Below are 144,179 nucleotides of genomic sequence, written 5' to 3'. Positions count from 1 at the left end.
TAACTGAGTTGCCACGAATATGGCCACGAAATTGCCAATATGGCCAATATGACAGCCACAAAATATTTTCCTTAATCAATTGGCTCATAGCATAACCAATCTGCAAGTATTTCATCCAAAGATGTATCTCTGAGGACTTTTAATTAAATAAGTCATTTATAAATCAACGAGTTAATTTATTAAATGATTAATCAATAAATCAAAATTTTCCTTGACAGCCACATCACTTGGTCAGTGTCATGTCCAAATATCAGCTTCCTTACTCAAAAGGTGCCTGAGTTAATGTAATGTAATTACTGTAATAAGATTACTGCAATTACTGTAATGATTACTGTAATTACTGTAATTACCGGAACTGTAATTACTGTAATTACCTCAGGTAATTACTGTAATGTAATTACTGTAATTTAATAAGAAATGTAATTAATTAAATAAGTACTTCATTAATCGTTAATAATGAAATAATTCCTGAATTTTCATTCGATTTACTTGACATTCGAATGGGATTTATATATCCGTCAACTAGTTCAATCAACACCTATTTTATTCAACATAGGCCAAAAGTCAACAACAATTTGAAAAATCCTTAATTTTCATTCGATTCACTTGACATTCGAATGGGATTTATATATCCGTCAACTAGTTCAATCAACAACTATTTTATTCAACATAGGCCAAAAGTCAACAACAATTTGAAAAAGCCTTAATTTTCATTCGATTCACTTGACATTCGAATGGGATTTATATATCCGTCAACTAGTTCAATCAACAACTATTTTATTCAACATAGGCCAAAAGTCAACAACAATTTGAAAAATCCTTAATTTTCATTCGATTCACTTGACATTCGAATGGGATTTATATATCCGTCAACTAGTTCAATCAACAACTATTTTATTCAACATAGGCCAAAAGTCAACAACAATTTGAAAAATCCTTAATTTTCATTCGATTCACTTGACATTCGAATGGGATTTATATATCCCTCAACTAGTTCAATCAACAACTATTTTATTCAACATAGGCCAAAAGTCAACAACAATTTGAAAAATCCTTAATTTTCATTCGATTCACTTGTCATTCGAATGGGATTTATATATCCGTCAACTAGTTCAATCAACAACTATTTTATTCAACATAGGCCAAAAGTCAACAACAATTTGAAAAATCCTTAATTTTCATTCGATTCACTTGACATTCGAATGGGATTTATATATCCCTCAACTAGTTCAATCAACAACTATTTTATTCAACATAGGCCAAAAGTCAACAACAATTTAAAAAAGCCTTAATTTTCATTCGATTCACTTGACATTCGAATGGGATTTATATATCCGTCAACTAGTTCAATCAACACCTATTTTATTCAACATAGGCCAAAAGTCAACAACAATTTGAAAAAGCCTTAATTTTCATTCGATTCACTTGACATTCGAATGGGATTTATATATCCGTCAACTAGTTCAATCAACAACTATTTTATTCAACATAGGCCAAAAGTCCACAACAATTTGAAAAATCCTTAATTTTCATTCGATTCACTTGACATTCGAATGGGATTTATATATCCGTCAACTAGTTCAATCAACAACTATTTTATTCAACATAGGCCAAAAGTCAACAACAATTTGAAAAATCCTTAATTTTCATTCGATTCACTTGACATTCGAATGGGATTTATATATCCGTCAACTAGTTCAATCAACAACTATTTTATTCAACATAGGCCAAAAGTCCACAACAATTTGAAAAATCCTTAATTTTCATTCGATTCACTTGACATTCGAATGGGATTTATATATCCATCAACTAGTTCAATCAACAACTATTTTATTCAACATAGGCCAAAAGTCCACAACAATTTGAAAAATCCTTAATTTTCATTCGATTCACTTGACATTCGAATGGGATTTATATATCCCTCAACTAGTTCAATCAACAACTATTTTATTCAACATAGGCCAAAAGTCCACAACAATTTGAAAAATCCTTAATTTTCATTCGATTCACTTGACATTCGAATGGGATTTATATATCCGTCAACTAGTTCAATCAACAACTATTTTATTTAACATAGGCCAAAAGTCAACAACAAGTTGAAAAAGCCTTAATTTTCATTCGATTCACTTGACATTCGAATGGGATTTATATATCCGTCAACTAGTTCAATCAACAACTATTTTATTCAACATAGGCCAAAAGTCCACAACAATTTGAAAAATCCTTAATTTTCATTCGATTCACTTGACATTCGAATGGGATTTATATATCCGTCAACTAGTTCAATCAACAACTATTTTATTCAACATAGGCCAAAAGTCAACAACAATTTGAAAAAGCCTTAATTTTCATTCGATTCACTTGACATTCGAATGGGATTTATATATCCGTCAACTAGTTCAATCAACACCTATTTTATTCAACATAGGCCAAAAGTCAACAACAATTTGAAAAAGCCTTAATTTTCATTCAATTCACTTGACATTCGAATGGGATTTATATATCCGTCAACTAGTTCAATCAACAACTATTTTATTCAACATAGGCCAAAAGTCCACAACAATTTGAAAAATCCTTAATTTTCATTCGATTCACTTGACATTCGAATGGGATTTATATATCCCTCAACTAGTTCAATCAACAACTATTTTATTCAACATAGGCCAAAAGTCAACAACAATTTGAAAAAGCCTTAATTTTCATTCGATTCACTTGACATTCGAATGGGATTTATATATCCGTCAACTAGTTCAATCAACACCTATTTTATTCAACATAGGCCAAAAGTCAACAACAATTTGAAAAAGCCTTAATTTTCATTCGATTCACTTGACATTCGAATGGGATTTATATATCCGTCAACTAGTTCAATCAACAACTATTTTATTCAACATAGGCCAAAAGTCCACAACAATTTGAAAAATCCTTAATTTTCATTCGATTCACTTGACATTCGAATGGGATTTATATATCCATCAACTAGTTCAATCAACAACTATTTTATTCAACATAGGCCAAAAGTCAACAACAATTTGAAAAATCCTTAATTTTCATTCGATTCACTTGACATTCGAATGGGATTTATATATCCGTCAACTAGTTCAATCAACAACTATTTTATTCAACATAGGCCAAAAGTCCACAACAATTTGAAAAATCCTTAATTTTCATTCGATTCACTTGACATTTGAGTGTCCCCAAAACGTTGGAGCAAAACGTTGCAACAACGAAAGTGAAACGTTGTAGCGACGTTGTGGAAACGTTAGCAAAACTCAACATTTGAATGTTCCCAAAACGTTGGAGCAAAACGTTGCAACAACGAAAGTGAAACGTTGTAGCGACGTTGTGGAAACGTTAGCACAACCCAACATTGGAATGTTCCCAAAACGTTGGAGCAAAACGTTGCAACAACGAAAGTGAAACGTTGTAGCGACGTTGTGGAAACGTCAGCAAAACCCAACATTTAAATGTTCACAAAACGTTGGAGCAAAACGTTGCAACAACGAAAGTGAAACGTTGTGGCGACGTTGTGGAAACGTCAGCAAAACCCAACATTTAAATGTTCACAAAACGTTGGAGCAAAACGTTGCAACAACGAAAGTGAAACGTTGTGGCGAAGTTGTGGAAACGTCAGCAAAACCCAACATTTAAATGTTCACAAAACGTTGGAGCAAAACGTTGCAACAACGAAAGTGAAACGTTGTGGCGACGTTGTGGAAACATCAGCAAAACCCAACATTTAAATGTTCACAAAACGTTGGAGCAAAACGTTGCAACAACGAAAGTGAAACGTTGTGGAAACGTCAGCAAAACCCAACATTTAAATGTTCACAAAATGTTGGAGCAAAACGTTGCAACAACGAAAGTGAAACGTTGTGGCGACGTTGTGGAAACGTCAGCAAAACCCAACATTTAAATGTTCACAAAACGTTGGAGCAAAACGTTGCAACAACGAAAGTGAAACGTTGTGGCGACGTTGTGGAAACGTCAGCAAAACCCAACATTTAAATGTTCACAAAACGTTGCAACAACAAATGATCACAAGTAATTATCACATTGCAATGACCTCTAAACATTCCTAAACCAATATCCCATTAAAATCCCATTAAAATCCCATTAAAATCCCATATCTTGTCACCCTTTGCATTGTTGAAAGCAATTAATTCCATAACTCAATATTACCTCAATTTATATATACTAGGGCGTGCCCGCACGTACGTGCTTGCCCGTACGTGCTTGCAAAAAACATGCGTGCGAACAACAACAACAAAAAACTTTGAAACCACGTGGCAGTAACGACCACAGAACCCCCCCCCCCCTCTATTTACATGAAATGGTTTGGTCCATTCGCAAAGCCAAAGCGAACGACCACAGAACCCCCCCCCCCCCCCCCTTCTATTTACATGAAATGGTTTGGTCCATTCGCAAAGCCAAAGCGAACGGCTTGCGAGTACGGTGACCATACCTTGGGACCCACTTGTCCGATTAATTTCAAACCTTGAAAAGGCACATCCTCGGGTCCCCAGCAATATACCTGGCAAGTTTCAAGTATATCGGACCGGTAGTTTGTCGAGAAACAGCGGTCGCAAACAGACAGACCGACACACACACCGAGATTACTGGAATTATAGATAGATAAAAATCCGATCCCATTAAAACCTTCAGACAAACCACTAGCAATATTATTCCTAGGACTAAAATTACCAGGACCATTATCAAACATTTATCAAAATATTAGGACCATCATCACACCAATGAATGACTCAATCCTTTAATGACTACATCCAAACCCAGACATTTTGAGTTCCGTAACTTTAATACTTCAAATTTTCCATTCCTTCCCTTCCTGATCCTTCGATGTAGGGATGGGTTCTTTTTAGGATCATGTTGCATCGAGCATTATTTTCCAAAACAGTGTGAACATTAAACCACACCAAAACCTCTGACATCCCACCATTAACACCTATTGTAAGCGTGCCGAATCAGTAAGCATCACCCCTCCTATGAGCCTCGACCAGAGGGTGGTTGTTACTCACAAACACTCGTCGCTAGCTGTTCCATTGTCTGCCGATTCCCACTCTGCTGCCGATTTCCACTAGCTGTTTTATTTCTCTGAGCTCATGAAAGTGGTGACAATGGGTGGTCTGCCATTGCTCTTCCACAAAAGAGTCGTTCCAAAGATATAAGCCGTTTTGTCGCAATACCATAAATTGGAATGAGGTAAAAATATATATATATAAATATAATTCCATTTCCCGGTTCCCTGTCGCACGCCGAGCAAGTCGCGTGCTTTGAACAAGTGCAAAAAAAAAAAAAAAAAAAAATTCTTTACCGGCCTTACACGTCTTGGAAGCAAATGGTCGCATGGTGCATGCATGCTCCGTTTGCTCCCAGGTCACAGTAAGGCCTTTAATGACCAGCGCCGACCTTGTGCATTTTATTTAGACAGCGCAAAAAATACGTATTTACAGAAATCATTTAGGAAAACACGAATAATAGCTACAGTCGTTTATCGAAGTACCATTCGTGATGGGTCACGCCACCTATCGCGGCATCGGTGCGCACGGAACCCCCAGAACCACCTTCTCCCCCATGTATGTACAAAACTATTTCCAAGTTCGTAAATCATATTGGACAAAAACAAGCCACACTCACCTTTTAAAGACTTGTTTGTACAATTGATGTCAGCGGTGCCTCCAAATTGTAGGGGAAGTATTCGGGAGACTCAAGACTCCAATGACCGGACACAGGTTTTACAAAAGGTCTGGTTTATTAACTGGTTATTCACTTCATTCCAATTACCAAATATCAGCTTAATTCAATGGACCAGGTTAACTCTTTTCGCATGGTCCTTCTCGTTCGGCCGATGTTCCTCCGCCACTCCCGTCGGGCAGAGGGTCTGATGATGAGGAGTGCTCGTCCGTTCCGTCGGTCAGAGCTCCTGGTGACAAGTCCTCTCGACTCAACGTTTGCTCTCGTTTATATGGACAAACTGGACTTAATCCCCTGTCCGCTGAACGTTAATCCTTTCTCCGCTAATGCCCCGAGGTCATGCATGCACCAAGTCCTGGCATCAGCTCGCTCCCCTCCTGCTGTGAGTTCCATTTACCAAACGATAGGGGGGTGCTCCAGCCAGGGGCTGTGACCAGGTGGACAAGAGATTATCATGTTCGGGCACATTCCTGACACTCATTTACGAACTCGTCTTTCACAGAGTTTGCAGGTAAAATGTATCTGCTTCGTTACCAGTGTTAATTAATAAGTTACCAGTGCCAAGAGATAAGTTACACTGAGTTACACTTCCACAGTGCTATATTCGTTACTGGCGCGTCTGGCTGCGCCGGGGACATGTATGGCCAACGCCTCTTCCTCTCTCCCCTGGCGTGCACGTTCCTGACCAATCAGTATACATATTTACAAATAGTTGTTAAAAATAGCGAATAATCGTTAAAAAAAATTAAAAAGAAAAAAAATCGCTTTTTTACTGCTCCTGCCACAGCATATCTGCTCGTCCATCGTAACCAAATCAAAATAAAGGGAGCTCACCATAGGAATACTATAGGAATACCATAGAAGTCTCAACCATAGGAACTCAACAATTTTGAATCAGCAAACAAAAAGGAACGAGCAGATATTGGACGCAGACCATTAAACTGCAATCACTTATGAAATATATACAAAATTCACACGAAATGAACAGAAATACACACAAAAGCACACGAAATACACAAAATCCATATTTCAGTTTTACATGACTGAACGAATGCAGCACCCTTTCTCTTAACGCCCCAGGGGGTCCGTTAGTGGCTCTTTGAACTCGTAGAATGTACCGGAAAAAAAAACTAGAGAAAAAAGAAAAAAAGAAATTTTTTGGGGGAAATTTGGAAAAAGAAAAGAAAAAAAATCGTCATGATTTCTGAAATGTTCCAGGGTTTCTACACACCTTAAAGACCCCGAGGGGGACCAGCGGTCCTCCCACGAAGAGGTATGCCTCGTGGTGTTCCCACCTACCACATAACACATACACAGAAAAAACGAAACAACTGCACAAAAACTGAACAATTTCGCAGGTTCTCATCGTACTGCACAGATGACAAAAGGCTTACCTTGTTCACCTGGTCTTGTACCACCTGGGCAGTCGATCCTCAATGGGCCACCAATTTGTAATATAATTCTTTGATCTACTACTAAACTCCAACTGAAACTCCAAGAAACTTGTTTCAACAAAATCAATGTTTTATTGACTTTAGAGAGTTTGTTGTATAAATAAAACGTACTAATTCTAGATCTTAACGACGTCATTCTGCAGGTCTTTGTTGGAGCTCGCACTTCTTGTCAGCTGAACAGTTCTTCAGTTGCTCAAACAGTTGCACACACACTCTCCAGTTGCTCTCCCAGTTCCACTGAACTTCCAGTTGCTCTCTCGGTTATAAAGCAAAAACTCCTTTGATCTTATGAGCCTTGGTATTCAGGGGTCAACCAGGAAAATAGTCCCCCAGATATAGATGCCCCGAGGCATCTGTTTCCCATCCATAGAGCCATGTTTGGCTCCATGAGACCGGTGCCTATCGAGGGAGGTCACTTGCCCATGACCTGGAGGGAAGGAATTGCCCAGCGCCTGGGTTTGAAGAGATGACAAAAGCTATTCCATAGATAGCGCATTTCTGTCCTAGCTCCATAAATGGAACAAAGGCTATTTTGACAGAAACAGATGCTGTCTTTAATTATCCTGGCTCCAGTCCCAAGGCTTTTGCTCAGCTGCACAGTAAAACATATTCCATTTTACACAAGATCACATTGAGATGTAATTTTAGCAATATTGTCAATATGAATATTTATTCCACACAGTGCATACGGACTCCTCCTTCCCGGACGTAGAATGGTACTGTACGTAATGCATAATACCAAAATGGTTACATAATACATCATAGCTAATACGCAGGAGCTTTGCAGTATCCAACACCGGTGATATATTTGAAAAGTGCACCAGACTCGGTAGCATAATGGTTCCGCCATCCATTCTGAATATGGGAAGCCATGGGCAGTTAAAATAGGGTTGCCATACCTCCAGTTTTCCCCGGACACTGTCCTCCTTTTCGGTCCTTGAATGTCCGTCCGGCCAGCAAATAAAGGTGCTATTAATTTACAAGCTCGTGTGAGCTTGGACAAGCACAATAAAGTGGTTCGAGTAGATAGCTCATCACGCTCATACACAAAATTGAAGGACTCTGAAAGGAAAGGACTCACTATATGTAAAGAGACACATTGATATTTCAATCATTATAACTGATTTTTGAGGACATATCACTTATCGATACTCAATGTAGATGACATGTGGTATACATATATATATATATATATATATATATATATATATATATATATATATATATATATATATATATATACTCCCAACCGCATCCAGGCGACTCCATATAATGATATAATGAGTGGATACCAGAGGTAATGTGCCGTGTGGCAGGCGGTGCTTATCGCTCCCATTAAGGTAGAGCGATAGCTGGATGAGATACCTTAATGGCGGTTCACCACTGATGGTATGGAGTCGCATAATGACTCATATATAAGTATGCGGTATCCCATCCAGCATTATATATATATATATATATATATATATATATATATATATATATATATATATATATATATATATATATATATATATATATATATATATATATATATATATATATAACATTAATACAACATGAGTTGGAAGCTACTCTTGCAGATACATCCCCTCCATATATGTATAAAATCACCCCCTCCACATGTATATTCGCAGGGGATACATTCCTGGAAAATCCGCGAATTGCGAAACCCACGAATAGCGGGGCATTGTTTCAATGGAAAAAGGGGGGATAGGTTACCGAGTCACATGAAAACGCATGTTTGCGTCCATGAAAACGCAAACAAAGCACATAGCAGTGAATGTATGGTACTGTACTCTACTCTACTGTACTGTATAAGTAGGTCAGGCTCACGGCTTGTATAAGATTTTTTTTGTGTACATCCACCTGCTTTTTGCATGATTGGTAAAAGATGGGTTTTATGTATTTGTCAAGCTGGTGGCTTGTGAAATTTTTTTTTGCGCCCTTGAAAAACCCGAATTCGCCTAACATGGCCACGAATAGGGGGAAAAAACCACGATTTCGCGGAACACAGCCATGAAAAGAAAAAAAACCACGATTTCGCGGAACACAGCCATGAAAAGAAAAAAACCACGATTTCACGGTACACAGCCATGAAAAAAAAAAAAACCGTGAATTTGCGGGACACGGCCATGAAAAGAAAAGAAAAACCGCGATTTTGCGGAACACAGCCATGAAAAAAATAAAACCATGATTTTGCGGAACACAGCCATGAAAAGAAAAAAAAAACGATTTCACGGAACACAGCCATGAAAAGAAAAAAAAACCACGATTTTGCGGAAGACTGTCATGAAAAGAAAAAAAACCATGATTTTGCGGAACACAGCCATGAAAAGAAAAAAAAACACAATTTCGCAGAACACAGCCATGAAAAGAAAAAAAAACACGATTTCACGGAACACGGCCATGAAAAGAAAAAAAAACCGTGAATTTGCAGGACACAGCCATGAAAAGAAAAAAAAAAACGCGATTTCGCGGAACACAGCCATGAAAAGAAAAAAAAACCACGATTTCGCAGAACACAGCCATGAAAAGAAAAAAACAATGATTTTGCGGAACACAGCCATGAAAAGAAAAAAAACCGTGAATTTGCGGGACACAGCCATGAAAAGAAAAAAAACCGTGAATTTGCGGAACACAGCCATGAAGAGAAAAAAAACCCCACAATTTTGCGGAACACAGCCATGAAAAGAAAGAAAACCACGATTTTGCGGAACACAGCCACAAAAAGAAAAAAACCCGCGAATTTGCGGGACACAGCCATCAAAAGAAAAAAAAACCACGATTTCGCAGAACACAGCCATGAAAAGAAAAGAAAAACACGATTTCAAGGGACATTTTTCCGCAAATAGATAAACATGTCGCATTTTATCAACCGTGAATACATGGATTCCGCTAATAGTGGAACTGTGAATAGCGGGTCCAACCGTATATGTTTATATTTATTACTTGCAAAATCGAAGATTTTTCAAGTATATTGGTCGGTTCCGTTTGTGGTTCTGTCTGTTTGTCTGTTTGTTTGTCACCGGCCTACAGGTCACAATTTTCAACCGATATTCACGAAACTTCACCAAATGGTAGAGTTGGTCAAAAGAGGATTGCGGATTGCGGATTAGTGGTGTTGCGGATTCGGGGGTCGGCGCTCCCCTTACCAAAGGGGGGTTAATCCCCTCGTCTTTTAAGCTGGCCGTCGCCCAATCCTCGAAATTATAACGCTCCTTTCTGGTCGAGATTGGCCAGGGTGATTGGTCAATGGAGGTCCCAAATACCTGAGTGCCAATCTCTCCACAAAGCAGGGAGATAATTCCCGCTCGGACCACGGACAAGATGGAATTTGCCGAGCGGTTAGCAATCCGAAGCCCGTGCCATTAACAAAAGGACTAACCCGATCCTGAGCGGTTGGCCAAATCGTGCCGCGGGTACCCAATGGACAGAAAAGACTAAGACGATCGAATGAAAGAAGAAACCAAAGTGTAAAGGAAGAACACAGGAATTTATTAACAACAATAATTGAAGAGGAAACGAAAGGAAGACTGTACTTGGGAAGAAGAAGAAGCAGAACACAGTGCAGTCTTAAACAGTCTTAATTATCACACCCCAGGACGACACAAACCGACTTACACGTAGGGGTAATGATGGCAGGGAAGGAAGGTCCAAGCAGATGGACAGCGTGGGCCCCGGCTCCGATCCATGCTCCACCACGGTCCACGCTCCGGTTCCGATCCACGCTCCGGTTCCGCGGTGAAACCCGTCAGACAGCGCTGTTCGTGTCTTGTTGGAACACGAGCGGACCTTATTTGTCGGGGTTCATATATCAGGGAAGGTATTCGGCTTTCTCCCTCTCTCTCCCAACATGCATGAATTGCCGAAGTTCAACAGAAGTCCCCGGGGAAGTTTTACGCGCAGCTCCAGCCAGAAGTCCGTGGCGAGAAACAGTCCAACAAGTAGTCCGTCAAAGGGCTCTGCGCTCGCGGTTATATAACGCTGGTCCAGATTAAGCCGCGCTTCATAGGGCTACGCCCACTAGCGAGCTCACCTCAGCCCTGGTTGGTTGGCGAGGGCTCGCTGGCTCCACCTTTGATGACGAGTTGACAGGGGGGCCACGCCTCCTCCCGGGCCTCCGCCCTTCTTCTCCAGCTTGACCGCGTGCGTAATGGCGTTTTGAGCCAGGCAGCGAACGCTGCTGGGCGAGCAGAGGCGCATACCACAATTTGGAGAGAGTCAAGCCGCAAAATGAATGGAATTGAAGGACCTATCTTATTTAATTAATGCAACGCAGATTCAAACTTTTGGAAACAGAGCCTTACCTAAAACACATACTCATGAAATAACTAGAGTTCCTATGGTGCCCTACATGTTGTATATGGACTAATTAGGGTGCGACCTTTAACCTTTAGAAGATGGGAATATTTTCAGGGAATTATTTACAATGGATTATTATTTACAAGTGCCGGTTCTAAAAACCTTAACACTTTCCCTTTCTCCAGGCCTGGCCTGGGCCGATTCACAAGGGATATCTTTTACAATTATGTGTGACACTTAGGTGTAGTTACCCTCTCGTGTTAACCTCACCCTGAGTGCGACATTTTTAAAACTAGATATGTCCCGCCTGCTGCGTTGCATTCTACCTGGCAGACTCACGCCCACAGTCTAACCGAATTGCGGAATTAATTTTCAAACTAAACATTTAGCCGGTGGGGAGCATTATTTACAAAGACACGACTACTATTTGGATTATTTACAACGAAAACCCAGGACCTGTCTTTTGGGAAGACAAAAGCAGAGCTTTTGAAAAGAGGAAAGGTCATGCACTGCACTGTATGCAGTCAAGACTACTATTTAGTGCAAAAACCATACCCACATGCACAGAAACGCACAATCAGATAATAAAGTGCACTAAAAAGGACATAAAGCACCACCATGCACGAAAAGCACCTATAAGCACCACCATAAGCACAGTCATACATTTTAAATAAATGAACTGGCGTCTTCTCTGCTGGGCCGATGGCTGCTGGGCCGATGTTTCTTGGTGTTTCCTTGCTTGCTACCTATTTGATAAATAAATAAAAAAATCAACCCGCGTCCACTTCTTTTTAATTAGGGCCAGCAGGGCCAACTGAGGTGGTCCACCTGTATGGCTAGGTGCCACCTTGACCGTGGTCCGCAAGCAAGATGCTGGCAGCAATGGTCGACCCCAGCAGAGGTGCCAGGCCACAGAACGTGTGGTCCATATATTGTGCTAGGCCACAAAACGTGTGGTCTATGAGTGGGCTTGGCCACAGAACGTGTGGTCCATAGGTGGTGTACCGGTCCAGGCAGGCAAGCAGCGAGGGTGCGGGCACACAACTGCGACACCTGCACACTTTCCCTTCGGCAAACAAAGACCACGGTCCATGAGCGGGGAAGGAAGACAAAGCAGGGTTAGCAGGGTGCAAGGGCGCAAGGGTACACATCAACACAAGGCAATGCGACATGAAGGGCGCGGGAGAGCGAGCTGAGAAAACTTGTCCCTAGCATTCATCCCCCCATGTCAGCCTATCCTACCCCTTGCCCCTCCCCGTATCTACACAATTTACAAATCAGTCGCTAACGTCCTGTCTCCCATATCTCCCCTAATCCAAATTGGTCATCAATCCCTCCTAAGGAGGAAGAGAGCAATTAAACACAATGTCTCACCCACGTCACGATGCGTCTCACAACCAACCAAACATTTGCAAAAACTGGTGTGGAGTCTTCTCACCTCGGTGAGTGGATGCAGATGGTGTGAAGAGATTTTCTCCTATCCACCTTCTAAATGACATCACCACACTTTACACTACCCGGGGTCTTTCCCTGCCAAACCATTGGCCATCTTTACTCTATGTGGTTCTAAGAACAGAACTCCCATTGAACATACTGTGGTGCTCTCCAATTTGGGGTCTCACTCCCCCGATTCTACTCCCTGTGCCCTCACACAATTTCAGGGCTGGGTCGTGTGGCTCACCAGCAGGTCCGCTCACCTGCACACCTCCGCCACTGAACGTCGCTACCCGAGCTTACCTGCTCCTCACCCTAACCTACCTGGGGGAAGGCCCTCTGGCTCTCTCACCCCCTACCGCCCTCTCTGGCGTCGGGCTACCCGGGTCCTCTCCTGGGATCCCGGGCCCCATTAGACTCTAAACTGGCTCCCAGAGCCTACCTGCGGCCTCACCTTGCCGACAGACTAACAGTGGTGGAGTGCCCAACCCATCATTCTCACTAACAGGCCACAGGCCTAGCCAATTTCATCTCACTAATGCACCCAACACAACACTTCTGTGCAACTACCCGCACCACAGATGCCAATATCCAACCACAATTTACCTACTTCCTCTACCTACTTTTAAACTACCCTCCCTGGGTACTCATGGGGGGGTCCATCCTTCCCCCACTCACTCCTTCGCACCATACACTCCACACTACTCATTCCACACTCCACTCACTCCACACCATTGATTCCACACACCCCTTCTCCACTTGCACACCGTGCAAGTCAATGCACTCCATACATAATGACACACATCCTCAATACTCTTCCAATACGTTTTCACACACACAGCATCATCTAGCTATCTATTGCCCTTCTAAGATTAGTGCTTCCCGTCATCCCTTAAAACTATGCACTCCCCCGTCGTTATCATCCAACTAATCTGTTCTATGTCCCCACTACTTGTACAACGTCCCTACTTAAATCGCAAGTCCCCTATTGTCATCTCTAGGTCCCTAATCATTAACCTAACCCTCCCGGGCTAGGTTTTCACCGCCATACCCCATAAACTAAAGCTCATGTGCCCCCACGTACTGATGGGAGGGATGGTAGATTTACCATCCCTCCACACCATATACCATTTGCCATGCTATCGCCATTAGTCCACTGTGCTACGAGCCTCGGTGCGGGAAATACATTCTCATAGCTCGACTTCGAAAAGCCGGCTATCTGTGTGGATGGTCAGTCTCCTGTAGGTTGGGTCCGTCCTGCATCGATTCTGGGGAGGAGGCATACTCCGTCCGAGATTCCAAGGTCCATCTGGGCGCGGAGCCTTGCGGTCTCCGGCCCGATGACCCAACCTCACCTGGTTGGAACACCGCCCCCGCTAGGGGGCACAGGTCCGACCTGGCCTTTCTCCCCCGGAATCGCGCCGATCGCCTGAACGACGCGGCCCCGACCATACAGGGCGGGACCCGGCCCGAATCGTGCACGGCGCTCTGTGCAGGAGCAACGCGACTACGATCCCGGCCGGCCATCACAGCACACAAAGAGCATCATGCCCCGAGCGCTCGCATCGGCTATACGTCGGCCTAAACGCTGCCCCGGTCAACGTCGATGCTTCCCTCGCATGCTCACACCACTCGTTCCTTCTCTCTCTCATACATTCCCTGCACTCTATCACCACACTCTCTGTTACACACCACTCCTCGGTTGCACACCTCTCCCCCGTTACATACTCCGTAACACTCACGGGTGTGCACTCTCTTGCACACCCGCTCAGCGCACACCTGCCCACGGGTGTGCAATCCCCTGTCGCACACCCAATCACACGCTACACAACCAACTCAGGTGTGCATTCTCGCACACTCGCCACAACCAACTCACACTCCGTGTCACTCTCACCCTCACACATACACTCCGTCGTGCATTCTCCCTCACTCTCGACAACACACTCGTGCTCCAGCGCCATTCGCACATGCGCCATTTCCACTCACACAGCGCACCACGGACCTCCCACATATGCCCGCGGTACGCTGGGATCCCAAGCGCGCGAAAATACTTTTCACGCCAAACATTCTCCTGCAAAATCTTTTTGCACCATACACCACCCTACTAACCTTTGGGATCCTCCTCTCCACACGCACCTGCAAATCTTTATAAGGATTAGCAAGTACGGCATCAGGATGCGAATACAGACTTTGAGTATGTTCCATTTCTCCCTCCAATTCATGCTCCACCTCTGCCGTCTCTCCAATTCCAATTTCGACTATAATTCCTTTGATTTATTTTTCCTCGACGACCGCTGGGGCTAATAAAATAAAATGTTCTAATTCTGCGGTCGCCGGCTTTCCCATACCCCGGGTCGCGATTTCTATACCCGTCCACGTGACTTCGCTCTGCTCAACGTCGCTCAATCCGCGCTCCTCTAGTCGCGCTACCTCGTCGCATACAAATGCGACCTCCTCACCTGCCCTGCTGTTAACCTCCCTCTCAATCTGTTTTATTTCATACGTGGCTTTGTCCCTCGCTAGCTCCTCGTTAATTTCTCGGGCTTGGCCAACCAAGTCCTTCAATTTGCCCCCCAATCTGCTTCCGAATCCCCCCAATTTGCTTCCTAGCCCCCCAATTTGACTTCCCAATTGCTCACTATTGGCCCTCATTTCTCCCATCTCCTTACTCAATCCCCCAATTTGGTTTTCTAATTGCTCACTGGTACCCCTTGCTTCGTCCCTCATTTCCTGACTGATTCGCTCACTCCGGGCATTTATCCTTTGCTCTGACTCCATCATACAAGCCCTGAATTGTGCCATAAGGACTTGCAGATACACAACCCCTACCTGCGCAGCGGGCACGGCCCCCGCCGCCACGTGCGAGGTGCCGCCATTTTGTGCTCCTGCAACCCCCTCTACCGCACCTTCATTATCTTCCTCCTCCATTACTCCCACCTCTTCCCTGGGGTCCTGGGTTGCCTCTAACTCCTCATTTCCCCCCACCGGCATCCGATCGCCTTGGGTATCCATGGCACGACTATAATTTGGATGTTAAATAAAAATTTCAGCCACTCGAAATTTTGACCAAATTTTTCAGATGTATTAAAATTTGGTTCAGGTCCAATCCCACTCCCCGACACCAATTGTTGCGAATTCGGGGTTCAGAACTCCCGCTACCAAGGGGGGGGGGGGGGAGTGTATCCCCTTGTCTTTTAAGCTGGCCGTCCCCCAATCCTGGAAATTATAACGCTCCTTTCCGGTCGAGATTGGCCAGGGTGATTGGTCAATGAAGGTCCCACATACCTGAGTGCCAATCTCTCTGCAAACCAGGGAGATAATTCCCGCTCAGACCACGGACAAGATGGAATTTGCTGAGCGGTTAGCAATCCGAAGCCTGAGCCATTAACAAAAGGACTAACCCGATCCTGAGCGGTTGGCAAAATCGTGCCGCGGTACCCAATGGACAGAAAAGACTAAGACGATCGAATGAAAGAAGAAACCAAAGTGTAAAGGAAGAACACAGGAATTTATTAACAACAATAATAATTAAAGAGGAAATGAAAGGAAGAATGTACAAGGGAAGAAGAAGAAGCAGAACACAGTGCAGTCTTAAACAGTCTTAATTATCACGCCCCAGGACGACACAAACAGACTTACACATAGGGGTAATGATGGCAGGGAAAGAAGGTCCAAGCAGATGGACAGCGTGGGCCCCGGCTCCGATCCACGCTCCACCCCGGTCCACGCTCCGGTTCCGATCCACGCTCCAGTTCCGTGTCAAAACCCGGCAGGCAGCGCTGTTTGTGTCTTGTTGGAACGCGAGCGGACCTTATTTGTCGGGGTTCATATATCGGGGAAGGTATTTGACTTTCTCCCTCTCTCTCTCAAAATGCATGAAGTGCCGAAATTCAACAGAAGTCCCCGGGGAAGTTTTACGCGCAGCTCCAGCCAGAAGTCCGTGGCGAGAAGCAGTCCAACAAGTAGTCCCTCAAAGGGCTATGCGCTCACGGTTATATAACGCTGGTCCAGATTAAGCCACGCTTCATAGGGCTATGCCCACAAGCGAGCTCACCTCAGCCCTGGTTGGTTGGCGTGGGCTCGCTGGCTCCACCTTTGATGACGAGTTGACAGGGGGGCCACGCCTCCTCCCGGCGCTCCGCCCTTCTCCAGCTTGACCGCATGTGTAATGGCGTTTTGAGCCAGGCAGCGAACGCTGCTGGGCGAGCAGAGGCGCGTACCACAATTTGGAGAGAGTCAAGCCGCAAAATGAATGGGATTGAAGGACCTATCTTATTTAATTAATGCAACGCAGATTCAAACTATTGGAAACAGAGCCTTACCTAAAACACATACTAATGAAATAACTAGAGTTCCTATGGTGCTCTCCGTGTTGTATATGGACTAATTAGGGTGCGACTTTTAACCTTGAGAAGATGGGAATATTTACAAGGAATTATTTACAATGGATTATTATTTACAAGTGCCGGTTCTAAAAACCGTAACAATATTTATTACTTGCAAAATCGAAGATTTTTCAAGTATATTGGTCGGTTCCGTTTGTGGTTCTGTCTGTTTGTCTGTTTATTTGTCACCGGCCTACAGGTCACAATTTTCAACCGATCTTCACGAAACTTCACCAAATGGTAGAGTTCGTCAAAAGCAAGAAGCCTATTGTTTTTGGGGTCAATAAGTCAAAAGGTCAACATAGGCCAAAGGTCACCAACTTTGCTAAATTTCTAAAATCCTCAATTTTCATCCGATTGACTTGAAATTTGAAACGAACTTGCATATCTGGTCACTGAATTCAACCACGCAGTATTTTTGAAGTCAACATCTAGGCCAAATTTCTAAAATCCTCAATTTTCATCCGAATGACTTGAAATTTGAAGAGGACTTGCATATCTGGTCACTGAATTCAACCACCAAGTATTTATGAGGTCAACATAGGCCAAAAGGTCAACATAGGCCAAATTTCTAAAATCCTCAATTTTCATCCGATTGACTTGAAATTTGAAGAGGACTTGCATATCTGGTCACTAAATTCAACCACCAAGTATTTATGAGGTCAACATAGGCCAAAAGGTCAACATAGGCCAAATTTCTAAAATCCTCAATTTTCATCCGATTGACTTGAAATTTGAAGAGGACTTGCATATCTGGTCACTAAATTCAACCACCAAGTATTTTTGAGGTCAACATAGGCCAAAAGGTCAACATAGGCCGAATTTTGAACATCACCAATTTTCATTTGATTGACTTGAACTTCTAAGAGGATTTACACATATGGTCACTGAATTCAACCACCATCTATTTTTGAGGTCAACATAGGCCAAATTTTTTAAGTTCTGAATTTTCATCCGATTGACTTTAAAATTTGAACAGCATTTGCACATTGAGTCACTAAATAGGGAAACCAACTATTTTGAGGTCAAAAGGTCAAAGGTAAACTCAAGGTCAACCTTCCAAAATCATTTTTCATCTGAAAAATCATCACTTTTCTTCCTATTGACCTGAGTGATCACGATTGTCAATTTTAATCTTGATGAAATGGACAATTTGCTGTATCAATGTAATTTTTCTTTTTCTTGGGGGGGGGGGGGGGGGGGTTGGTGGCGGATTTTGCAAGTATCGTGCTCCGCATGACGTCTTCTTGTTTATTTGTTTGCTTGTCCTCTGTATCCTCTTTTTGAAAATCAAATTTCGTAACCCTAGTTAAAACCCCCGCAAAGTCATGCCAAAACCTAAAATATGGTACGTGCTGCTTACTTGCCTGATACTCAACGTTAGAAGACAGAGCACGGAAAAACACTATAGTTTGGCATCCGTGGGGAGGAGGAAATTCCTCGTTGATTGCCTGAGTGCGGAGAGAAAAGCGGTCCTAAAGATGACGTCACTGGTGCCAAAGGTGCTGAAGAAAGTGATGTCACTTCCCCCAACCTCAGCGGCTGTTTGTTTAGATGTCAAGTCTGGTGTTGTGTCCTGTATTTGCCTGTATGTATGCCTGAATTGTGTCCTAACTCCTCCACAAGCCATGAAGCCTGTAAAAAAATATATTTAGGGAAATTAAATATATATATATATATATATAGTATAACCATAATTATTTTCCTCCAGATATTCGTGAACGCTTGGCACAGAAAAACGACTCTAGCTCCGTAAATGATGTGCAGTAAAAGCATGTCGTATAATTCAGCAGAACCATTACAGGCAGCTAAACACAACAAACTACCCCAGCGACTTCTTTCACACTGTTTAAGGTCTAAAAGCTCAAAACGGCCAGTAAATCTCTGCCATGTATTGCTATTATAACCAACTCAGGCAGAGAATCGACTCTCAGAGCAGATCGATTTCCGAGAACAGGCCAAGTCACGAAGCAGAGAAGTGAAAAGAGTCAATGAGAGCACAGGGAATCGACAAATGTACCTTACCTACACGTGATAACAGCATTACCTTCACATAATTCGCTCCATTCGTTCTGGTAATACTTTTAGAAACTGTTCCTATTTCACAAGTTTTTTTTATTGTATCGTTACAGTTGTCGTTTTACTTTGGGTACTGCTTCATTGTGGCATTGTGGGTGTGTGCAGCAGGAGACGGGATATTGTAATCACGTGTGTGTGTGTGTGTGTGTGTGTGTGTGTGTGTGTGTGTGTGTGTGTGTGTGTGTGTGTGTGTGTGTGTGTGTGTGTGTGTTTAATAATCGATTTACTTAGAACAAAAAAGAGTCTCCGTTTAATCACAAATAAGTTTGTTTTAAAAGCCTTTCAGGATTTGAAGCTTAATGTAGCAGTTCAAACAGTACCATTTTTATTATTTTATAACACCAGGAACCTTTTAGAATAAAGCGTGACGGACACAGAAGGAGCACACAAAATTATATATAGTAATACTTAACTAAGCAATATAAATACACATACTAGTAAATGGAAGGAGCACACAAACAACAACCACAACAACATAACTGCCTGATAGCAGCTCTGATAGGCAGCACAACAACAACTGCGTGTTGTAAAAGATTAATTATTTTTTCATGTGTTTCATTTCATTTTACATCCTCACTAAGACTCACAGATAGGCATGCAATATGTGTGTGAAGTGCAACATGCTGTCTTTTGATTAAACCCATCAGCGAAGTGACAGGTAGGCACAGCTAGTTATAGACTATTTTAGAAGCATTGGTGCTTATAAAAGGCAAGGGAGTTTGTTTTGGATGGAATTACTTGGAACATGAGTGAACGGTCACCTAATCGAAAGGCAGAGGAAATGGGAAACAAAAGGCATAGTTCCAAAAAAAACCCACATCATTCTTGAAAAGATGACGCCAACATGTAAAATGCAGGTGTGCTGGTTGTATATAGAATTTGGAGTGCTTGTTGGAAATTTATGATTATTTCTTAACTAACGTGATGGAGGTACTGATTATCTGAAGAATAATTCATTAATGCAAAATATGTAAGGAAAGACAATTCAGAATCTCTCTGGATGCCAAATTTTACCCATGAGAGAGATTAGAAATTAACGAGGATAAAAATGATTTTGCAAAAGCTTATAAGTCTCAACAGGAGGATTGTGAAAGCAACAGTAATAAACAGTCTATTTTTGAAATGGCTGACTTTCAAAAGCACGTGTGCAGTCAATGCAGTCCGCTGAATAGTGAATAGTCAAAAATATATGATTGGTATATGATAAGTTGAATATGGTCAAATATGCCTTTGCACATTGAAAGTGGAGAAGCTGAAGAATATTATCCTCATTGTCAATTTTTTTTAGAAAATAAATTCTAACTTTTTATAGAAGACCAAGGCTCATATAAAAGCAAGGTGACAAGATAAAAAATAAGCAGCATACGGTCTGTAGGCCAAGGGAATTAATAACCAGGAAAAGTGGAGAAGAGGAAATGCAATAGCCGGCATGTAAGAGGTTTGGGTTAATTCGGGTTAATGGGATATAAATGATCACAGGTAGGGATGGAAAATGACATTAGATGGTAGTGTTTTGCCTGTTAAATCTCAAGAGGGAACTAAGTGAGGATGGCTCGAACGACTAAGGCCCAATGAGGGGGAGCGCCGTCCTGTTGAAAAATGATATCGGGTTGCAGGTCTTCAATCTGTGGCAAAGTGAATCCTTCCAATGTGTTCATGTAAATTGTTGAGGTCACTGTATCCTCCGCAAAGAAAAATGGACCCACCGAGCGGTCATGGAGAAGGCCACACCACACATTTACGTTTGGACTTCCGCGTATGTGTTCAATGACCAGGTGGGGGTTTTCAGAGGCCCAGATCTTCACATTGTGCTGGTTGACCTTTCCCGATACATGAAAGCATGCTCGTCTGTGAACATGACCTTTTCAGGTAAATCTTCAACATCCTCTATGCGACTGTGCATTTCTGAGGCAAACACCTTGCGTTTAGGTCCGTCATTTGGTTTGGTTCTGCAGAAGCTGCACCTTATCGGAATAAAGTTAGTCTTTTATGCAAAATCCTGTGTGCAGTGGTGGTTAGTAGTCCCAGTTCTCTGGATGCACGTCTGATTAATTTTCTGGGACTTTCTTGAAATGATTCACGCACTCGTTCAACGTCTGGAGCACTTGTGCTTGGACGACCGGTACTTTTCTTTATCTGACAACTTCCAGTCTCCTTAAACCAACCTCTTGTACCACTCTGATACTAGTCATCCATGGTAGATTCCTTTCATACTTTGGACAGAAATTATGCTGAACTTGCATGTCAGATCTCGTCTCGATGAACTATTCAACGCACTGAGCTTTCTCCTGTGGAGTCGCCATTTTCTTTTACAGTAAACCACCAAGCCTGAAATAGAGAAAACTTTGTGTTTCTATATCATATAAAACAAAGGGTGCCATTGCATCATTTGTGGTACTAAATATATTAATAACCAAAGTTGTCCAGGTCTTTTTGGAACACCCTGTATGTTTTGAGTAGTTTTTTTGAAAGGAGTGACTTGGAACGCAGGAGTAGCCTCAGTTTGTGGTTGGATTTGGAAATCAACTTTGCTATGTAGTCAGCACAGGAGAGGTCATTGCCGAAGCTAGGACAGAGAAGTTCAAGAGACGGAATCTCTTCCACTGACTGACCGTGGAACTAGAGAGATGAGTTGGTTTCATAATTCTTCCTGAGTAATGGGGAGAGGGTCATTTCATTTACCAGGATTGAAAGACATGTTCCATTTGTCAGACCAGCATCAAATCAATTTCAGATTGGCAAAGAGTGATGTAGCTGCTCATGCGTAATGCAGTAGTAGGTAGGTGAAATGAAGTAGTAGGCAAAGAGTGATGCAGCTGCTCATGCATAATGCAGTAGTAGGCAGGACAAATGTAGTAGTAGGTAGTAGGCAAAGAGTGATGCAGCTGCTCATGCATAATGCAGTAGTTGGTAGGGGAAATGTAGTAGTAGGTAGTAGGCAAAGAGTGATGCAGCTGCTCATGCATAATGCAGTAGTTGGTAGGGGAAATGTAGTAGTAGGTTGTAGGCAAAGAGTGATGCAGCTGCTCATGCATAATGCAGTAGTTGGTAGGGGAAATGTAGTAGTAGGTAGTAGGCAAAGAGTGATGCAGCTGCTCATGCATAATGCAGTAGTTGGTAGGGGAAATGTAGTAGTAGGTAGTAGGCAAAGAGTGATGCAGCTGCTCATGCATAATGCAGTAGTTGGTAGGTGAAATGCAGTAGTAGGTTGTAGGCAAAGAGTGATGCAGCTGCTCATGCATAATGCAGTAGTAGGTAGGGGAAAGGTAGTAGTAGGTAGTAGGCAAAGAGTGATGCAGCTGCTCATGCATAATGCAGTAGTTGGTAGGTGAAATGCAGTAGTAGGTAGTAGGCAAAGAGTGATTTTCTGTTCATGCTTAATGCAGTAGTAGGTAGGAGAGATGCAGTCGTAGGTAGTAGGCAAAGAGTGATGCAGCTGCTCATGCATAATGCAGTAGTAGGTAGGGGAAAGGTAGTAGTAGGTAGTAGGCAAAGAGTGATGCAGCTGCTCATGCATAATGCAGTAGTTGGTAGGTGAAATGCAGTAGTAGGTTGTAGGCAAAGAGTGATGCAGCTGCTCATGCATAATACAGTAGTAGGTAGGAGAAATGCAGTAGTAGGTAGTAGGCAAAGAGTGATGCAGCTGCTCATGCATAATGCAGTAGTAGGTATGTGAAATGTGAAATTTCTCGACATGCCTACAGTATCATTAAGATGCTTTTTCACAAACTCCATACGAGCTTTTAGATGCATCTTTTTCAGTAATGGCTTCTTTCTTGCCACCTGTCTATAGAGGCCAGATTTGAGAGGGGAGCAGGACATTGTTGATTGATGAACACTGACACCATTTTTGACATAGAGTCTTGTAGATCTTTCAGTCATTGTTGGGTTTACAGTGACATCCCAAAACAGTTTCCTGAGTTTGGATGGGTGACCTGATCTGGGTAGCGTCTGGGTGGTATGATGCATCTTATACTTCATAATGATGGATTCACCGTACTCAAAGAGATAATGAGTGACTGAAATGTTCTTATAACCCTCTCCTGAATAATGCTTCTCCACCAATATGTCTGACTTCTTTGGAAAGCTCCTTGGTCTTCATGTTTGCCTAGTTGGTTGACCAAGTGAGTTGCACCTTAAAACTCCTTCGATAAATGGGGTAGCTTAATTTTTAAGTGAAACCACTGATTACATGCAGGTGAAACCTATTACAATTATTTTGTAACCTTTCAAATAAATAATTCGCTCCTGAATTGATTTAAGGTTAATTAGGCAAAGGGTTTCAATACTTAGGCAACTGAGAATTATACAATTTTCTTTGTTAATCTGACTTATTCACATTTTAACTGCATTTTTTTACTTTATCACTTTGGAGTAGTTTATGAAGACTATATATGGAGTTTATTTTGAAAGCATCATGAAATAAGCTCAGGTGGCATCAAACTGCGAAAACTTTGGGGGGGGGGGGGTGAATACTTTTGCAGGCCACTGTATGTGTAAGAAAACGGTTCTGACCTTTTGCTTGAGGCTTAGAGATTACAACCATTGCTGAGAAAGAAGCAGCAGCACATCCAGAGTCAAATGAGTGGGCTGGCATCCATTCTGCCAATCAGTAAGATTAGGTTGTTGGAAATTTATTGATTGAAACTACAAACTGGCATGTTGATGCTTCACAAGCTATCACTGATTTTGCTGTCCTTTAAAGGGGCAATAAGCTGCATACCAGTCTTCCTGGATTAGTTAGTGGACGTTAAAGATACCGTACCATGATCTCTTTGACGAAACGTCGGTGATTTATCACTTGCACTTTGCAAAATTCCAAATTCCTGCTCCAAGCTACATCATTAACAGAGCCTTATTCCCATCATTAATTCAAACCAGCATCTAGTGCTGCATACAAATGAGTGACCATAAATTTCAATGACATAAATGCCGGAAATGAAAGGGAAAGAGGAAATATCTGGGTGCGTGTAAATCATCGTGAAATTTGAAAAATGAGTTCATGGTTTGTAACCAAACAGTGTGCACAATTCACGTAGCCGTAATTAAAATAAAAGGCAGAACCATTGTTGATGTTTTGTTGATCAAAGAACAGTTTGAAGTCCGAAATTAAAATGTTGCATTAAAAGTAAAAAATAACAAAACCTAAGTGGTGGAATTCTTCCTTTTCTAATTTATATAATTTCCGGAGGAGTAAAATACGCCAAAGACCACAAGGCCTGCACGCCCACAATGAGGTGCACACACCATAAAGACCGAGGAAGGCAGCTCAGAGAACAGGGAGTTATTGAAATTTTTTACCTTCGACCTTGAATGTCTCCCAGATATTGCACAAATTGCCCATTGAATACATTTACTTCCACAACCGAAGCAGGTGTTAAAAAGTAACAAAATCCGGTATTATTTATCTTTCTCCAAGGGGCAGTCATGGGCTACCACGTAGAAGACATGTGATGTATTTTACATGTGAACTTAGAAACATTCCGATCAGTCTTCGGCAGTACAGCTTCTATTCATCTCCGATTCATAAAAGCAAAACTGGATTACAATTGTTATCATTCTTCTTCTTCTTTTGGGGGGAATGTCTATGACGTGAAGTTAGCTGTTTTCAGCCAGTCTCGGATCTTTGTGGTCAGGTGCTGTAATTCTTGCCTTCCTCCCTCGAGGAGATTAGGTGATGTATGGGGTAGTCTTGCACAAGACGATTTGTAGTCTATGGAGGCCAAACTTGCAGTTAGGTGAGTCAACAAGGTCCCGGGAGAACAAGCTGTGATGGAATTGCCCATTGAATACATTTACTTCCACAACCTAAGCAGGTGTTAAAAAGTCACGAAGTCACAAAATTCAACAAGTTGTGATGGAATCTGCCGACACCCTCCCTTCCTGGGCAGATCACAACCAGGGGGTTTGGTGTAACAGGAAAGGTGTTGTAGACCGCCAAAATTAGACAAGCACAGGTAGATGTGCGTATGCCATTGCCTCATCTGCCACTTGTGTTTTCTCAGGCCATCGTCTGCTGTGATACAGTCGTGGCCAAAAATATTGGCACCCTTGCACTTTTTTCAAATAACTCACAATTTTCTCAAAAAATAAGATGAAATTTACAAAAGTATGTGCTCTCCACAATTCTTTTTTTCACTGTTAATATTACAGAACCTTTGTTTTTGATTCAGAACTTAATATATCCTTTTAAACCAGAAAATAAAAATAAATGACTGACAAAATTATTGACACCCTAGACTTAATATTTGGTAGCACGGCCTTTGGATAAAATAACTGCTGGCAAGCGCTTCCTATAGCCATGAATGAGCTTCCTACACATCTGTACTGGTAGTTTGACCCACTCTTCTTGTGCAAACAGCTCCAGTTCTCCCAGATTTGAAGGGAGCCTTCTCCCAACTGCTGTTTTCAGATCTCCCCACAGGTGTTCAATGCGATATTTTTTTTTTCTTTTTTGTATACAGGATCGAGGTTCGTGAAAGAACTAACATTTATCACACAAAAAATCAAACAGTCACACAAAACATATAATAAGGGTCGCGGTAGACAAGACGAGGAGAGAAGGGGAAGCACAAACACAACATTTGAGAGCAGGGACATCGGGAGATCTGTGGAATGGAGAGGGCTTGGGAGGAGGAGGCGTGGGAAGGAGTGAGGGGGGGGGGGGGGGTGGGAGAAGTATAAAACACAAGGACACTGCAAGCTTTTCCAGGAAAGAAGTTTGTATTTCAAAAAAGTGGCTCGAGGGTTAAATTAGCAGGGGTAGAAAAGATCAAGGTTTTGGATGGGGGAAGATAAGAGATGGTGGTGAACAGCTGTTTTAAAGACATGGAGGGAGGAGTGGGATTGAAGAGAGTGAGGGAGTTTGTTCCAGAGGTGGAAGAAAAGAGGAATGAAGGAGTGAAGGTGAGAGAGTCTTGATTTTGGCAGTTTAACCATATAGTAGGGGAGCTCCCAATAGAGTTCGTGACCATTTTCCCGTGATCAAGGTTTGAAGGTTGATTTTGAAAGATAAAAATATATATAAAAAAATAAGCTTGGGTATCTTTTTTTAAAATGCGGGCTAACTCGGCCAGAGGACAAAATCCAAGATGTCCGCCAAAACCGCGAAATCGGGCATATTTCCGCCTACGTGAATGCTACATATACATATTGGGTGTCCATATGTGGGTTTTTCTGGGCCCAGATCTTGCATCTTACATCAGTCAAGTGATATTGTGACTTAAAATGATATTAAATGATTAATGTTGACCAAAATCCAAGATGGCCGCTGCAAAAAACCATGTATTGTATATGTTCATAATTGTGCATACCATAGATTCATCGCTGGCGTCTAAATACAGTTTTACATGACTAGTGTTTTCATTTATAACCTTATTGTTACTATGAATGACTTTTTGAGCAGGCAACGAACCAAGATGGCTGCCTCTCGCCCGTTAGATAAGCAGTTATGGCTACTGTACATTGTATCTATTGCAACGTCTTTTATTTGACACAATGTTCAAGGTTTTCATTTGCAATCAGTAAGAAAGAATTTATCTTTCTCTATTTTGTTTTATTATATTTACAGTGACATGACATTACATTTACAAGCAGTGATACACATTGCACAAGTAGCATATACGGTAGGGTTGAAAATGACAATAGTTGTTATAACAGTTTGTTTGTGTTGGATAGATTGAAATTGTTATTCACTGTCCGAATCGTCCGTCTCGGACCCAGACTCGACTGGATCATCCATAGTTGGGCTGCTTTCCAAAGCCTGAGTTAGTTTTTCTGGGAGTGCTGGGTGAATGTACCTCAATGGAAGACACATGCCTTCCTCGAGATGCCAGCCATGAGATAAAGGAGACGGTGGCGCATCAGGTTTTTCGTAGTTGAGCAACACGTAGGTTTGATAGTTCACTCTCTTGACTTTCAAATCGTGGGATTCTTTGTCTGGTGGAAGCCGCAGTATTGATTTCCTTTTCATTTGTCGCCACTTCCTGGCCCGAGCATCACACAGAGTGGTACTTTGTTTGTCCTTGTATATGTACCGTATGGTGTACAGCGTCATATGATCAAGCACCTGCTGAGGGACCGGTAGGTGTTTCCCTACTTCACTGAGGAACGCTCTAGCTTCAGGTGAAGTGGATGATATGTCGAAGATGGTTTTCTTCCCATGTCCAAAGAATGCTGCTGTTGTGTCTGAGCCGCTGTGGACGTGAAGAGGAACTATGATATCTGCTATTTCCTTCGGGCAGAAAGCTGTACAATCTATGAACTGCTTTTTGTACTTCATTGCGAGCACCCCTTCAGTTCTATGAGCAACATACGATGCCAATACAAGCACGTCCGTATCTTCTGCGTCGATGATAACAGGTGTTTCTATTCCAGCTTTACGTATTTGTGAGTAGATGAAGAACATGCATGTGTCTGCTTCTAACTGTTCACACTGGAAGTCTGTAACAGGCAAACCTGTCGATAGATTGACACATGTGGGCCCAACGCAGTAGACAAATTCAGTGTTAGAATAGTTTCGGTACAACACGCTGAACTCGTTTCTGAGAAAGATCTGTAGGTGCTGCTTGTTTGTTGCATTGTGGAAGAAGTCTTGAAATCCTTTGGCAGATGGGAATTTGTCCGACTGCTTGAAAAATACATTCTTGGAGCCATCTGAAAATCCAGAAGTGCTTTTTCGAAGCTTGCGTTCGCTATCCTTGACGGTCAGGGAAACATCATATCTGTCATTGACAAACACAACTTGTGATGCATATTTATGTCTGCTCATAATGACGGCGAACACCTTCGATGCGTAGTCTCCCCAGGTGTAGGAAATTCCATCAGCCTTTTCCCTGTCTTCTACCGATGGCGTAGACAAACGCCATATAAATCCCATGTCCAGGATCGCCGTGTACTTGTCTGGTGTTGGTTCCAACGCATGTAGCTTGAATTTTTCTACCAACTTAGATTTTTGCACTTTTTTCATGGTGCCGTTGATATTGAATATTGGCAGACATTCATCTGTGACTCGGTACGACATTATCTTTGACAAGGTGAAATTTTCGGTGTCATTTTCAGCAAGTGAGACAACTGCTGCCATCGCTCTGTTCTCCATTGCGTCTGACTTCATGATGCGCTCGCCAGTCTTGACTGAAGGTGGGTTGCTGAAGTTCCGTCTCAAATTCCTGTGAATGGTTGCATGGAAAGGTTTGTTGCTGCTGAACATTCTGTCTTCACAGAATGCCTTCAAGCATTTCTCGCCATCGGTGTGGACCGATTCAAAATCTTGAATGAGGTCATCAGAAGCTACCATTCCAGACTGTAGTGACTTCAAGACCTTGTTTTCTTCATTGAAAGGGTCACAGCCGAATTCAGTGATGCAGTTGTTAATATCTTGTACAGCTTGTTCGTCTTCCTTCATGCGAGTGGGAGCATTTTCACTGTGATGTTTTGATTCTGATGTGCTGGCAAGATCATGCAGTGAGGATCGGACTCTATTAACATTGTTAGCATTTCGGGAATGTGACAGCAGCATCTTTTCGTTCTTCAAAATTTTGAGCCAGCCAGCTTTCATCTTTGAACCCTTGTTCATTGTCATCTCGATCCAGAGATCCAATGGCAAACATGAGTAAGGCTTTCCCGACATGGATTGAGCAAATAAGCCATCTCGCATGTATTGTGCTACATCCTCTGGGAGGGATTCCATTTCCAGCCAATACTCAACCAACCACCGTCCATATTTATCGGTCATAAATCTGGATCCATGGTAGCATTAAACGTAATGTCGACTTGAATTGTTCCCAGTTCTGGATTCTCAACGCATGCAGATTCATCATCAATATTTCAGTCATCTCCATAAATGTGATCCAGTACTTTGCCATTGAACCACCGGACTCCTCAATTCTATTGAACTCATCTGCCACCAATGAAATAACCTCTTGGTTGGCTTCCAGAAGTGCATAACATTCCTGCCGTTCTTCTGCTGTTGAGGAAGGATTCCGCAGGACAGTCAAGTGAGCTTCAAGTTCATCTGAGATGCTTCCCCCATTCTGTAGTGACTGTTGTATGATTCTTCTCAGCAGAGTTTCATACATCAATCGGAGACATCGTATGCTCCTCTTGTAGTGTTTGCCCCGTAATGCCTGGTCCACAGACCCTTCTGCAATAACATCTGCCGCAACGAGGATGTCAGACAAGCCAGACCCGTGAAAACGCTTATTCATGGCAGAAATGTAAGACATGTGAATATGAAATGGGCCCATAGAAGGCAACACGACACTGAATTTATCAGGGTGTTCGTATCTCATTTGCACTATCAAGGCATACACTGGTTGATCTCCTACCAACTGGATGAAGGGCATGTTCTTTTTGCCTGCTGCATCAACCATCCGGCACATTATTTCGTGCACTACAGATTTTCCAGGAGGATTTGGAAAAGTCAAGAAGTAATACGGCTTGCTTTTGACAACATGCGGCTGAACTGTTGACTGGAAACCTGCAAATCCCCCAACTGTTTGACTGCATGGTGCAGGTGGTGTATGAGTCTCATCTAGACGTGCCATGGCATGAATGAGTCCTCACTGCCTCTGGACTTTAGTATCTGAAGGAGTAATGTCAACACCTGTTCGCATACTTGGAGCTCCACGCTGGACAGTCTTGTAAGGATGGACTTTATGCTGATCGATGCAAAGATGCTTCATTTCTTTAGACTTGGGAATTGTTAATTCTGGGGCCGATTCCTCTGGAGCATGAACCAAATCAAGTGGCTGGACAAACATAACATTTGTACGGTGTGAAGTGTTCGCGCCAGTTAGCGTGTCCTCAGAAAAGTCATCATTGTCCATTACTGCTGTCCCTGGCATACCCAGTGCAAGCTCCTCTGGACATGCTTTGTTCTGCTCAATATCGTACTTGGCCCAAGCATCATAGAGATGTAGCACGTCTTTGTAGCTGATCCCAATTGAGAATTTTTTCAATAACTCGACAAGTTCCCGGCTTCTGGTTAGTCCGTGTATCATAACAGACAACCTTGTTCCAAATGAAGTTCGTTTGCCTGTCATATATGAAGAGAGCAAGGCAGTCAAAGCGATAACTGCAGAGTCGTCATCCTCCATATCAAGGTCACGCTGAGGTTTTGAAGACTTTAGACGGGAAATGAGCTGTTTCAGTAGGCTGCTTGTTTCGTCCTCATTGAGTAAATCGTCAATGTGAGGTGGCCAGATCATTGGCGATACTTTTGCTGCTTCAGCTCTAATTCGTTGCGCTACAATTGAGACGAGTTGGTCATCAGTTGCACCTAGGCAATTTACAGCAGCTTCTATGTATGTTCCACCAGCTGACGTGTCAAAAACCATTGAGCTCTTGTTTTTTGTAACTCTTTCGTGGAAACCAATTTGGTCGCTGAATTCCGTTTGGAGCATAGATTTTATTGTGCTAGACTTCACAGTGTTCACAGTCATGCCAAAGTTCACCAGCATTTGCGTGTAGTCTTGTAGAAGGCTCTGTAGTGTTCGGAGTTCATGTCTTTCAAAAATTACAGTGCGCACATGTTTGAAAAACATTTGACGTACTTCTGCCAGTCGTACATTGTGCATGTGCAAATGTTGATCATTATAATCATGGACTTTGATGTATTTCGTCCAACATGACCGATGGTAGCGGATCTCTGTGGCAAATGGATCTGACGTGGAATCAATCAGTGTCAAAATGCGATCCCGCATATTCTCGTCGTCCAGATGGACTGTGTGACCTTTGAAGACATGCCATGCATCCATTTGTTGCATGATGTGCCACTTGTCCCGTCCAGGGTGTTTCAGGTCTTCTCCCTTCATACACCAAATACACAAATGTTTGTCTTGTATAATACCGGTTTGTGATCGTGATTGTCTCTGAGCGCAAGATGGTCCAGGTGCTTCGTCAGCTACATCATCGCTGCGAGAGATTTCTGTTTCAAAACATTTCTTTTGTCGCTTTAGTGCCTGCTCCAATTTATAGTTACTGGCCAGTTGAACTTTACACAGTTTGTGGAAATATATTCCAGCTGGTCCATTGTGCCATGGCACTGCATCAAAGACTTGACCGTATTTGTCCAATCCTCTCCATCGTTCTGCTTGTTGTTGGAGATGCTGCCAGGCTTCTGGGCTTAAGCTACTCTTTTCCTCATCACAATGCTTATGACAGAGGATACACTCACTGGAGCTTGATAGTCCTGGAGGCTGGTCCTCATCTTCACTCTTTCTCTTCTTTCCTTGAATGGGTGGTGTCGCCATGGTATACTCTGCAATGAAAAATAAAACCTATTACTTACTGTACATACCGTACATCAGACAGCATGATATGAATGATGTTAATACTTAACTGAACTTAAATATTGAACAGGACAGATCTTTATCTCTTAAAGAAAGGGACTTAACTAATATTTTAACTATTATTAGTTGAATATACTTAACTGTAATGCCTTGATCCATTGTCCACCCTGGTACTCCCTGGAAATTAATACTAACAACTACCTGTGAACAAATACCTGTGAAACTTAATCAAACCATCTTGTAGATAAGGCAGCAATCTTGGTTCGTTACCTGCTCAAAAAGTCATTCATAGTAACAATAAGGTTATAAATGAAAACACTAGTCATGTAAAACTGTATTTAGACGCCAGCGATGAATCTATGGTATGCACAATTATGAACATATACAATACATGGTTTTTTGCAGCGGCCATCTTGGATTTTGGTCAACATTAATCATTTAATATCATTTTAAGTCACAATATCACTTGACTGATGTAAGATGCAAGATCTGGGCCCAGAAAAACCCACATATGGACACCCAATATGTATATGTAGCATTCACGTAGGCGGAAATATGCCCGATTTCGCGGTTTTGGCGGACATCTTGGATTTTGTCCTCTGGCCGAGTTAGCCCGCATTTTAAAAAAAGATACCCAAGCTTAATTTTTTTATATATATTTTTATCTTTCAAAATCAACCTTCAAACCTTGATCACGGGAAAATGGTCACGAACTCTATTGGGAGCTCCCCTACTAATAAGAGGGTTGCTGGAAGATCTTGTGTGACCTGTAGGAATATTTGGGGGACAGAGCCCAGAGAGAGCTGGGAGAAGCAAGGCCAGAGAGGAGTCGTTAGAAGACAAAAAGACCACCGACCTGCCTGCGGTGAGTAAGTGAAAGGCCCTCGGAGTTAGCTTCATCGCGGGAGATTCCAATGATTCTGAATGCTTTGGTTTCAGCAGCGTGAAGCCGAGCTAGGTGTGAGGCAGGAGCACCGGCCCAGAGGGGAGAACAGTATTCCATTGAGCTGCGGATGAAAGCCTCGTATGTGATGAGGAGCTCAGGTGTGCTAAGTCAGGACTTTGCATGACGGAGGATGCCCAGTCAGCGACTGGCTTTGGAGACCAGATTGGAAATGTGGTTTTCCCAGGAAAGATCATGGCAGATAGTGAGACCAAAAAGTTTGAGTGACAGAACTTCTTGGAGAGGATTGTTCAGAAAGTAGATGGGAGGGTTGTCCAGTCTGTCTTTTCGGAGAGACATCGTAAGAGTGTGAGCTTTGTCAGGATTGAAAGACATGTTCCACTTGTTTGACCAGTCTGTGATTTTGTCCAGGTCTGCAGAGAGTGAGGAGGCTGCAGACTGCCGATCTGAGGGATGAGGAATGGAGCGACAGAGAGTAGAATCGTCAGCAAAGAGGTAGAGAGGATTTTCAAGAGAGTTGGAGAGATCATTGATGAAGACCAGAAAAAGCACAGGGCCCAGAACACTGCCTTGGGGAACTCCAGACTGAACATGAAGGGGAGATGAGAGAAACCCATTCAGGGCCACACGTTGACTACGACCAGAGAGGAAGTTCGCCAGCCATGCGTGGAGATTTCCATGGATACCATAGGAGGAGAGTTTGGTGAGCAGAGCGGGGTGCCAGACCATATCGAAGGCACGTGATATGTCAAGGGAGACAGCTCTGATTTCCTGTTTGGCATTGAGGACCTCCATCCATTGTTGAGACAGCAGAAGCAGCATGTCAAAAGTAGAGTGCCCGGGTCTGAAACTAAATTGATGGTCAGCGATCAAGCCATTGGAGAAGAGGAAAGATTGTATATTGCAGGCACCTGCAACTCACCAGAGGTGAGTTAAATTCCAAAGTAAAGGAGAATCACCTGCTTGAAATCTAATTATTTCTAACAACTTCTAAAAGGTGCCAATAATATTGTCTGGGCCATTTTAGGAATTCTGTGTGGAATAAGCTAAGATTTAGTCGTTTTTTCAGCTTTTTGTGTTTTGTTCCACTGCAAACCAAAGAAATACATTTGTGGATACCAAAAGATTTTTTAATTTCAACAATTTTCTGGAAAAAATGGTGCATTATTTGAAAAAAGTGTAAGGGTGCCAACATTTTTAGCCACCACTGTATATAGCAGTCACTAAGACCATACATTTTATTTATTGAGAACCATGGGCAACCTGTGTGTGTGTGTGTGTGTGTGTGTGTGTGTGTGTGTGTGTGTGTGTGTGTGTGTATATATACAGGGTGATTGAAAAGTAACTCCCTATTTTAAAATACTTATAATTTGTTTCTTAACTATAATTTTCACAAGAAATGGATATAAGAAGAAAGCGTATAGCATGATGTTTTATTTAAAATTCGATATGGGCACCAGAATTCGCCACCAGATTCTCAAGCCGCCCGGGAACCGCGTCAACTGATTTCACCAGGAACTCTTGTGGGATGGAAGACATAACTTCTCGTATTCGCCCTTCAAGTTCTTCCAAAGTCGTTGGTTTGGTACAGTAGACTTGCTCTTTTACCCAACCCCAAATAAAAAAGTCACATGGTGTTAAGTCAGGGCTCCTGGCTGGCCACTCATACGGACCACGACGACCCATCCATCTCCCAGGGAAGTGGGCATTCAGCCATTCAGGAACAACAACAGCAAAATGTGGAGGAGCGCCATCTTGCATGAAAATCAAATCTTCAACATTCTCCGAAGCACTGATAATTGGCCAGATTTCGTCTTGCAGCATGGTGAGGTACCTTTTGGCATTCATGGTATCGCGAAGAATGAAGGGACCTACAATCCTTTCCAAAGTCATTCCACACCACACCGTTACCTTGAGCCGATATTGCGTTTTTTCAGAAATAACACGAGGATCTTCTCCTGCCCAGTAATAGCAGTTGTGACGGTTCACAAACCCACCGATGTGAAATACCGCTTCATCAGACCAGAGGATATTTTCAAAGAGATCAGACCAATCTTCATACCAAGCCAGCATCCAAACTTCGTAACGTGCCGCTAGCTGGGCACGCTCCTGCAGGGTAAGACGTCCAGCCATGTTTGTAGGGCTTCCGAATTTCAAACAAAACATAATCTGAAAAAACACCAACATAGATTAAATTCTCATACATTAAGGAACAAACACTAAAAATTTGAGAAACATATTACAATAAATAAATAATGTCTAAATATTTTAAAATAGGGAGTTACTTTTCAATCACCCTGCATATATATATATATATATATATATATATATATATATATATATATATATATATATATATATATATATATATATACATACATACATATATATATATATATATTTGAGAGCCTCTTCGTCCTCCTCTGATCCTTCTTGCTTGCCTTGTTTGCAATGCATTATTTGAATAACTTCGTGAAATACTGTTGCACATGTCTAGCCACATACTGTTGTACCTGAGGTAGTCACACTGCAGATGTTATGTTTAATTGACAAAAATATGTACGTATCTACAATACAATAGTTTTCATAGTTATTGCTTTGAAATTGCTCCTGTATGCATTATGCTTTGGCAGCAGTGAGAATGGATGGAATACTTTGTAGATCACCCATTAGATAGTGTCCAATAGGTGTTTTACAGCTTCTGATAATAGTTGACAAGAAATATCAACATTAATAATAATTACCTTCATAGGAATGACAGGTAATTGATCCTGTTGTATCAGACAGGTACGTTTCTAAATAACACTGCCACACCCAAATATTAACCCTTTCTTTTACAATAGATTACGCATTAATTCCTTTTGATTGGGAATGGAAGGTTGTGTTTATAAACGTAGTTGGAGACTCTGAGTTTCACAGAAAGGAGATTGCTGCCATATTTAACATGCTGGTACATAATCTTCTTTTCGACATGTTTTATAAACGCTCTTGCCACTTAGCAAAAAAAGCACCATGCAGCTCGTGTGATGTAAGCGTAACATGCACACCAAGCCAATTACCAAGTTAAACGAATCTAATACAAATATCTACAGTAAGTACTGATCCATGTTATCACATGGGCTCTGGAAGAACCATACATCGTCCCCTGAACGGAACACAAGGGGGTTCCAAGGAGCTGCAGCTCTGAGAAAGGGAATGGCCCTTCTGGGACAAACGGGGAGCATGCTTTGCGAGATGTTGCACGGAAAGCTATCTCGTAAAAATGAGTGTGTCGGCACTTTGTCGCTGTTTTGGTCAGAAAAAAGAAACCGTGGAGAGGAAACAAAAACGGCTGTGGGTTTGGAGTTAACAAGAAGCCGAGTGATATGCGGCATTCCAGAAAAGCTATGGAAACAGGAGAAAGTGCTGGAAACTTCACAAAATATAAGTTACTTGTAACATTTTATGAAGCGCATGTTCAGGTTGGTCATTGAACTTCACTCATGACTCCAGCAAAGTAATGGACATTTGGGTTAAAAAATAAATATTAACAAAAAAAAACTAGATGGTATTCAAAGAATACTTAACCCACGCACTCAACTTGGTGCGAGCCAACTTCTGTTATTAAGGGTTTTTTTTCTCTGATCTAATATGGCTGCCAGACCACGTGACAGATTACTTAATACATTTACATTGTCCGATATAATTGTTGCGTAGATCACGCTCAATAATTTTCAAACTGATCGGACTAAGCATTGTACGTACTTGTGAATTATGACCTCATAATTAAGGCATCATTGACGTCATCGTTAACAAAATTTATTCCCCATGCGGAGTTTTTTTTAACAATGAGCCACGTTTCAATTTTTTCCCATTCAGCGGTTTTGGAAATGTAGAGGTGCAACGTTTTTCCAAGATGGCATCTATGACGTCATAATTCTCACGAAAAGATCTATAGGACGAGACGCTCCAATGGTGCAAGATTTCATTTTATAAATGCAGACATGTAAGGCGTACGTACGTACATTACCGGTCAAAAGTTTTAGAACACCTCAATTTTTCCTTTTTTTATTGAAATTTACGCAGTTTAATGTCTCAATGTACTCTGAAATTAAGTATAGAACAAATAAACAATTGGAGATAAATAAATAAAATCATAGAATCATTTTGTTTAACAAAATTTAATTTAAATTTTTGACTCAGCAAAGTAGCCAGCTTTTGCAGATATAACCGCCGAACACACTCGTGGAATTCTTTCTACAATGGAAATCAAATATTGTTTGGGAAGTTCTTCCTAACACTGTTGCAGCAGTTCCCACAAATGTGTTGCACTTGCAGGTTGCTTTGCTTTCATCCTTCTGTCCAGTTCATTCCAAACCAGCTCGATGGGGTTTAAGTCTGGAGACTGTGCAGGCCATTCCATGATTTGAAGCCTACCGTCTTGTTCTTTTCCTCGAATGTAGTTTTTACATAGCCTGGAGGTGTGTTTAGGGTCATTATCTTGCTGTAGGATGAACCCTTGACCAACTAGGCATATACCAGAGGGTATTGCATGGTGCTGCAAAATGATGTGGTAGCCCTTTTGGTTCAGGGTGCCAGTCACTCTGTGCAAGTCGCCGACTCTGGATCCAGCAAAAGAGCCCCAGACCATCACGCTTCCTCCTCCATGTTTGACAGTTGGTGTCGCACACTGAAAAACCATCCTTTCGCCTCTCGACGGCGTACAAAAACCCTGCGTGATGAACCAAAGATTTCAAATTTTGATTCATCGGTCCATAAGACCTTCTTCCAGTCTTCAGTAGTCCACTGGCGGTGCTTCATTACCCAGAAAAGCCTATTTTTCTTATTTTCCCATCTTAGCAATGGCTTTCTTACTGCCACTCGACATGTCAAACCTGCAGCTCGAAGTCTTCTCTTCACAGTTGAAACTGAGACTTGCTTACTTCGACCAGTGTTAAGCTGTGCTTGAAGCTGTTGTCCTGTGAGCCACCTATCACGCAAGCTGTTGACTCTCAGAAACTTGTCTTCTGATTCTGTTGTGGCTTTGGGTCTGCCAGACCTCTTTCTGTCAGAGTTTCCTCCAGTTTCCAATATACTACTTTCTGCAGTGCAATATTGTCCAAATAATTATTCAGAGGGTGTAATAACAGTCTGTTCCAATACTGCTTTTATACAGACAGGGGGTTTGTAATCAAGTAATCAGCAGAGGTTGGGACACCTGTAGGAATTGTTTGCATCAACTTTCAAGGCTTAATTTACTTACATTGCTGCAGAACAGCTATAAGTTGTTAACCCATTACTTGTTCCCTGAAGAAGGCCTTTTTTTACAATATAACTGTGCAATTTACATTATTTTCCCGTTTTTGCAACCTAAACTTTTTCTTTAACCTCGAGCAGTTTACTGCTTACCTTTGTACCATTTCAGGTTATTCACTGGACATTAAACTGCGTAAATTTCAATAAAAACTGGAAAAATTGAGGTGTTCTAAAACTTTTGACTGGTAGTGCAGGGTAACAAATAAAATTCAGCCATTTGTAAGTGCTCTGGAAAGTGAATCGCAGATAGCTTCTGGGGGGATAATAGGTAAGGATGAGGGAAGGAAGAGGACTGTGCCCATACATACTTTTCCATAGTTATTCCTGACCCCAAGCTTTACCACAAACTGGGAAAAGTCATCATTGTATTAAATATTTTAGGCGCCCACATCAGCGTAGAAGAATGTAATTGATGATGCACATGATGGAAGACTCTGTCCAAAGGAAAAGCCCCAGATGTAAAGAAAATAAATTGAGGGAGACCATTGTGATTGTTTAGCCAGTTCAGCTTCAAAATACTGCAATGTTTGTCCAATGTCGCAGATCCTCAAGGCGATAAATAATTCTTCACTTGGAGTAAGGGACGACGAGAATGAAACTGAAATGAGAAAATGGTCCACATGTTGCTCTGGTTGTATTTACTAGGGCGTGCCCATACGTGGGTGCAAAAAAACATGCGTGCAAACAACAACAACAAAAAAAAACTTTGAAACCACGTGGCAGTAACGACCACAGAACCCCCCCCTCTATTTACATGAAATGGTTTGGTCCATTCGCAAAGCCAAAGCGAACGGCTTGCGAGTACGGTAGAACCCCCCCCCCCCTCTATTTACATGAAATGGTTTGGTCCATTCGCAAAGCCAAAGCGAACGGCTTGCGAGTACGGTGACCATACCTTGGGAACCACTTGTCCGATTAATTTCAAACCTTGAAAAGGCACATCCTCGGGTCCCCAGCAATATACCTGGCAAGTTTCAAGTATATCGGACCCATGGTTGTCGAGAAACAGCGGTCACAGACAAACACACACACACACACACACACACACACACACACACACAGAGATTACTGGAATTATAGATAGATAAGGAGAGAATTGGCACATGTGAGGCTGAATGGTGGCCATTTGAGTCACAACTTGGGAGGTATTTCTTTCAGTGCAACACACAAGGAATTTTGGAGCAGGAGGAGGACATTCGGCCCATCATGCCCGCACTGCACCACCCCCATATCCATCACCCATTCACACACAGCTGGGCGGTTAACACCCATTATTTGGGTGAATCGTTCACATTGGGATTCAAGCATATGTGAGCAGCGATGCTCTTTTATAGATACTCTTTAAACCCAGTCGATTCGCCAACTCAAAAATTCAACGGCGGCCATTTTTTAAAACATGGCCGCCAAGATTGCTAAAAAGTGCCATAAACTTTTTACTATTTAATTTAGGATTTTTATGCCTCCACCCCCGAAGGTGGCCAGAGGCATTATGTTTTCGGGTTGTCCGTCCGTCCTTCTATCCGTCTGTATAGGCTAAACCTCGTTTTTCTCATCAACCAGATGTCTGATTAAGACGAAACTTTCAGTGTAGCAGTGACACCCATGCATAATGTTTTTGTCACAATTGTGACGTCATAGGTCACGTGATATGGCAGCCATCTTGGAATAAACGCAAGTAATTATAAAATTATTTCTCAGAAACCGCTGAACGGAAAAATTTGAAACTTGGCACATTGTCAAGTGCTCCCAATAGGGAACAAAAGCATGATAATGATGACATCATAGGTGAAGTGGTATACCAGCCAAAAATGTTATCGAATTCCTTATCCTAAAAATCTGAAATTGAATGCACATGATCTATGACTCTTTTGTATTGAAATATTAAATTAATGACATCATAGGTCACATGGTTTGGCAGCCATATTGGATTAAACCTAAAACCTTATAAAAAAACATCTTCTCCCAAACCACCAAGTCGATTGACTCGAAACTTTACATGTGTCATTGACTCGGCATGGCGATGAAGAGATGATCACAAAAACATCATTGGTCACATGGTGTGGCAGCCATATTGGATTGAAGGAAAACATTAAATAATTATATCTCTGAAACCACTTAAACTATCGATGCGAAATTTTACAAATGTCATCTAGTCCGACAGTCGCATATAGTTTGAAAATAATGACATCATAGGTCATGTGGTTTGGCAGCCATCTTGGATAGAAAAACGAACCTAATCTGATCAACAAAAAACTTCACAAACATGATCCTCTAGCCATACATATGCAGTTTGTACATTTTTCATGTCATATGTCATGTGATATGGCAGACATATTAGCTTGAAAGCCGATATTTCAAAAAATCCCTTCTCTGAAACTGCTTCACCGATCGATGTGAAACCTATCAAGGCTGGTGAAAATGTGATACTTCAAAACAGCTGAAGGGATTTAAATCAAACTTGTTTATTTTTAGGACAGTGAATGAAGGCATCTACCCGTTGTGGGACTATGCGGAGGCATATTGGCGACACAGTCACATTGCTCTAGTTGTATACCAAGTCTTGGCTCGTATAAGAGCTATCACATGGAAGATACAATAAAGGGAGCGGGATACAAGAGGGGGAGAGAGAGGGAAGCATAACAACAGTAGGGAACAGGAACATCTGTGGAAAAGAGAGGGCTGGGGTGGGGTATACGGGATAAACAATATGGAAACTTACAGGGAGTTTTAGGAAAGAACTAGTTAACTCGTTGAAATTTTCAATTTACTTCATTAAAATAAATTGAAAATTTTAACGACTTCTTATAGATAACATGTTGTTCTGTGATTTTGTATTGATACTCCTACATCCTAAATTTAATTTTAAAAAGTTTGTGGCACTTTTTAGCAATTTCGACGGTCATTAAAAAAACAAACTGGATGCCATGTTGAATTTTCCAGTTGGCTCATTGACTACATTTAAGAGTATAAATACAAGAACATCTCTGCCAAGTTACATGCTTGTATCGTAATGTGAACGTTTTTTTGTGTCAGCCGCCTACCGAACAAGCTACCGACAAGTCCTACCAACATCCCCATACTCCTCTACCACCAATGCATCCAAGTACCTATCTAATTCCGATTTAAACCTTTCTACCTTCTCCACTGCCACTACCTTTGCAGGAAGACCATTCCATGCATTATTATTCGGGAGTCCATTCCATTCTGGGAGACAACATTCCACGGGATTCCGGTTTGAGACAGTGTAAAAATATCAACTGCAGTTTTAACTCTTCTGAAAACGACACAAGTCCTACTTGGGGTTATCGGATTTACCATGCGGTTCTCAATACCATGGCAATGAAAATGTTTTACTTTCAGGTGGAAATTAACTCCCCCATTTTATCTATCATAAAAAAAGAAAATTATAAATAATCTCAAACACCAGGAGAGTACAAAATGGATGAAATCAACAGGATGTTGATTGAGGTATGAATTTTGGCATTAATCCTTCATCAGAGCAATCCGACGAAGGGTTAATGTCTGAAACATCAGCTTCCCCCTGTTCTGCATGGTGGTTAGCATACCTCAATCAATGTCCTGGTGATTTCATACATTATTTACCTGTCCACCAACGCAGATTGACACTAGCTTTCACCAGCCACACCGGTTCTTCATTCTACTGGAAAGTCCAATATGTGTAATATTGATTGGGATCTAACCTTCTGCTCCCAAGTTGCACATGCGCTCCCTCGCACGCACGCAAATGGGGTTTGATGGGGGAAAGACGCCCCTGCCTGCCCATTCCCATGTATACACTATACATACACCATCCTTGATCCTTTTTTCATATACTGAACAATTTTCAGTTGAAATTGCCCACTGTGATATTGACCAGACGACCCCCCTGGTGTGGACATTCAGGATTGTGAAAATTTTGCTCCACTTTGCACAAATGCGTGCGTAAATGCACTCATGGATGTACGCTCACACACACAACAATGTCTGCTGATGTGCAGACAGATTTTATAATATCGAATACAAACTCGAGTTGTTGCCACCCTTATCTGCCTGCAACCAGATGCCGCCTGCACAAGTTGTCGCACATCGGGGGTAACCCCACGCAGCTGCCTGTGCATGAAAATGGCCTGTTTGAATGATTGCTCCTGAATAATTCACAGCCTGCTTGAACAAGACTGCATCACTGGAAATTAACGAAGATTTCCTGATGAAATTTTAATCGGTCTCAACGCATCACCCGTTGGTGTGGCAGCCACACTTATTTCCCGAGCTCACGCATTGTGTCAAAACATGAACAATGGTGAACGCCACCAGACTCCACGAAGCCTCTGGCAAGAGGTGGAGGTGTTGCAGGGGTTGTAGAAAGAGATAGAAGCGCTAATGCCAATAACCACTTCAACCCGATGACACAATTGGACTGCATTTTGCTGGAGACTCGTGGGAGTTGACTAGACATAGGCAGGACAATCTAAAGTCCAGTGGGGGCATGCAATTTGATCGATTTTGGAACCTGATGAGAATGTTCAATGTTCAACGTAAGCTGACCGGATGCAATCATTATAAATGGGACTTTATGTTTTTTAGCCATGGAGATGTCTTCCCTCATTTCCTCCATGCATCCACTTTACAGGATCTCCTGCTATTCTAGCAGGACTAAGAGGCAAACGGCGCAGGAAAACAATACTCCTGGTGCTTCCTGCGCTTAGGAATTAGGAGTGATCATTGGCCAAGATTTTCAAGAGCACCTGCTGTCTTTTCAATGGAGCTACCACTGATATCAGAAAGAGCCAAGATTCGTTTGGGGTCCAAAGAGACATTTTTGGAGTTAGTGTTAGGTCCTTGTTGGCCACCACTTTGCTTTTGCTGTGAAATCATTGTGCATTGCAGCTCAGGTGAAAGAACAGGTGTGAAACTTTTTTTTTAGTTTAAATTTGTCTGCAAGTTTGATGTTGTTGGTGTAGTTACAGATGGATTTTAAACTCTCTGTTTCACATATTCATGCAATATTGACTAAGAATATTCCAAAAGGTGTTTACCAAATGCAGTAGTTTATTGACCAGAGTACAAATAAGGAAAGGTGACCAATGGTAAACTCAAACAACATACAGAATCTTACACTTGTACATCTATTGGCCTAAATAACTGTTGCTGCGAAATAGACTCCAATATGTTATCTGTAATGTGAATGAGACAATCTGCCTGATGTCATTTTGAAAGATGGGCATACTTCAGGATACAGCGCCCCCTGCTGGAACTTCAAGATAAGACAGTTTTAGGTTGACTCGCCTTATGTTGGGAATCGAACCAACAGCCAACTAGACCGCACACTTGCTGAGCTATCCTGTGGATCATGTGAACTTTTACATATATCACATGCAGGACAAAGACATAAGGAGACGTGGTTGTACTTCCATGGGAATTGTAAGAACATTGGTAGGGATAAACCCATACCAGATATGGGATTTGTACCTTTGTTCTTCGGAAACATGAGACAAGGGTTCAGCTGGGAACACTAACAGGACAACCCAATGATTGCAATTTAATGTAATTGTGACATGATTTTTACCTTTCTTTATTTAAAAAAAAAACATGTTTAATACTTTCTTTTTTTCTAACAATGTTGCTGTATCACACCTGTCTTTATTAAAATGTTGCTGTATCACACCTGTCTTTATAAAAATGTTGCTGTATCACACCTGTCTTTATAAAAATGTTGCTGTATCACACCTGTCTTTATAAAAATGTTGCTGTATCACACCTGTCTTTATAAAAATGTTGCTGTATCACACCTGTCTTTATAAAAATGTTGCTGTATCACACCTGTCTTTATAAAAATGTTGCTGTATCACACCTGTCTTTATAAAAATGTTGCTGTATCACACCTGTCTTTATTAAAATGTTGCTGTATCACACCTGTCTTTATAAAAATGTTGCTGTATCACACCTGTCTTTATTAAAATGTTGCTGTATCACACCTGTCTTTATTAAAATGTTGCTGTATCATACCTGTCTTTATAAAAATGTTGCTGTATCATACCTGTCTTTATTAAAATGTTGCTGTATCACACCTGTCTTTATAAAAATGTTGCTGTATCACACCTGTCTTTATTAAAATGTTGCTGTATCACACCTGTCTTTATAAAAATGTTGCTGTATCACACCTGTCTTTATAAAAATGTTGCTGTATCACACCTGTCTTTATTAAAATGTTGCTGTATCACACCTGTCTTTATTAAAATGTTGCTGTATCACACCTGTCTTTATAAAAATGTTGCTGTATCACACCTGTCTTTATAAAAATGTTGCTGTATCACACCTGTCTTTATAAAAATGTTGCTGTATCACACCTGTCTTTATAAAAATGTTGCTGTATCATACGTGTCTTTATAAAAATGTTGCTGTATCATACCTGTCTTTATAAAAATGTTGCTGTATCACACCTGTCTTTATAAAAATGTTGCTGCATCACACCTGTCTTTATAAAAATGTTGCTGTATCACACCTGTCTTTATAAAAATGTTGCTGTATCATACGTGTCTTTATAAAAATGTTGCTGTATCATACCTGTCTTTATAAAAATGTTGCTGTATCACACCTGTCTTTATAAAAATGTTGCTGTATCACACCTGTCTTTATTAAAATGTTGCTGTATCACACCTGTCTTTATAAAAATGTTGCTGTATCACACCTGTCTTTATAAAAATGTTGCTGTATCACACCTGTCTTTATAAAAATGTTGCTGTATCACACCTGTCTTTATAAAAATGTTGCTGTATCACACCTGTCTTTATTAAAATGTTGCTGTATCATAACTGTCTTTATAAAAATGTTGCTGTATCACACCTGTCTTTATAAAAATGTTGCTGCATCACACCTGTCTTTATAAAAATGTTGCTGTATCATACCTATCTTTATAAAAATGTTGCTGTATCACACCTGTCTTTATAAAAATGTTGCTCCATCACACCTGTCTTTATAAAAATGTTGCTGTATCACACCTGTCTTTATAAAAATGTTGCTGCATCACACCTGTCTTTATAAAAATGTTGCTGTATCATACCTGTCTTTATAAAAATGTTGCTGTATCACACCTGTCTTTATAAAAATGTTGCTGCATCACACCTGTCTTTATAAAAATGTTGCTGTATCACACCTGTCTTTATAAAAAACGTTGCTGTATCATACCTGTCTTTATTTAAAATGTTGCTGTATCACACCTGTCTTTATAAAAAATGTTGCTGTATCATACCTGTCTTTATAAAAAATGTTGCTGTATCATACCTGTCTTTATAAAAAATGTTGCTGTATCACACCTGTCTTTATTTAAAATGTTGCTGTATCATACATGTCTTTATAAAAATGTTGCTGTATCATACCTGTCTTTATAAAAATGTTGCTGTATCATACCTGTGTATCTCCAATACAAGTAAATTGTCATGTTACTGCCCATAAAGTGAAAATTTATTGTAGTTTTAGGTTGTTGGGAGTAGGTGGAGGAGGTGAAGGATGTGGAGGAGGTGAAGGATGTGGCGGAGGTGGAGCAGGTGGAGAAGATGGGAGGGGTGAAGAAGATGGGAGAGGTGGAGGAGATGAGGGAGGTGGAAGAGGAGGAATAGTGCCGTAAATATCAACATCTGTCATTCATTGAAAGGAGTATTATTTATTAGCTATCACAATATGGATTTTGACAGTAGCCATTTAAATTATACATTATTTCCTTTAAATTCGATTATTTCCGACTACCATAATTTTATTTTTCTTGGCTTAAAGGCCACAATTATTCCCATGTTCTTGTGGTGTTAGCCGGGTGGAGTTTTCGCCCAAGTCTTTCACGAACCTCCTGGCCAGGCCTGACGTTCGACTATCTAGTTAGGGCGGGAATTTGGATTTTGCCCAGGATGCCGGCGATAGCTCGCCTACTTTCGCGATGGACACCGAGGGATCTTTAACGTCCACCAACTAGTTCCGGCATACGGGACACCCAGTTTTCACGTCCATCCGACGGACGGTCCGTACACAAATTGATGAATCGCCTACCTGCCTGTGAAACACCATGATGGCAGTTTATCTTCTACTATCTAAGATGTCTGTGTCTGTGTGTCACCATTTTTCTCAGAGATGGCTAAACGGATCTTCGTCAAACTTTCAGAGGTTCATCATCGAGTGCCCTGGGAGTGTTTTCGGCCAAAACAAAAAAAATAAAAATAAAAGTAATAAAAAATTGAAAACAAAAAGTTCGTTTTGGGGGATTTCGCTCGATATCGCTTGATAGTGCTGCCTCCTACTCCTCCCCCTCCCTCCTCCCCCCTGCCTGCCTCCTCCTCTCCTCCCCCCTGCCTCCTCCTCCTCCCCTCTCCCCTCCCTCCTCTCCTCCCCTTATCCCCCCCTATCCCTCCCTTCCCCCCCCCCCCTCCTCCTCCCCCGCCCGGCAACGCCGGGTGATTCTGCTAGTAGTTTAAAACTGAGATTTAAACCCAAGCAAGTTTATCTTCGAGGAGAGTGTGCACACGTCCCACTCGGCCATTCTGCCAGCCTGTGAAACTACCATAAGCCCAGATAATATAAGGTCACATTGCCCCGATGGTATGGTAGCGCCTTCTTTTTTCTCACAACTAACTTATATTTATTGCCTCCTCCAGCGATGGAGGTTATGTTTTCACCCCTGTCTGTCTGGCTGTCTGTCTGGCTGTCTGTCTGTGTGTTTGTCTGTTTGGCAGCACTGAGCAGGATATCTCAAAAAGGTGTGGACGGATTCGGACGAAACTTGGTGGACCGGTTGGGTGTGTGACAAGGACCAATCGATCCGATTTTGGTGAAGAAACTTCCTATGAAACTTCACTTCCTATCAAGAGACTTGTGAGTAATCTCCACGTAAGATGTCTCAGCCACAGGAATGTTCTGCAATCATTTGGTGGAAACGTAATTCGATATCCGTAAGACTGATGGACACCTTTTCCACCATCATCATAAATCATGTACCGTGACAGTATAATTCTCAATCAGACACGGGTTAATAAAATAATTGTACATAATTCCATGAAAACAAAACATTTATCTCTGATCCACCATCTTTAAAACCAAAATGACCTTTGTGATGTAAAACATAATATTTCACAATTAATGATTTAGCACGTAGATGCAGATGTTTAGCCCTTAGATTCCACAGTTGAAAATGATGATGATGTGTTGATGTGTGCTTGCGTGTGTTAGAATTATGTGCAAATGAAAAAAAACGAGATGTGTGTGTGTTATGTTATTGTTTGTTATGTTCCTCCACCAACGTATTTCACCACCTAGGGTTGCATAATAGCAAAGTATCCATTGTGCGGGCTGGCAGAATAGCCTAAAGGTATACACACTCACCTCTAAGTTGTCTCGCCTTGCTTTGAATCTCGGCCAAACTTTAAACTGTCATCTGGGTGATTCACAGGCAGAGTGATTCATCAATGTATGTGTCGTCCCTCGGATGGACCCGAGGCGGGTGTCCCATGTGTTTCTCGGTAGACAGACATTAAAGGCCCATGGTGTCCTTCGTGAAACGTAGTTGAGCTATCGCTGGCATCATGGCCAAAAAAATCCAAATTGATGCCGTAATCTCACGTTCTCCCTGTCCCAAGAGGACAAGTGCACAAGGGTCGACCCTCACTTCCCCCTCTGCATTCCTGGTATTCCAAAATTTACTTTGGAAAGAAACTTCTACTCCACTGTACACTTGTTCAACAAATATCAATAATTGTCCTCACTTGTTACATAGTTCGTGCTTTAGGTCTTTCAGAAGTTTTTAAATGAGAAATAAATGTTGAACTATCTGTGACATCATTCATCAAAATGACGTTGGCCAGACATGCAGGTTTGCAGGCCTCAATGTTGTTTCTGAATTTAGTCCTCACATCAGTCTGTGAAGTCTCAGAGATTTTGTATAACAAACCAACTGTAATAGATGATGAAACATAATTAGCTTTAGAATCTCCAGTCTTAAGTCATTAGAAATGACTATTGACCCAACAGGCATCTGGAGGTTAACATAAAGCAATCAATGAAGTCCTGAAGCTGAAAGTATTAACGATATGTGATAAACTTCCTGAGCCAAGCACCCATGATCCTTATGTGGGAAAGAGAGGAGGTGATCATGAAAAAACAAAGACCATGCATGCACCCACATAGATTAACAATGAAAACCTAATTATTCCGATGTTAGAAAATCACGATAAACACCGGTTTTACACACAGAGCATGCAACGTCCCAGCACAAACCTTAATCGGATACTCGATATGTGGTCGATATAGAAGGTGCAGAAGCTTTAGAAAAATCCTGAATCTCCTGGCAACAAGATGGCGAAAATATAGGTGAGAATGGGGCAGCATGAACCCCTTCATTGCTACCTATTCAGAGCCTGAGTAGCCATGGGCTAGGTGACTTATGCTTTTCAATGTTTGCATTTATTAATCGTGAAAATAGCGATGATTCCCTGGAGTCTAGACCCAAAACAAACTAGGAGTTCACAGAACACCTTACCCAGCACAGTCTTGAGAAAAAAGGGACACGGGAAGAGTCTTCTAAACTCTTGCTTTGTGTTTCCGAGCACGTCTGTACTGTATTTTCCTACAAGTCGCATTTTGTCTGAATCTCGATATTTCCCAATGCTGAGAGCGAAACAGTACTTTGTGCCGCCATATTTGTCTGAATGAAGAATCTCACAAAGTTACTCTGCCCTCAGGGCACGAGATGGCAGGATTGCTGATTCTCAGTTACTCTGTCCTCAAGGCATGAGACAGCATGAATGTTGATTATCAGAGTTACTGTGCCCTCAGGGCATGAGACAGCATGAATGTTGATTTATCAGTTACTGTGCCCTCAGGGCATGATAAGGCATGAATGCTAATTCTCATAGTTACTCTGCCCTCAGGGCATGAGATGGCAGGAATGCTGATTCTCAGTTACTCTGCCCTCAGGGCATGAGACGGCATGCATGCTGATTCTCATAGTTACTCTGCCCTCAGGGCATGAGACAGCAGGTACTACTTTTTTCCAAGTACGAATGCTACGTGAACATTTTTCCAAGTACTACTGCTAAACAGAAGGTTTTTGAAAGTGCAAAAAAACCGATTTGTGTTCTTGTGTTCAAGTATATAATTCAATTGAAATATAATAAAAGTTTTAAAGGCTGTAGAAATAAAAACAAAATAAACTTTTTCAGAAGTTTACCGCTGTTTATGCACAGTCTATTACACCACCTTATTTAACATGTTAAATTAGTTATTTGTGCCTGTTGCTTGCAGCCTTTATGATGTCCCTAAAACAATAACCTTCCTGTTTCGAAAGATTTTCCATTTTGTTTGACTGCCAGAGAAGCAGACAGTGTTTTTAAAAAATTGCCTCAATCCTATCTGCGCGTGCGCGATCATGGCAAAATTCCGTACATTTTGCCAAATTCAGAGGCTTTTGCCAACTACATTTTTCATTTTGCCAAATATAACGAGATTGAACTACAGGTTTGTGTTCCAATTCATGTACCGATTCATTTTACTATAATTCACCAAATGTCCGTCCATCTGTCTGTCTGTCTGTCTGTTCAAAGGTACCGTAAAAACTGCTGAACCGATCGCAACGATATTTTGGGTGGGTAATCCTGACATCTCCAGGAGTAAAATAGGCTATTTAGTTTTCCCAATTTCAGCTTTGGTCTCCAGCATTCTCAGGTTTGGACTCCCGCATAACATTCACGTTCGCATAATGTTCATTGTGACGATGTTTTCATTGTAACGATGTTGTTTTACCGGGTGCCGCACAAACAGCTGCACCGATTGCTGCACGGCTGCACTGATCGGACTCGGTGACCTCGGGCAAAGACCTTTTATAAGGACACGGGTTGAATCCCTGCTTGAGAGAATTCCAACCCCCTCCCCGCCATCACAGCCATCTCTCTAACTTACAATCCCACGAGATATGCGGAAAGGACGACCCAAAACCAATTATCTTCTTTTTGATTTGTGTATAAACATCATTATAAGTAAATAATGACCTCAGCCAAAGTTCAAATGAAGTGGGTTTAATCTCTACATGAGATAATTCCACATAGCTATGTGGGCGGTGTATACGCTAACAGATCGCTGTCTCCATCGATCTTGCCAAGGCCGTAACGCCGATCGGCTAAAAATCCTTTTAACTGTTGATTTGGAAGTTTTTACAATGAAGGAAACACGTATCGGGAGTACATACGTCATCGGGAGTACTAACTGCAGGCGTCTTCAGTATCAAGCTTAAATGTCTCATGGCGGATCTGAAGAGCGGAATGCTTGGAAAAGTGGTGGGCTACTTCGGCATGAAGGAGGATCAGAAACGTGGACTACCACACTGCCACATCCTGCTGATACTTGCTCCCGCATGACGTTATTTTCCCGAGTGCCGCACAAACGGCTGCACCGATCGAGATTTAATGGATGTTTATATAAATCGTTTAAAGGTCCACAGACACGGAATCTCATTCAAAATGCATTTGATGTCATCCAAATGAGTCTTTTTATGGTGAATTCAAATATGGCATTGATTTTTTGTTATATTCACTCTGAAACATTAAAAATGAAAGAAAACCGAACCACTTGGGAACGCCCCTAAAAATTCTGCCCCATACCTCAAAGCCGATGACGTAATCCATGTGACGTCACCTCCAGAACACAGCTCGCTCGCAAGCATGCTCCACGTGTATTTGCTTGATACAAATCAAACACTTATTTTAACTCCAATTTACATTCTGTTTCCACTTTTAGTGAGAAGTAGGGGTCTGTGAAACCATTCATAAACTTTATTTGGTGCAAATCGGATAATTTTTAGCCGAGTTACCTCAGACCGTGAGTTGTTAATTATTTAATTCACCAATAGTTGAAAATGTGCAGGCTACTCCACGGAGCGACCTTGCGGGCTTGTTTTAACTCCAATTTACATTCTGTTTCCACTTTTAGTGAGAGGTAGGGGTCTGTGCAACCATTCATAAACTTTATTTGGTGCAAATCGGATAATTTTTAGCCGAGTTACCTCAGACCGTGAGTTGTTATTGATATAATTCACACATAGTTGAATATGTGCAGGCTACTCCACGGAGCGACCTTGCGGGCTTATCAACGAGGCGAGGCGTGACACACATGTGTCTCAGCATACCTCAGATCAAGATCAAGCGAATCAAAAGTAGAGTACGTACAAATTACACGGAACGGATCGCGGGCCAAAGCATAGCGAATCGAGATGGCATGGACTTCGTTCTGGAGATGACGTCACCGGTCACGTGACCTGCGGTTCGCTGAACTCCACTGTTTTGAGGGGCGGGGCATAGCAAGTTGTGAAAAACACTACAAATGTTCAAAATATTGGTCTAATTATCCCATTGTTGATTTTAAAAAAGAAACATGGGAGATTTCTTCACTAGGAAGGTCAAGTTAATATATAAATAACCAGAAACTTTTGAATTACATGGCACCTTTAAAAGAAAAAAAGCCTTCGATTTCTGATATTTAGCCTTTTAATTTGGGCCTCCCAATTGAAGCCCCGCCCATAGGGCGGGTACCGTTGCTAGTGTTCAAAATGTAGAAATCAATTGAAGTTAGGTCGTTCCTCAATCATGGACTGGCATCTGCAGACAAACAGACAGACACAGACAAAGAGAACCAATCCCATAACCCCGCTTTTCACTATACTGTATATATATATATAGTATATATACTGTACCTAAAAATGTACTTATTACATGATGAGCAGTATTTTACACTGACCAACAAATTATTTGTGTCCACAACCCCTGAAGGTCCATACTACCTTGTTGTTCCTAAAAAGTAGCACTTTTGGCTTGAATTTTGGAGAGCAAAGTTGGCCTATTAAGATTAACTTTCAAATCCATATGGCCATCCACTTCATTCCTGAAAGGAAAATTAGTAGACCATGACACAACTCTGTCTCTCCATAAAGAACGCAGCTTTATAGAGGAAGAATGCAGCTTCGGAAGCATTTAAAACTGTGCTTGCAATTTCCAACTGCAGAAGTTCCCAAGATCCAATAACACAGCTGGACACACCAAACGACCAAAAGATGCTACATTGTGGAAACGAAGCCATGAGGCAATTTCTTAATGTATGCATTGTCAACCAATGGACCTCCCTACTGTGAAGACTCACCCACCAGATGGCTGCTCTGTGCTGTTGCCAGGCATTGATGCAACGAAGCAAGGCCACGATTCCAATGAAAATCTTGGAATTCACACATTTCAAGGTCTCAATGCCAAATTATTGGCTGTGGGGAGTTCAATGCAAAGACTGAATCATGATGAGCATCTGAAAAAATATTAAATACATTTCATCAGCTGTTTTACAGCCCCAAGAGTTGCAAAGTTTGGCACACATTTGTGGACATCTGTTGGTAAAAACAATTTATTCTTAAACATTTCAACGAATCCATTTAGAGTTCAGCATTAAGCTAGCCCATCGAGAATAGACTCTATGTTCCATGCATCGATAAGCCCCCGGTCCGCCCACTGCATTGGCACAGCCGAGCTATCTCTTGGGCCGGATGTTACCCAGAAGACCGGCCCTCACTCTTCACATCTCCGCGCAGCATGATGAGACAGCGCGGCCCCATGATGAGACAGCGCGGCCCCATGCGCGTCGAACGGCACGTTAGCATTCAATCCACGGCAGGAATAATGCGATTTGCAGCGGAGAGAGCTCGTTATTCAGAACGATTGCTCAGGCTCCAAAGTGAAGCAGGCTGGCTGCAGTGCTGATCACGGCAGAGAAAAATTTGATTTCGGGGAAGAATGCGGCTTATTTGAATGTCATTGAAGAAAATATGAAAGGAGCTTAAGTAACTCCGTAGCATTGGTTGAGCTGAATATTTCATCTGCTGGCGAGCAATATTGCATACCGGGTGGCTTCTTCTGCAATGATGTAAAAGAAGAAAAAACAAGTAAACAAAATTCACTCCATGGAGATCTTGAAATACAGGGCATATTGAAACAGTTCAACTGTGTTTCAAACTATGCCAAGAACAATCCATCTAACCACCTTGAGGACCAGTACCAGATATTCAGACGCAATCCTTTGCTGTCTTTGGAGCATGTTTTGCTACACTCGTTGCAGCAACTGCTATTCTCATGCGCCCTCTTATAGCTCTTTGGAAGCACGAAAATGCAGCAACAGAATGCCATCTCACTGTGCGAGAGTGACTGATGAGGGCATCTGAAAATGGTGGAGGGTTCCAGCAGCAGAAACAACCACTCCGGCTCAGTTCCCATCCTTATTCTAACATCTCCTTATCGCCCTCTCATAAGTCCCTGCGATGTGAGGCAGTGACCATTGCCAGCCTGGCTCCATTTATGCCTGCATTTGCCAGAGACTGTCGTGCCTTGTTCATTTGTGCCTATCTGCAGAACGTGCAAATGTTTGCTCCGCGAAAATTTTTGTAGCGATGCATCTCCAAAAAGGGCTTCGTTCGCAGAGAGTTTCAATTAACTCTGCCATTGAATTTACACCCGAGTACAATGAATGATAACTCATGAGTTAGATAACTCGGTCTGAACGTGATTCTTCTTTAATTACGTGCAGGGTAAAATCCACTGCTTCAATGCAACACGAAGCTCGTTGTCAACAGAATAACTAATTCTTCACTCTGGCAACCTTCAAACTAAATTTCCAGCTTCAGCGAATGGTAAACGTTCGAGTGAATTGGAGACTATTAATATCCCTCCTTTGCTTGGAGAAAAAGATTCCAGTCTTGAAAATTTTCAGTGTTAATTGAGAGAAACACAGGACAAATACACTAATTAGAAGGGGTGTCCACATACTTTTGGCCATGTAGTGTGTGTGTATATATATATATATATATATATATATATATATATATATATATATACACATACTACATGGCCAAAAGTATGCGGACAACCCTTCTAATTAGTGTATTCGGCTGTTTCAGCCACACCCATTGCCAACAGGTATATATAATCAAGCACACAGCCATGCAATCTCCATGGACAAAAATTGGCAGCAGAATGGGCCGTACTGAAGAGATCAGTGACTTTCAATGTGGCACCGTCATGGGATGACCACCTTTCCAACAAGTCAGTTCGTCAAATTTCTGCCCTGCTAGAGCTGGCCTGGTCAACATTAAGTGCTGTTGGTATGCATTAAGTGCTATTGGCGTGAGATCTATTGGCCAATATATGTCTCTTGGTCTGAGGAAGACTGCTGTGAAGCGGGTGAAACGTTGACTGAGACCGGATCAGATCTGTGAAACTGATCTGCACTTGATTATTTGATCAAATTTGCAGAATAGATCTAGTTTTTTACTTTCTGGTTGGAAGCACCTTATTTCTTTAAAAATATGCATATATATATATATATATATATATACAGACTTGGCATTTAATATGGAATGTTTTTTTTGTGGGGGTGAACTTACTTTTTTTTTTTCTTTCTTTTTCTTTTTTGTATACTGAATCGAGGCTCGTGAAAGAGCTGACATTTACTTCACAAACAAATCAACCAGACAAACAAAATATATAAAAAGAGGGAGCGGAAGACAAGAGAAGGGGAAGCACACAAACACTTGAGAGCACACAACATTAAGAGCAGGGAGATGTGTGGGAGGGAGAGGGCATGGGGGGGAGGCGTGGGAGGGGGGGGGGGGGTGGGAGAATTATAAAACACAAGGACACCAAGGACTTCCAGGACAGAAGTTGGTATTTCAAAAAAGTGGAATTGGGATGAAATTAGCAGGGGTAAAAAAGATCAAGGTTTTGGATGGGGGAAGATAAGAGATGGTGGTGAACAGCTGTTTTAAAGACCTGGAGGGTGGAGTGGGATTGAAGAGAGTGAGGGAGTTTGTTCCAGAGGCAGGAGAAAAGAGGAATGAAGGAGTGAAGGTGAGCAGAGAGTCTTGATTTTGGCAGTTTAACCATAAGAGGGTTGCAGGCAGATCTTGTGCGACCTGTAGGAATATTTGCGGGACAGAGCCCAGAGAGAGCTGGGGGGGGGGGGGGGCAAGGCCAGAGGGGAGTCGGTAGAAGACGGAAAGACCACCAACCTGCCTGTGGTGAGTGAGTGAGAGGCCCTTGGAGTTAGCTTCATCGCGGGAGATTCCAATGATTCTGAATGCTTTGGTTTCAACAGTGTGAAGACGAGCTAGGTGTGAGGCAGGAGCACCAGCCCAGAGGGGAGAGCAGTATTCCATTGAGCTGCGGATGAAAGCCTTGTATGTGGTGAGGAGCTCAGGTGTGCCAAGAAAGGACTTCGCACAACGGAGGATGCCCAGTCGGCGACTGGCTTTGGAGGCCAGATTTGAAATGTGGTTTTCCCAGGAAAGATCATGGCAGATAGTGAGACCCAAAAGCTTGAGTGACAGAACTTCTTGGAGAGGATTATTCAGAAAGTGGATGGGAGGGTTGTCCAGTCGGTCTTTTCGGAGAGACATCGTAAGAGTGTGAGATTTGTCAGGATTGAAAGACATGTTCCACTTGTTTGCCCAGTCTGTGATTTTGTCCAGGTCTGCAGACAGTGAGGAGGCTGCAGACTGCCGATCTGAGGGATGAAGAAAGAAGCGACAGAGAGTAGAGTCATCAGCAAAGAGATAGAGAGGATTTTCAAGAGAGTCAGAGAGATCATTGATGAAGACCAGAAAAAGCACAGGGCCCAGAACACTGCCTTGGGGAACTCCAGCCTGAACAGGAAGAGGAGATGAGAGAAACCTATTCAGGGCCACACGTTGACTACGACTAGAGAGGAAGTCCGCCAGCCATGCGTGGAGATTTCCATGGATACCAAAAGAGGAGAGTTTGGTGAGCAAAGCGGGGTGCCAGACCGTATCGAAGGCACGTGATATGTCAAGGGAGACAGCTCTAATTTCCTGTTTGGTATTGAGGACCTCCATCCATTGTTGAGAAAGCAGAAGCAGCATGTCCAGAGTAGAGTGACCAGGTCTGAAACCAAATTGATGATCAGAGATCAAGCCATTGGAGAAGAGGAAATATTTCATATCTGAAGCAATGATGGATTCCATGACTTTGCTGATAATTGGGAGAAGGCTGATTGGTCTGTAGTTGCTGGGATCTGTTTTTGCACCTTTTTTGTGCAAAGCGTTGATGTTGGCAGGTTTCCAAGCAGATGGCAGATGACCTTGAGCAAAAGAGAGGGTGAAGAGAACAGAGAGAGGGAGTGAAAGAGCGGAAGAACAGGATTTTAGGACCCGTGGGCTGATGCCGTCAGGTCCAGTTGCAGAATCAGAGTCGAGGGTTGACAGAAACTTTTCGACCTTGTCAGGAGAAAAGGACACAGAGTGCAGGAGCAGCTGGGTACGACTGGGTACAGTGGGTACAGAGAGGAATGGGTTTGGGACACAAGATTTGGAGGCAAACACAGAGTTGAGGCATTCAGCTTTTTCATGTGCGGAGTCAGCCGTGGCCGTTTGAGGTGAGGTGGGGGATGGAAGGGGAACAAACACCAGAAACAGATTTGACCAGATGCCACCAGGATTTGGAAGAGGGAGACAGATAAGAGAGTTCTGTCCTGAGAACGGAGAGATATTGTTTCCTGGCTCTCCTGAGGGTGGACACACACTTGTTTCGGGCTTTGTGAAAGGAAATGAGATTTCCTTCCATTGGATTTGCTTTCCAGGAGACGAAAGCAAGTTGTTTCTGGGCAATAGCCTCACCACAAGATTCCATGTACCATGGACGGGAGGAAGGGTATGACAACTGAAGACGAGATGGGATAAATCTGTGCATGAGAGAGAGCAATTTACTTTGGAAGAATTCCCAGGATGAGTTGATGTCAGAGGTGGTAGAGATGGGAGACCAGTCCAGATGATTGATCGCTGCTTGAAGACCGTGCCAGTTGGCCTGAGTGAAATGCCAGACTCGGCGACGCTGAGGAGGCTCTCTGAGAATGGTCAGAGAGATGTCCACTTTAACAAGCACATGATCAGATGAGCCGATTGGAGCAGAAGAAGAGCAGCAGACATTTTCAGGGAAGGTAGTCATAACCAAGTCCAGAAGAGAAGATGCTCCATTGACTGAGATCCAGGTCGGGAAATTGACAGATTGTGTCAGTCCCAGTGAGTCACAGAAGTCCTTTGCTGAAGAGCCATGGCTGGTGAGAGAGGTACGCACACCCAGCCAACTGGCATGGTGACAATTGACATCACCACATATGAGGAAGAGAGAGTTGGGATGGGTAGATAGAAGTTGGTCCATATTTATCAGACAGCGAGATGTAGATGGAGTCATCACTGTTTGGTGGACGGTACAACACACATATGAACAAAAGGTGGGAGCGAAGGGGAAGCCGTAGCCAAAGGTATTCCTGGGGGTGAGGTGGAGAGAGGGCAGTGGAGGGTGAGTGAGGAAGAAAGTTTTTTATAAAGATAGCAACCCCCCCTCCAGGACGAGGCTCAGGTCTATCATACCGGAGGAGGGAGTAACCTGGGAGAGATACCAAGGAATCAGAGACATCATGAAGGAGGAAAGTTTCTGTTAAGCAGATCACGTCTGGTTTGTCAGAAGCAACCTGCATGGAGAGATCAATCAAATTTGAGCGAAGGCCCCGGATGTTTGAGGTCCATACTGTTAAAGAAGAGGAAGGGGGAGCATCGGATACAGAGAGGGGGGGGGGGGGAGTGGTAGGGTAAGATGTGGAAGAGGAGGAAGAGGTAGGGAGAGCTGTTGAAGGTGTGTCAGAGATTTCAGAATAGCTTGGAGAAAAGGAAGAATGGGGCGGACAAAAGGTTTGATGGTGATTGGGTGAGGCGCAGTGAGGTGTTATTTGAGGAGGGGGAAGAGTGAGGCAGAAGGTTGAGGAAGATGAAGGTGAAAGTTGGAAGGGGGAAGAAGCAGGGAGGACGCTTTGAGGAGGAGGGGTGAGAGGGGAGTCTAGGAGGGGAGGAGTGAGGGAGAGTCTCGGAGGGGAGGGGTGTGGGGGGAGTTTAGGAGGGAAGGGGCAAGGGGGGAGATCTGAAAGGGATGGGTGATGGGGAAGATTTGGAGGGGAGGGGCAAGGGGGAAGATTTGAAAGAGATAGGTGATGGGGATGATTTGGAGGGGAGGGGCAAGGGGGTAGATTTAGAGGGGAGGGGTGATGGGGAAGTTTTGGAGGAGAGGGGTGATGGGGAAGTTTTGGACGGAAGGGGTGATGGGGAAGATTTGGAGGGGAGGGGCAAGGGGGAAGATTTGAAAGGGATGGGTGATGGGGAAGATTTGGAGGGGAGGGGCAAGGGGGAATATTTGAAAGAGATGGGTGATGGGGAATATTTGGAGGGGAGGGGCAAGGGGGTGGATTTGGAGGGGAGTGGTGATGGGCAAGTTTTGAAGGGGAGGGGTGATGGGGAAGTTTTTGAGGGAAGGGGTGATGGGGAAGTTTTGGAGGGAAGGGGTGATGGGGAAGATTTGGAGGGGAGGGGTGAGATTGGATTTTGAAAAATGTACGATTAATGGGAAACGAACATTTCTTGCAAAATGAGTTTCTTGAGACCTTCGAGTCAAAAATACGTTTTAGGAAGCTGAAGGATGGGTGGAGTTCTGGAGAGTTTAGGGAATGTATGAAAGAGGCACTGTAAGAGAAGGATTATTTTTTTGGAATGAATAAATTTGGTGAGCAAGTCAAAAGCATCCTTTTATAGAAGAAGATGAAAAAGGTGTCAGAGTATATGACAGAATACAGTTCTTCAGGGGACAGTTTAAACATTTTTTAACGACGTGAACACGTGATCACGAACAACGTGGTCGAAGAACGAATGAACAAATAAGAACGAACAACGTATAAGAACAGAGAAGGGAACTTTTTTTTTCTTTTTTTTTTTTTGAGTTGAGATGAAAACAGAGACAGAGACCGAATGTGAAACGTGAAAAATAGAGACCGAAAGTAATTGCGAGCGCAATCGAAGAACCGCTGAGACAGACACAAAGCCTCAAGCCAAGGTCAGACACGGTAGCCTACGAATACTACACTCCGCCTCAGAATACGTGACACGAACTAACCGACGATTCTGTACACAGGTATGAAAAACCAACACCAAGAATACTATTAAAGACACACCAATAGTTACACACACCGAAAGAAAGATACAGTTTCGACAAAAGCACAATTGTGAAAAGTTAGTTAACTTCGAAAGCGTGCGCGCATGGACAGCTTTGAAGAGACGTGACGTGACGTGACAAGAAGAGACGTGAAGAGACGTGAAGAGACGTGAAGAGACTTTGAAGAGATTTAAAACGTTAGACAAGTGGTCGATGTTCAGGGAAGTTAGGGGGAGAAGAGAAAATCTAAGAAATAAGCAATACAGCGAAGGAAAGAACTTAAATTCATAGAACACCTATGGGTGTAGGGAAGCCGAGAGAAACCAGGCCGCGCACGCGGTTGGACAGAAAACGATTAAATTATACAAAAGTTTGCAAGAATTGCAAATCAACACCAACTGGAAAACACACTGCAACACATGCACAATAAAAAATGAGTAGAAATTGACGAAGACACGAATGGAAAAAATACTATAACTTTTGCTGCCGTGCAGAGGTCGAAGACGCTTCCTTGCTCCAGGGACCGGAAACAGAAGTGGACCGTAAAATTTTACTTAAATAAGTAAAAGTTTATTTTAACTGAGTAAAACTAACTAACTTAAGTAAAAGTTTATTTTACGGACAGTAAAATTACAGTTCAGTACGTCGTGTAACCCCCACGAGCATTCAGGAGAGCACGTACACGTTGAGGCATGCTGTTCATGAGATTTTCAAGTTGACTTAGAACCAAAAGTTCATTGGAATTAGGTTGAAATTATTCTAGATTTTGTAAATGTGACCTTTAAAAGAAACAAAAACCACATTTGACATTTCGAAGCAAATAAATTGATCCTTGAAAGTGATGTAAACTGATATCGAACTCGATTCATGGACAGAACTGTGTTAAACTTCTGTACGTTTTCCAGAAGTATTTCTTTATTTTGCACATTAGCCAAAAATTTTTAACAAAAACAAAAGTTAAATTACAACTGGGATTACGGACAGTAACATTACAGTTCAGTACGTCGTGCAACCCCCACGAGCATTCAGGAGAGCACGTACACGTTGAGGCATTCTGTTCACGAGATTTGCCAAATTTGGACAGGAATCGCTTGCCATGCAGTGACAATAGCCTGCTGCAATTCACGCACAGAGGTGGGCTGCTGGTCCAAGTTGTCTATTTGATGCGTTAATTCTGCCCACAAGTTCTCTATCGGATTCATATCCGGGGACATGGCAGGCCACTCCATATGCTCTACACCACGGTCAGCAAGAAAGTGTTGGATCATGCGAGCACGATGAGGCCAAGCATTGTCATCTTGGAAGACAAAGTTTCCTCGAAAGGCTAAAAGATCAAATGGAAGCAATGTTTCTTCCAGAATGGCCCTGTACTTGAACTGGTTCAGGTTTCCATTCAGAACAACCAGGTCAGTTTTGCCCCCTGCATAAAAAGCAGCCAAAACGGTCACCCCACCACCTCCAGCTTGGACTCTTGGCACTATACAATCTTCGTTGTAGGCTTCATGCACTTGTCTGTGCACTCGGACATGGCCATCTTGAAGATGGACCAGAAATCAAGACTCGTCACTGAAGATCACGTGATTCCAGTGTCCTGGCTGCCATTGACGGTGCTCTCTGACCCACTGCAATCGGCGCTGGCGGTGTTGTCTTGTCAGGCGTGGCTTTCTCAGAGGACGCCTGGCACGATAGTCTGCTTGAACCAATCATTGGTTGAATAGCCTTCTGGTACAGGCACATTTGTCAGTTGCTGCCACTCAGCCCTAAGCCGATTAGCTGACTTGGTACGGCCATTGCGGACTAACCGGTGCAGCTGGCAATCATCCCTCCTTGTGGTTCTGCGGGGACGTCCTGGCCTCGATATTGGAGGAGGGACACCCCTCTGAGCATTTCGTTTCGGGATCTTTGACACCTGACCTTGAGTGATACCATACTGCCGAGCAATAGCACTGTTTCATGCCGGAATTTTGTAAAGCCACCACTCCATGACAAACAGCATTGTCGAGTTGACAGACCATCTCCAGAGGAAGCGGCAATAACTTTTGAAGATGTGCAGCAGTTGTTTTCCATTAATATAGAACGCAACAACCCTTATATACCCGATTGTGAAGCCAATCGTCAAATGTACCTGTCCGTACATTTTGTCACGCCACCTGTGATATAATGCTGTTATTGACTTCTTGCTGCGACAGACAATCAGTGACATGGTTTTTTAACAAAGAAATCACCAAATTGTAAAAGAAACTCACCAGATTGATATTCTGAGTTCAAAAAGGAAACCCAAGTGAAGAAAAAATATATATTCCATATTAAATGCCAAGTCTGTATATACAGTCATGTGAAAAAGTAAGTACACCCCATGTAAAGTTTTGACTTTTTCAACATATTTCAACATACAGCTATTTGATCTTCATTTCAACAATATTGATAGATAAAGGTGATATAATATAACAAATATCATGAAACATTTACATTTTGTAGTCCATTGTATGATTTAAATGAACATAAATGCAAATTTTGCACGTGGAAAAAGTAAGTACACCCCTACATTATCACTACTTCAAATACCTAAAATTAGAATCTCAGACATTTAGTTTGGTTTGCTCTTTGTTGAAGTGTGTGGCATCACCATGCCTAGATCAAAAGAGCTCTCTGAGGCCTTCAGAAAGAAGGTTATTGATGCCTACGAGTATGGGAAGGGATTTAAAAAGATCTCCAAACAATTTGAAATCAATCATTTGACTGTGCGGAAGATCATCTACAATTGGAGAACATTCCAAACAACTGCCAACTTGTTCAGGCCAGGCCACCCCAGCAAGTTCAGCCCGAGAGCAGACCGCAAGATGCTGAAAGAAGTCTCGAAGAACCCCAGAATGTCATCACGGGACCTCCAGGTAGCTCTTGCTACTGTTGATGTCAAAGTCACGAGACTACCACAAGAAAGAGGCTGAACAAATTTGATATACATGGGAGGTGTGCCTGGAGGAAACCTTTGCTGTCCAGAAAAAACATCAGGGCAAGACTAAAGTTTGCCAATGAACGCCTCGGCAAAGACCAGCACTTCTGGAACAATGTGCCCTGGACAGATGAGTCAAAGGTAGAGCTATTTGTCCACAGTACCAGAAGACATGCTTGGCGAAAACCAAAGACAGCATTTGACCACAAGAACCTGATACCAACTGTAAAGCATGGTGGTGGAAATATTATGGTTTGGGGCAGCTTTGCTGCATCAGGGCCTGGGCAGCTCACCATCATATAATCCACTATGAATTCTTCATTGTACCAGAGGGTGCTTGAGGATAATGTGAGGCCATCTGTCAGAAAGTTGAAGCTCAACCGAAGGTCGACCATGCAACATGACAATGACCCTAAACATACCAGTAATTCCACCAAGGAATGGCTGAAAAGAAAGAAATGGAGGGTTCTGGAATGGCATTGCACATTGCACATGGCATTGCACATTGCACATTGCACAGCTGAAAGAATTCTGCATGGAGGAGTGGGCAAAAATTTCTCCCAGTCGATGTCAGAGACTGGTAGATGGTAGACAGTTATAAGAAACACCTACTTGAGGTTGTTTCTGCCAAAAGGGGCAATACCACCTATTAGAGCCAAGGGTTTACTTACTTTTTCCACATGCAAAATTTGCTTTTATGTTTATTTAAATTATACTATGGTCTACAAAATGTAAATGTTTCTTGATATTTGTTATATGATATCACCTTTATCTATCAATATTGTTGGAATGAAGATCAAATAGCTGTATGTTGAAATATGTTGAAAAAGTCAAAACCTTGCATGGGGTGTACTTACTTTTTCACGTGACTGTATATACATACAGTATATCAAGCTGGCTATAAGTCCATCTCTAGAGACCTTGATGTTTGTGTGTCTGCTGTACACAATGTTATCAGAAGTTTAGGCCCATGGCACTATCGCCAACCTCCCTGGAGGTGGCCGCAAGAGAAAAATTGATCGAAGATTGCAGCGAAGGGTTGTTCGAATTGTGGAGAAAGTGCCTCGATCAACTGCCAAACAGATTCAAGCTGACCTTCAGACACGAGGTACGAGCCAACTCCATGAAAGGAACAGCTGAGAGAGAGACGTAAGGAAGACTGGCTGGAGTTTTCTGAAACACACCGGAACAAGCCAAAATCCTTCTGGGAGAATGTCCTGTGGACAGATGAGACCAAATTAGAGCTTTTTGGTAAAGCACATCATCTCTATGTTTTCAGAAAACAAAACGAAGCATTAAAGGAAAATAACACCTCCCCTACATTCAAACATGGAGGAGGTTCAGTGATGTTTTGGGATTTCTGTGCTGCCTCTGGCACTGGGTGTCTTGAATGTGTGCATGGCATCATGAAATCAGGAGATTGCCTCGGCATTATGGAGCGCAATGTTTAACCCAGTGTCAGAAAGCTGGGTCTCCGTCCAAGGTCATGGGTCTTGCAGCAGGATAATGACCCCAAACACACTTCAAAAAGCACCCATGAGTGGTTCAAGATAAAACACTGGACTGCTCTGAAGGGGACAGCAATGTGTCCAGATGTAAATCCCATTGAACACCTGTAGGGAGATCTGAAAACAGCAGTTGGGAGAAGGCACTCTTCAGACCTGGGAGAACTGGAGCAGTTTTCACAAGATGAGTAGCCCAAACTGCCAGCAGAGATGTGTAGGAAGCTCAATCATGGCTCTCGGAACCGCTTGACTGCAGTTATTTTGTCCAAAGGCTGTGCTACCAAATATTAAGTCTTAGGTGTCAATAATTTTGTCAATGCCATTTCTTTTTATTTTCTGATTTAAAAGGATATATTAAGTTCTGAATCAAAAACAAAGGTTCTGTAATATTAACAGTGAAATAAAAGAATTGTGGAGACCAAATACTTTTGTGAATTTCAACTTATTTTTAGAGAAAATTGTGAGTTATTTGAAAAAAGTGCAAGGGTGCCAAAATATTTTTGGCCACAACTGTATATATATATATATATATATATATATATATATATATATATATATATATATATATATATATATATATATATATATATATATATATATATATATATATATATATTGTTATGAATTTTGGGGTAGAGGGATATATAGATTCAGGTAGATCTGTGTAGGTATCATGCCCCGGTTGTCGTGATAGGGAATCCCACATGTAATAAGTTCTGTCTAGTCCGGATGTCGGATTAAGTGTATATTTTTGGTTAAACAAGGATGGCTTTGTGATAAGTAGAATAGGGATTATGCTAAGTCCCCTGTGTGTCAAACCTGTGATCATTCCATTGTCCCATATGGCAGCGCACCATAGACATTAGATAGGCCCATTAGTTACACTACACAAACACTACTTAAATCCCCCTCTGCCACAATAACAACTAGAACGCCACTCAGTAGAGCGCATACTCCCGCCGTGGGTTTATTTGGAATAATACGTTTTGTTTAACATCCCATCTCCCCAAAACAATAAATGAAAAAGAAAGTAGGCCCTAACTGTCAGAGAATTTATTTTGATATATCTCGGAATTAGAGGAGAAAAAAATCATTTCAGAATAAGAATGAAAGCTTTAATGCAGTAAAACTGAAAAAATCTTTCCCAAAAAAATTCCCCAAAAAATTCCTGGATCCGGAATAATATCCTGAGCTTCACCAAAAACTAATCAATTCTTCCTTATCCCAAGGGCAATCATCCCACCAACTTTCATCCAAATCCGTTCAGAACTTTTCCAGATATCTTGTTCACAAACACACGAACACACACGCACGTGCACGCACACACACACACACACACACACACACACACACACACACACACACACACACACACACACACACACACACACACACACACACACACACACACACGGACACGATCGAATGCATTACTCCATGGCGGGAGTAATAAAACTTACTGGAAGAACAGTCAGGAAGCGGCCGCACATTACGCCGGCATGGCGATGAAACATCGAGTAAGCCGAGGTCACACCACCAATGGGGAGACGGGGCAGGATGATGCTTGTGATTGGTGAAAGGAGGGGAGCAAGAAGCGAGAGACTGATTGGACACTGACCGATGGCATGAGAAAAAGAGCATGAAGCACTCGGCCAATGGGGAGGGACGGGCGCGATAAGACCATTCGAGAGGTCGAGAAGCGAGGCACTGATGTGGGAGAGATGGAGAGCTGACATCACGAGACGGCCAATAAAACAACTGGCTGGCCGACATTTCCTTCTTTTCGTTTCTGGATTCCTTTGTGCCCGGACGTCCTTCCCCTCGCCGTAGATGCTTTTCCTTGGTTCTCCTACTGCCCTCACGCCATCCTTCACCCTCGACTCTCTTTCTCTCTTCGGATCCGAACATTGGGTCCAACGCACTGTGACTGTGCCGAATCCGGGAGGACATTGCACAGCTGTGGAGGTGGGTTGCATGCCCGTTCACTGAAGAGAGGCTTCCGTCTGGCCACTCTGCCATAAAGCCCAGATCGGTGGAGTGTTGCACTGATGGTTGTCCTTCTGGAAGTTTCTCCCATCTCCACACAGGATCTCTGGAGCTCAGCCAGAGTGACCATCGGGTTCCTGGTCACCTCTATTACCAAGGCCCTTCTCCCCTGATTGCTCAGTTTGGCCGGGCAGCCAGCTGTAGGAAGAGTCCTGTTTGTTCTAAACTTCTTCCGTTTAAGAATTATGGAGGCCACTGTGCTTTTGGGAACGTTCAATGCAGCAGAATGTTTTTTGTAGGCTTCCCCAGATCTGTGCCTCGACACAATTTTGTCTCTGAGCTCTGCAGGCAGTTCCTTCGACCTCATGGCTTGGTTTTTGCTCCGATATGCATTGTCAGCTGTGAGACCTTATATAGACAGGTGTGTGCCTTTCCAAATCATGTCCATTCAATTGAATTTACCACAGGTGGACTCCAATCATGGTGTAGAAACATCTCAAAGATGATCAAGAGAAATGGGAGGCACCTGAGCTAAATTTGAGGTGTCATAGCAAAGGGTCTGAGTACTTATGTCATTGTGATATTTCAGTTTTTTATTTTTAATAAATTTGCAAAACTTTCTAAAATCCTGTTTTCTCTTTGTCATTATGGGGTATTGAGTGTAGATTGATGAGGGAAAAAATGAATTTAAACGATTTCAGCATAAGGCTGCAACATAACAAAATGTGAAAAAAGTAAAGGGGTCTGAATACTGTCTGAATGCACTATAAATTCGAGAATGTAATGTGTGTCGTTGTAGACGACATATGTAATATCTATGGGTAAGAGTCATGTTTTGCCTGTTTAGATGTGGCAACATTGAGCATATGACGTCAGTAAAGCAGTTCCAAGATGGCGGCTCCCTTAGAAGCATGTACCAGGGATGAACAACGTTCTGTCGTCCGTTTCTTGGGAAGTGAGGGTATGAATCCCAGTGAAATCCATTGCAGAATGAAGATGCAATATGTTGACGCATGTTTATCGCTGCAGCAGGTGTACGACTGTGACAGGAAGTTTAAAAGTGGAGTGTCCAGTGTGGCAGACGATGCTCGCTCGGGCCAGCCTCACATAGCCGACACACCAGAAATGGTTGCAGGGGTTGAGCGCGTGCTAAGGGAAAACCGTCACATTACGCTGAATGAAGTGGTCTCCGAATTAAACATTAGCCATGGTTCAGCACACCATGTCATTCACAACGTGCTGGCGTTCCGCAAAGTGTCTGCAAGGTGGTTGCCTAGACAACTTACACCCAAACTGAAAGAACAGCGAGTGGACATATGTGAAAAACTTCTGCGATGTTACGAAACAAGGCGATGCATTCTTACAGTGCGTGGTAACTGGGGATGAAAGTTGGGTGCACTACTTTCAGCCAGAAACGAAGAGGGCAAGCAAAGAGTGGCGCCATTCAACTTCACCGAAGCCCAAAAAATTCCGCACACAGCTGTCTGCTGGAAAAGTGATGCTGACGCTCTTCTGGGATAGCCGAGGCCCACTTCTAGAGCATTACATGCCCATAGGGACCACAGTCACAAGTGCATCATACTGCGACCTCCTTAAAATCATCTGAAACCAGCAATCAGATCAAAACGTCGTGGACTACTCACTCCCGGTGTTTTGCTGCAGCATGACAATGCTCGGCCCCATACTGCCCGCTCTACAGCTGCAACAATCGAGGACCTGCATTTTGAATGTCTTCCTCATCCACCCTACTCGCCAGACCTCACCCCTTAGGATTTCCACATCTTTGGGCCTTGGTGGAACCTCTTTTGGCCATCAGATCTTTGGGCCATCATCTTTGGGCCATCAGAGGTGCTTGGTAGAACCACTTTCCGATCCGACGAAGAGGTCCAAGAGGCGGTGCACGAATGGCTACACAAGCAGCCAAAATATATTTTTTTCTAGAGGAATACAGGCCTTAGTAAAGCGCTGGAAAAAATGCATTGAACGCAATGGAGATTATGTTGAAAAATAACACAGTTATACACGTACATGCAATAAACAAGTTGTGAAAAATATTTTAAGGTTACTTGTTGACTGTCCATCTTAAATATATATATTGTCTATCGCTGTCATGTCAATTTTCGTCAGCATCAGTCAATACGTCTCACACGATAGCAGCACAAGCACTACCAACCATTCCTGAGTGATGCTGATGGCAAGGCATATAGAAAGAGGCAAGGCAGATTATTATCTTAAAGGTGCTTCTGTGACATCGCTGCACTGACACCCACTCTGCATTGAAAGACGAAGAGCATTTCTGCCAATTTCATTTATGGGAAACTTTGGCACTGGGTGAAGAAGTTTCTGGCCCTTATAATTTTCTTTTTTGCCGATATAGTGACAAGTTGCTTTGCAGCGATATTAAAAATTCTCTCTTACGGACCTCGTGGAGTATTCCCGCCGTTTTCTTTGACAGTTTTTTTCACAATTCACACATCATCGGGAACATCCTGGTGTTTTGCAGGCCGGATACTCGGATAGCTGAGATGTATGCTCACTCAACTTTGAGCTGTGTCCAGATGAGATTATAATCTCGCAACATTCACTCGTATAAACAGTCATCCTGTTGTTTCGCCACCAGGGGAAAGCATCAAAGTGTGTGCTGTCCTTCAGAGATTAACAGTAAACGGTGTGTCCTGACTGTTTGTATTATTTGGTGGACGTTAAAGATCCCTCGGTCTTTCAGGAAGAGTCGGCGAGGTCTTTCCTTGCTCCCGAGCCAAATTCCAAATTCCTGCAATAACCTACATGGGGCATTGCATCAGCGACAAGGCCATGCCTCAGCAACAAAACAACGAGCCAGCGGGCTGAATTTCAAATTTCATCCCAGTTCAACGTGCACTCCCGAAGAACAACCAACATCATGCACAACTGCCCTTCCGCAGAACGATTGTTACCTCCGGCACCGAAGGTGGATGGAGGTTATGGTTTCACCCATGTCTGTTTGTTTGTTACTTGCGAAAATCGAAGATTTTTCAATTATATTGGTAGGTCTTGTGCCTTATTCTGTCTGTCTGTTTGTTTGTCTGTTTGTATGTCAATCGCCTACAGAGGTCACAATTTTAAACCGATCTTTACGAATCATCATCAAATGGTGGAGTTGGTCATAACGAAGAAGCCTATTGATTTTAAGGTCAAAAGGTCAACAGTGGACAAAGGTTAACAACTTTGTCGAATTTCTAAAATCCTGACGAAATTTGAAGAGAATTTACATATCAGATCACGGAATTTAACCATCAATTATTTTTGAGGTCAAAATACGCTAAAAGGTCAACATAGGCCAAAGGTCAACAACTTATTTTAGGGATTTCGCAAGTATCATGCTATGCACGACATATTTCTTGTTATGATGAAAATTGAAATTTTTTGTCACATGTAGGTCTGTCTCATTTGTTTGTTTGTCTGTGAGTGTGATAACTCGAACACTTTCGGCTGTCTTCGTCAAACTTTACGAGATGATTATAAAGGACAAAACTAAGGCTACAATGTTTTTTGACTATATAGGTCAAGGGTCAAGGTTCTGACATTTTTCCGGCCAATATATCAGTCATCCTTTGGGCTAGGAAGCTGAAATTTGGGCACAATATCGAACAAGTGCTTTGGTCAAAATGCTATTTTTTATTTTTTATTAATCAATCATTTGATTATTTATTTAATTATCATCGATTTATTACATATTATATATTTTTTTCTTGTCTGGACAATATCTCAAAATATACCTTTGAGCTAGGAAGCTGATATTTGGACACGACATTGACCAAGCGATTTGGCTATAAAGGGTATTTTTTCTTTATTGATTAATCAATTATATCGATTGATTATCCCCAGCCCTCTCCCTTCCGCAGATCTACTGATGTCCCTGTTCTCGACTGTTATGCTTTTGTGCTTCCATCGCTCTCCCCCTCTTGTCTCCCGTTCCCTTTATTATATGTTTTATGTGTTTCTGTTGATGTTTTTGTGTTTTGTGTGTTAGCTCTTACACGAGCCTCAACTTTTTATACAATTTTTTTTTTTGATCAAGTACTTTATTTTCAAAAGGTTACAGATTCGGATGAAGCATTGCTGGTTTATGTATGCTATTAACCAATTGATTAAGAAAGTAATTATTTTATGATTATTATTTATTTATTTTCATTGCACAATTAATCAATCTATTATTGATTTTCTCGATTTTCGTCATCCCTGTCAGGCCTGACCACCTGACTCCTTGTTTGTTTGTGTGTCTGTTTGTTTGTGAACAGTATATCTCAACAAGTTGTGGATGGATTAGGCCGAAATTTGGTGGAGAGGTTGGGTATGTGACAAGGATGAAATGATTAGATTTTAGTGCAGATCTGGTCCGTATCTGGATCAGAGATTTTGAAAGACTTTAAGTGTTCTACACCATTGAGCGATAGTGGCAAAAAAGATACATAGCATGATATTTCAAAAAGTTGTGGACGACCTATGACAAACTTGATGGATGAGTTGGGTAAGTGATAAGAACAAGCCGATTAGCTTTTGGTTCAGGTTTGAAACCAGATCTGACCTATCAGTGGGATATCAAACGTAAAATGTTCAGCATTTCGGAGGTATGCACTCTACCGAGTGCCGTTCCAGGTTGAAAAGATATTGGGGAACTCGTACCTTTCCTTCACCTGTTAAGAAGCATGCATGGGTGCTTACATTGTGTTTTTGGACAGAAAATACATTCCCATCACAATAAAAGTGCTCGCTTTCGCTGGGTGTGTGCTTTCTTGGCCACACCATTTAAAACTCACACCAGCTTTACGTTTCACTGTGGCATTTTGTGACGTTAGAAAACAAACCACAGCGGTGAAAAAAAATAATTCTGACACATCGAATTTTCGTTCATTACCCACGAGAATTCGCATGTGCCTTTGCAAATTTTAAAATTCTGTTTCTTTTACTGTCATATGCAAGTGCCCTGATGTGTCTCAAAAGCCAAGTGCGGCCCTAACAATTGGTCACAGAGGGACTCTGACTCCATAACTTATCTTAGCTTTCATTGCGGCTTACTTCAAGTTTTAAGGGTATTCCTATTCATTCTGTCAGGCAAAAGTATTCCTATTGACTCTGTCAGGCAAAAGTAATAACTTATGCGCAAGGATACCTGTCTTGGCTTCCTTTAAGTACACTGTGGATATGCAGCATTTGATACAATACAGTATGACACTGCGATTTTGTTAGGTGGGAAAGGTAAGATTGCTCTGGTGCCCCAATAAGCTTCATTTCTCTTTCTCATTTCCTCATTTCGACGAACATCCTGACAATGCCATGGTGAATGCCAGGCCATCCTTCTGGATTGCCGGGCCGTGACACACCTGTGTGGATGAAGTCTCCGATTCCCCTGCGACTCGCAAAGCGAACACCGAGCCTCATTCATCACCGACTTCATTCCTATAACATCTTCCGGAATGCTTCGCACAGCCAAAGGACGACCCTTTGCTCATTTCCCTCGGTGCAATCACTGATAAAATCTACTCCAAGTTTCAGGCCAGTTGCAACTGCCCATGTGTTTACAGGTCGTTTGTCGAGTTACCTGAGCCGGTGCTACTTTACAGCTCCCCTAATGAGAAAACAGAAGCAGAATAAACAGCTTCTGCTGTGTCTGTCACCTCTGATTGCTAGCCTGGAGTGTCCTATGCATGTAGACAAGGCAAGGATTTGCTTGTAGACTCATTTTACTTTTACAGGGATAACAATGGACAGGAGAGGGAGAAGTTCTAAAAGGTACACCTCATTTGCACTCCCCAAAGGCCCCCTTCAATGCACAAGTGGTTTATAAACTACAGGTCCATTAAAATACCATAAAAAATTAACCATTAAATTACAGGTTAGTGATCTTCCGGTTCCAGTTCTTTGGCCTCGATCGTCCTGACTTTTTGGCTCCTCCGGTATCCTCAAAGATAAGTTTCTCCTGATCATTTTTGTCCATTTTCTACTGTTTATTTTGCTGTGTATGTGTTTACTGTGTGCTTCTAGTTCGGTTTTCTTTTAAAATTCTCTGTACTCCTCCCTCGAGGTCTTCAAAACAGCTGTTCACCACCATCTCATATCTTCCCCCATCCAAAAACTTGATCTTTTCTACCCGGGGTTAATCCACCCCACATCCACCTTCTTCAAATTCCGTTTTGTTTCCTGAAAGTCCCTGTAGTGTCCATCTTGTTTATCCGGTGTACCCCTCCCCAGCCCTTTCTCTTCCACAGATCTCCTCATGTCCCTGTTCTCTGCTCTTGTTGTGCTTCCCTCTCTTTCCCCCACTTGTCTCCGCTCCCTTTATTATATGTTCTATGTGTTAGCTCTTACACGAGCCTCGACTTAGTATACAAAAACGTCATCCTGCACAACAACACGCAGTACACCAAATTAAGAATTTTACATACATTCCTGCTCGAGGTACAATACTTAGCGAATTATTTTCATTTTAACCTGTGCAGGAGGCAAATGTCTACAACCAGCCTCTTTACTTCTACCTTTTCTGTGTACTTAATGGCAGCCCAGCTCCCCCCAAGACGCCCGCCTTACGCCCCCGCTACAACTACCCACGCAGCTCTTAATCCGCATCACTCGAGTCTGTGCAGGCAGAGACCAGTTCCGTATGTTTCAAAAATGATTCCAGCAGACGTACAATATAAATTTTGCAGAAAGCTTTCCAAACGTGATTGCTTGATCCACAAGGATGTTGAAAAATCGTGCCCATCCGTTGCTAAAACAAGGGCAGAGCCTCCCTGGATGGCATTGAACCATTATTAAACTTATCTAGACAGGCAGGTGTGCAAGACCTTTCTAAGCGGCACTCAATATGTGCCGAAGCAGTCTCATATACTGACAATTTATAAGCTCAGGAAGCATGGCTTCCCAACTCTCTGCTAGCAGGATGCATAAATGTTTTATTTGTTAATTACAGCCCGGGAACAATGGCGGACAGGTCTTTGGTTTGATGCCCTGCTGAGATCTTGATATCCAATCTCCATCGGGAGGAAAGGCATCACAAAGCGTTGTGCAAGATATACGCATGCGCACGCACACACTCACAAATGCACTCACGCACACATATACACATAGAGATTGGCAGGATAGCCTCGGCCCTAAAGATAGGCACTATTACCGCTGAACTGTTTAGCCTGGGTAGGAATCCATGCCCAGTTATGCGCTGGGCATGGATTCGCTGGGCATGAATGAGAAACAAAACCTTCATGTTTTGCAGGCAGTGCGAGGCATCAATGTGGGTGCTGTCCCTCGGATAGTCGTTAAACTGCTTGTCCCGTGTACCAGCATTTGATGATGCACTTTAAAGATCCCATGGTGTCCTTCGCTATCTATGACTTTCAACCTGGCCAATTCCAAATTCCGCGCAGTCTGACTGCTGGAAAGGCAAAGGCAACCCACTCAGCATAACCTTTGCCAAGAAACCGCTTCGGCAGCACCGACTCTGTGTAAAGAGTATGGTCCACATCATCATCATCATCCTATATACACATACATGGATATTTGAAAGCCATGTGGCAGCAGTCTGAGACACGCAATTCAGCAATCCACTTCAATACCTGCTGACAGTTCCCATTAAACTGAGACACAAAGCACAAGCGGAGCTTCTCACCTGTATATTTTTTTTAGCACCATACCAGATGGAACAATCGCCATGTTGGGTATGGTGAGTTATCATAATTCCTGCTGGGAACTGTTAGCAGCCATATGCCATAGGCCCATAAGCCATCTTGTTTCTGTCCAAACAATTATTACCCCAGGTTTATTCAATCGAAATTCATTCACTAGAACGCCTGAAGATTGCAGATTGCAAGTATGTGTATGTGTTGTATTTTTTTGTGGTTCGAGAAGATTATTGTTTTCTTAAAGTTTTATTTATAAATCTGATCAACTGAGAAATATTTGGATAGGTGTTGTCATCAATGATGAAAAGGCCCTATCACCATCAGACATATTGACATGAATCAATTGTGACCCATTCCTAATTTTTCTAGCTTGTATTCTTAAGCCAACTTTATAATTCAAAATATCCTAAATCTGATATTGAAAAATGTTAACAACTCAAAATACCAAGGTAAACGTAGGGGTGCATACCTCCGCAATGTTCAACAGTTTATGTTTTCTATCCCACTGATAGACCGGATCTGGATTCGGACATAAAGCAAAATCGAGTACATATCTTGTTCTTGTCGCCTAACCAACTAATTATCCAAATTTTGTCAGAATCCGTCCATAACTTTTTCAAATATCAAGCTATATATAGTTTTTGGCCCTCAACTCAAGGTTTTTGGCCCCCCTATTCACTCAATGGTGAAGAATCACGAAAAAAAAATTCACATACAGATCGGGATCTTCAACAAAATCGAAATGATTCGCCCTTGTCACACACACACAACTTGCCCAACAAGTTTCGTTCCAATCCGTCCATAGCCTTTTGAGCTGTTCACAAACAGACAGACAGCGGTGAAAACATAACCTTCGGTGGCAGGGGTAACAAACAGACAGGGGTGAAAACGTAACCTTCGGTGGCAGAGGTAACAGACAGGGGTGAAAACACAACCTTCGGTGGCAGAGGTAACAGACAGGGGTGAAAACATAACCTTCGGTGGCATAGGTAACAAACAGGCAGGGGTGAAAATATAACCTTTGCTGGCAGAGGTAACAAAGAGGCAGGGGTCAAAATATAACCTTTGCTGGCAGAGGTAACAAACAGGCAGGGGTCAAAATATAACCTTTGCTGGCAGAGGTAACAAACAGGCAGGGGTGAAAATATAACCTTTGCTGGCAGAGGCAACAAACAGGCAGGGGTGAAAATATAACCTTTTATGGCAGAGGTAACAAACAGGCAGGGGTGAAAATATAACCTTTGCTGGCAGAGGTAACAAACAGGCAGGGGTGAAAATATAACCTTTGCTGGCAGAGGTAACAGACAGGGGTAAAAATGTAACAGACAGGGGTAAAAATATAACATCCATCCACATTCGGTGGCAGAGGTATTAAACATATGTTCACATTACCTATTACTGCAGATATATAAAAAATATGGGCAATACCCCTGGGCGCTACCCCTGGGCGCACAGCTGGTAGAATAAAGCATCACACCACACTGCCTAAAGGTATTTTAAACAGTATAACGGTACCTATTTTTTGTAAAACCTATTTCAGTGGTTGCTAGGAGACAGAGCAGCATGTAGAATTATACTAACGTAATTATAAGACTTTAAACAAAATATATCATAGGTGATGAAGGTTGTGGTCAAATTTCATCAAAATTGTTTGTGTGGTTTCAGAGTAGAGAACAAATACATATTTTGGGGGCAATCCCCTCCAGCCCCCACCCCCCAAACCCTCCACTGTAGACCTCGATTTTCTTTTTCATGCCGTGAACAAACTTTGGTACATCATGGGTGATGAAGGTTGTGGTCAAGTTTCATCTAAATACAGTCACGTGAAAAAGTAAGTACACCCTACGTAAAGTTTTGACTTTTTCAACATATTTCAACATACAGCTATTTGATCTGCATTTCAACAATATTGATAGATAACGGTGATATAATATAACAAATATCATGAAACATTCACATTTTGTAGTCCATTGTATAATTGAAATAAACATAAATGCAAATTTCGCATGTGGAAAAAGTAAGTACACCCCTACATTTATCATGACTTCAAATACCTAAAATTAGAATCAGGTGCACCAGCTCAGGTGCAAATGATTAGAACATCGTTAGAGAGGATCTTGGAGGAACCTGTCTTATTTAAACCCCAGACATTTCGTTTGGTTTGCTCTTTGTTGTTGAAGTGTTCGGCGTTACCATGCCTAGATCAAAAGAGCTCTCTGAGGCCTTCAGAAAGAAGGTTATAGATGCCTGCGTGTCTGGGAAGGGATTTAAAAAGATCCTCAAACAATTTGAAATCAATAATTCGACTGTCCGGAAGATCATCTACAAGTGGAGAAGATTCCAAACAACTGCCAACTTGTTCAGGCCAGGCCGCCCTAGCAAGTTCAGCCCAAGCAGACCGCAAGATGCTGAAATAAGTCTCTAAGAACCCCAGAATGTCATCACGGGACCTACAGGTAGCTCTTGCCACTGTTGATGTCAAAGTGCACCAGTCTACCATGAGAAAGAGGCTGCACAAATTTGATCTACATGGGAGGTGTGCCAGGAGGAAACCTTTTTTTTTTTTTTTTTTTTTTTTTTGTATACAAGATCGAGGCTCGTGAAAGAGCTTTGCTGTCCAGAAAGAACATCAGGGCAAGACTAAAGTTTGCCAATGAACACCTCGGCAAAGACCAGCACTTCTGGAACAATGCGCTCTGGACAGATGAGTCAAAGGTAGAGCTTTTTGGCCACTGTACCAGAAGACATGTTTGGCGAAAACCAGACAGCATTTGACCACAAGAACCTGATACCAACTGTAAAGCATGGTGGTGGAAATATTATGGTTTGGGGCAGCTTTGCTGCATCAGGGCCTGGGCAGCTCAACATCATATAGTCCACTATGAATTATTCATTGTACCAGAGAGTGCTTGAGGATAATGTGAGGCCATCTGTCAGAGAGTTGAAGCTCAACCAAAGGTGGACCTTGCAACATGACAATGACCCTAAACATACCAGTAAATCCACCAAGGAATGGCTGAAAAGAAATAAATGGAGGGTTCTGGAATGGCCAAGTCAAAGCCCGGATCTAAATCCCATCGAGTTGTTATGGGGGGATTTGAAACTAGCTGTGCATGCAAGAAACCCCTCAAACATCGCACAGCTGAAAGAATTCTGCATGGAGGAGTGGGAAAAAATTTCTCCCAGTCGATGTCAGAGACTGGTAGACAGTTATAAGAAACGCCTACTTGAGGTTGTTTCTGCCAAAGGCGGCAATACCACCTGTTGGAGCCAAGGGTGTACTTACTTTTTCCACATGCGAAATTTGCTTTTATGTTTATTTATATTATACAATGGACTACAAAATGTAAATGTTTCATGATATTTGTTATATTATATCACCTTTATCTATCAATATTGTTGAAATGAAGATGAAATAGCTGTACGTTGAAATATGTTGAAAAAGTCAAAACTTTGCATGGGGTGTACTTACTTTTTCACGTGACTTTAGTGTGCGTAGTTTCAGAGGAAAAAGCAAATTCCAATTTTTGGGGGGGTCTAAACTGGATCCACTTTGACCCCTTTTTTATGCTGTGAACAAACTTTAGTTGCAACATAACAAACATCATTTGTGCCAAGTTTGGTCAAAATACCATCGGCAGTTTCGGAGAAGAAGTTGCAAGTGTTTACAGACTGATGGACGGACGGACTGATGCCATCGCAGAAGCTTCCCAGAACTACGTCACAGGTGAGCTAAAATGAGAGATTTATTAAAAACATAAAAAGCAAAAGCAAAATATACAGAAACGGTATAAATGGATGAAAAGGAGGAACAAGTTCAAATTCATGTGGGGCCTACTTGGGTTTGGTGGTGGGGAGGACTATACTTACGATATTATTAGCACCCGTTGAGGACTTAGTCTTTTGGATTTGGTCTCGTCCTTGGTCCGTCCGTCCGTGCATCCGTACATCCACAACCATATCTTGGAGATGTATGGACCGATTCTGTTCATACATAGCACATAGACAATACATGACGATATACATATGCACACCATTTTGTTTCACGATGCGAATCAAAATGGCCGACTGGCAGCCAATTTAGTTTGTAATAAACCCAATGTTGAACGCATCCTCAACCATTTCTCAGGCATGCATTTAATGATGTTGTTCAAACATAGCACACAGATAAAGAATGGTACTTTAAATATGCACGTCATTTTATTTTCGAGATCAGATCCAAAATGGCCGACTGGTGGCCTTTTACTCCTTAGAACAAAATTACTAATACCAGGATGGTGTAAACAAACTTCCTTAACTTTAGGCTTAACAGTTGATAAAATCCCTCCTTGTATTCCTGGCTGAGCCTGATTAAATCGTGGAAGCAAAATTCCAAACCGTGCTCTTCTTCTGGGGAAAATTAGGTTTCAATCTTAATTCATCAGTTACGCACATTGATAGGAGATTAGTAAAACAAATCACAATGGTCAATGGGTATCAGTTCAGATGCATCCATTGTTTAACGATCCCACTGTGTTTACACCACAGAATCACAGCCTTGTCTGATTTGCTTATATCCATTTCTGTGACGTTCTGGTAAAATTCCCTGCTTAGGTGTAAGCTATATAAATATATCAGTGCCTAAAGTGCTGAAAACGAAGGCACATACAGTCACGTGAAAAAGTAAGTACACCCCATGTATAAAGTTTTGACTTTTTCAACATATTTCAACATACAGCTATTTGATCTTCATTTCAACAACATTGATAGATAAAGGTGATATAATATAACAAATATCATGAAACATTTACATTTTGTAGTCCATTGTATAATTTAAATAAACATAAATGCAAATTTCGCATGTGGAAAAAGTAAGTACACCCTTGGCTCCAATAGGTGGTATTGCCCCCTTTGGCAGAAACAACCTCAAGTAGGCGTTTCTTATAACTGTCTACCAGTCTCTGACACCGAATGGGAGAAATTTTTGCCCACTCCTCCATGCAGAATTCTTTCATCTGTGTGATGTTTGAGGGGTTTCTTGTATGCACAGCTCGTTTCAAATACCCCCACAACATCTCGATGGGAATTAGATCCAGGCTTTGACTTGGCCATTCCAGAACCCTCTATTTCTTTCTTTTCAGCCATTCCTTGGTGGATTTACTGGTATGTTTAGGGTCATTGTCATGTTCCAAGGTCCACCTTTGGTTGAGCTTCAACTTTCCGACAGATGGCCTCACATTATCCTCAAGCACCCTCTGGTACAATGAAGAATTCATAGTGGATTATATTATGGTGAGCTGCCCAGGCCCTGATGCAGCAAAGCCGCCCCAAACCATAATATTTCCACCACCATGCTTTACAGTTGGTATCAGGTTCTTGTGGTCAAATGCTGTCTTTAGTTTTCGCCAAACATGTCTACTGGTACTGTGGCCAAATAGCTCTACCTTTGACTCATCTGTCCAGAGCACATTGTTCCAGAAGTGCTGGTCTTTGCCTAGGTGCTCTTTGGCAAACTTTAATCTTGCCCTGATGTTCTTTCTGGACAGCAAAGGTTTCCTCCTGGCACACCTCCCATGTAGATCAAATTTGTGCAGCCTCTTTCTAATGGTAAACTCGTGCACTTTGACATCAACAGTAGCAAGAGCTACCTGTAGATCCCGTGATGACACTTTGGGGTTCTTAGAGACTTCTTTCAGCATCTTGCGGTCTGCTTTCAGGCTGAACTTGCTGGGGCGGCCTGGCCTGAACAAGTTGGCAGTTGTTTGGAATCTTCTCCACTTGTATATGATCTTCCGGACAGTCGAATGATTGATTTCAAATTGTTTGGAGATCTTTTTAAATCCCTTCCCAGACTCGTAGGCTTCTATAACCTTCTTTCTGAAGGCCTCAGAGAGCTCTTTTGATCTAGGCATGGTGACGCCGCACACTTGAACAACAAAGAGCAAACCAAACTAAATGTCTGAGGTTTAAATAAGACAGGTTCCTCCAAGATCCTCTCTAACGATGTTCTAATCATTTGCACCTGAGCTGGTGCACCTGATTCTAATTTTAGGTATTTGAAATAGTGATAAATGTAGGGGTGTACTTACTTTTTGCACATGTGAAATTTGCATTTATGTTTATTTAAATTATACAATGGACTGCAAAATGTAAATGTTTCATGATATTTATATTATATCACCTTTATCTATCAATATTGTTTGAAATGAAGATCAAATAGGTATGTTGAAATATGTTGAAAAAGTCAAAACTTTACATGGGGTGTACTTACTTTTTCACTTGACTGTAGGTCACAGACATGATGTGCAAATTTCCTCTTACAATCTCAATATTTCCTTGTGATTAATCAAAGAATATAAAGTACGCAAATATAAATTTACCGAAATTTACAAAATTCAAGACTTCTGAAATAATCTCAGTGAGGATTTAGGTTTTTGTCAGATGTCTTGGAGGAAAGGGGTATAGTGCTGTGCAAAGATCGAAAACTTTTCAATAAGGCCTTGAACTTTATCCTTTTACAAGGCAGGATGTGTGGAATCACTTTCCTCGCATCCCAGCAAGATTCAGATCTCTTCGGCTTTATGCTGCAGGATACCGACATTTGGCCTCTGCTGCCGCCTGCTGAAGCATAGATTTTCGTTGGTCATGACCTCTACTATTATTCTGACACCGCTTCCTTACAAACTCTGCTAGGTTTGTCACTTTTTGTAGTGCATGGGAGATCGAGAAAAACAAAAATGACCCCCGTTACCTTTGGGATAACCACGAAATACTCAATATAAAGCAGGCAAGTTGATGTGCAGGTCATGATCTTCTTTGAAGAATAAAAACCAAAACCACCGTTTAGAGGCCATTTTTCCCCGCAAAGCGGGGGTTGGCCTTTTTCGGGGACCGTGGTTGTTGTTGTTTTTTGGTCCCCTTTTTGAAGCAATGTTTTACGGCCGGATGCCCTTCCTGCCGCCAACCCTGTTTGTCGCCTTTTTACGACACACAGGGAATTACCAGTGAACTGGTACTCAAATTAGCCGACCTCGGAAGGATGACAGGCTGAGTCAACCCCCCTGGCGTTAATTCAGTGATCGACCGGGATTCGAACCCAGGATCGTTAAACAATAAAACAAAATGTGCATGCAATGGCACACTATCATTGTTTAACGTTCTTTCAAAATGAAAGTACACAAACTCGCACTTAAAATAGAGAAGCTGTTAACATTATGAAAAATATGCTAAAACTATGCCGATTCAAAAACTAAAAACGAGATTTAAAAAATTAAATAAATAAAGAGCGGATAACTCCGCAAGGTTGAACAGATTACCCCACTGGTTTCGTCCGAATCCGTCCATAACCTTTTGAGATATCCTGCTCACAAACTAACAAACAAACAAGAAATATGGTGTGCAGAGCACAATGCTTGCGAAATCCAAATAAACAATAGTTGCCATGGAAACAGCAAAATTTGGGAATTTTGAAAATTCGACCGATCAAGTGTTTTTTCATCATTGATTGTTATGCATAACAAATTTGGCTGGTAAATTTTCCAATTGCGGCCAAATAGGTCTTTTGCATGTTTTGGATGGCCTTGACCTTTACCTTTGACTAATTTTGACCAAGCTTTGCTTACATATACTATTCATACGTTATATATACAAATAAGCTGTGAAAGTTTCAATTTGATATCTTGAAAAGTAATTGCGGTATGGTAATAATGAATTCACAAAAAGTTCAATTTGATTATAATGGGAAGAAATTGATGTTATGAGACCGTTGCCATGTGAAAACGGCTAACTTAATCGTTCTGAACTCAAACCTTTTGACCTCAAACAATAGGCTTCAGTCGTGACTCAACATGCAAATCCTGTTGAAATTTAATGTCAATCGGATGAAAATTGATGTTTTTATGCGATTTTGACCTTTGTCCTTTTCAGCTTTTGACCTCAAAAACAATATCCTTCTAGGTTCTGATTGGTAAACCAATTTAGTAACCCAACATGCAAATTCTGATAATCCTAGCAGAGTACCCAGCCACTGGGTGGGTTGACTTGCTGGAAAAAATAGAATCTGTGTATTGCAAGCAGATTCTATAGATGGTTGTATGGTGAGCGTCCAGAGGGGTCTAACGGGTCCACAGGTCTAAATGCTCTAACGTGTCTAAGGGGTGTAAAGAATGTGAAGGCCTAAAGGGTCTAAGTGCTTTAAATGGTGTATGTGTGTATATATATTGTAACGAATGTGGAAACGTTACAATGTGAACGTTACAAAAGTATGGTAACACCCTGTTAATGTAAATAATGGTCGCAGCCGTCCTCCTAGTTAATTCCATGAAACTTACACGCAGGTCACGATATATCTTTTAAATAGTGTATTTCCTTATTCCATGTAGGCTAAATATGTGTTTCCCACTAGATTGACTTTGCATTGTATCAAACAAAATAAGCGTAGGCCCTTCCAATTTCCCCAAACATCTCCGCTCTCCAAAGTTCCTTTCAAAAGGGGAGTTGTTTTCAATCCCGCAGGCCGCCATTGCCCATGTGCTAATCTCGGAGAAGAAAGGCGTGTCTCCACCTCGTCATAAGAGGGGAGGAGTGAGCCAGCCCTAACAGCCAATCAGCACCGCGGTGAGCGACCCGTTAGGCGTGCCCTCGGAGCCGGCGGCTTAATTCCGCCCGAGGTGATAAAAGCGACTGTAAGGGACTGCTTTACCAGATGACCTGGGAGATGAGCAAAGAGGCGGCACCAAGAGGAGCGGTGAGATGCGAAACGCTCCAAGCCAAAGAGGAGAGGTACTCGGCAAGGAAACCAGCTTTGGAGAGACGCGCTGAAAGGAGGGAGACGGCTCCACCACAAGAAGAGGAGCAGGTGTGCCGAACCAGCGCGTGACGTCTACCGCAGCGGATACGCGACGGAGGGTTTTCCCGCCAAAACCGCGAGGAATTGAGAGCTGCTGCCTCCGACTTTGCCTCCCTCTCAAGCAATCCACCTCAAGCCCTACCTGCCTGCAATATCCCCTGTGTAAGTGTGAACGTCCTGTCCTGCTCGTTGTCTTGGGGTTAAGTAAAAATGAATAGTGTAAGTTAACGATTCGCTGTGTTACTGCTTCTTCCATCCATTGCTTGTGTGTGTATAATAAATCTGTTCTTCCTCCGTATTCTTCTTCTTCTTCTTTTTCATTCTCTTTCGGTCGCTTTAGAGGTTTCCCGATTGAATATCTGTGGGGCGATCTGGTCAACGTCGGGTGGAATCGGGTTCTAATCGGGGAGTAACTGTTCGGACGCGGTTAAATACACCACCGCTCGGTCAATATAACATCTAAAACCGCGTCTGTAACAATATATTGATATGGTTTTGAGATTGTATATATGACATCATTAAAGGTTTGCCCCCCATAGTTAGTCCACACACAACACGTAGGCCCACTTAGAATATTAGTTATGTCATAGTATGTGTAAGAGTAGACCATTTCCCTAGTAATATATGCGTTGTGTAAAGAAATGAGCTTAGGTCCTTTCATCTTTGCGCCACCCCCCCCAATTACATCAGTGGGCATAATCGATCCCACGCCCCATTTGGCATCCCTCAAGTTTGTTACGCTTTGGCTACCCGCAATTTGTTAGGCTTTGGCTGCCAGCAGCGTTCGCTGCCCTTTGTTGGCTCAAAACTAGCCAAGGGACACGAGGTAGGCCTGAAAAGAGGGAGGAGCGTGAGGTCGGGGTGTGGCAGAGTCAAGGAGCATGTCAGAGGCGATGACGGTAAGGGCTCCCAGCCAACCAGGGCATGGCGTGATAGGGCGTGGTGAAGAATGTGGTGAGTTCCAGAGGGTTCAAAGGGCGTGGCAATAAAACCCTTTGCGCGAGGCCCCCACCTCAGTTATGAGAAGGGAGAGGCAGGCGCTCGAGTCGAGGACTCATGAGAACTTGTGAGAGAGGACTTGTTGGAGAGCACTGGTGAGGATTGGTTGTTGGAGAACGCACGAGGACGCGCGTGCACACGACAGTATGGAGGACTTGGAAGCCATTGTGACCGTATATTGAACTATTACATATGCAGCCACATGAGTGATTAACCGCCAAAGCCAGCCCTACCATTCGCCCCGTAATTATCCCGTGCGGGCCAACGACACGCGGAGAGCTCCTGGCCGCTGCATTCATCTTCTTCACCGTGCGAGTTTGGGGAGAGCTGCCTGGACGCCATCCCTGGCGTGCTGATTTTCGTCTGCAAACCCAGTGTGAGTGTGTCTGAGTGTGAACAGGCCCGTTTGGCCAGGGGATAAGTATAAGACTGCTTAAGGACTGCACTGTGTCTTCTTCTGCTGAACCATTGTACATTGTTAAATAAATTCTGTTCTTCCTTTCTTCCAAATTCGACTGTTTATGTGATTTCCATCATAGAGTAAGCGTGGCATGATTAAGACCGCTTGGATCGGGTTTTGTCATTGATAACGGCTCGGGACACGGGTTCGCTACCGCTCGGCATATCCACCAACACCGGTGATTCGGGTGGGGCTTGTTTCCTCGTTTCTGGGCGGCGCGAGTACTTAGGTATTAGTGATTAGTCCTACGACCCTACTTCGCGCTGTCCGGGAAGGACGTCATAGGTTCCGGGTCCCGTCGGCTAGTCAAAGACAAGGAGACTAATCCCCCCTTGGTAAGGGGAAAAGGCCGGCGTTGAGATCCGTAACAATTTGTAGTCAGGAGTGCGGATTTGGAACCTGAGACTAAATTTTTTAAACCAAATTTTGGACACCAATTGTGCATATTGGCCGCAACAATTGGTGTCGGGGAGTGGGATTGGACCCGAGGTGTGCCTAACGCACTCAAAATTACGAGCGGCCGAAATTTAGTATAACATCCAAATTTAATTCGTGCCATGGATAACCAAGATGGTCGGATGCCGGTGGGGGTAAAGGAGATAGATGAGGGAGAAGAGGTAATAACCCAGGACCCCCAGGAAGATTTGGGAGAAATAGAGGAGGAAGCAGTAGAGGTAGCAGGGGAAGAAAATGGCGACACCTCGCACGTGGCGGCGAGGGCCGAGCGCGCGGTGCCAGCGGGTTCGGACCTGTACGCACTCATGATTCAACTCATGGCATCCATCAAAAGGGAGGGGGACCAATCAAGGGCAGAAATGAAAGAAATGAAGAGCGAATTGATAGAAACCATTGGGGCTCAAACAAATGAACTTCGGGGGATAAATAATGACATGGATAAAATAAATGGGAGAATGGACACCTGAGGGGAGTTAATAAAGAAAATGGGGGAGGACATTGAGCGCAGGTCGAGCGAGGAAGTCGCATTGGTACGCGACAAGGTAACGCGATTTGAGAAATGCGGGAAGAGCGAGTTTGAGCAGAGCACAGCCAAGTTGACCGGGGTAGAAATCGCGACACGGGGTATGGAAAAGCTGACAGCCACCGAATTAGAAGAGAAAATTTTATTAGTACCGGCGGTCGTCGAGGAAAAAGAAAATGAAAAAATTATAATTGAAATTGGGGTTGAAGAGACGGCAGAGATAGGAATTAAATGGGAGAAAAAGATGGAATACGTGCAAAGTCCGTGTTCGCATCGTGAGGTCGTGCTGCCTAACCCAAATGAAAGTTTGCAGGTGGGGTTGGCGGAGAAGAGAATCCCGAAGGTGAGTAGGAGCGTGTATGGCGCGAAAATATTTTTCACGCGCTTAGGATCGCGACGTCACCCGGGCGCTCGTGGAAGGTCCGTGGTGCGCTGTGTGAAGGTGAATGGTGCGCGTGTGCGAACGGTGCCGGAGCGTGAGTGTAAGACGGAGTGTATGTGGGAAGAGTGTGTTGAAGAAGAGTGTGGAACAGAGGGTGACACAGAGTGTGCGATGGCCGAAGAGAGTGTGCAGGAGTGCACACCAGAGCGCGTGATTGGGTGTGTGCAGGAGTGCACACCCGTGGTTGTTACGGAGTACGTAACGGGAGAGTGTACGCGAGGGTGTGCGATGGCCAAGTGTGTTACAGAGTGTGTAACAGAGGAGTGTGTGATAATGGAGTGTGCAAACGGCATGAGTGCGCCTGGGTGGTGTGCACGAGAGCGTGCGGTGATGGAATGCAGGGGGTGTATGGGAGGCGCTGGAGCGCCTCGATGTGCGAGTATGGAAAGGGTCGTGTGGTTTGAGAATGCGGCTCAAGCATCGACCCAGACCGGGGGGTTAGCGGTTAGGCCGACTTATAGCCGACGCGAGCTCTCGGGGCGTGGTGCGCTTTGTGTGCTGCGGGGACCGGCGGGGATCGTTGCCATGGTGGCGTGCATGATTCGTGCTGGGCCCCACCCTGTATGGTCGGTGCTGCGTCGTAGCGGCGATCGGCATGGTTCGAGGGGAGGAAGGAGAGGTCGGACCTTCGCCCCCTGGTGGGCGCGGTGCTCCGACCGGGGGTGGTTGGGCCACCGTGCCGGAGACCGAAAGGCCCCGCACAGAGATGGCGCCTGGAACCTTGGCCCAAGCATGCCTCCTCCTCTGAATCGAAATGCCGGACGGACCCAACCTACAGGAGACTAACCAGCCGCATGCATTGCTCGGCTTTTCGAAGCCGAGCTGTAATGACGATGTATTTCTGCACAGAAAGAGGCTCGAGTGGAGTGGACGATTAGCCATAGTGTTGGCGAATGGTAGCTTTACCATTCTTTTTTTGTTGGGGCCCATGACCTTTAGATTATGGGGTGGCAGTATAAACTAGCCGTTGGCGGGCAAGGATATTGTTAGGGATTTAGAGATGACAATAGGAGACCAATATTTAAGTAGTGACTTTTGTACAGGTAGAGGGGACGTAGAGAGATTAGGTTGGATGATAATGACGAGGGAAGTGCTTCGTGTAAGGGAAGACGGTAAAGCACGAGTTTTAGAAGGAAGTTGTTAGGGTTAGGGTTAGGGTTAGGGATAGGGTTAGTACGTACAGAAGTTTAACACAGTACTGTCTGTGAATTGAGTTCGATATCAGTTTACATCACTTTCAAGGATCAATTTATTTGCTTCGAAATGTCAAATGTGGTTTTTGTTTCTTTTAAAGGTCACATTAACACAATCTAGAATAATTTCAACACAATTCCAATGAACTTTTGGTTCTAAGTCATCTTGAAAAGTAAGTTCACCCCCACAAAAAAATATTCCATATTAAATGCCAAGTCTGTATATATACCCCCACAAAAAAATATTCCATATTAAATGCCAAGTCTGTATATATATATATATGGGTCTTCTGGGGTTTAAAGATCTAAGAGATATAAAGGGGTATGAGGATCAGAAAGGTATTTTCCAATAGTAGTTTGGGTCTAAATGGTGGGTGTAAGGAGTCTAAAGGTGTCTAAAGTGGGTCCAATTGGTATAAATATCGAAAAGGTCTAAGCACCAAGGGGTCTAAGTGGTCTAAAAGTTGTAAAAAAATCTTCAGGAGTCTAAAGGGGGTCTTAAAAGGGGCTTATAAGTGTCTGTCAGGTCCAAAGGGTCAAAACGATATCATAGGCCATAGGGCATGCAATGCATCGGGTATATATGCGCTTAATTTTCAATTTTCGTGCAACAACGATGGGGGCAATGTAAAACTTTAATGGGTTTGTAGGAAATGTGTCACTGATTAAGAATATCCATGTCCCCACGCACAAGGGGTGCTCAGAAATTTATAACGAGCAGTTGATGAAAATGCATATTAACAAATGGTACATGAAGTGTATGATGGCTTCCTGGCTTTTTAATCAGATTGTTCAGTGAACATGTTATTATCTGTTGGGCTTCATAAATTAATAACGTGCATTTATAATAATAATAATAATAATAATACTAAGAGTATTAATGATAAGAATATATTATTGTTATTATTATTATTATTATTATTATTATTAACATTTATGCGCTCAATCTCGTTTGAGCCATAAGCACCCACACAAACTGAAACATAAACCACAAACTAAACCACACACAACACCGACACCGAGAGAAAAAGAGGCAGGGAAATTGGGAAAAGTCCTGACTGGAACCGATTCCTTTCTGGAAACACACATGGAAGGCTCTTGTATGCACCTGCTTCGCTGATCCCCAGTTAACAGATTTGCAAAAGTTCCTGTCATCTATGTCCGCCCCCTCCAATAATGGCTTTAAGTTTAATATCAAATCATTGACATTTATAATTCCCTGAATAACCATGATTCCAAAATTACAGTAAAATTGTACGACCACAGCAAGTTGAACATGATACAGTCACTAACTTAGTCTTCCACCAAATCATCATCATCATCATCATTCACATGTCCTTGTCCAATCTAACGTTACATAAGTTAATTTTAAAGTCATTCTCAATGCATGGTGCATGAGTTTACACATACCTTGTCCTTGAGAAGTAGATTTCTTTGCAAATGACTTCTCTTTTCTTCTGATTTTACTGATGTCACAGAAGCGCTTGTAGCAATTGTAGTGGTAGCCGATGTTACTCGACGGCGAGGGCTGAGCCGCAATGCATGTAGCAGTATCGTGAAAATCAATACCAAGCGTTGTTGCAATCTCGGTAACTATATCACTGTCTTTGCAGTCCTAATTCACCCATTTGCTAGCGACATCGACAAATCGTTTCCACGATTCATTATTGAACACGATGAGTTACTTTTTGTTGTAGAATCTACGTGCATAACGCAAAATTTTGAAGAAAATGTACGATCCGCCATAGAACTGCATTCCGTGGGCGCCGCCATCTTTGGTTCGCAGTGCAATGGCAGGCGACCGTGATTGGATTATTCTGGGAAACTACGTCATCAATTTCACTGAGCGTCAAAGACGGTAACGCTGATTGGCCTATTTCATCACGTGCATCGACTGGTCAGCAAAATTTAACGTGACATTATTTACCGAAATTATTCGATTTTTACGCTTTTATGAGCAATGTTGAGGATTGACACACATTTTCTGAATGCTTATAATATTTTTGGAATTATTGATCAATAATAAAGTTGCCCCCAGTAATGTTGCACGAAACAGAGAGTTAGATACGGACGTATTGTGGTCTAAAAGGTTCTAAAGGTCTAAGTGCTCTAAAGGGTCAAAGAGGATCTAAAGGGTTTTAAAAGGTCCAATGGATCTAAAACGGGCTAAAGGGGTCTAAAGAGGGTCCAATGAGTAAAATGGAGTCGAAGTGGTCAAAATGATGTAAAGGTCTTCAGGAGTCTATTAGAGCCTAAAGGGTCTAAACGTGTCTAAAAGCGTCGAAAATGATCTATAGGGGTGTAAAAGTCTTCTAAAGGGTATGTTCCAATAGTAGTTACAGATCTAAAGGGTCTGAAGGGGTCTATAGGGGTTAAGGCGTCTAAAGAGGATCTAGTGTGTCTGAAGGTCTAAAAGGTCTAAGGGTCAAGAGGTATGAAGTGTGTAAAGGTCGCCAGGATTCTAAGGGTCTAAAATATCTAAAAGGGTCTAAAACTTCTAAAGGGATCTAAAGTATCTGAAAGGTTTTAAAGTTCTCAAGGCTCAAAGTGTCTAAGCAGTCTAAACTCGAAATGGTCAAGAAGCGATATTCGATAAAATTATCACAAATGTTCACACGTTCTACAAGGGAGATCCTACCACCCATTGGAAGGAGTGGACAAACACAGTCGTATGGAGACCAACACAAGTGTCCCAGCCAAACTCCATATGGTAACTCGCCAAGTCAGACCAATCAAGGACTCAGCACTGTGATACTTTGGCCAATGGATAACTCACTATAATTGGTCTGAACTAATGGAGAAAGTTAACGGACAAGCAAAGTGTGACATCTTCAATGAAACATTGAACTCAGCGTTGGAAACACATTTTCCCTCCAAGCTAGTCAAATGCCACATTAAAGCTAAGCCATGGATGTCTGCATGCATTAAGGTTCCCATTATGAAGCGACAAAGGCTTTTAAAAAGATGACTCAAAATTGGAGAGATGTAAGAAACAAAATATCGAGAATGATTGGCAAAGCCAAGAGGGATTTCTATCATGGAAGAGTGCAGAAGTTTAAAAGGAGCAATCCAGCGAAATGGTGCCATCAAATTAGGGTGATGACTAACAGGGGAAACACACAACCCCCCATTAAATTCTCCTCCTTCCAGTGACCGGAGGATATGCTAGGGATATCAACAGCATCAACAATTATTTATTACTGGAATCACACATGGTGGTACACCTCTACGTGTGGATGTCCTACCGGCGTACGTACCTTCCTGCACCCAAGCCTTGCCCACACATAGCGAAATATGAAGTGGACAAAGTCCTGCAGCATATGAATCAGAACAAAGCTTCAGGACCGGATAGGATTCCTGCTCGAATAATTTGGGAATCTGCATGTGAACTTGTTGTGAACTTATGACCAAAACAGGTCCAACTGGAACGCCACTCAGTAGAGCACATACTCCCGCCGTGGGTTTAGTTGGAATAATACGTTTTGTTTAACATCCCCTCTCCCCAAAACAATAAATGAAAAAGAAAGTAAGCCCTAACTGTCAGAGAATATATTTTGATATATCTCGGAATTAGAGGAGAAAAACTGATTGAAAGTTGGAAACTGATTGGATCTCGCGAGATCACGGCGAGATCACGTCTTTTCGAAGCTGCTCCATGCGCTCACGCTCTCGAAGCTAAGTGATCTAGCACAATCGTGTTTTTGTCGAGACTGTATCTATCTTTCGGTGTGTGTACCTATAGCGTATGTTTTGGAAAATTTTCGGTGCTAATTTTTCGTACATGTATACACAATCGTCGGTTAATGGTATCGAGTATTCTGCGGCCTAGTACTCGTAGGCTTAGACTACCGTACCGTCTCCGACCTTGTGGTTTCGTTTTTCTCTCAGTGATTCGTCGAATGCGCTGAAATTAGTTTTCGTTCTCTGTTTCGTCCCAGTCGTTCACCCCGTACCTCCTTGTTTAATATCTGTACTCACAAAAAAAAAAAAAAAACCCCAAAAAAATATTTCCTTCCCAGGTCTTATTCGTTTATTTGTTGTTCTTTTTGTTCGTTCGTTCTTCGTTCGCGATCACGCGGTTAGAAATGTATAATCTCTCCCCTGAACAACTATTTTCTCTCATATATTATAACACCCTTTTCTTCTTTTCCTACAAAAGGATGCTTTCGTCTTGCTCACCAAATCTATTCATTCCAAAAAATATATATAATACCATCTCTTACAGTTCCTCCTTTCTACATTCCCTAAACTATCCAGAACTCCACCCCTCCTCCAGTGTCCTCAAACGTATTTTTGACTCGAAGGTCTCAAACTCATTTTGCAAAAAATGTTCGTTTCCCATGAATTGTACACTCTTCAAAATCCAATCTCACCCCTCCCCTCCAAATCCTCCCCATCACCCATCCCTTTCAAATCTCCCCCCTTGCCCCTTCCCTCCCCTCCCTCCTAAACTCCCCCCACACCCCTCCCCTCCGAGACTCTCCCTCGCTCCTCCCCTCCTAGACTCCCCTCTCACCCCTCCTCCTCAAAGCATCCTCCCTGCTTCTTCCCCCTTCCAACTTTCACCTTCATCTCCCCAAACCTTCTGCCTCGCTCTTCCCCCTCCTCAAATAACACCTCACTGTGCCTAACACCCAATCTCCATCAAACCTTTTGTCCGCCCCATTCTTCCCTTTCTCCAAGCTATTCTGAAATCTCTGAAATCTCTGACACACCTTCAACAGCTCTCCCTACCTCTTCCTCCTCTTCCACATCTTACCCTACCCCTACCCCCCCCCCCCCCCCTGTTCTGGACCCGATGCTCCCCCTTCCTCTTCATTAACGGTATGGACCTCAAACATCCGGGGCCTTCGCTCAAACTTGACTGACCTCTCCATACAGGTTGCTTCTGACAAACCAGATGTGATCTGCTTAACAGAAACTTTCCTCCTTCATGATGTCTCTGATGCCTTGGTATCTCTCCCAGGTTACTCCCTCCTCCGGTATGATAGACCTGAGCCTCGTCCTGGAGGTGGGGTTGCTATCTTTATAAAAAACTCTCTTCCTCACTCGCCCTCCACTGCCCTCTCTCCACCTCACCCCCAGGAATACCTTTGGCTACGGCTTCCCCTTCGCTCCCACCTTTTGTTCATATGTGTGTTGTACCGTCCACCAAACAGCGATGACTCCATCTACATCTCACTGTCTGATAATATGGACCAACTTCTATCTACCCATCCCAACTCTCTCTTCCTCATATGTGGTGATTTCAATTGTCACCATGCCAGTTGGCTGGGTGTGGGTACCTCTCTCACCAGCCATGGCTCTTCAGCAAAGGACTTCTGCGACTCACTGGGACTGACACAATCTGTCAATTTCCCGACCCGGATCTCAGTCAACGGAGCATCTTCTCTTCTGGATTTGGTTATGACAAACTTCCCTGAAAATGTCTGCTGCTCTTCTTCTGCTCCAATCGGCTCATCTCATCATGTGCTTGTCAAAGTGGACATCTCTCTGACCATTCTCAGAGAGCCTCCTCAGCGTCGATGAGTCTGGCATTTCACTCAGGCCAACTGGCACGGTCTTCAAGCAGCCATCAATCATCTGGACTGGTCTCCCATCTCTACCGCCTCTGACATCAACTCATCCTGGGAATTCTTTCAAAGTAAATTGCTCTCTCTCATGTACAGATTTAAACCATCTCGTCTTCAGTTGTCATACCCTTCCTCCCGTCCATGGTACACGGAATCTTGTGGTGAGGCTGTTGCCCTGAAACAACTTGCTTTCGTCTCCTGGAAAGCAAATCCAACGGAAGGAAATCTCATTTCCTTTCACAAAGCCCGAAACAAGTGTGTGTCCACCCTCAGGAGAGCCAGGAAACAATATCTCACCATTCTCAAGCCCGAACTCTCTTATCTGTCTCCCTCTTCCAAATCCTGGTGGCGTCTGGTCAAATCTGTTTCTGGTGTTTGTTCCCCCTCCATCCCCTCCCTCACCTCAAATGGCTTAACGGCTGACTCCGCACATGAAAAAGCTGAATGCCTCAACTCTGTTTTTGCCTCTGAATCTTGTGTCCCAAACCCATCCCTCTCTGTACCCACCGTACCCAGTCGTACCCAGCTGCTCCTGGACTCTGTGTCCTTTCCTACTGACAAGGTGGAAAAGTTTCTGTCAACCCTCGACTCTGATTCTGCAACTGGTCCTGACGGCATCAGCCCACGGGTCCTAAAATCATGTTCTTCTGCTCTTTCACTCCCTCTTTCTGTTCTCTTCACCCTCTCTTTTGCTCAAGGTCATCTGCCATCTGCTTGGAAATCAGCCAACATCACCGGTTTGCACAAAAAAGGTGCAAAAACAGATCCCAGCAACTACAGACCAATCAGCCTTCTCCCAATTATCAGCAAAGTCATGGAATCCATCATTGCTTCAGATATTAAATCTTTCCTCTTCTCCAATGGCTTGATCTCTGATCATCAATTTGGTTTCAGACCTGGTCACTCTACTCTGGAGATGCTGCTTCTGCTTTCTCAACAATGGATGGAGGTCCTCAACGCCAAACAGGAAATTAGAGCTGTCTCCCTTGACATTTCACGTGCCTTCGATACGGTCTGGCACCCTGCTCTGCTCACCAAACTCTCCTCCTTTGGTATCCATGGAAATCTCCACGCATGGCTGGTGGACTTCCTCTCTGGTCGTAGTCAACGTGTGACCCTGAATGGGTTTCTCTCATCTCCTCTTCCTGTTCAGGCTGGAGTTCCCCAAGGTAGTGTTCTGGGCCCTGTGCTTTTTCTGGTCTTCATCAATGATCTCTCTGACTCTCTTGAAAATCCTCTCTATCTCTTTGCTGACGACTCTACTCTCTGTCGATCCATTCCTCATCCCTCAGATCGGCAGTCTGCAGCCTCCTCACTCTCTGCAGACCTGGACAAAATCACAGACTGGTCAAACAAGTGGAACATGTCTTTCAATCCTGACAAATCTCACACTCTTACAATGTCTCTCCGAAAGGATCGACTGGACAACCCTCCCATCTACTTTCTCAACAATCCTCTCCAAGAAGTTCTGTCGCTCAAGCTTTTGGGTCTCACTATCTGCCATGATCTTTCTTGGGAAAACCACATTTCCAAGCTGGCCTCCAAAGCCAGTCGCCGACTGGGCATCCTCCGTCGTGTGAAGTCCTTCCTTGGCACACCGGAGCTCCTCACCACATACAAGGCTTTCATCCGCAGCTCAATGGAATACTGTTCCCCCCTCTGGGCTGGTGCTCCTGCCTCACACCTTTCTCGGCTTCACGCTGTTGAGGCCAAAGCTTTCAGAATCATTGGAATCTCCTGCGATGTAGTCAACACCGAGGGCCTTTCACTCACTCACCGCAGGCAGGTTGGTGGTCTTTCTGTCTTCTACCGACTCCTCTCCGGCCTTGCTCCCCCAGCTCTCTCTGTGCTCTGTCCCCCCAATATTCCTTCAGGTCGCACAAGATCTGCCTGCAACCCTCTTATGGTTAAACTGCCAAAGTCTAGGCTCTCTGCTCACCTTCACTCTTTCATTCCCCTTTTCTCCCGCCTCTGGAACAAACTCCCCCACTCCCTTCAATCCCACTCCTCCCTCCAGGTCTTTAAAACAGCTGTTCACCACCATCTCTTATCTTCCCCCATCGAAAACCTTGATCTTTTCTACCCCCGGTAATTCACCCCAGAGTCCTTGCAGTGTTCATATGTTTTATTCCTCTCCCACCTCCCCCCAAGTCCTCCCGATGTCCCTGCTCTCAAATGTTGTGTTTGTGTCCTTCCCCCTCTTCCCCCTCTCTTTTGTGCCCTTCCCCCTCTCTCCCCATCTTGTCTGCCGCTCCCCTTGTTTTTTGTGTTTTGTGTGTCGGTTTGTCTTTTTGTGTGATTAATGTTAGCTCTTTCACGAGCCTCGATCTTGTATACAAAAAAACAAACAAAAAAAAAAAAACATCATTTAAGAATAAGATTAAAAGCTTTAATGCAGTAAAACGGAAAAAATCTTTCCCAAAAAAATTCCTGGATCCGGAATAATATCCTGAGCTTCACCAAAAACTAATCAATTCTTCCTTATCCCAAGGGCAAACATCCGACAAACTTTCATTCAAAACCGTTCAGAACTTTTCCAGATATCTTGTTCACAAACACACGAACATACGAACACACACACACACACACGGCCGGACACGATCGAATGCGTTACTCCCTGGCGGGAGTAATAAACCTGAAAATCGCAGAGCCAGAACCAGAATTATTTATTTGGTCTGGGAAGCCCATGCGAGGTTTCTTCTTCTTCAGCCTCTCACAACCCTGGGTGAATATGTGATCTTTTTTTTTAAAAGTTGGAATTTTGCCAAATCTGTTTTATTCATTTGTTAATATACCTCAGCCATTGACAAATCTGGAACTAAGCCTTTATAAGTTTATCAAATACTGACACCACGAATGACATTCGCTGAGCTAAATGTTGATATCTCTTCTGAAGTAAAAGACAAACAAACAAAAAAACAGTTTTAAAGCATTATACGTATCAAACGATACATTTTATTAAACGGGGAAACCTAATACACACTTTGCTGGTTTTAAAATGACAGAATATGTCTTTATTAGAAGAAAAAAAAATGAACATTGAGGATGACGCTGCTAAAAAAAATACACCGCTCTAACGCATAACCATGAGTTTAAACTACATTTACAACAAATATGAAAACTATTTTCATATCACAATATTAAAAATAGAATATATAGAAGATTGATGATTAACCCCCCCCCCCACCCCCCTTCCCACGCCTCCTCCCCCCAAGCCCTCTCCCTCCCACACATCTCCCTGCTCTCAAATGTTATGCTTGTGTGCTTCCCCTTCTCTCCCCATTTGTCTTCCACTCCCTCTTTTTATATATTTTGTTTGTCTGGTTGATTTGTTTGTGAAATAAATGTTAGCTATTTAACGAGCCTCGATTCAGTATCCAAAAAAAAAAAGAAAAAAAAAAAAGATACTGTTAAAAAAAAAAAGAGCCCTATCTTTCAATGGCAAAAAAATCCTTTAAAAAAATTCCTGGATCGGGAATAATATCCTGAGCTTCACCAAAAAAGAATCAATTCTTCCTTATCCCAAGGGCAATCATCCCACCAACTTTCATCCAAATCCGTTCAGAACTTTTCCAGATATCTTGTTCACAAACACACGAACACACACACACGGACACGAGTGAGTGCATTACTCACTGGCGGGAGTAATAACCAATATTCTCAATGCTTCCTTCACTGAAGGAACTGTTCCCACTCAATGGAAGAGAGCAATTGTCGTTCCAATTCCGAAATCAACTCAACCAGTATGGAGAAAATTGAGACCAGTGCCTTTAACTGACCACTTTTCAAAGGTAGCAGAGAAATTTGCAGTGAAATGGTTGTTAAGTAATATTAGGGATAAAATTGACAGAAATCAATCAGTGTGGCAACAGGTCTGGCTACTCAACATCTCATGACCTCATTGAAATTGTGAATAATTTGTACGAGCATGCTGACCAACCATGAAGTCACAGCTCAGTGGTGGGAACTTAATTTATCGAAAGGTTTCCATTTGATTGATCATGTAGTCGTGAAAAAATTCATAGACAGATCAGAACTTGATGAACCCAACTTAATTTCCCCTCAATGAACAATATTTCACGATATGTCACCATCTCCTAGCCGTGACGCAAATTATCGTTTCGAGCTAAAATTTCAGCTCATCTGAAAATTCCCTCCTGCTATGTACTCCAAAGTTATGTTACTAACATTTTATTGACTTATGGAACCTTTTTATAAGCCATCTGCTGAGCCATTTCCCAACCATAATATCAAACAATGGACGCTAGAAATCAGGAAATCAACTGGAATCATTGAAGCACAAAACAAAGATAGCTCAAATAAATTCCCATAAAATAAAAGTCCTGGCCGCAAACTTGAGCCGAACATAAATATGTAAACAAAATACAAGACATTTCCCTGAGATTACAGCTTTCGATAATGGCTGATGTCCATTCTGCTGGCCCACTTAGCTCTGACACAAATCAGAGAAGCTTTTTTGACACAAATCTGGATTGCACTGGACTGCCATTGTGGTATTTTCACTCTCCTCCCTCCAGAGCTCCACCCCTCTTACTTTTGTGGCCCCCCTTATTTACTAAAACAGGAGTCCAATCACAGTCAGCCAATGTGAGGGGTATTAATCAATGGAGAAACCCTGTGATCGCATAGTTGGCAGTTATCAGTTAATTAGCCACTTTCATCCCCACAACACACAAGGATAAACTTCAAACAAATGAAATACCCACACGTAGTCACCCACGGTGACACACCCTATGGCTCTACTCGACTTTTTAAATTATGTGTAACCTCAGCAAACATGATGAGGTCAAATACAGTGCCCTCCATGAGTATTGGAACTGTGAAGTCAAATTTATTATTGCTTTATACCTCCTTAAGAAATTTGGATTTGAGATCAAAAGATGAATATGAGGCAAGATTACAGAAGATCGTCTTTTATTTCTTGGTATTTCTACACATACAGACTTGGCATTTAATATGGAATATTTTTATTTTCTTGACTTGCGTTTACTTTCTTAACTCAGTATATCAATCTGGTGAGTTTATTTTACCCTTTGGTGATTTATTTGTTAAAAGAACCATGTCACTGATTGTCTGTCGCAGCAAGAAGTCAACAACAGGATTATATCACAGGTGGCATGGCAAAATGTACAGACAGGTACATTTGACTATTGGCTTCACAGTCGGGTATACAAGGGTTGTTGCGTTCTGTATTAGTGGAAAACAACTGCTGCACGTCTCCAAAAGTTATTGCCGCTTCCTCTGGAGATGGTCGGTCAACTCGACAATGCTGTTTGCCATGGAGTGGTGGCTTTACGAAATTACGGCATGAAACAGTGTGCTATTGCTCAGCAGTATGGCATCACTCAAGGTCAGGTGTCAAAGATCCTGAAACGAAATGCTCAGAGGGGTGTCCCTACTCCAATACCGAGGCCAGGACGTTCCCGCAGAACCACAAGGAGGGATGATCGCCAGCTGCACCGGTTAGACCGCAATGGCCGTACAAAGTCAGCTAATCGGCTTAGGGCTGAGTGGCAGCAACTGACAAATGTGCCTGTATCCAGAAGGCTAGTCAACCAACGACTGGTTCAAGCAGGCTATCGTGCCAGGCGTCCCCTGAGAAAGCCACGCCTGACCAGACAACACCGCCAGCGCCGATTGCAGTGGGCCAGAGAGCACCGTCAATGGCAGCCAGGACACTGGAATCACGTGATCTTCAGTGGCGAGTCTAGATTTCTGGTCTATCGTCAAGATGGCCGCGTCCGAGTGCGCAGACAAGTGCATGAAGCCTACAACAAAGATTGTATAGTGCCAAGAGTCCAAGCTGGAGGTGGTGAGGTGACCGTTTGGGCTGCTTTTCATGCAGGGGGCAAAACTGACCTGGTTGTTCTGAATGGAAACCTGAACCAGTTCAAGTACAGGGCCATTCTGGAAGAAACATTGCTTCCATTTGCTCGTGCAGCCTTTCGTTGAAACTTTGTCTTCCAAGATGACAATGCACGGCCTCATCGTGCTCGCATGATCTAACACTTTCTTGCTGACCGTGGTGTAGGTCATATGGAGTGGCCTGCCATGTCCCCGGATATGAATCCGATGGAGAACTTGTGGGTGGAATTAACGCGTCAAATCGACCACTTGGACCAGCAGCCGACCTCTGTGCGTGAATTGCAGCAGGCTATTGTCACTGCATGGCAAGCGATTCCTGTCCAAACCTTGGCAAATCTCGTGAATAGCATGCCTCAACGTGTACGTGCTCTCCTGAATGCTCGTGGGGGTTACATGAAGTACTGAACTGTAATTTTACTGTCCGTAATCCCAGTCGTAATTTAACGTTTGTTTTTGTTAAAAAAAAATTTGGCTAATGTGCAAAATAAAGACATACTTCTGGAAAACGTACAGAAGTTTAACACAGTACTGTCCATGAATTGAGTTCGATATCAGTTTACATCACTTTCAAGGATCAATTTATTTGTTTCGAAATGTCAAATGTGGTTTTTGTTTCTCTTAAAGGTCACATTAACAAAATCTAGAATAATTTCAACATAATTCCAATGAACTTTTGGTTCTAAGACATCTTGAAAAGTAAGTTCACCCCCACAAAAAAAATATTCCATATTAAATGCCAAGTCTGTATTTGTTTTACCATCGTAAAATTCCCCCCCCCCCCCCCCTCTGTAATACTGGAATACTGTTCCCCCCTCTGGGCCGGTGCTCCTGCCTCACACCTAGCTCGGCTTCACGCTGTTGAAACCAAAGCTTTCAGATTCATTGGAATCTCCTGTGATGAAGTTAACTCCGACGGCCTTTCACTCACTCACCGCAGGCAGGTTGGTGGTCTTTCTGTCTTCTACCGACTCCTCTCCGGCCTTGCTCCTCCAGCTCTCTCTGTGCTCTGTCCCCCCAATATTCCTTCAGGTCGCACAAGATCTGCCTGCAACCCTCTTATGGTTAAACTGCCAAAGTCTAGGCTCTCTGCTCACCTTCACTCTTTCATTCCCCTTTTCTCCCGCCTCTGGAACAAACTCCCCCACTCCCTTCAATCCCACTCCTCCCTCGAGGTCTTTAAAACAGCTGTTCACCACCATCTCTTATCTTCCCCCATCCAAAACCTTGATCTTTTCTACCCCTGCTAATTCACCCCAGATCCACTTTTTTTGGAAATTCCAACTTCTTTGCTGGAAGTCCTTGCACTGTCCATATGTTTTATACCTCTCCCACTAACATGCTTATTTGCGAATTGCACTATCATGAGAAGAAAATCATGTCCTCACAATGACCTCATCAGTCAGTGAGTAGGCCTATGGAATAATCAAAGTTTGACCTTTGAACCAGTTTCGGTTTTCATATTCATATGTGAAAGATAAATTTATTTAATTATATTTTGAGAAAATATAATTTAGATCGGAGGTGTGCTCATGTGCGTGTGCTCATTGTGCTCACCCCAAGCTCTCCCCCTCCCACATTTCTCTCGATGTCCTTGCTCTCAAATGTTGTGTTTGTGTCCTTCCCCCTCTCTCCCCATCTTGTGTTCCGCTCCCCTTATTTTGTGTTTTATGTGTCGGTTGACTTTTTGTGTGATTAATGTTAGCTCTTTCACGAGCCTCGATCTTATATACAAAAAAAATAATAATAATAATAATAGCACTTTTTATGTTATATTAAGAACAAGGGAGATAATTTTTAGGTAAGCATAAGTATTGAAACAAATAAACTCAAAGTAAATTAAAATAGTATAACAGTTAGTATTTGGTTGCATTTCACTTGCATGCAATAACTGTATTAAGCCTGTGACCCAGACGTCACCAAACTCTTGGTATCTTCCTTTTAGAAGCTTGGCCAAGCCTTTCTTGCAGCCATTTTCGGTTGTTGATTGTTTTGTGGGTTTCTGACTTTAGTCTCCTCTTGAGCAAGTGAAATACATGCTCCAATGGATTTAAATCAGGAAATTGATTTGGCCATTCTAAAACCTTCCACCTTTTCCCCTGATGAACTCGATGGTTGCATTAGCAGTGTGTTTTGTGTCATTGTCTTACTGGTGAAGTGCCGCCCAATGAGTTTTGAGGCATTTTCTTGTGCATAGACAAAATGTTTCTGTACACTTCCAAATTAATTCTGCTGCTGCCATCATTAGTTTTATCAGCCAGTTCCAGAGTCAGCCATGCAAGCCCAAGCCAGGACACTACATCCGCCATGCTTCACATATAAGGTAGTATATGCAGTCCTTTTGGATCATATGGATCATATGCAGTCCTTTTGGATCCTTATGCTTTGGATCATATGCAGTCCTTTTTTCTCCACACTTTCACCTTTTCATCACTTTGTTAAAGGTTTATCTTGGTCTCATCTGTTCATAAAGCTTTGTTCCAGAACTCAATGGCTCACCTCTATACTTCTTGGCAAATGCTAAACAGGCCTTTCTATTTTTGGTGCTGATGAGAGGTTTGCATCTTGCAGTGTAACCTTTGTAATTCTGCTGTGTAAGTCTTCTGCAAATGCTAGATCATGATACTTTCACCCCTGCATCCTAGAGGTTGCTGACGATGTCACTGACAGTTGTTTCATGTTTTTCTTCACAGCTCTGATGATTTTTCTGTCATCAACTGCAGTTGTTTTCCTTGGCCGACCTGGTCATTGTCTATTGCTCAAGCACACTAGTGGTTTCTCTGTTAAGATATTCCAAATTGTTGTATTTGCAATGTCCAATCTTTGTGCCATCATTCTAAATGAAATTTATTTCTTTTTTTGGATACAGGATCGAGGCTCGTGTGAAAGCTAGCACATTAAACACACATTAGCACATAAAACACAAAAAACATAAATGGACACAAAAAAATAAAGGGAGGGAGGACAAGATCGGGAGAGAGAGGGAAGCACACAAGCACAACAGTAGAGAACATGGACATCGGGAGATCTGTGGGAGGGAGAGGGATGAGAGGGTGGGGGGAGGGGGACTAGGGCGGATCCAGGGGGGTTGACAGGGGTGACTAGTCAGCTCCCTATTTTTGGAATAGCAATGTTTTAAAACAGAGTAAATTGTTTTTTTTGGTCTTTCAGATTTCCGTTTTGCAAGGGGCCTATGGAATCCATCTACATCACCTGGTAATATTATCTATTAATTTAGTGTTCGTTATGGTTGAAGATAAGCTCTAATTAGCAGGAGGTAGGCCCTAGTTAGATTAATGCTGCCGAGGTGTAGGATAAGCCGCTGGGGCCTGACTAGGCCTAGGCCTAGTCAATCATATCCTACTGTTTGGGAATAGGCATTCTGTATCATCTTTATTGCAGTTATACGTATGGCTGTATCAGCCATACGTTTCATCTTTATTGCAGTTATTCAACTTGATTATCAATTTATTTCAGATTTGAGCATGCGTTTGAAAAATGGACAACCCAAGGAAGAAAACACGTCGCCAAGGAACCCTGGACGCTTTCATTAAAAAGCCTAGTTCCAGCGAAGGTACGACAACGTCTGAAGCTCCTGAGGCGATTGATATGGTCACGGAGCCAACGGCAGAACACACAGAACCGATAGCTCCAAGAGAACTTCAACCTCAGCATGGTGTTGTTGCGAATTCTATTTCTTCTGATGGTACAGCGGCAGCCGTCGCTGTGGCATCCTCGACAGTTGAAGTGTCTGTCTCGCCGTATGACGTCGGACAAGTAATTCGTGGATCATCAACATTAAGTGACTCGGATAAGATTCGGTTCATAGACAATTGCTGGAAACCTTCAACGTCTGATGCCCTGGATTCCCAATATTGCGAGTCGAAAAGGCGGTACCTGACATTCCAATGGAAATGGCTTGATCACCACAAATGGCTTGCATACAGTGAGCACGTCAACCATAGAGGCGGTTGGTGTTTACCGTGCTTACTGTTTTTGAGTGACCGTGAAAAGGAAACTCTTGGGGTCTTTGTTAAAACTCCATTCAGAAACTACAATAAATCCAAGGAATCGCTGAGTGGACACGAGGATAAGAAATACCACAAGATATGCATCGAATGGGCAGGTATTATCCGAGCTCAGATGGCAAACGTCGAGGGTCGCATTGACGTACAGATCAATCAAATGGCGGCGCAAAATGTCAAAAGAAATGAACAGATACTGCCATATATCGTCGACGTGGTGATGCTATGTGCCACACAGCAGATCGCTTTATGTGGGCATAGGGACGACAAGATGGATTTCGCTCAGGCACCCGTAGCCAACGAAGGGAACTTTATAGCTATCATTCGTCTTCTGGCAGAGAGCAATCCTGCCCTGAAAGAGCATCTAATCTCTGGACCGAAGAATGCTCGGTACACCAGTAAAACGGTTCAGACTGAGTTGATCAATGTAGCTGCCGACTTGTTCTGTGACTACTTTCGAAAATGCCTTGAAAAACACCCTCACTTTGCAATCACCGCGGATGAAACAACATCACAAGGCCGTGAGGTTTTGTCAGTATGCATTTGCCTACTTGACTTCCTTGCTGATCCATCCAAACCGAAAAAGCGTGAAGTGCTGATAGATATATGCGACCTTGAACATACGACTGGACAGGCTATTGCCAAGGCAATTCACAAAAGCCTTGAGAGAAATAAGATCAGAATTGCTGATTGTAAGGGTCAGGCATACGACACAACTGCGTCAATGAGCTCTGACAAGAAGGGTGTTCAAGCTGAAATTTCCAAGCTTGCGCCGGATGCGGATTATCAAGGTTGTTGTCTGCATGGACTCAATCTTGTTATCTGCCATGCTTGCAAAATCCCATCCATTGTAAATATGATGGATAATTGCCGAGAGTTGTTCAGCTTTTTTGACAATTCACCGAAGCGACAGAGGTTTTTGGAGGTCATTATCCATGCCCTGTCTCCAGACGCAAAGAAGGTCAAGCTAAAAAACCTGTGCAAGACGAGATGGATCGAAAGGCATACCGCCTTCGAAACAATCTTCGAGCTGTACGGATACATTGTCATCACTCTCGATGAAACATGTCAACCCACAACTGATGAGAGATTCTATCCGCACAATGAAGAATGGAGCTGGGACACAAATACCAGGACTGCAGCCAATGGTCTACGGCATACGATGGCAAGCTTTGGCCATATTGTCAACTTCGTGTGTGCAAAGGAACTGCTGGAACCTATGCGACCACTGGTTACATCGCTACAAGGTAGACTGATGGAGGTGTACTTCGGGTTTCAGAAGATCGAAGAGGTAAACCTTTCGTATGTGGACATCCGAAAAGGGATCGACGAGTGGTTTCAGCATATGTACGTGGAAGTACTAGCTGTAGCTGAAAAAGTTGGGTCTACTGAGCAACGGCCAAGAGTATGCGGTCGACAAACACAACGAAAAAACTGCCCATCTGAGTCTGTAGCCGAATATTGGAAGAGGACTGTAGCGATACCATTCCTTGACGTGATATGTAGTGAGATGAAATCTCGGTTCAGTCAGGATAAAAGGGCGCATTATGAGCTTTGTGCTCTCATTCCTGAGGTAATCGTGAAACAGAGCACTGCCGAAGTGAAGGAGCTGGGTCAATGCCTTCTGGTGAAGTGGAACCACGTCATGCCGCTCCCAACAGCCTTTCAAAGTGAGCTGCAGAGGTGGATGAATTACTGGAAGAGGCAGTTGCCTATATCCGCAAGCTCAGTAACCAGCCTTTTGACCTTCCATGCTGACGCCACCTTCTTTCCCAATCTACGAGAACTACTGAAGATTCTAGCTGTGCTGCCAGTGGGAAGCGTGGAGGCAGAGAGGTCGTTCTCGTGTTTAAGGCGTATCCACAACTGGCTCCGAAATACGATGGCAACGGAGAAGCTGAGCGACTTGGCAGTAATCACTATGCACGGACACGAGGTGCCAATCTCAAAGGCGGACATCTGCAAACGATACATGGATCTACACCCTCGTCGAATGATGGCATCGTCGTTGTTTGATGACCATGATGGTGATTAATTCTATGCACGAAAATGCCGGTGACAGAGTCACATTTATCATGTTTGATACCGCTCACATTCATGTTCATTGTTTCTGATCAGTCAAGTAATATTGTAAGTAGGCCAGCGATTACTGATAGTCGGGATAAATTCTTCATCCCGATACCGGGTCACTGTTTTGGTCAATCTTATTTCTTCCTATCTTACGAAAATTTAACTCATTGATGAAAAATTAAAATCCCTACCTAAAACGTCATACTCTAGGAGTCCAACAGTGAGGCAGATTTGTTTCACAGAATGCAGGAAATTGCATTTCAGAACAAGCAAAATTGAAAATTTCCATGCCCCCCCCCCCCTGGGCCCCCCTAGCGGGCTCGGCCCCATTGGGGCCTCGAGGAAGTCACCCCCCCTGCAGAAAATCCTAGATCCGCCACTGGGGGGATAAAGGGGAGGGAAGGAATACACAGTATAAAACAAATTGCATGAGAGAGAGCAACAAATTGACACTACTAGGAATTTCAGGAATGAAGTCGGAGATTGAAAGAGCTGGATTTGGGGTGTATTAACGGGGGTAGAAAAGATCAAGGTTTTGGATGGGGGAAGATAAGAGATGGTGGTGAACAGCTGTTTTCAAGACCTGGAGGGAGGAGTGGGATTGAAGAGAGTGTGACAGTTTGTTCCAGAGGCGGGAAAAAAGAGGCATAAAAGAGTGAAGGTGAGCAGAGTCTTGATTTGGCAATTTCACCAGAAGAGGGTTGCTGGCAGTTCTGGTATGTCCTGCAGGAATATTTGGGGGACAGAGCACAGACAGAGCTGGGGGAGCTAGGCCAGAGAGAGAGGAGTCGGTAGAAGACAGAAAGACCACCAACCTGCCTGCGGTGAGAGAGCGAAAGGCCCTCAGAATCAGCTTCATCACGGGAGATTCCAATGATCCTGAAAGCTTTGGTTTGTACAGCGTGAAGCCGAGTTAGGTGTGAGGCAGGAGCACCAGCCCAGCGGGGAGAGCAGTATTCCATCAAGCTGCGGATGAAAGCCTTGTATGTGGTGATGAGCTCAGAGATGCCAAGGAAGGACTTCACACGACGGAGGATGCCCAGTCGGCGACTGGCTTTGGAGGCCAGCTTGAAAATGTGGTTTTCCCAGGAAAGATCATGGCTGATAGTGAGGCCCAAAAGCTTGAGTGACAGAACTTCTTTAAGAGGATTGTTGAGAAAGTAGATGGGAGGGTTTTCCAGACGGTCTTTTCGGAGAGACAATTCTTTTGTTCTTTCAGTTTCCAAGTTGCTTGCTTTTCTTTCATAAACAGTTCTCTGGTCTTCGTGTTGGTTTTTGCCAACCGACTCCAAAGGCAGACTCACAGAATGCAATGGTTAAAACCAAGACTAGACATTCACAGCTCTTTTGTGTGTGAACGATCAATACAACAAGAAACACCTGAGCAACACAAAACACCTGTCAGTCAGCTATTACAATACTTATGCTTATCCAAAATGGGGGGACCGAACATAAAAACTGCAATTGTTCGCCAATCATGAAACATATATGCATCACAATACTAATAAATAAAAGCTGACCTTCTGTACTCTTGCCTTACATTCATCTTTTGATCTCAAATCTAAATTTCTTGAGTTTATAGAATTAAAAAAAAATTGACTTCACTGTTCCAATACTTATTTGAGGACACTGCATAATCAACTAGAAAGCATCTGAAAATGCAAAGCCGGTCCACGTCCATTTGTATTCAGACATCTTCTTCCGTATGATCAAAATAATGAAAACAGTTTTTTTTAAAATACAAAATTAAAAATTTATGATTTTATGCAGCCTTGACCTTTGAACTTTAGGTCTAAAAAAAAAAAATGGAACTTATACATTTTGATTGGTGAACCAACTCTGTGACACAATATGCAAATTCTGAAAAATTCAGGTCAATTGTATGAAAATTGACGATTTTATGTGATTCTGACCTTTGACCTTTTGACAAAATTATTAATTTGCCTTCTGCATTTTATCATAATAAAGGTGTGGCGAAAATTTGACGACAATAACTCAAATCGTAAAAAGTTACGGCCCGGACAGACACATATACACAGACAGACACACACATACACAGACAGACAGACAGACAGACAGATACAGACACACATATATATATATATACACACACACACACACACACACACACACACACACACACACACACACACACGCACATACACACACACACACAGACACACATATATACACACACACACACACACACACAGACGCACACAAAAGTGATCACAAAACCCCATATTTTCCTGTGCAGGGGACAGGGGCTAACAATTCGTTAAATTTAGAATTATTGGTGAATACGTGTTAACATTGCACAAAACCAAAACACATCCTAACAGTCATTGGTAAAGAATTTGTGACGAACAAACCAAGTATAGCTAATCGAATCTATATTGTTCTCCTCCATCAAATAGCCTTGCCCTATTACTGTATATTTCTACATCTTTGTCGTCAAACTCTGAGCATAAGTGTCAAAAATTTTAATGACATTATTCTTCATGTATTTCAACTCCGAGTATAAGTGTCAAAAAAAATTAATAACTTATTATTCTTCATATATTCCATCTCCTTTAGCAGGTCCTCCTGCTATCTCCCTGTCCTTTATTATTGCCTTGCCTTTTCCTTGCATTTTTTTTTAACTCTAAAAAAGCCTCAAATTATTTTACAAGCTCAGTCGATAATCTTTCAACACCATTTATAGTCAGACAGTTCTCATCTTTCTGAAAATACTTGGCCTTCCCCTTGAATGTGTCCTAAACTTCTACAAATCCACACTCTCTTTGCACACCACTGTACTGGCCAAATGTTCACGCCAATAGCGTTACTAACATCTCCTGACACCATTTCTATTTTAGGTAAAACTGCCAAAATATGGACACCATTTCCTACAGCTTAAGCATCTCCTGGCAAGTATTCACCTTTTCTTCTTTGTTTCTGAAAAATTTGGCTTTCCATCTCATTTTCTTCGGCACTAATGAATATGAAACAATTCCCACCATCCTCTTATCAGAAATATCCACTCTTCTTGCCATGTCTGAGATCCCACCAACTTCCAGAAAACTCCACTCTCTGCCTCCTCTGTCTTACTACAAAAATCGCACCCGTGTCTGAAACAAGTGGTGTAGTTTGGCAGTATGCGTGCAATCTATGCAAGTTACAGGACTTCCAGATGCTGACTTTAGAACCCTTTGGAATTACCTCTTAGAAACCTTTTGAATTACCCTTTAGAATCCTTTAGAAATACCCTTGATAACCCTTTGGAATTACCCTTTAGAACCCCTTGAAATTATCCTTTAGAACTCTTTAGAATTACCCTTTAAACCCCTTTAGAATTACCTTTCAGAACAGTTTAAAATTATCGTTTAGAACCAATTAGAATTACCCTTTAGAATTACCCTTTAGAATTACCCTTTAGAACCATTTAGAATTACCATTTAGAATTACCCTTTAGAATTACCCTTTAGAATTACCCTTTAGAATTACACTTTAGAATTACCCTTTAGAATTACCCTTTAGAATTACCCTTTAGAATTACACTTTAGAATTACCCTTTAGAATTACCATTTAGAATTACCCTTTAGAATTAGCCTTTAGAATTACCCTTTATAATTACCCTTTAGAACCATTTAGAATTACCCTTTTAAATGCTTTATAATTACCCTTTAGAACAATTTAGAATTACCCTCTAGAACCCTTTAGCATTACCCTTTGGAACCCTTTAGAATTATCCTTGGAACCCTTTAGAATTACCCTTTTAAATCCTTTATAATTACCCTTTAGAACAGTTTAGAATTACCCTTTAGAACCAATTAGAATTAAACTTTAGAATTACCCTTTAGAATCCTTTAGCATTACCCTTTAGAATTACCTTTTAAAACCCTTTAGAATTACCCTTTAGAACCCTTTAGAATTACCCTTTAGAATCCTTAGAATTACCCTTTAGAATTACCTTTTTTAACCCTTTAGAATTACCCTTTAGAACCCTTTAGAATTACCCTTTAGAATTACCCTTTAGAATTACCCTTTAGAATTATCCTTTAGAATTACCCTTTATAATTACCCTTTAGAACCATTTAGAATTACCCTTTTAAATGCTTTATAATTACCCTTTAGAACAATTTAGAATTACCCTCTAGAACCCTTTAGCATTACCCTTTGGAACCCTTTAGAATTATCATTGGAACCCTTTAGAATTACCCTTTTAAACCCTTTATAATTACCCTTTAGAACAGTTTAGAATTACCCTTTAGAACCAATTAGAATTAAACTTTAGAATTACCCTTTAGAATCCTTTAGCATTACCCTTTAGAATTACCTTTTAAAACCCTTTAGAATTACCCTTTAGAACCCTTTAGAATTACCCTTTAGAATCCTTAGAATTACCCTTTAGAATTACCTTTTTTAACCCTTTAGAATTACCCTTTAGAACCATTTAGAATTACCCTTTAGAATTACCCTTTAGAATCCTTAGAATTACCCTTTAGACCCCTTTAGAATTACCCTTTAGAAATACCCTTTAGAATTGACCTTCAGAACCAATTATAATTAATCTTTAGAATTACCCTTGAGAATTACCCTTTAGAACCATTTAAAAGTACCCTTTTAAAATCCTTTATAATTACCCTTTATAATTACCCTTTATAATTACCCTTTAGAATTACCCTTTAGAATTACCCTTTAGAACCATTTAAAAGTACCCTTTTAAAATCCTTTATAATTACCCTTTAGAACAGTTTAGAATTACCCTCTCGAACCCTTTACAATTACCCTTTGGATCCCTTTAGAATTACCCTTTGGAACCCTTTAGAATTACCCTTTTAAATCCTTTAGAATTACCCTTTAGAACAGTTTAGAATTACCCTTTAGAACCAATTAGAATTAAACTTTAGAATTACCCTTTATAACCCTTTAGCATTACCCTTTAGAATTACCTTTTAAAACCCTTTAGAATGACCCTTTAGAACCCTTTAGAATTACCCTTTAGAACAGTTTAGAATTACCCTTTAGAACCAATTAGAATTAAACTTTAGAATTACCCTTTAGAATCCTTTAGCATTACCCTTTAGAATTACCTTTTAAAACCCTTTAGAATTACCCTTTAGAACCCTTTAGAATTACCCTTTAGAATCCTTAGAATTACCCTTTAGAATTACCTTTTTTAACCCTTTAGAATTACCCTTTAGAACCCTTTAGAATTACCCTTTAGAATTACCCTTTAGAATTACTCTTTAGAATTATCCTTTAGAATTACCCTTTATAATTACCCTTTAGAACCATTTAGAATTACCCTTTTAAATGCTTTATAATTACCCTTTAGAACAATTTAGAATTACCCTCTAGAACCCTTTAGCATTACCCTTTGGAACCCTTTAGAATTATCCTTGGAACACTTTAGAATTACCCTTTTAAACCCTTTATAATTACCCTTTAGAACAGTTTAGAATTACCCTTTAGAACCAATTAGAATTAAACTTTAGAATTACCCTTTAGAATCCTTTAGCATTACCCTTTAGAATTACCTTTTAAAACCCTTTAGAATTACCCTTTAGAACCCTTTAGAATTACCCTTTAGAATCCTTAGAATTACCCTTTAGAATTACCTTTTTTAACCCTTTAGAATTACCCTTTAGAACCCTTTAGAATTACCCTTTAGAATTACCCTTTAGAATCCTTAGAATTACCCTTTAGACCCCTTTAGAATTACCCTTTAGAAATACCCTTTAGAATTAACCTTCAGAACCAATTATAATTAATCTTTAGAATTACCCTTGAGAATTACCCTTTAGAACCATTTAAAAGTACCCTTTTAAAATCCTTTATAATTACCCTTTATAATTACCCTTTATAATTACCCTTTATAATTACCCTTTAGAATTACCCTTTAGAACCATTTAAAAGTACCCTTTTAAAATCCTTTATAATTACCCTTTAGAACAGTTTAGAATTACCCTCTCGAACCCTTTACAATTACCCTTTGGATCCCTTTAGAATTACCCTTTGGAACCCTTTAGAATTACCCTTTTAAATCCTTTAGAATTACCCTTTAGAACAGTTTAGAATTACCCTTTAGAACCAATTAGAATTAAACTTTAGAATTACCCTTTATAACCCTTTAGCATTACCCTTTAGAATTACCTTTTAAAACCCTTTAGAATGACCCTTTAGAACCCTTTAGAATTACCCTCTAGAATCCTTTAGAATTAAACAGGGTGGGCAAGAAAGGTTTCTCTTGTTCATTTTTGATGGACAGATGGAACGAAGGACATAGCCAAATATCGAAGTGGCTTCGCCGCTTTAAAATCTTCCAAAAACAAAGTGCACATCCCCTCTTATAAAGGCTTCCTCACAATGCTCATGCAAACACGTCCCCCCTCATCACTAATATTGTCGTGTTACCATTTTAAACCTTCCATTTCAAGGATAGTTTGTTTGTGAGCTCTCATTGAGCGATCTGAGTCTTGGTTTGCATCAGACAAACCTTTGGTATGGTACAGATCTAGGAGAGGAAAATATATTATGATAAATGCCAAATCAAGAGTGGGCATGAGTCCAGCAATAACCGCCCGACAAGTCAAGATCTATGAGTATTGAGCCTCCAACTGGGGATCAGATAAATTATTATAGATATATGACTTGCCTACATTGCAGCATCTACAGAGAAAGCTACATTGCAGCATCTACAGAGCTTGGGTTGTAAACTGTTGTTTGGGTGCTTTTTTGTACACAAAGTAAAGGCTCATGGAGGAGCTAGAAGATGGAACTGATCATAACAGAACAATAGGATAGTGTAAAGAGAGAGGGGAACACAGCAACAGTGGGGTTAAATAACAAAATAGAGGGACACTTTTACAAATAAGGGATGCGGCCTGTGGGGAAGAATGTGGGGTGGGGAAGGACACTGGGGTGGCAAAGTGGAGACAGCAGCTAATGATCAGGAGGAAAAACTGGAAATTTGAAAACAGGTGGCATTGGAGACGTTTAACGAGGGTAGAAAAAAATATTGGTTTTGGATTGAGGATGATCTGAGATGGCAGTGAATAACTGTCTTGAAGAACTGGAGGGAAGAATGAAATGAAAGAGAATGTGGAAGTTGGTTCCACAGGAGGGGAAAAAAGGAACAAATGAGTGGAGGTGAGCAGTGATTCTGGGTTTTGGTAGTTTCACCAGAAGGAGGTTGCTGGTGGACCACGTGCGCCCAGCGTAAACCTGGAAGAGAAAATGTACGGAAAAAGTAGAGGGTGCAAGACGGCAAAGGAGGTGGTAGAAGACAAAACGACCACCGAACAGTCTGCAATGGAAAAGTGATAGGCCCATAGACTCAGCTATATCATGGAAGATTCCAATGATCTTGGTTTCCATTGTGTCAAGCTGAGCAATGTGTGAAGAATGGTTGGCAGCCCATAGGGAAGAGCCATAGACTACTCCATCAAGCTGTGGATGAAGGCCTTGGAGGTGGATAAGCGTTCAGGCGTGCAAATGAAGGACTTTGCACGACAGATGATTCCCAGTCGGCGACTAGATTTGAAGGCCAACTGGGAAATGTGGTTTGCTCAAAGGAAGATCATTGCTGATAGGGAGATCCAAAATTTGGCCAACAAAGCCAGTCACCGACTTGGCATCTATAAACTTCAAAAGCATCCTTGTATTTTGTTCAGTGTGTATCCTGCTCAACAACCACAAGATATTTCCACCTTAATTATTTCTCACTGATTTATACCCGACGTTAACGTCCACTGAGTGGAGTGAACGACTAAACAGTAATTCTCGTTTCAGTTCCAAGAGTCATTTGTAAAATATCTTCAATCTCGGTCCACAGTAATTTGCTCATCTACCAAAAATATGAAGTGCAACTTTGTGTTTAGAAATTTAGAATTGGCCTTGTAGAAATGTTGCATATCATTATTTTCAGATATATTTTTTAGATGTTGCAAAGAAAGATAAAGCCAGGCCCTTTAAATATATATATATTCTATATATACAGACTTGGCATTTAATATGGAATTTTTTTTTTTCTTTACTTGGGTTTACTTTCTGAACTCAGTATATCAATCTGGTGAGTTTATTTTACCCTTCGGTGATGTCTTTGTTGAAAGAACCACGTCACTGATTGTCTTTCACAGCAAGACGTCAATAACAGGATTATATCACAGGTGGCGTGACAAAATGTAAGGACAGGCACATTTGACGATTGGCTTCACAATCGGGTATATAAGGGTTGTTGCGTTCTGTACTAGTGGAAAACAACTGTTGCAGGTCTACAAAAGTTATTGCCGCTTCCTCTGGAGATGGTCCGTCAACTTGACAATGCTGTTTGTCATGGAGTGGTGGCTTTACGAAATTCTGGCATGAAACAGCGTGCTATTGCTCGGCAGTATGGCATCACTCAAGGTCAGGTGTCAAAGATCCTGAAACGAAATGCTCAGAGGGGTGTCCCTACTCCAATACCGAGGCCAGGACGTCCACACAGAACCACAAGGTGAGATGATCGCCAGCTGCACCGGTTAGTCTACAATGGCCGTACCAAGTCAGCTAATCGGCTTAGGGCTGAGTGGCAGCAACTGACAAATGTGCCTGTATCCAGAAGACTAGTCAACCAACGACTGGTTCAAGCAGGCGATCGTGCCAGGCGTCCCCTGAGAAAGCCACGCCTGACCCAACAACACAGCCAGCGCCGATTGCAGTGGGCCAGAGAGCACCGTCAATGGCAGCCAGGACACTGGAATCACGTGATCTTCAGTGACGAGTCTAGATTTCTGGTCTATCGTCAGGATGGCCGCGTCCGAGTGTGCAGACAAGTGCATGAAGCCCACAACGAAGATTGTATAGTGCCAAGAGTCCAAGCTGGAGGTGGTGGGGTGACCATTTGGGCTGCTTTTCATGCAGGGGGCAAAACTGACCTGGTTGTTCTGAATGGAAACCTGAACCAGTTCAAGTACAGGGTCATTCTGGAAGAAACATTGCTTCCATTTGCTCGTGCAGCCTTTCGAGGAAACTTTGTCTTCCAAGATGACAATGCACGGCCTCATCGTGCTCGCATGATCCAACACTTTCTTGCTGACCGTGGTGTAGAGCATATGGAGTGGCCTGCCATGTCCCCGGATATGAATCCGATAGAGAACTTGTGGGTGGAAGTAACGCGTCAAATCGACCACTTGGACCACAGCCGACCTCTGTGCGTGAATTGCAGCAGGCTATTGTCACTGCATGGCAAGCGATTCCTGTCCAAACCTTGGCAAATCTCGTGAACAGCATGCCTCGACGTGTACGTGCTCTCCTGAATGCGCGTGGGGGTTATACAAAGTACTGAACTGTAATTTTACTGTCCGTAGTCCCAGTCATAATTTAGCTTTTGTTTTTGTTGAAATTTTGTTTGGCTAATGTGCAAAATAAAGACATACTTCTGGAAACCATACAGAAGTTTAACACAGTACTGTCCGTGAATTGAGTTCGATATCAGTTTACATCACTTTCAAGGATCAATTTATTTGTTTCGAAATGTCAAATATGGTTTTTGTTTCTTTTAAAGGTCACATCAACAAAATCTAGAATAATTTCAACATAATTCCAATGAACTTTTGGTTCTAAGTCATCTTGAAAAGTAAGTTCACCCCCACAAAAAAATATTCCATATTAAATGCCAAGTCTGTATATTCTACAAACGCCCACTTGGAGTTTGCAAAAAAAAGCACCTCAAGGACTCTCAGACAGTGAGAAACAAGATTCTGTGCGCTTTCATGTGTCTTTCACTGAGGAGAGGCTTCCGTCTGGCCACTCTGCCATAAAGCCCAGATCGGTGGAGTGTTGCAGTGATGGTTGTCCTTCTGGAAGTTTCTCCCATCTCCTCACAGGATCTCTGGAGCTCAGCCAGAGTGACCATCCGGTTCTTGGTCACATCTCTTACCAAGGCCCTTCTCCCCCGATTGCCCAGTTTGGCCAGGCGGCCAGGTCTAGGAAGTGTCCTGGTTGTTCCAAACTTCTTCCATTTAAGAATTATGGAGGCCACTGTGCTCTTGGGGACCTTCACTGCAGCAGAAACTTTTTTGTAAGCTTCCCCAGATCTGTGCCTCGACACAATCCTGTCTCTGAGCTCTGCAGCTAGTTCCTTCGACCTCATGGCTTGGTTTTTGCTCTGATATGCATTGTCAGCTGTGAGACCTCATATAGACAGGTGTGTGCCTTTCCAAATCATGTCCAATCAATTGAATTTACCACAGGTGGACTCCAATCAAGGTGTCAAAACATCTCAAAGATGATCAAGAGAAATGGGAGGCACCTGAGCTAAATTTCAAGTGTCAAAGCAAAGGGTCTGAATACTTATGTCAATGTGATATTTCAGGTTTTTCTTTTTAATAAATTTGCAAAACTTTCTAAAATCCTGTTTTCTCTTTGTCATTATGGGGTATTGAGTGGAGATTGATGAGGGAAAAAATGAATTTAAACGATTTCAGCATAAGGATTTCAGCACATAACAAAATGTGAAAAAAGTGAAGGGGTCTGAATACTTTCTGAATGCACTGTATATACATAATTATATATATCTTGTTTTGCAAGTCCCACGCTCCTTGAAGGACTAGCTATCAGGGTGACCACAGTTTCTTTGGCTGAGAACCAATCTGGAGATTCCAATACAGAGTGCTCCAGGATCAGGTAGGAATTTAGAATTGGGCCAGATTTCTGGCACACAATTGTCTATTCTCGTGAAAGACTGCAGATGTACACTTGTAGATGCTCTTAGATATCCGCCCATCTGGGTATTCTCTATATAGCTAAGGTGTTTCTGAGGTGCAGTGAATGCTCATCAGGGTGTACAAGGTTCCATGGAGTATGAAACTATGGAGCTCCATTGAGTATGAACTCACACTCTGGGTTGGTGCACCTGTATCAAACTTTGCCGATCTTGAGATAGTTGAAAACAAGGCCTTCTGCACCATTGGTATCTCAAGTTTACATCTCGCCTTGCTCCACCTTCCCTCTTCTACCTCTACCCTCCCCAAGTCACCCGAGGTCACATGCACTCCTCATGAAACCCTCACCTGCTCACCCTCCCATAGTCTAGGTTGGTTGCCCACCTGCATCATGAGTTTGCACCTTATTATCCTAATTATGGAATCGTCTCACTGTATCAGTTGTCTTTTCATCCTCACTTCAGACTTTCAAATGCATTTCCCAACACTACCTCATGCACTCACCCATGCACATCCATGATCTCTTTTACACATACTGATTTTTACCTCCCCCACCAAAGGTGGATGGAGCTTATGTTTTCACCCCTGTCTGTTTGTTTGTTTGTTTGTTTGTGAACAAAATATCTCAAAAAGCTGTGGACGGATTCGGACGAAATTTGACAAATATGCAGCGTATGTGATACAGACGAAATTATTAGATTTTGGTGAAGATCCGGATTCGGATCCGGCTACTAGAATTTTTTAAGTGATTCTTCACCATTGGGAGATCGGGCCAAAAACGACACATAGCGGGATGTCTCAAAAAGTTGTTGACGGATTTGGACGAAACTTCGTGGACCGGTTGGATGTCTGACAAGGACAAATAGATTCGATTTTGGTAAAGATCTTAATATGGATTCGGACATGAGAGTTATTTAATTTTTTAATTGATTCTTCACCATTGGGAGATAGGGCCAAAAACGATACATTGCGGGATATCTCAAAAAGTTATGGATGGATTTGGATGGATCAGCCCCTCTTTGAAAATCCTCCCCTAAAATGGTATATTGGAGAAGCCTTTTCAATGTTTTCTCACGGCAGCAGTTGTTTATGAAAGCAGAGAGCTTGGTAAGAAAAGTAGGATTCTGGACTGTATCGAATGCACAAACTATATTTAAGGAGACGGTCCTGACATCTTGATTGACATTTAGGGCCTTCAACCATTGCAGCACCATGTCGACGGTTAAGACCTTTCTGAGACAGGAACAAAAGCATGTCCAGAGTTCAGTGAATGGAATGAAATTCAAGCTGATGGTCAAAGATCAGGCTGTTTGCAAACAGAAAAGACATGACTTCAGCTGCAATGATGGATTCCATGACTTTGCATGGAATTGGAAGTAAACTCATTGGAATGTCGTTGATATGATCCGTTTTTGCACCATTTTTGTGGACAGGAGCGATGCTTGTTGATTTCCAGGCTGATAGGAAGTGGCCAAAGAAGTGGGAGAGACTACAAAAGACAGACTAAGCACTGCAGAGCAGGATTTGAGAACAAACAGAAAATGTTAAGCATTTCCATCAATGACATATCAACACTAGAGAGTTCATGGAACACCTTACCCCATACGGTCTTGAGGAAAAGGACAGGAAAGAGTCTTTAATTAAACTCTTGCTTTGCGTCTCCGAGCATGATGTACATTTGTTTTGTTTGTCAACTATTCTGCCTTCAGGGCACATCGACATGAATGCTGATTCCCATAGTTTTTCTCATAGTTACTCTGCCCTCAGGGCATGAATAATTTTTCAAATCCTGCTAAACGGAAAGCTTTTGAAAGTAACAAAAAGGCGACTTGTGATCATCAGTGTTCAAATGTATAATTCAAATGAAATAGTATAGAAATTTTTAGAGTTGTAGAACATTAAAATTATGGAAGTTTACCACCATTGACGCAGTGTCTTTTACACCACCCTATTTAACACATTATAGCCGGCAAAGCCGGTGTTGTCAATGAACGCGTACATATTATGTTGAAAAGCCAGATTTTGCTGGATCCCTTGAGAATTTCGAAGCTTTGACGCACCAAATCGCTCAATGGAGGCCGCCATCTTGCAGATGCGGAAGTATGCATAACAAGTTGAAAAAGGTTCAATAGGAGTTTGTTTCACCCGTCTTTTTTTGATTCACAATCTTATGCACCTCTAATTTGTAATTAAAATACTTTAAGACCAACCTCGGCCAGCACGGGCCTGGTTATCTTCAACGAAAATCGTCACCAATTACCGGAACCAATGAGATTCGAGCATTTGAAAAAATATTTCAAAAAAGCTTTTTACCACATTTCGGACTATGAAAACGGCGTCAAATATTCTAAAATTGACGAAGAATTGTTTTTTAGAAATCTCGCGGCCATCGGGGATAGTTTTTCACGGCCGGAAATATCTGAAGTTGAGACGGAATTCACCGAATTAATCAAGAAAGAAATTTTATAAATTTTAATCTCATCCAGAATGCAAATGGTGTCATTTTGAACTAGGTACGGTACCTACTACACCTACCTACTACCAACTACCTAACCTGCTGATGCCATAGTGTTGGGTAAAATAGTGGCAAGAGGCTTTGGCTTTGCCGGCTCATTGCGGCTTTGCAGTCGGGTACTAGTATTAGTTATTCATGCCTCTTGTTTGTGCGCTTTATGGCAAAAAAACAGTAAGTTTCCTGTTTGGAATGATTAGCCTGTCCCCCTGCGCTGTGTGTGTTTGTGTGTGTTTGTGTGTGTGTGCGTGTGTGTGTGTGCGTGTGTGTGTGCGTGCGTGCGTGCGTGCGTGCGTGCGTGTGTGTGTGTGTGTGTGTGTGTGTGTGTGTGTGTGTGTGTGTGTGTGTGTGTGTGTGTGTGTGTGTGTGTGTGTGTGTTGTGTTTAAAACAGTTATTTTCTCACAATTCATAACTTAAAACCATCCGAGCTGCCACCTGTCACCATGATCACGGAGGGTCGATCCACATCTACAAATCTTTATAAAGAGCCAAATTTTTATCGGATTTCACCACGGATACCGATATAATTAGTTTGACGGTGAGCTCTGATCATCAAATATGTTATCATATGTGAGAAACAACTTTTGATTAAGACGTTACCATGATCGGTAAGTTCGGCAAAGAAGGACTCATGTGACATCTCAAATGCTGTGGTGCTGTGCACACACGACTCGATTGCCAGAGAGGTAGGCCACAACGCGTTGGTATAACAAAGAGTCTTTATTCAAAGCTCGTACTTCAGCACTGGGCGGGCTCGAGCTTAGAGCCCGCATATATGTGCTGAGGCCACGCCTAGTCCTGGGCGTGGCCGATCGGTCGAAAGGCGGGGCATGTGCTCTCGTTCCCCGCCTGGACGCTCGTGCCACCCACTGGTGCGCGGAATTATTGCCCCTTGTGCCCGCCACACGTGCCCCCCCAGAATTCCCGCGCACCTGAAGGGTGAGTTTGCGGGGAAGCCGGATGACCCGGCCGAAACGCCCCCTGGCGATGGGTGCAGGGCTGGGGGGTGGCGGGGCTGGGGGGTAGCGGGACGGCGGGGCTGGGGGGTGCCGGGGGTCCGACCATCGGGGGGCAGCCTCGACGTGGAGGCAGAGCTGCTAGCGGGGGGTGGTCCGGATCGAGGTGGGCCGGCTTGAGGCGGTCCACGGAGATGCGATCCAGGGCACCGCCGATGTCGATGGTGAAAAATTTGTCCCCGGTCTCCAGCACGTGGAAGGGCCCGTCATACGGGGGCCGTAGCGGTGCCCGATGGGCGTCGTGCTGGATGAAGACGTACTTTGCCGTGCGAAGCTCCGGGGCGACGTGGGAAGGCGGGCAACCACGGTGTGCCGTCGGCAGTGGGGCGAACCTCCGGGCGGTCTCCTGAAGGGCGGAGCGCTGTTGCGCCGCGGACCAAGGAGCCGTGGAGTCGGGGATAAATTCACCCGGTACCCGCAGTGGTTGCCCGAAGACCAGCTCCGCCGAGGATGCGTGCAGATCGTCCTTGGGCGCCGTCCTGAGGCCCAGCAGGACCCAGGAGAGTCTGTCGACCCAGCCGCCGTCGCGGAGGCTGGCCCGGAGCGCGGCCTTCATTGAGCGATGAAATCGCTCGCACAGGCCATTGGCCTGGGGGTGGTAGGCCGTGGTGCGGTGTAGTTTCACCCCGAGCCCTTGCACCACCACGGCCCAGAGCTCCGAGGTGAACTGGGGGCCGCGGTCGGACGAGTTGTCCGAGGGGGCACCGAACCGGGCAACCCAAGTGGCGATGAAGGCTTGCGCAACATCAGCCGCAGACGTCGCCGTCAATGGGACGGCCTCCGGCCACCGTGTGGTGCGGTCCACCATGGTGAGGAGGTGGGTGAACCCCCGCGAGGGGGGCAGAGGTCCCACCAAGTCGACGTGCACATGGTCGAACCGATGCTCGGGCACCGCAAATGGTACCAACGGGGCCTGGGTGTGGCGGTGGACCTTTGCGCGATGGCACGCGAGGCACGTCCTGGCCCAGTCGCGGACGTCCTTCCGGAGGCCATGCCAGACGAACTTCGCCGCGACGAGCTTCTGGGATGCCTTCGTGCCCGGGTGGGACAGGCCGTGGATGGCGTCGAAAAATGGGCGCCGCCAGCCAGCGGGCACGATGGGGCGAGGCCGGCCGAGGGAGACGTCGCATAGGAGGGCCGCGCCCGCGGCGTCGAATGGCACCTCGGTGACGCGGAGGCCCGTGACGGCGGTCTGCAAGGCCTGGACGCCGGGGTCGGCGGTCTGGGCGTCCGCCATCCGGGCATAGTCGACCCCGAGGTGGACCGCGTGCACGACGGACCGGGAAAGGCAATCCGCCACCGGGTTGTCTTTACCCGCCACATGACGGATGTCCGTCGTGTACTCGGACACGGCAGAGAGGTGACGCTGCTGCTGTGCCGACCATGGCTCGGTGACCTTGGCCATCGCGAACACAAGGGGCTTGTGGTCGACGAAAGCTGTGAACGGGCGGCCCTCCGGCAGATGGCGGAAGTGTCGGACCGCCAGGTGGAGCCCGAGGAGCTCGCGGTCGAATGTGCTATAGCGGTGTTCATGCGGGCGAAGCTGCCGGCTAAAAAAACGCCAGCGGTTGCCAAGCACCATGCACCCACTGCTCGTGCACCGCGCCCACCACGTAGTCCGATGCGTCGGTGGTGAGGGCGATCGGTGCATCGGGCGCCGGGTGCGCCAGCATGGTGGCATCGGCCAGGGCCAGCTTTGGGCCCGCAAACACCGCGGCCATCGGCTCCGACCAGGCGATGTCACCTTTGCCCGGCTTGCACCGGAGGGCCTCGTGCAAGGGGCGGAGGAGCTGGGCGACGTGGGGCACGAAGCGGTGGTAAAGATTTACCATGCCCAGGAACTCCTGGAGCCCCTTGATCGTGCGGGGCCACGGGAAATCCCTGACCGCCTCCACCTTGGCCGGTAAAGGGATGGCCCCATGCCTGGTGACGCGGTGCCCCAAGAAGTCGATGGTGGCGACGCCGAAACGGCACTTGGCGGGGTTGATGATTAGGCCATGCTGGCCCAGGCGTTCGAAAAGCATGGGGAGGTGAAGCAGGTGCTCCTCCCGGGACGCGCTCGCGACTAGGATGTCGTCCAGGTAGACAAACAGGAAAGGTAAGTCGCGCAAGCCGCTGTCCATAGGCCACTGGAACGCCTGGGCCGCATTCTTCAACCTGAAAGGCATTCTCAGGAACTCGAAGAGGCCGAAAAGGGTGATGATGGCCGTCTTCGGGACGTCGTCCGGTTGGACGGGGACCTGGTGGTAGCCCCGGATGAGGTCCACCTTGGAAAACACGGTCGTGTTTGCCAACCGGGCGGAAAAGTCCTGGATATGCGGGACCAGGTAGCGGTCGGGGGTGGTGGCATCATTGAGCCGGCGGTAGTCCCGCACGGCCGCCATCCCCCGCCGGGCTTCGGCACAATGTGCAGAGGAGAAGCCCAAGCGCTGTTGGAGCGCCATACGATCCCCAGCCGCTCCAGCGTGGCGAACTCCGCTTTCGCCACGGCGAGCTTCGTGGGCTCGAGTCGGCATTCCCGGGCATAGACCGGCGGCCCGACCGTGGGTATATGGTGCTCCACCCCATGTTTAACGACCACCGCTGAGAAGGTGGGCCGCGTGAGGGTCGGGAAAATGGCGAGGAGGCGGGTAAAGTCGTCCGCTGCCGGAAGCGTGCAAACTAAACTCGCCGGGACGGAACCTTCCAGCAAGCTGCTTGGCAAGCCGCTCGGTGAGCCGCTCAGTGAGCCGCTCAACGAGCCGCTCAGCGAACAAGCGAGCGAGCTAAATGTTTCGGCCTGGACGAGCCATCTGCGCTTCACGTCGACCAACAGCCCATTCGCACATAGGAAGTCCGCACCGAGCAGTGCCATTGGCATGCTGGCGGTCACGAACGACCATTGAAAGCGCTGCCCTCCGAACCGCAGTGAGAGGCAATGCTTCCCGAATGTGCGGATGGGTGTACCGTTGGCGGCAAGCAAAGCGGGGCCCCGGCCCGCGGTTTGCTTGTCGGACGTGGAGGCGGGGAGGACGCTTACCTGCGCTCCTGTGTCGCAAAGAAAACGGCACCTGGACAAGGTGTCCGTGATGAAAAGGAGGCTGCCGGAATGGCCGACACTCTTGGCCGCAAGTGCGCACCGGTCGTTTCCCGACCCGTCAAAAGAGCACGGCGGGCGACACGTTTTAGCCTGGCGGCCGAACCTGGCATGGTAGTAGCACCAGGTTTGCGGCGGTAACGGCCGCGGCGGCCGTGCCGGCGGCGGTGGTGGTGGCGGCGGCGGTAGTGGACGGGGCGTAGCATTGGCCACGAGGGAAATAGGGAGCGCTGGAGCCTCCGCGCCGGGATCCACTACGGCAGCACCGTACCCCGACCGTGTGTCGCAGGCCGCAAAATACTTGTCGGCCTCTCCAGCCAAGGCGCGGGGTTCCTTTATTTTGGAACCGACCAGCGCGAGGCGTACCTCTGCAGGTAGGTGGTGTAGGAAAAGCACCTGGAATAAGAAATCCAGGGGCTGGTCTCCGAGCAGGGACAGCATGGAATCCATCCGGACGGATGGTCGTGTGTCGCCGAGGGCGGGAAGGTCCAGGAGGCGGTCGGCCCGTTCAATCTCCGTGAGCCAGAATGTGGCGATGAGGAGACGTTTGAGCGCCTCGTACTAGTTGTCGTCCGGCGGGTGCCGAAGGATGGACACGACTTGGGCGGCAGTGCCGGGCCCGAGGGCAGCGACCACGTGGTAGTACCGGATCTCGTCCGCCGTTATGCCTCAGAGTTGGAATTGAGCTTCGGCTTGCAAAAACCAAACGTCGGCGTGCGCTTCCCAAAACTCCGGGAGTTTGACTGCGACGGCGTTGGTAGCCATGGCGCGTTCGGTGGTCAGCAACGGCTGAACCAATCGGGGTCACCAGTGTGGTGCTGTGCACACACGACTCGATTGCCAGAGAGGTAGGCCACAACGCGTTGGTATAACAACGTCTTTATTCAAAGCTCGTACTTCAGCACTGGGCGGGCTCGAGCTTAGAGCCTGCATATATGTGCCGAGGCCACGCCTAGTCCCCGGACGTGGCCGATCGGTCGAAAGGCGGGGCATGTGCTCTCGTTCCCCGCCTGGACGCTCGCGCCACCCACTGGTGCGCGGAATTATTGCCCCTTGTGCCTGCCACAATGCGCTAATTATTCAAAAACCGAATATAGTACAAACACAACTTATACATTGTTTTAAAGGTAATTTTACTGCTTATCTAGCAACATCAGCCTCAAGGGTGATAAAATCGTTTGTAGAAAAAAGTACCCGCGTGTCATCAACTACAAACCGCCACTGACAACGGGTGAACCTCCAGGCTCCAACGATTACCTCATCCTCACAACAAGGTGAGTTGTTGTTTTGCTCTTTGTTTTGGATCTTACTGTTTGAGCTCCCAAGGTTAATCGGAACGAAACTTTCTTCCATCAGATTTTTAACCACGATATTCCTGAAAATGGGTTTTATACCATGACGGTGATGAGGAGGTCATTTGGCCAGTTATTGTCGTGTTGCACATGCACTCCCGAGTTAATAATTATATTTATGATCCCGAGGTAATTTATTTACTACACCTTCACTCCTTTGCACACTTTAGACCCTTTGCACCTCTTAGACCCTTTTCACCACTTAGACCCATTTGACCCTTTACTCCCCCTTAGATCCCTTTGACCCTTTACACCCCTTAGACCCCTTTGACTCTTTACACCCCCTCAGCAACCTTTGACCCTTTACACACCTTAGACCCTTTACACCCCTTAGAACATACTTAGACCGTTTTAAACCCTTTACACCCCTTAGGCCTCTTTAGACCCTTTTACCCTTTAGACGCATTAAACCCCTTTGATCTCTTTAGACCCTTTAAAACCCATAGACCCTTTAAACACCCTTAGTCCCCTTTAGACCCTTTATAACCCCCTTAAACCCTTTTGACCATTTACACCCCTTAGATCCCTTCGACCATTTACACCCCTTTTGACCCCTTACACTCCTTAGACCCTTTACACCCCCTTCGTCCCCTTTGGACCCTTTACACCCCCTTAAACCGCTTTGACCATTTACACCCCTTTAGACCCCTAACACTCCTTAGACCCTTTACATCCCTTAGACCCCGTTAGACCCTTTACACCCTTTAAATCCCTTTGACCATTTATGCTCCATTTAGACCCCTACACTCCTTAGACCCCTTTCGACCCTTTACACCTCATAGACAGACCCCTTTAAACCCTTTAGACTTTTTACACCACTTATACCTTTATACCCTTTAGAGACATATACACCTTTTGACACTTTTCAGACCTATTGACTTTTTTAAGATACTTTGGCTAATTTAAGTCCATTTGGACACTTTTGACCCCATTTTGCTCTTTCGTCCTTAGACACCTTTAGACCCCATTTGGCCCTTTTAAGAACCTTGATTCTTTAAACACTTTAGATCCCTTTATGACTCTAAAAACACTTTAGACCCCTTAGATAATTGGAAAAAATTTCCTCCCAAAATCGGTTTGTTCTGTGCACTTTTCGCGTCGCATCACAAGTTGTGATGACGAATCTAAACTGATATCTCAAAGTGAAACTGATGTTGAAATGTGAAACTGAAACTACTGATCTATGGATCATCAAATTGGAAACCAGAATGAAATGCTGTGGGAAATCGCTGAAATCAAAGCTATGGTGAGTATAGAGATAGGGGATAGTTTGGAGCTGAAGAAACAATGTGGAGAGGGATAGGTGCCTGGAGGTGGTCAGTTGGTATGCAAAGAACTTTGGTGATTTTCCATCAGGCTGTAGGCCCAAAACATGCCTAAACCCATTTCCCAGCTGAGCTTTCATAATATCACCATCACTCCTGAGCAGTACTTTGGATGGACAACAAGCATGGATTGGAAATCTTAGCTCATAGAATGGAATGAGGTTGTCGAGGTTCCCAGGTTCAGCCATTGTGACATTTTCTCATTGAATATTTACACTGAATTCCCATTTCTATCAATACACACTCCAAAGGAAATTGCTCATTCAGGAGTGACATTTATGTGCCCCCGTCATTGATGGGTACCTTTGCTAGTATATATATATATATATATATATATATATATATATATATATATATATATATATATATATATATGTAAATGCCAGTGGGGTATGCTTGTAACAGTGCTTTGTACGTAGATACATAATTAATTAATATAAGCTTCATGGTTATAGGCAAGCATGACCAACCTACTGCTAGATATAAATTTATGGATTTTTACTTATTTAATTATTTTATGGACGCGTTTACTGTTTTACGTACATTTTCATTGAGATTTTTATTTCACAGTTTACAGTTGTAGACATTACAATTTTCAAATGTTCGATATTGATTGAGGTTTCTTTGTTTTGTTTTTCTATGGATGCGTTTGCTGTTTTATTATTTACGTAAAATTTTCATTAGTTTCATTAGTAAAATTTTCAGTAAATTTTCATTTACGGACGCTTTTTCTTTTTCCATTTTACAGACATTGTTATGTTTATTTTGAGTGGTGTGCAAAGTAGACGTGGATGCGCTTTGCATTTTGGGATACTTTCTAGTTTTCCATTTTGTTTGACTACCAGACAGGCAGACAGAAAAATAATTGTCATTCCTTTGCATGTGCGATCGGGACAAATTCAAAAGTACTTGTAAACTACAGGTTCGTTTCCTGATCCATGTTCTGATTTGTGTTCAAAATATAACATTCAATTGAAAACAAGTTGTTCCTTGATCATAAACCGACGTTTTGTAGATGGATGGACGGACAGACAGACGTAAGTGACCCAATTGCTTTACCCCACTTTTCACTTCGCATGTGTGGGATAATTACTATTCTACATACTAAAATACAACTGAATTATAAATCCAACTTTTATGAACCAGTAGGACAACACAGATCATTCATCTCAAAAATAAATAATGTGAGCATAAAATGGAATGCGAGAGAGCAGAAAGACCATAGAGGAGTTATTCTCTTGATTGGGGCATTTCATTCTGACTTCCTTTCGGCCATAATTTCCACAGTTTAGGCCTTCCCAAAGAAGAGGTGCATACCCATTACCCACCTTCTCTCTGCAAACTGCTGAAGGCTCATACAGATGGCCTGCCCTGAGAAATTTGGAGTACATAATACACACCGAGGCACTGGGTACATTATTATATTTTAGGATGAGAATGAGAAAACATTATTTTGGCAGGTCTTCACAAGTGCATCTGCACATGCCATACAAGGAACATCTGAAAACAGTTTGTCTTTCGAAGATACAGCCAAACATTCAAGTAGCTGATGCCTTAGGACTTCAAATTGCCTGACTGCACCAGTCCTTGTCAGGCAGGAAGCCATGAATCTTTCTCTGCATAAAATGAGATTTACTCTTTTTTTCATCTTCACAGCAAGAGATTTCTCTTCTCTTTGGAAGTGGTTGATTAAGGGCTTTTGCCTAAGATAAACCTCCTGATCTGCCAACCTTTGTTAGGGCAGTCATGTGTTTGCACAAAGCATTGACCTTCTCCTACAGACAGTTAATATACTTGTACTCTAAGCTACCATAAGCGGCAATTCCAGTAGATATTTATCCTTTCAATGGGGGCAATGCAAGCTAGGAGCATGGTCTGGTGGTGCAAATCGAACCATTTTATTGAGTTACCATCGAGACAGGTGGCTTATATCAAGTCTGAAACCCCAGGCCTGCATAACCCGAGGCCGCAATTAGAGACAATACGAAGCTCTTTATGTGATTTGAATTTCAGAGAATTATAGCCGGAAGGATGTCATTAGACACGGTTTGTGAAAGGAAACATAGATGAAAGAATGCACAAACATGATGGAAAAACAGGTTGCATGACATGCCAGATAATGAAATACACTTTTGAAAATCAACGTTTTGACAGCAGTTTGAAAGATTGAAAGCAGTAGAGACATTGCACTAATCGTAATCGCCAGTGGTAATAAGGTAAATCTTCATAACACAAAAACTTCATCATAATGAAAATAATAACAATAATTAAAAGAGGTTTTTTTGTGTCAAATTAGACTACGTACAGTGTTTCACAACCAAAATAAATGAAAATTATTGTCGAGTGACTGCTCTCAGTTAACACCGGGAGAGTCACAGAAGGCAATCGAGCGTTACTCCGAGGCGTTCAGTTCAAATGCGGATTTTTATACACGGGGGAAGAAAGGGAAGGGAAAACCGAAGGGTCTTACCTGTCGCGATGGCCGGGCAGTTCCCGGACCTGCGAAAAATAAACTCAAACAAAACGGGTTTAAATGTACAAAAAGGAACAGGTTTATTAAAACAGATGCTGATACCAAGAAAACGCGACGGTAAACTAAGTTTCTAAACGGGACGTCCCCAACACCAGACTTGAACACAGATAAAGGGAAGAATAATCTGGAAAATAATTGGGTGTGTGTGCACTTAGCTCCGATCACTGGTGGGATCTCGTCAGGGTCGTAAAAAGTCATCCGGAGTGCTGCCGACGTTGCGCGCGAAGCAAGCGTGTTGGCAGGAACCAGGCCTCGTTGCGCCCTTTCGAGCTGCAGCGCTCCTACACTCGTCCACATGCCACCTCTCCCGTCAACTGCAGCTCTCAATCCCAGACACCAGACGGACAGGGGAACGAGGAGATGATGCACACAACTGCTTGCACTGAGGTCCAGGATGTCAAGACAGGAGAGTAGAATCGTCAGCGCACAGCCATCCACCATCACCCAGAATGCGAGCAGGCCAAAAGGATCAGGAGGACAAGAAGGCATGAGAACAAGAAGGGCCAAGAACAAGAGGGAGAAGAAAGCCAAAGAGAGGACAAAATGCCGGTCAGACGTGGTTTTTACGTCCCGGCACTGACGTCATCGGCGCTTCTCCTCCAATCAGCGTGCAGTCCAGCTTCTGATGTCGTCTGTTATGCCTTGCCAATCAGCGTGATTCTTCCTACTCGACCTTCTCTTTACCAACCAGCGAGCTGCTTCTTGCTCCTCCTTTTCTTCACCAATCAGCGAGTTCCTTCTTACTCCGGTCTTCCTGTTGGTCAACTCCCGCCCAATCACTGCCCTTCTGGGCGTGGCTCTTGGCCCGCCTGACCTTTGTGGTGATGTAGCTGGTGGTGTCCCATCGGCAGTGCTCAGAACTGGCTCCCGGTTGGTTTTTATTATTATTTAGTGCAGTTCAATGGGCACTTCCTACGTGTCTATGGTGCGGTGCCAAAAGAGATAAAGGATAAATCACAGAGGTTTGACAAACAAGGTAGTAGTTAACATAATCCCTACAACTAGTTAACATGCCCCATTCCTCATAATAGGGACAAATATACACTTAATCTGACATCTGGGCTAACAAGTACTTATTACATGGTAGTTTCTACACGACAATCGGAGCATGCTACTGATACAAATCTACCTGTTCTAAAGTCATCACTACCCCTCACAAACGTAACAATATTCAAGTCCAAAAGGTGAAGCCAAAGGTCTCGTTTTTGGGAGTCGGTTGCTTAACTGCTTTGAATAGAACAACTCTCGGTAGAGCGCATACTCCACATGGCTCAACAGTTTATGTTTTGCATCCAACTGATATGCCGGATCTGCATCTGGACCATTTGTCCGTGTCACACACCAAAATCTAATTGGCTTGGTCTTGTCACTGACCCAACTCATCCACCAAGTTTTATCATAATCCACCCACAACTTTTTGGCCAGACGGAAGCCTCTCCTCAATGAAAGCCCACTTGGAGTTTGCAAAAAAGCACCTAAAGGATTCTCAGACTGTGAGAAACAAGATTCTGTGATCTGATGAAACCAAGATTGAACTGTTTGGCTTCCCTCTGGCCACTCTGCCATAAAGCCCAGATCGGTGGAGTGTTGCAGTGATGGTTGTCTTTCTGGAAGTTTCTCCCATCTCCACACAGGATCTCTGGAGCTTAGCCGGAGTGACCATCGGGTTCTTGGTCACCTCTGCTACCAAGGCCCTTCTCCCCCGATTACTCAGTTTGGCCGGGCGGCCAGCTCTAGGAAGAGTCCTGGTTGTTCCAAACTTCTTCCATTTAAGAATTATGGAGGCCACTGTGCTCTTGGGAACCTTCACTGCAGCAGAAACTTTTTGTCGGCTTCCCCAGAGCTATGCCTCGACACAATCCTGTCTCTGAGCTCTGCAGGCAGTTCCTTCAACCTCATGGCTTGGTTTTTGCTCTGATATGCATTTTCAGCTGTGAGACATTATATAGACAGGTGTGTGCCGTTCCAAATCATTTCCAATCATTTGAATTTACCACATGTGGACTCCAATGAAGGTGTAGAAACATCTCAAAGATGATCAAGAGAAATGGGAGGCACCTGAGCTAAATTTCAAGTGTCATAGCAAAGGGTATGAATACTTATGTCAATGTGATATTTCAGTTTTTTCTTTTTAATAAATTTGCAAAACTTTCTGAAATCCTGTTTCTCTTTGTTATTATGGGGTATTGAGTGTAGATTGATGAGGGAAAAAATGTATTTAAACGATTTCAGCATCAGGCTGCAACATAACAAAATGTGAAAAAAGTGAAGGGTTCTGAATACTTTCTGAATGCACTGTATATTTGAATGTTGCTGAATTGTCATTTCGGCCGTTTCATACACCCAACCTGTCCACCAAGTTTCAACCGAATCCGTCCACAACCTTTTGAGATATCATGCTCACAGACTCAAGTTGTTCTTCAGGATTAAACTTGGGTTCACCCTTCTTGTTTCAGAATCCAAAGTTTAACCTGTAAAACCCCTCATTTCCTCCATCACATTGATATTGATTGAAGAGCATTAGTTGAGAAGGTTATGTTCCTCATATTTTGGGATCTGGAGGGAAGAATAATCATGATTAAGTACAATCACTACAGCATATTTGTCTCAATAATTAGAAATATTAAACACGCTTAAGGAGAAGTGGTGTGTGTGCTCAGTTGAGGATTTTTGCTTCCCAGGACAATCTTCCATCCTACAACTCTCCTTTTGCAACTGCAATATGAGCAATAATGAGGTTGAAAAAAATTTTTTTTTGCTCATATTTAAATATTTCTGACTCCAAACCTAGAGCAAAAAAAAAAAAAAAATCCATGGATTTGTCTTTAAGGATGTGTCAAGATAATGCAAGAAGCATAAGAGTATTTAGAGGGCAAATATTTGAGTATAAACAAATGCATTGAAATCCTGAGATTATGAGGGTTTGGGAAAATACTTGGGAAACATAAAAGGAGGTGTATTGATTCCAAAGACAGATGACTTTGAAAAAATAACATCTATTATATCTTTGTATCTTTTCATTTTATCTTGAAGGCGCAAACGTAGTTGCCAAGTCTTTCATGTTATTAAAATAATTCTGGAGACGTCTTGGATTCCCATTCTTTCTTTTTCGAACAGGGAAATGCTGAATAATTAGTTCATCAAGCCTGTCGCCAAAACAACAACTTTAATTGACAAATAACATAAACCCATAAGCTTCCAAAATATTAATTCAGTACCACAACTACTATGATAACCTTCAGCCTGAGTTGGTTATATTAGAAATGGGATTATTTGTCAAACAGTTTCCGTTTGAAATATAAAAAAGCTTACCTCGGAATTGAAATGTCAAACGGCTCTTTCAAACGAATGCCTCAAAACCACATAAATGCCAAAGGTTCACCCAAAGGCCATTTTTATTATGACAAATTTGTTAATAGCATTGCATATACTGTATCATTGAATGAGCATTAACCTCACCCTAAAGCTGCCAACAAGATTAGTTTACGGGCAATTCTTATGCCGAAGCAATATTTGATTTGATTCAAGGTGTGCGCTTTATCTGAGCGAATAAACGTTTGCGGATTTGCAAAGGCAGAAAGAAAACTCAAATGAAAGGTCAAAGTTATTTTCAAAAGGTTAACTTGCTAGCATGCCCTAAACAAAGGAGGGGGTTGGCAGGAATATTATATAATTATTATTTGGAAATACAAGAACAAGTTCACTTGGTGATTCATAACCACTTCAAATAAAGAGTAATTCATTGTATCCTCGGACTGGTTCTGTGTTGCGCAGCAATATAGTTTGCCTCCATACGCCAAATGAACGGTATTTTTTGAATTTCTGGAAAAATTGATCTTATAGGTGGTTTTGTGTAATCGACATTTTTGTTTTCTTTTTAACTACCGAGTGCATTTCATCAATTGATCTCAGTGTATCAGCTTGCTGATGGTGATTTGATTATTGGGGGGTTGTATTTGCAAAAGTGCACTTTTAACTCTACTCTATAGTCGCAATCATTTAGTATGCAGCATGTGGTTGCTGGTTGCATCATTGCTGGGAGCGCCACTGTGCCTCTGATGCAGTTCCCCCTGTTCCCAGTAAGCTGGTGCTCATTTTGCCAACCTCGGAAGGATGATAGGCTGAGTCAACCCACCTGGTGTTATTTAACAGCACAAACTCAAGACCCTACGATCTTAAGCCAGCAACTTTAACTGTTAAGCCAACACCAGGATTTTACTCCATTGTGACGTCATCTGAAAATGTGTTATTAAGAGCAAGATCAGTGTTGGGCACGAAGACCCTTTTTAAAATGCTAGGGAAGCATAAGTTGGCGAAGGTTCACGTCATTGTTATGCACATAATACATACTCAGCAATCTGATGGAAGATCAACTACAGGATATCCATAGTAATAAGTTGGATTATTTATCATCCTTTTAGCCCCAAGGCCAAACTAAATGCCTCTGCTCAGCTGTTCTCGAAGACATCAGTCAACAGAACTTGTTGCGGTGTAAAACCTTCTCCCCTTTGTTTTTCTTCTCAAACGAGAGATATAATTCAGGTTGCTTATCTCCTGACCTCCATTAAACATCTCTAGACTGTACGATGAGAATAAAGGAGCCTCTAGCAAAGGGCATCATGTTCTGCATCATATCGCAGGCAGGCAGGCGGTGGGATGTGGGTCCCGGGGGTGGCATGGGCAAGTATATATCGTAATGCCATGCATTTTAATGGAATCCCTCTGTCGCATCACAAAATAGCAAACAACTGCAAAGAAGCAGATTCCAATAGAAACCCACGGTAGCAGCATGGTGTATTCTTTCTTCAACATTGGAAGGATGAGGAGAGAATTGAGATGCCAACAGCAGGAGGAAAAGTAATAATAAAAATGTGACATTGATTTTCGATAGTTATGGATCCTATAGTTGTAAAAAAATCCCCCAGTGAGAGGAGTTGAATTGAGAAAATTGAAATTGCAAAAAGCACGAGAAGGTGAATGGTTGGACTAAATTGAGGAAATGGAATATATAGATGTACGAAGCACATGCAGAGGGAGAGAGTGATTGTGAGTGAAAAAACAAATTAGCCACATTTGCTTAAGTAATAAATAGTTTTGGCCTTTTGATAATAGTAGATTGGCCGGACGAGTCTGTGCTATTGTGCTCATGTAAATGCTCATTTCCCAACAGCATGAATTGTCTTTCTCCTTTTCAGGCAATATGCAGTGCCGATAGAAAGTCTACACCCCCTTTCAAAATTTTCACATTTTGTTGGCTTATAACCTGGAATTAAATTGCATTAAATCAGACTTTTTCCACCTTTATTTACACATCGTAACCCACAACTTCCGAGTGAAAAATTAATTGTACAAATATCAGAAAATTAATTAAAAATACAAAACTAGAATATCTTGGTTGGATAAGTGTCCACCCTCCCCCCCCCCCCCCCCCCTCTGAGTAAATACTTGGTTGAAGCACCTTTGACAGCAATTTCAGCTGTAAATCTGTTGGGATAGGTCTCTACCAACTTTGTACACCTTGATTGGGCAATATTTGCCAATTCTCCTGTACAAAACTGTTCAAGTTCAGTCAAGTTTCGTGGGGAGCGTTGATGGACAGAAATCTTCAATCATGCCACAGATTTTAGTTTGGATTTAGGTCGGGGCTCTGACTGGGCCACTCAAGGGCATTTATCTTTTTGTTCCTTAGCCACTCCAGTGTAGCTTTGGCTGTGTGCTTCGGGTAGTTGTCATCCTGAAAGGTGAACGTCCATCTCAATGTCAGCTTTCTTGCAGACGGCCGCAGGTTTCCTCTAAGAATTGTTCTGTATTTTGCTCAATCCATTTCCCATCTATCCTTACAAGTGCCCCAGTATTTGCAGGTGAGAAACATCCCCATAACATGATGCTGCCACCACCTTGCTTCACAGTTTAGGCAGGATCTACGGCTTCCACTTCTTAATGATTGCCTTGGCTGTGCTCCAAGGGATATTCATGGTCTTTGAAATATTTTTATTCCCATCTCCTGATCTGTGCCTTTCACAACTTTATCCCGGAGGTATTTTGAAAGCTCCTTGGTGTTCATGGTTGAGTCTTTGCTGTGAAATGCACTACCCAGCAGAGGAAACCTACAGGAACATCTGATTTTACCATCTGAAATAATCAGAATCACTATAATTTTACACAGGTTGAGGCCAATTAACTTGGTGTGTGATTTTGAAGGTGATTGATTACACCTGAGCTAATTTAGAATTGCAATTATAAGGGGGTGGACACTTATCCAAGCAAGATATTCTCGTTTTATATTTGTAATCAATTTTCTGATATTTGTACAATTGGTTTTTCACTTGGAAGTTGTGGGTTACGATGTGTAAATAAAGGTGGAAAAAGTTGGATTTAATGCATTTTAATTCCAGGCTATAAGGCAACAAAAGGCAAACTTTTGAAAGGGGGTGTAGACTTACTCTAGGCACTGTATTACAATGTAAGTAAAGTACAGGTAAATGTCATTTGACCCATAATACCTGTATACCATATCCACATCTTAGAAGTTCCATCTAACAGAGGTAGTAGTGATATATCTAACTTTAAACAGTGAAATTTTGGCATCGTACTGGAAGGTAACGACCTATGTTTTGTCACAGATTTATAAGAGCTCCGTGTAGTTGTTGTTGTAGTTGTTGTTGTGGTTCTTGTTGGAGGTCGAATTTTGAATTGTGCATCCATTGGTCGGACAGCTGCCAGATCCCAGCCACATTAGTCGCTTCACTTCACCTACCATGTCACCCACACAAAATAATATGGCCGCCATATTGGTTTATTTGTGGGTTGAAGACATTAGGCCAGTGGGCCTGTGCTGATTATACACTGCCTGGGTTTGTGGCATCAGATATCCATTGGCTTAGTTTGGGTCGAGTGATTCAGTGAAATTTTGGCAGCGTACTGCGTACTGGAAGGTAACGACTTATGTTTTGTCACAGGTTTATAAGAGCTCCTTGCAGTTGTTGTTGTTGTTGTTGTTGTTGTGGTAATTGTTCGAGGGTCGAATTTTGAATTGTGCATCCATTGGTCCGACAACTGCCAGATCCCACCCACATTAGTCGCTTGACTTCACGTACCATGTCACCCACACAAAATAATATGGCCGCCATATTGGTTTTCTTGTGGGTTGAAGACATTAGGCCTATGGGCCTGTGCTGATTATACACTGCCTGGGTTTGTGGCATCAGATATCCATTGGCCTTGTTTGGGTCGAGTGTTGATTGGCAGGGTGTGTGGAGGGGGCGGTGGGGGATGAGGTATCTTCAAGTTTTACATAATATCTTAGGAGATGTGAAACCAGACCTAGCCACCCATCAGACTCATAAATGATATTGAACAAAACCATGAAGACCCTCGGAGATGAATTGTATAATATCTTCACCAACAAGGGTGAGGAAGTTGAGTGGAGAGAAGAGGTGAAAAATAGGTTGTGACCACAGTGCAGTCGTTCTTGTTTAGTTAATAACATATGGTCTTTAACATTAACATGGTTATGGAAATTGGACACCTTGCTTTACTTGCACTTTGTCTGACATGGTGGTGCAGAGGTATCACACATACCTTTGAGCTGTCTAATATGGGTTTGGTTCCTGTCATGATTATAATAAAACTGTTGGATTTGTGCTTTGCAGCAAAGCATTGGCAGCACACTGTTGCCTGTGACATTTGAAAGGAACTGTCTTATGCTGTCGTAAAGGAGCTGTCATATTCACGTCCACTGGCACTCCACTGAATTGTCAATTATAAATGAATTGTAATAGTTGTGACTGCAATGCCATCGTACATGTGAAGATCTAAAATGTTTTATTGTATCCTAATGACATTGGAAAAATGAGGATCATCAATAGAGGGGTGAGTAGTTCTTGCGATGTCTCATGAAATGGAAATGGAAAAAAGGCACAGATATTGTGAAATATTTGTTGGGGAGGATCAAAACATGATTAAAGAGTGAACTTGTTCAATCTTTGTGGAATTAAATTTCTAACGATGCAGCGGTGAAACCCGAGCTGTCAGTCCAGCGACAGAGAATTGGGCGCTTGTGAAAAATCGTGAATGTTTTGAAGGCGAGAGCACATTCGGGAAATGTTGCCACTCTGTCAAAAGGAGTGCAGAAATTATTTGCCTGAACAGCTGTGGGAATTGAATGCACACCGATATGGAGGCTACCACAAGGCATTAGCCACTCCACCACCAAGCTGCTCAACATGCTATAAATAGGTTAAGGTAACCCAAACCATGTCCCTAATCAAATTAAAACTCCTTTAGATTGAATTCTTGGAGTGAAGATACTTGGTTCTGCCCTGCTCCAACAAAGCAAAGTCTACCAACTGGGATAGATTTCATTTGAGTCTCCTGTCAAAACTGTTTATTTTTTAGGGGAAGAACTGTGGGTTAATAATAATAAATGTTCGCTTGCAAGGAACGTCGATGCAGGAGGACGCCAATAAGACCCGTCAACACCTGAGCTCGCATTGCCAACTTGTGGTTGATTTATCTGTGCTCTGTCCTTTTAAATGCTGATCCTCAAGCAAAGACCATTTTTAATGTCTTTGGTATGACCATGCCAGAGTTCAAACCGCCAACATCCCAAACTCAGAGAGGCTACTCTAACCATTACTCCACCGAGTCTGAGTTTATTTACATTGTTAAATGTGTTACATGGTGACCTCAAGTGTACCTGTTCATTTTTGTTTACTTGATGCAGTATTTGTAACTTGTTCAGATCTTCCCAGTATAGGCCGCATCCTAGACTAGTTTCCATTCCTATCTTTCTATTTTTTTGCCCTCCTCAATCACACCAAAATGATTAGCCTCCATTGGATTTACTCCAAAATGAGGGCTTATGAATTGGGTCTCGTCCGTCCATCCGAGCATGCGTCCGCAACCATATCTCGGACATGTATGAACCGATTTTGTTCATACTTGGCACAAAGACAACACTTGATGGTATACATATACACATCATTTTGTTTCATGATGCGATCACAGATGGCCGACTGGCGGCCATTTTAGTTATAAAACTCCTGATGTTTAACATGTCCTCAACCATCTCTCAGACATGCATTTACTGATCTTGTTAAAACTTGGCACACATAAAGAATGATACCTTACATATGCAAGTCATTTTCCTTCGAGATCAGATCCAAGATGGCCAACTGGTGCCCATTTTGTTACTTAAACGTGTCCCCAACAATTACTCAGACACCATGGTCCGATTTTATTCAAACTTGGCACATGCACCCAACCTCAGGGGCTTCCACTTTCCATGATGACATGAACATGCAGTACACTTTATTTTGCAATCTCATTAAAGATGGCCGACTGGTAGACTGGTGGCCATTTCAGTTGTAAAAAACCTGATATTGAACATGTCCTTAACCATTTCTTAGACATGCATTTACCGATTTTGTTCTAATTTGGCACACAGGTAATGAATGATGGATTTTAACAAGATCAGATCTAAGATGGCCGCCTCACGGCCATTTTGTTACGTAAACGTGTCCCCAACCATTTCTCAGACATGCATGGTCCAATTTTGTTCAAACTTGCCAAAAGCACAGTACATGATGGCATGCACGTGCGCCTCGCTTTATTTTGTAATCTGATCAAAGATGGCTGACAGGTGGACTGGTTATAGGAGGCTGGCAGGTTGGCTTAAATTTAAGCACAGTTACCTCTGAACCATCTAGCATGAGTTTGAATCTCGACCCAGCTACAATCTGTCATCCTGCTGCCTCCCAAGCAGGACGAGACATCCCTTGGATGAACATTAAACTAGATGTCCCGTCCTCCAGCATTAGTTTGTGGACATTACATATACCACCATGTCCTGCACTATCACCTTCACCAAATTCCAAAATTCCTGCCCTAATCTACAGAAGGTGTTGCATCAGTGGCACAGCCACGCTCTCAGCAAATGATGCTATTTCGCAGCCATGTGCATCACGTGAAAAAGAGGAAGTAGTCGTTTAGAGGACTCTCGAATCTCACTTCCAAACGTCCTGGATTATTTTTTTTATTTTTTATTATTATTATTTTTTATTTTTTTTTAATTTTTTTTGTATACAAGATCGAGGCTCGTGAAAGAGCGAACATTAATCACACAGAAAGACAAACCGACACATAAAACATATAACATCGGGAGCGGTAGACAAGATGGGGAGAGAGGGGGAAGGACACAAACACAACATTTGAGAGCAGGGACCGAGAGACATGGAGACATCGAGAGATCTGAGAGAGGGCGAGGGCTTTGGGGGGGGGGGGCATGGGAAGGGGGCGGTGGGAGAGGTATAAAACATATGGACACTGCCAGGACTTCCAGGAAAGAAGTTGGAATTTCAAACAAGGTGGATCTGGGGTGAATTAGCGGGGGTAGAAAAGATCAAGGTTTTGGATGGGGGAAGATAAGAGATGGTGGTGAACAGCTGTTTTAAAGACCTGGAGGGAGGAGTGGGATTGAAGGGAGTGAGGGAGTTTGTTCCAGAGGTGGGAGAAAAGAGGAATGAAAGAGTGAAGGTGAGCAGAGAGCCGAGATTTCGGCAGTTTAACCATCAGAGGGTTGCTGGCAGATCTTGTGCGACCTGTAGGAATATTTGGGGGACAGAGCACAGAGAGAGCTGGGGGTGCAAGGCCGGAGAGGAGTCGGTAGAAGACAGAAAGACCACCTACCTGCCTGCGGTGAGTGAGTGAAAGGCCCTCAGAGATAGCTTCATCGCGGGAGATTCCAATAATTCTGAAAGCTTTGGTTTCAACAGCGTGAAGCCGAGCTAGGTGTGAGGCAGGAGCACCGGCCCATAGGGGAGAACAGTATTCCATTGAGCTGCGGATGAAAGCCTTGTATGTGGTGAGGAGCTCAGGTGTGCCGAGGAAGGACTTCGCACGACGGAGGATGCCCAGTCGGCGACTGGCTTTGGAGGCCAGCTTGGAAATGTGGTTTTCCCAAGAAAGATCATGGCAGATAGTGAGACCCAAAATCTTGAGCGACAGAACTTCTTGGAGAGGATTGTTGAGAAAGTAGATGGGAGGGTTGTCCAGTCGATCTTTTCGGAGAGACAAAGTAAGAGTGTGAGATTTGTCAGGATTGAAAGACATGTTCCACTTGTTTGACCAGTCTGTGATTTTGTCCAGGTCTTCAGAGAGTGAGGAGGCAGCAGACTGCCGATCTGAGGGAAGAGGAATGGAGCGGCAGAGAGTGGAGTCATCAGCAAAGAGATAGAGAGGATTTTCGAGAGAGTCAGAGAGATCATTGATGAAGACCAGAAAAAGCACGGGGCCCAGAACACTGCCTTGGGGAACTCCAGCCTGAACAGGAAGAGGAGATGAGAGAAACCCATTTAGGGCCACACGTTGACGACGACTAGAGAGGAAGTCCGCCAGCCATGCGTGGAGATTTCCATGGATACCAAAGGAGGAGAGTTTGGTGAGCAGAGCGGGGTGCCAGACCGTGTCGAAGGCACGTGATATGTCGAGGGAGACAGCTCTAATTTCCTGTTTGGCATTGAGGACCTCCATCCATTGTTGAGACAGCAGAAGCAGCATGTCCAGAGTAGAGTGACCTGGTCTGAAACCAAATTGATGATCAGAGATCAAGCCATTGGAGAAGAGGAAAGATTTCATATCCGAAGCAATGATGGATTCCATGACTTTGCTGATAATTGGGAGAAGGCTGATTGGTCTGTAGTTGCTAGGATCTGTTTTTGCACCTTTTTTGTGCAAAGCGGTGATGTTGGCTGATTTCCAAGCAGATGGCAGTTGACCTTGAGCAAAAGAGAGGGTGAAGAGAACAGAGAGAGGGTGAGATAGAGCAGCAGAGCAGGATTTTAGGACCCGTGGGCTGATGCCGTCGGGTCCAGTTGCAGAATCAGAGTCGAGGGTTGACAGAAACTTTTCCACCTTGTCAGAAGGAAAGGACACGGAGTCCAGGAGCAGCAGGGTACGACTGGGTATGGTGGGTACAGATTACCACTCCACCCACCCTCTTGACATTACCATTTTGTGAATATTCACCCTGAACCTAACCACAATCCTTCCATAATATACTGTATTCCATAACACTCCTCTATATACTCCATCTCCATCTCCATATCTCTCTCTCTCTCTCTCTCTTCCTCTCTCTTCCTCTCTCTTCCTCTCTCTTCCTCTCTCTTCCTCTCTCTCTTCCTCTCTCTCTTCCTCTCTCTCTTCCTCTCTCTCTTCCTCTCTCTCTTCCTCTCTCTCTTCCTCTCTCTCTTCCTCTCTCTTCCTCTCTCTTCCTCTCTCTTCCTCTCTTCTACAAATATGAACCCATACACTCTATTTTCTCAACTGCTTTAACTCCCTGCTTGACCTATCCCAAAAATGCATATCCTCTCTTTCCTATCTCTTGCTGGGGTTGGACACACCTAGGAGAAGGAAACTTTGATTTAAAAACGGCATCAGACTCTGCCTTTTAGTTTTTGCCAATACGGGACTTTCAAAATGATGTAATCCATCTCAGAATGCGCTGCACTCATGTACAAAAGCCTCAGCAGCAATGTTGATCAGAGCATGTTTCTGTATTTGGTGAGTGCGATATAAGGATTGTTACCTAAAATGGTTCACAAAGCTTCTAGAATAAGCCAAAAATGCTTGGAAAGTACCTGAAAGAAAGTATGTGCCTCTGCACAATGAAAGAGTTGGAGAACTTTTTCATTCATTCATTGATTTTGGTTTATACACTGACAAGGCAGTCCGAAGACTGAAATTTGTCGAGTTTACAATAACGATATTACATAAAACTTACAAGTGCATATAAAAATAATAATAATCATATAAAAGAACCATTAATGTACATCTTATGTAAATCAAAAAAGCAGAGAACCAAAGAAGAAACCCGGCTGCTGCTCAACAGCGCCCGCAACAATAAACAAATCTCTCCACAATGTCACGCCCAAGGAACAGCTCCCGCGATCCACCGCAATGAACGACGCCTCTCCGAGCCACCACATGGAACAGACAAAAGGCTCACGACAATGAATGGAGCCTCACCTCGCCTTCACGCAGCACTCACGGCCCATAGCAATCCCACCTCATCACTCCATGAAAGGGGTGAGACCAGGCAGCCCCGAACAGCGCCGCAAGCTCAACTATCAGGCAGTTCCGGACAGCGCCGAAGCTCGATGACCAAGCAGCTCCGAACAGCGCTGCAACCTCGACGACCAGGCAGCTCCGAACAGCGCCGCAAGCTCGATGACCAGGCAGTTCCGAACAGCGCCATAAGCTCGATGAGCAGGCAGCTCCGAACAGCACTGCAAGCTCGATGAACAGGCCACTCCGAACAGCGCCATTTGCTTGACTATCAGGCAGCTCCAAACAGCGCCGCAAGATCGATGACCAGGCAGCTCCGAACAACGCCATGAGCTCGACGAGCAGGCATCTCCGAACAGCACCATAAGCTCGACGAGCAGGCATCTCCGAACAGCACCATAAGCTCGACGAGCCGGCAGCTCCGAACAGCACCATAAGCTCGACAACCATGCAGCTCCGAACAACGCCATAAGCTCGACGAGCAGGCAGCTGCGTACTTCGCCATAAGCTCGACGACCAGGCAACTCCGAACTGCGCCATAAGCTCGATGACCAGGCAGCTCCGAACAGCGCAGCAAGCTCGATGGTCAGGAAGCTCCGAACAGCGCCATAAGCTCAACGACCATGCAGCTCCGAACAGTGCAGCAAGCACTCGAGCTTTCTCAGTTTGCCCAAAGAACTGTGATCTTGCAACTGCCCGTACTGCAAAAACTCCCAACGATGTGTGCCCAAAGGGATCGGACATGGGCGTGTTCGACCAAAACCCCTGAATGATCGCCACTAATGAATGGACTTTGAACCAAGTGGAAATGGCTCCTCTGAACATGTTTGGCTTGGTGATTTATTTAATGGACATCTGCAATTGGAAACACGATGCTGTGCATCATTACCAACAGAGCAATGGCTCTGTTGGTCATGATCTACCTACTCTTCAACAAAGGACATTTTTGTGACGTGAAAACACACAAATCTTGTGCTAGCTATATTGACGTGGGAGCCAGATGTACCATGCAGACTACCCTGAGGGAGACACCGTACCTGGTTTGTGTGCTTCTGAACACCGGTCAAAAGATCATATCTGGGGTTTGTGAATGCACAGGGTAACTTTAAAATCAACTTTTAAATAGATGACATCTACTATTAATCATGTTGGAGGACAAGGGATGGTGGCGATAGTGGGAGCTGTGTTGACTGTTATACATATTATCGTTTCTTTGATTCCGGGGCCACAATATAAATTATACTCGATTTTTACATACTAGGGCATGCCCATACTATATATATATCTAAAATTATATCCCCCCCCCCTCTATTTACATGAAATGGTTTGGTCCATTCGCAAAGCCAAAGCGAACGGCTTGCGAGTACGGTGACAATCCCCCCACCTCTATTTACATGAAATGGTTTGGTCCAAAGCGAACGGCTTGCGAGTACGGTGACAATCCCCCCCCCCCCTCTATTTACATGAAATGGTTTGGTCCAAAGCGAACGGCTTGCGAGTACGGTGACAATCCCATGCCCGTACTATATATATATCTAAAATTATATCCCCCCCCCCCCCTCTATTTACATGAAATGGTTTGGTCCAAAGCGAACGGCTTGCGAGTACGGTGACAATCCCCCCCCTCTATTTACATGAAATGGTTTGGTCCAAAGCGAACGGCTTGCGAGTACGGTGACAATCCCCCCCCCTCTATTTACATGAAATGGTTTGGTCCAAAGCGAACAGCTTGCGGAGTTTGGTAAAGAAATCGCCATAGCTCGGTAACTACTTGTCCGATTAATATGAAACCTTGAAAAGGCACATCCTCAGGTCCCCAGCAATATACCTGGCAAGTTTCAAGTATATCGGACCCGTGGTTGTCGATAAACAGCGGTCACAGACAAACACACAGACATACACACATACACACACACAGAGATTACTGGAATTATAGATAGATATAGAGGTCTTCAGAGAGTATTCACACCCCTTCACTTTTTCACATTTTGCTGTGTTACAGCCTGAATTTAAAATGGATTAAATTAAGATTTTTTTTGTCTATAATCTGCCCATAATATATATTAATGTCATACTGGAATATTGTTTTTAGAAATTTTTGCCAAAAAATTAAAAATGAAAAGCTGAAATGTCTTGAGTCAATAAGTATTCAACCCCTTTGCTATGACACTCAAAATTGAGCTCAGGTGCATTCAATTTCCTTTGATCATCCTTGAGATGTCTCGACAACTTCATTGTATTGCACCTGTGGCCAATTGAATTGATTACACGTGATTTAGCAAAAAAAAACACCTTTCTAAATAAGGTAGCACAGTTGGCAGTGCATATCAGAGCAGAAACTCTGTCCCTATGATTCTGAGATAGAATTGTGAGGAGGCATAGATCTGGGGAAGGGTATAAACAATTTATAGAGGGTTGAAAGTTCCCAAGAAAACGATGAGTTCCATCATTAGGAAATGGAGAAACTCCCCAAAAGAATGAGAGAAACTCCCCAAATCCAGATGTGCAAAGCTGATACAGAAATACCCAAAATTGCTCTAAGCTGTAATCGCTGCCAAAGGCGCTTCTATTAAATATTGATTCAGGGGGCTGAATACTTAAGTAAACAAGAACGGCACTTGGTACAATGCATAGTGTACCTCCGCCAGGCCGAACAGTTTGTTTTATATCCCAATGAGAGGCCAGATCTGGATTTCGACCTGAACCAAAATCTAATCGGCTTGTTCTTGTCACCTAACCAACTCGTCCACCTAGTTTTGTCATAAATTGTCCATAACTTTTTTTAAATATCATGTTATATATCGCTTTTCGCCCATTCTCTCAATGGTGAAGAATCACTTGAAATTAAATAATTCTCGTATCCGAATGCATTTTCAGATCTTCACCAAAATCGAATCGAGTAGTCTTTGTCACACACCCAACCTCTCCACCACGTCTGGTCCGAATCCGTCTACAACTTTTTAAGATATCCTTTTACGTATCGTTTTTGGCCCTGTCTCCCAATGGTGAAGAATCACTTAAAAAATTCTCGTAGCCGGATCCGATTCCGGATCTTCACAAAAATCTAATCATTTCGTCCTTGTCACATACGCTATAGTAAGGGCATTTTATGAGATATTTCACAAATCTGTTAACTAAATTGTTACCAAAACATTTCTTCACCAATATGTTTGTAAAGGTGTGTAATAACATGTGTTAAAATGTTGAAGTTCAACTCCCGTGGGAAACCCAGAAAAAAAGCTGTTGAATTCGGGTACCGAAAAATTATTTTCGAGAATTTTTATTTTTTTAAATCGGCCCTTAAGTAACTTATGAGGGGTCAAATAAGGGTTTTTCATGATTCTGAGTTGATTGTTAACATTTATATTTTCACTTTTACATTTACACACAAAGTAGCTTTTATTTCACATACATATATAATACTCAAGAGTTATTTCTCATTCACAATGTCAGAAGTTTCAACAGTCATTGTCTATGTCTTCTTCAGACTCAACAACATCATGACTGCAGTTTCTGCATGTAATGCCATTACAGACTCCACAGGCCGAGATGCACGTGACCCCATTCTTCTTGCAGCTGCATCGCCGGTTGCTGCAATCTCCATGACAATTACAGCTCGTGAACTGCAATAGCTCCTCAGGAGCCGTGGGGTCCATTGTTGGAACTGGCTCATACCCATGCACACCTATTGTCCATCCATAGTCACTGGGGTTCAGAGACATGCTCTGTAGAAGGATCCAGTCCCGGATCTGCAGGTAGGCACGGAGTGAATGTTGTGCAGCTGCACCCTCTGTTGGAGGTAGAGTCTCTGGTTTGATCACTCCTGCCGCTGCCTTCCTTGAGAACATGTTGTACCGAATTTCACCCAATGTAGTATCTCGTCCATGGTAAATGTACTTGAAAATCGCAGTACCAGCCTGAATCACTGTTTCCTTGGTGGCTTCTGTGTCAAGGAAGATGTATCCCAGCCGGTGGAACTTGTTGAGCATCCATTTTGACCCAAATCTATGATCAAGTTGTATGGCAAGCCCCATTTGGTGTGGCAATACTCCAGACCGAGGTCGACAGGCCTTAATAAAATTCTGCCCCCAAACGGCAACTCTTTCGTCTGTCTTGACAATCGGTCTCAAGAACATCTGAAGGCTTGCAGGAACAAGTGTCAGCTGACTATCGATGTCAGTCATACTGTGTGTGGTGGGGTATGACTTTGGACCTAAATCAATCAAGGCAATATCATTGGATATGAACTTGAGTGCCGTCTTTATGATCTGAGTCTTCTCATCTCCATGGTCAAGATTAGCATGATGCGCTCGCAGAATATTGTCGGTGCCATCTTTGAGACAGAGTACATCTGCCCTTCTTTCCTGTGTTGTGAAATACAAGGTGTCTTCGTATTTCTCTAGAAGTTTTATCTTTAGCCAATGCTTTGAATAAGAAAGGCTCTTCTCTGGTGACTGATCAAACTCCTGCAGCTTTTCATGGACTTGGTCCATGTTCATTACCCCATGCTCTAATTCTGAGTCTAACCATTCGCAGAATTCAATAAAAACTGCCTCTCGCTCCTCATCAATACTCCTCTGTCCTCTCTTCCTTTTTCCTTCCTCATCAGTCTTGGACAAACTGTCACCTCTCGCAAACATAAGTTTGCATCGCAAATGGTACAGTGTTTCTTCTGCTACCAAGTCGTTGATCCCTTCCAGGCGCCCAGTGACTTCAGTGCCCCAGTCATCCCCGTGACTCAGCAAGCTTGCCTTCAGTGTATCTGCAGTCAAATTATCTGGCACTCTGTATTTCTTTCTAGCTTGTGCTGGATTATTTTTGTAGAGCTGGGCTGGTTGGTTGCAAAGAATGCATACATCCTTATACAGGAGGTCAACTGACTGTGATCTTCTAGAACTGCAGCCAGTTGATGAACTGAACTCACAAGTAGTGCGTCTTCTCTTCAACTTTGATGACTCTTTCTCTGCCTTTGATGCTTGAGCTGACTTCTTGGTGGTTGCAACAAAGTTGTTGTACAGATCATTTTTACACTTCTGGTGGTACCTCAGTTTTCCTTCCTTTTGAGCCTCCTTCATACGTTCCACAACAGTAACATTTTCGACAGTTTCTGCTTGTTTCAATAAAGTTGAGTATCCCTTTGGAGTTGCCTGTAT

Source organism: Myxine glutinosa, chromosome 4 (assembly GCF_964187855.1).
Source record: "Myxine glutinosa chromosome 4, kmMyxGlut1.1, whole genome shotgun sequence".
Lineage (NCBI taxonomy): Eukaryota > Metazoa > Chordata > Myxini > Myxiniformes > Myxinidae > Myxine > Myxine glutinosa.
This window is presented reverse-complemented; position numbering follows the sequence as displayed.